General features: G+C 38.7%; 3 protein-coding genes across 5 annotated transcripts in view; 2 read left to right on the forward strand and 1 right to left on the reverse strand.

Moving 5' to 3' along the window:
- Positions 1-15,018: 15,018 nt before the first annotated feature.
- On the reverse strand, positions 15,019-74,012 carry CPSF2 (cleavage and polyadenylation specific factor 2). Its single transcript, XM_053697543.1, has 15 exons — positions 73,907-74,012; positions 71,189-71,350; positions 67,411-67,570; positions 67,227-67,332; positions 66,737-66,866; positions 65,960-66,075; positions 64,768-64,955; positions 64,396-64,686; positions 62,312-62,412; positions 62,022-62,222; positions 61,126-61,278; positions 58,655-58,880; positions 58,062-58,364; positions 56,584-56,718; positions 15,019-15,714 (listed from the first exon to the last, which is right to left on the reverse strand). Exons 2-15 carry the CDS (start codon positions 71,335-71,337, stop codon positions 15,622-15,624), a joined length of 2,352 nt encoding a protein of 783 aa, XP_053553518.1. The 5' UTR covers positions 71,338-71,350; positions 73,907-74,012; the 3' UTR covers positions 15,019-15,621.
- A 167-nt stretch (positions 74,013-74,179) lies between these two features.
- NDUFB1 (NADH:ubiquinone oxidoreductase subunit B1) lies at positions 74,180-95,427 on the forward strand. Of its 2 annotated transcripts, none has more exons than XM_053697544.1 (3): positions 74,180-74,310; positions 88,368-88,512; positions 95,247-95,427. In XM_053697544.1, the coding sequence occupies exons 2-3, from the start codon at positions 88,373-88,375 to the stop codon at positions 95,281-95,283; spliced, it is 177 nt and encodes a 58-aa protein (XP_053553519.1). In that variant the 5' UTR covers positions 74,180-74,310; positions 88,368-88,372; the 3' UTR covers positions 95,284-95,427. The 2 variants fall into 2 exon arrangements, with proteins under 2 accessions (XP_053553519.1, XP_053553520.1); XM_053697545.1 differs by having other exon boundaries at positions 74,245-74,293.
- A 48,498-nt stretch (positions 95,428-143,925) lies between these two features.
- Positions 143,926-144,179, forward strand: part of ATXN3 (ataxin 3) — a 190,778-nt gene continuing 190,524 nt past the window's right edge. For both annotated transcript variants that reach the window (XM_053697548.1, XM_053697546.1), the window contains exon 1: positions 143,926-143,976. In XM_053697548.1, the coding sequence (XP_053553523.1) occupies positions 143,953-143,976 (24 nt within the window). In that variant the 5' untranslated portion in view covers positions 143,926-143,952. The remainder of the gene's footprint in view (positions 143,977-144,179) is intronic.

Consider the following 144,179-nt stretch of genomic DNA (forward strand, 5'->3'; position numbering starts at 1 on the left):
AATTATATTGAAATTAGTAACTGAAATAATAAGTGACAAGAGCTTATGAATCCTAAATTTTATAATAATAATAGCATATTGAGCTGACTACTGAGTTGACCACATGTGGGTTTAAAGGTCATGAGAATGATATTGATATGGTAGTCTCTAGAAAGGCCACTCCTGGACCTTATGACAAGATAAACACAGAGTATATATAAGGGAAGGGGATCATCAGCGGGCAAAGAGCCGCTATAAATGTAGAAAGAAGGGGGGGGCGTGTCTCAATAATGATAAGTAACTTAGAAGGTAAAGGTAAGTATGATAGTATGATGGCTTCTTGACCCACAGATTTATAATATTTCCTATGAATCATTCCATCTAGACCACCTACGGGCCCTCTTAGACCAAGTCCATCTTAATGATAGAATTGGAGAGGATCAAATAATCAGTTAAGGGGACACTGAACATGTGTTAGTCGTTCAAAGCAAAATGGGGTTCAATTATCTAGTGTAAAGGGGGGCGGCTGCTAGGGTGTTATGACGCTGAAAAAGAAATGAGGTTGTACTATATATACATTGGAGTTAATTTTAAGAAAGATGGCTTTCTAATTTACCTAATAGGGTAAGAAGAATCATATTCCAAAGCAAAAGTTAAAAACAGTATGCTACTTGGCTTCCAAAAAAATGGTAAGTGTAAAGGGCAGGGCATCTGGAGGAGTTACAGCCACATTTTACAGGCAGAAATATTTTGAAATTAATACTCCATATAACATGTCCCATCTACAATATTGCCCTATCTGGGTAAGCAGGCACTAGATATAAAAGCAGGGAAAACAAGTGTTTAGTAAAATCACCATATGTAGTTATAGAGGTATGAAGGCCATATAAAAGCATCTGTTATGAGTCTTAGCATGTACTATACAGCGACACTACTCGGCCATCTGGATTATTGCTTGGCACAGACAGAGTTGTCTGTAAATATGCACAGAAATATGTGAGATGACATCTAAGAGATAGATATGCTAACCATGCATGTAAAGTGCTGTGCCATCTATAGTCCTAGATCTAAAGTCTAGTTATACTAATAGTGTAAATAGCCGAGTAAAGCTACTTGGTTCAAAAAATATGAAGATAGGGTTTGATAACATGTTTAGCTTCAGGTATATATAAGAGTGCATCTGCTGCAAGAACTATACTTTAAGGCTGCTCCTGTAAATATGTCTCTGAATAAACATCATAACCCCACTTTACATCCTGTTCCACTGTCCTAAAAACTGCAGGAAAACTATGGTTGTCAGTAATATAAATTGCTTATATAGTGCCCGCTATGAAGATAAAAACAATGGCCCAAAACTCTTAACTATAGGGGCCGTGTAAAACTGTAAACAGGTGACAAACATTATGCCATGTAGGTAGAAATAATATTTGACATAATTAAAAGCTAGGAATACACACACAGAAAAAAAGGCAGTGAAACAAAAACTAACAACTGTGTGCAAGACATATCGTATGTTGCATTGTCCTCTTATCCTTAGGAAGCATGAGTTTTAACCTATTCCCCTCGATGGGTGAGAGTATGAAGAATACCTCTGCTGTAAAGGGGAAAGCGTTCTAGACACAGGGAACATGATCTTAGAACCAGGGCTATGTCCACATGAGATACTGAGTACATTTGGGTTCTCTTGAGGCTTTTGTAGGGGTAAGGTGCTTTATCTAGGGTATATTAGAGTTCAGTTGAGCACCCTAGTACTTGGTACATTACTAGGAGTCAAGCTATTAATAAAAAGGGATTTTCAGTCTCTGATACAGTACAAATGGAAATGTCCTAAAAGGCTTCAGGCTGTCTCCACTAATAGGGAACAAGAATAAGAGTTATCCGATACCAGATCTGTTAGAAATAATCTTTAGCTGTATTATATACAAAGCCTCGACATATATGTGGCCACTTCTAAATGCCAGCGCCCTATCTGGGTATACAAACCGCAGCAACAGGAGAATAACTAACGGCCAGCGCCGTGTTTGTAATGGCGTTAGATTCTCTTTTGGAAGCGGCAGTAGCGTGGACTCCCAGTCTCGATCGTCTAATTCGGCTGCTCCTCCAAAATCAAGGGCCAAACACTTATAATGCACCTCAGTTGCCGTGTAGTGCAATTTAGGGCCAGGCGATTGTTGAAATGTCGAGTTTTGTGGAGTCCCCATCAGCATTGCCATGTAGCTCTCGGCGATCACCAAATCTGCAGACCTCTGTATTGTGTGCTCGGTGAAAGGTGGGTGATTTCGGTCATAAAATGTAATCCCAGAATCAGCATTATAGCCGTTGAGCAGTGGGAGTCGGTGAGATGGTAGCGGCAGGCGCTTCCGAGGTTGCTCCTTCAGTGTGACTCCGGACTCCATGTTATCCGGTATATGACTGGTCTCTCCCCTCATTGCCGCTTCTAGAGTATCTGATAAATCCGAAAAACTGTTATCCAATTGTCGATCCAAATCTCGCAGTAAAGCATAAAGCATCTTATGAGACTCTTCCATGTTAAGTGTAGCTTAGTATTGGGTGATGGATAGTTAAAAATTAACTGTTGTACTCGGCGTGCCGGGTGAGGGTGCCGAGAATCCTATGCCCTAAGGCCTCGACAGTCTGGATCAGGGTATAGACTCAATAAATATCACAAAGCTTGGTATTTTCCTGATCAGCACACCTTCGTGTAGTTGGCTGAACAAGGATTTACAATATATGCAGCTTGATTTCTTTGATAATCGAGATATTGAGGGTCTCAGGATAGAGATCGTTGAATTTGCATCCTCACCCGGCACTGCCTGGACAAGCCCCCATGGATTTGTTTTTTAAGGATTTTTTTTTTGTCAGTTCTTTCTTTGCACTACCACTTTTCTGCCCTTTCATTTTTATTTCATAACAAATTTACTAAAGTTTCTGACATTCAGACTTTTGTTCCTCTAGTCAGGACAAAAACAGAATTTATGCTTACCTGATAAATTACTTTCTCTTGTGATGTATCGAGTCCACGGATTCATCCTTTACTTGCGGGATATTCTCCTTCCCAACAGGAAGTGGCAAAGAGAGCACACAGCAGAGCTGTCCATATAGCTCCCCCTCTAGCTCCACCCCCCAGTCATTCGACCAGGGCGGGCCGTGGACTTGATACATCACAAGAGAAAGTATTTTATCAGGTAAGCATAAATTCTGTTTTCTCTTGTAAGATGTATTGAGTCCACGGATTCATCCTTTACTTGTGGGATACCAATACCAAAGCTTTAGGACACGGATGAAGGGAGGGAACAAGACAGGTACCTTAAACGGAAGGCACCACTGCTTGTAAAACCTTTCTCCCAAAAATAGCCTCCGAAGAAGCAAAAGTATCGAATTTGGAAAATTTGGAAAAAGTATGCAGCAAAGACCATGTCGCTGCCTTACAAATCTGTTCAACAGAAGCCTCATTTTTAAAAGCCCATGTGGAAGCCACTGCTCTGGTAGAATAAGCAGTAATTGTTTCGGGAGGCTGCTGGCCAGCAGTCTCATAAGCCAAACGGATGATGCTTTTCAGCCAAAAGGAAAGAGAGGTAACAGTCGCTTTCTGACCTCTCCTCTTACCAGAATAGATAACAAACAATGAAGGTGTTTGTCTGAAATCCTTAGTTGCTTGTAAATAGAACTTTAAAGCACGAACCACATCAAGATTGTGTAACAGACGTTCCTTCTTCGAAGAAGGATTAGGACACAGAGAAGGAACAACAATTTCCTGGTTAATATTCTTATTAGACACAACCTTAGGAAGAAAACCGGGTTTGGTACGCAAAACTACCTTATCTGCATGGAAAACCAGGTAAGGTGAATCACACTGTAAAGCAGATAACTCTGAAACTCTTCGAGCAGAAGAGATAGCTACCAAAAACAAAACTTTCCAAGATAAAAGCTTAATATCTATGGAATGTAAAGGTTCAAACGGAACCCCTTGCAGAACTGAAAGAACTAGATTCAGACTCCATGGCGGAGCCACAGGTCTATAAACAGGCTTGATTCTGACTAAAGCCTGACTAAACGCTTGAACGTCTGGTACCTCTGCCAGACGTTTGTGTAAAAGAATAGACAAAGCAGATATCTGTCCTTTTAAGGAACTAGCTGATAATCCTTTCTCCAATCCTTCTTGGAGAAAGGACAATATCCTGGGAATCCTAACCTTACTCCATGAGTAACCCTTGGATTCACACCAAAAAAGATATTTTCGCCAAATCTTATGGTAGATTTTCCTGGTGACAGGCTTTCTAGCCTGAATCAGGGTATCAATAACCGACTCAGAGAAACCACGCTTTGATAGAATTAGGCGTTCAATCTCCAAGCAGGCAGACGCAGAGAAATTAGATTTGGATGCTTGAAAGGACCTTGTATTAGAAGTCCATGGTGGGACAAATGACATGTCCACTAGGACTGCATACCAGGTCCTGCGTGGCCACGCAGGCGCTATCAGAATCACCGAAGCCCTCTCCTGCTTGATTCTGGCAACCAGACAAGGAAGGAGAGGAAACGGTGGAAAAACATAGACCAGATTGAAGGACCAAGGCACTGCTAGAGCATCTATCAGCACCGCCTGGGGATCCCGGGACCTGGACCCGTAAAGAGGAAGTTTGGTGTTCTGACGGGACGCCATCAGATCCAATTCTGGAGTGCCCCATAGCTGAGTCAGCTGGGCAAAAACCTCCGGGTGATGACTTAGAAAATCCGCCTCCCAGTTGTCTACTCCTGGGATGTGAATTGCTGAGAGATGGCAGGAGTGATCCTCCGCCCACCTGATTATTTTGGTTACTTCCTTCATTGCTAGGGAACTCCTTGTTCCCCCTTGATGATTGACGTAAGCTACAGTCGTGATGTTGTCCGACTGAAATCTGATGAATTTGGCCGCGGCTAGCTGAGGCCATGCCTGAAGTGCCTTGAATATCGCCCTCAGTTCCAGAATGTTTATCGGGAGAAGAGCTTCTTCCCGAGACCATAAGCCCTGAGCTTTCAGGGAGTCCCACACTGCACTCCAGCCCAACAGACTGGCGTCGGTCGTTACGATGATCCACTCTGGTCTGCGGAAACACATTCCCTGAGACAGGTGATCCTGAGACAACCACCAGAGAAGAGAATCTCTCTTCCCCTGGTCCAGCTGTATTTGAGGAGACAAATCTGCATAATCCCCATTCCATTGTTTGAGCATGCATAGTTGCAGTGGTCTGAGGTGTATTCGTGCAAAAGGGACTATTGTCCATTGCCGCTACCATTAATCCGATTGTCTCCATGCACTGAGCTACAGATGGCCGAGGAATGAAATGAAGGGCTCGGCAAGTGGTTAAGAGTTTTAACTTTCTGACCTCCGTCAGAAATATTTTCATTTATACCGAGTCTATCAGAGTTCCTAGGAAGGAAACTCTTGTGAAGAGGGAGAGAGAACTCTTTTTGATGTTCACCTTCCACCCGTGAGACCTCAGAAAGGCCAATACAATTTCCGTGTGAGACTTGGCTCTTTGGAAAGTCGACGCCTGAATTAAGATGTCGTCTAGATAAGGCGCCACTGCTATGCCCCGCGGTCTTAGAACCGCCAAGAGGGACCCTAGCACCTTTGTGAAAATTCTGGGAGCAGTGGCCAACCCGAAAGGAAGAGCCACAAACTGGTAATGCTTATCCAGAAAGGCGAACCTGAGAAACTGGTGATGATCTTTGTGGATAGGAATGTGCAGATACGCATCCTTTAAATCCACGGTGGTCATATATTGACCCTCCTGGATCATTGGTAAGATTGTCCGAATGGTCTCCATCTTGAATGATGGGACTCTGAGGAATTTGTTTAGAATTTTGAGATCCAGGATTGGTCTGAAAGTTCCTTCTTTCTTGGGAACCACAAACAGGTTTGAGTAAAAACCCAGCCCTTGTTCCGCAATTGGAACTGGGTGGATCACTCCCATTGTATGTAGGTCTTCTACACAGCGTAAGAATGACTCTTTCTTTGTCTGGTCTGAAGACAGACGAGAAATGTGGAACCTTCCCCTTGGAGGGGAGTCCTTCAATTCTAGAAGATATCCCTGGGATAAAATCTCTAAGGCCCAGGGATCGAGTACATCTCTTGCCCAGGCCTGAGCGAAGAGAGTCTGCCCCCTACTAGATCCGGTCCCGGATCGGGGGCTACCCCTTCATGCTGTCTTAGGGGCAGCTGCAGGCTTCTTGGCCTGTTTACCCTTGTTCCAGCCCTGGTAAGGTTTCCAGGCTGACCTGGGTTGGGAAGCGTTACCCTCTTGCTTTGCAGCAGGGGAGGATGAAGCGAGACCGCTCCTGAAATTCCGAAAGGAAAGAAAATTATTTTGTTTGTTCTTTGTCTTGAAGGACTTGTCCTGAGGGAGAGCATAGCCTTTTCCCCCGGTGATTTCTGAAATCTCTTTCAATTCAGGCCCGAAGAGGGTCTTTCCTTTGAAAGGGATGTTCAAGAGTTTGGATTTTGACGACACATCGGCCGACCAGGACTTTAGCCATAGCTCCCTGCGCGCTAAAATGGCGAACACCGAGTTCTTTGCCGCTAACTTAGCTAGTTGGAAAGCGGCATCTGTGATAAAAGAATTAGCCAGCTTAAGAGCCTTAATTCTGTCCATAATGTCCTCATATGAGGTCTCCATCTGAAGCGCATCTTCCAGCGTCTCGAACCAGAAAGCAGCTGCAGTAGTTACAGGAACAATGCACGCAATAGGTTGGAGAAGAAAACCTTGTTGAACAAAAATTTTCTTAAGTAAACCCTCTAATTTTTATCCATAGGGTCTTTGAAAGCACAACTGTCTTCAATTGGTATGGTTGTGCGTTTAGCAAGTGAAGAAACAGCCCCCTCCACCTTAGGGACCGTCTGCCACGAGTCCCGCATGGGGTCAGATATGGGGAACATTTTCTTAAAAACAGGAGGGGGAACGAAGGGAATACCTGGTCTATCCCACTCCCTAGTAACGATATCCGCAATCCTCTTGGGGACTGGGAACACATCAGTGTAAACAGGAACTTCTAGGTACTTGTCCATTTTACACAATTTCTCTGGAACCACCATAGGGTCACAGTCATCCAGAGTAACTAATACCTCCCTGAGCAATAAGCGAAGGTGTTCTAGTTTAAATTTAAAAGCCAACGTATCTGAATCTGTCTGAGGAGAAACCTTTCCTGAATTGGAAATTTCTCCCTCAGACAGCCCATCCCTCACCCCAACTTCAGAGCGTTGTGAGGGTATATCGGATACGGCCACTAAAGCGTCAGAATGCTCAGTATCTGTTCTTAAAACAGAGCTATCACGCTTTGCAGGTAACACGGGCAGTTTAGATAAGAACTCTGAGAGGGTATTATTCATAACTGCCGCCAAGTCTTGCAAGGTAAGAGAGACGCACTAGAGGTGCTAGGCGTCGCTTGAGCGGGCGTAACTGGTTGTGACACTTGGGGAGAGGTCGACGGGCTAACCTCGTTACCTTCTGTCAGAGAATCATCTTGGGCCACATTTTTAAGTGCAACAATATGATCTTTAAAGTGTATAGACATTTCAGTACAAGTGGGACACATTCTGAGAGGGGGTTCCACCATGGCTTCTAAACACATTGAACAAGGATTTTCCTTGGTGTCAGACATGTTTAACAGACTAGTAGTAAAACAAGCAGGCTTGGAAATCACTTTAATCAAGTAAAAACACACTTTGAAAAAAACGTTACTGTGCCTTTAAGAGATAAAAAAGGCACACAATTTAGCAAAACCGTGAAAAAATGCAGCAATCTTTTCGAAATTTTTATAGTATGTACCTAAAGCATTAGTAAGATTGCACCACTAGCAATAAAAACAATTAACCCCTTAATGCCCAAACCGGATCAACAGTAAGCCAAAAAAACGGTTAAAAAATGTTCAGCACCTTGCCACAGCTCTGCTTTGGCCCTACCTGCCCTTAGGAACCAGATTTGTGGGGAAAAAGCTTCTTATAGGCCCTCAAACTGCAGCAGGACCCTCCATGTGAAACAGCCTGAACTTCTAGTCAAATATAACTGCGCATCTGAGGCGCGAAATTAGGCCCCTCCCACCTCACTACGGTGCTCTGGAGGCCTAAAGAAACACTCCCAAGTGTTTTAATAATAGCCATGTGGATAACAACCCCTGAAAGAAACCCAAAGGAACCTTTAAAGTGTCACAAAAAACAATATTTTCAATAAAAACCGTTTGCCTTGAAAGTAGTGTCAACCAGCATAAACTAGCCCTGTTATGTAAGCTTGAAATTCCATACTTAGTCTCTGAATACAGCTTACCCTTCCCTCATGGGGATATTATCAGTCTTTTCTAGCATTATCACAGTCTTGTCTAGAAATAAATTACTGAACATACCTTATTGCAGCCTAACCTGCAAACCGTTCCCCCCAACTGAAGTTTTCTTGCACTCCTCAGTCCTTTGTGGGAACAGCAGTGGATTTTAGTTTCAACATGCTAAAATCACCTTCCTCCCTGCAGAAATCTTCATCTCCTTTCTGCTAGAGAGTAAATAGTACACACCGGTATCATTTAAAATAACAAACTCTTGCTTGTAGAAAATAAAAACTACACTTTTTACACCACATTCACTTTACCCTTCTGATTGCTTAGAGCCGGCAAAGAGAATGACTGGGGGGTGGAGCTAGAGGGGGAGCTATATGGACAGCTCTGCTGTGTGCTCTCTTTGCCACTTCCTGTTGGGAAGGAGAATATAACGCAAGTAAAGGATGAATCCGTGGACTCGATACATCTTACAAGAGAAAAAGGTAGTGAAGTGCATTTCTCCTCTTTGGAACCTTCTTTGGTTTTGAGAGTTTTGTAAACTCTTCCTTTTGAGCCTATGCATGGCTTAAAGGGACAGTCAAGTCCAAAATAAACTTTCATAATTCAAATAGGGCATGTATCCCAGGAGAAATGGATCATAGACTCTCACCACCTTAAGAAAGAAAACACAGAGGGCCAGATTACAAATGGAGCTTTAACTACGCTAGAAGGAAACTTTTTGTGCTTGTCGGGGTGCGCTCATATTATGAGTTGAAAGTAAGCTGTTTTTGCTCTTGCGCTAAAAACCATAGTTATAATATTGTGTGCGCATTCACATATTACCCCATATAAGTCAATGGAGAAAAAAAAGTGGGGAAAAAAACATAACACCCTACTCGAGAACAAACCGGATCGCATATCCTCATGTGCTCTAACGCAACATGAAAATATGAATATTTCACATTCCAATGTTCTTTACATAGCAGAATATGTTCTACTTATTCATAAATAATTATATATATGATGTTTTTTGGTACAATATATATATATATATATATATACACATACATACAGTATCTATACCTATATTTATAGATAGATAGATATACACACACAGTATCTATACCTATATTTATAGATGTGATATATATATATATATCACCCACTCTGTGCACAGCTCTGAACATTCAAAGGAAGAATATTTGAAGACCAGTATCCGGTGGATATTCCACACGATCATCAAAAATGAGCAGGCACCACAAGCTTTTATAAACACCTTTACTGTGTAACACAAAAAGCCATATATATAGGAATATCTATTTAAAATACATAGAACATATTCTGCGTAGAACATTTATTAAATATGTATAATGCATAAATATATTTTTTTATGTTTTCATCTAATTAACTGCAATGGGCTACAATGCACTTATACACAGTATATGTCTTTACATGTGTACCTATGTATTTGTGTTTAAATGTCTGTAAATACATATACACACAAATTAGGGATGAGCAAATATGCTGTAAGTGCAATTCATTTGGTAGAACAAATAGTCCAGTGGACATTCATTTTGGACAATCGAATGTTAAGAATGAAAATCCATTAAAATTAGGCAATTTAATTTTACTTTAGTTTTCAAATGTTTATAATTAAATCGAATATCCACATTCGAAATTTTGAATGTAACATTCGATTCAACAAATAGAAGTTCAATAGTTAATGTGGTTGGGATACATAATAGATACAAATATATAAATTTGAATGTTTCTATTTTGAATATTGCATCATTCGAATACATGTAAAGAGAGCCTTAGAAATACTATTACAAATATATAGATTTAAAATTTTTGGAATTCAAATTAAAATTCTAATTGAATATGCTTATTTCACGGTTCTAAGGTAACAGATGTTTTCTGGTAGCACATGGAATGAGAAAACATTGCCAATGTTACTTTTCTTCCCCAAGGCAGAATATGCTGTGATCTGAGATGTAACTGCAGCAAATGCAGCATGTCTGCAGAAAGAACAGGACACATGCTGGAACGGTTAGATCTTTCGCTTTGCAGCTCTTCTCTGTATCAGGCTGTTTTCTTCAAACAGCACTGTACTCTGGCTGCACTGTGTACATTTTCCAAAACACAGTGCAGCCACAACGAAGCGCTGTTTGAAAGGAACAGTAAAATATGGAGCAGGACATTGCAGCTGAGATGTTGCTTTATTGCAAATGCCTAAAATAAATTGAATTTCATTTCAAAATGACCTGCAGAACATATTTCACTATAAAGTGAAAGCAAGTTCTGCCTGTGGGCTTTTCTTTACAACTCTGGTGGTAAAGAGGATATTTATGTATGCACAGCCAGGAATGCCTAATGTCTAGGGAATCATGAATTCACAAATGTGGCACTTAAAAGGGACATAATAGCCTCTTTTCCTGATTCAGATACCACATACAATTTTAAACAACTTTCCAATTTACTTCTATTATCTAAATTGTTTTTTCTCAGTATCATTTGTTGAAAAGGATACATAGGTAGGCTCAAGAGCTGGGAGCTAGCTGCTGATTGGTGGTTGAACATGTATACCTCTTCATTGATTTACAAATGTGTTCAGCCAGTTCCCAGTAGTGCATTGCTGCACCTTCATTAAAGGATGCCAAGAGAACGAAGCACGCTGATAATAGAAGTAAATTGGAAAGCTGAAAATTACATGATCTGTCTGAAGCAGGAAATAAAAAAAGCAGGAAATAAAAATGTTAGGTTTTATGTCCCTTTAAGACACCTCAAGACCAACAGGCACTTTCTGCATCATTCTTTTCAGTGCAACAAAAAAAAATTCTACAAATTGCATAAAAAAAATAAAAGTTTGCACCAGAGTGGCGGGGCCCCCCTAATCGCGGAGATCAAGGCGGGCGCCTCACTTGCCTTGCCCTAAGACCAACAGGCACTTTTATAGGTTGTTCAAGGCAATCAGTGCATAAGTGGTTTGTGATTATTCCACATACATCATAAATAGTTAAAGAATAAGGGGTGCTATTAACTCATGCATTAGGCATCATTATTTTCTCTTTAACAAGTTAGAGACATGCATATTATATTAAGGATGGCTGTTAGGTATGTACCAATGTTACTTATAGGTAAGCAATGATTTTTTTTTTAATGTGCTTTTTAGAATTGAACACAGTTGTCTGTACTGCATAAGCAGAGATACTAGGATTATGTAGATTCAATCCTAGTCATGCACTTTATGATGTTCTGTACCACAGGCAGGCAAGTCAATTAAAGGGACACTTGTCAAAATTTAAAAGTTTCATGATTCAGATAGAGCAGGCAATTTTAAACAATTTTCCCGTTTACCTCTACTAAACTGTGCAGTTTTTTTATATTTACACTTTTTGAGTCACCAGCTTCTACTGAGCATGTGCAAAAATTCATATTATATACGTATATGCATTTGTGATTGGCTGATGGCTGTCACATGATACAAGAAGTGGAAATCGACATAACTTTGAAATCAGAGAAAAAACTACTTTGTCATTTAAAGTTCAGACTAAGTACTATTGCATTGTCTGTTTATAATGCATTTGTTGATTATGCAAATGTACTGTATTTACTGGTTCTTTAGTAACTAAAATATGGGATAAAAAAAAAAAGTCCCCTGTTTTATTATTTGTGTATGCAAGTAAGAAATTGCAGCAGTAAATGTTTTCCCTGGCTAGTAAAGTCATTTTTCATTTCGCTAGCACTGGCAGGTTGACAGCACCTCAGTCAGTAAAATAACTCTTTGAGGCATAGCATTTTGCCATTTCACACATTAATTTATACTTTAATATATTAGTAACATTAATATACCAATAATTTGTGGATAGAATTATTCACAACAAAAAATAGTAACTTGTACTACCTTACTTATACTAAAGTTCTAGTAATAGAAGTAGGTATGCAGTACTGTACCACTAACATGTTAAATTAACCACTTGTATTACGTAAACTAACAGCAATAACAAATCTAAGATATCAATACCCTTTGACAAAAAAACCCCCAAAACATTATAAAACATACATTGCCTTTCCATTCAAATTGTAGCAGTAGATGTAGTTGGTATTTCAGTACTATTTGTAATTAAAGGGACAGTCTACACCAAAATTGTTATTGTTTAAAAAGATAGAAAACCCCATTTCCCAGCTTTGCACAACCAACATTGTTATATTAATATACTTTGTAACATTTAAACCTCTAAATTTCTGCCCGATTCAAAGGCACTACAGACAGTCTCTTATCACATGCTTTTTTATTAGCTTTTCACAAGAGACTGCTAATCTATGTGTGCCATATAGATAATTGTGCTCTCTCCCGTGGAGTTGTGCATGACACGGCACTAATTGTCTAAAATGCAAGTCAATAGATAATAAATAGCCATGTGATAAGGGGGCTGCTAAAAAAGGATTAGATACAAGGTAATCACAGAGGTAAAGTGTGAATTAATATAACGTGTTGGTTATGCATAACTGGGGAATGGGTAATAAAAGGGATTATCTAGCTTTTTAAACAATAACATTTTTGGAGTAGACTGTCCCATTAAAGGGATAGTTTAGCCAAAATTAAACATTTGTGATTCAGATAAAGCATGCAATTTTAAGCAACTTTCTAATTTACTCCCATTATCAAATTTTCTTCATTCTCTTGGTATCTTTATTTGAAAAAACAAGAATGTGAGCTTAGGAACCGACCCCTGGGTAGCACTTGCTGATTGGTGTCTAAACGTAGCCACCAATCAGCAAGCACTACCCAGGTGCTGAACCAAAAATGGGCCGGCTCCTATGCTTACATTCTTGCTTTTTCAAATAAAGATACCAAGAGAACGAAGAAAAATGAATAGGAGTAAATTAACAAGTTGCTTAAAACCGCTTGCTCTATCTGAATTATGAAAGTTTAATTTTGACTAGACTATCCCTTTAAGTATTAGTGTGCAACCAACTATGCATAAGAATAAGAGCAAGGCAGCAAAGTAAATTAATTACCCATCTGCAGTACAGTAAATGACTCCCAGTCACAGATAAAGAACACCATCTCCCCCTACTGCGAAAAATGTGCTTCACAGAACATAAGCTTGGATACTTAATGAAAATGACATTTTATTTTATTTTTTAAATATATTTGTGAATTTTAGAGCAACAAATAAATAATGACCAGGGGTAATATTCCCTGGTCATTATTTATTTGTTGCTCTAAAATTCACTTGGTTTACAGCAAACTGACTTTCGCTTAAAACAATGGCCTAGTTTTTCATTGCTTTAATGAACATGCTTGTGGTTACCACAACAAAGGAAAATAGGCCCATGTCTGACTCTTTTTAAGGAGTTACAAATTATCATGGACAAGTAACTGCCTGTTTTGCTAGTTTGAATAGACATAAAAGTACCAAGAAAAATGCATGTTTGAGCATTTTATTATTGCTTTCATATATCTATATGTTTAAAGGACCAGTAAATACAGTATATTTGTATACTCAACACATGCATGATAAGACAATGCAATAGCACTTAGTTTGAGTAGTAGAATTTTTTCTCACAAGTTTCAGTTATGACTATTTCCACTCCCGTGTATCATGTGACAACCATCAGCCAATCACAAATGTATATACAGGCATACCTCGTTTTATTGCGCTTTGCTTTATTGCAATTCACAGATATTGCTCTTTTACAAATTGAATGTTTGTGACAACCATGTGTCGAGTAAGTCTATCGGTGCCATTTGTCGAACACATATACACAAATAAACACATAAATACATATATATATATACACACACATACATACACACACACCACCAGCAAAAAGATTATGACTCACCGAAGGCTCAGATGAGGTTTAGTATTTTTTAACAATAATTTTTTTTACTTAAGGTATGTATATCTTTTTTTTTTTTTAGACAAAATGCTATTGTACACATAATAGACTTACAGTATAGTGTAAATATAACTTTTATAAGCTCTGGGAAACAAAATTTGTGTGACTCACATTATTGCTATATTCGCTTTATATTGCGGTGGTCTGGAACCAAACCCGCAATATCTCCGAGGTACGTCTGTACGTATATTCTGTGAATTATTGCACATGCTCAGTAGGAGCTGGTGACTGAAAAAGTGTAATAAATAAAAAGACTGCACATTTTGTTAATGGAATTAAATTGGAAAGTTGTTTAAAATTGCTGCTCTATCTGAAAGTTACATTTTGACCTGAGTGTCCCTTTAGCCTCCTTTGCAAAACTCAAATCCAGAGCAGAAATGCACTGCTGGGAGCTAGCTAAAGACATCTGGTGAGCCAAGAGGCATAAGCGGGTATCCACCAATCACCTTAGCAAACTAGTGCACTGCCTCTTCCGAGTCTACCTAGGTATGCTTTGCAACAAAGCCAATTTAATAACAGAAGTAAAATGAAAAGTCTCTTAAATTTGTATCTAAACCAAAAACATTTCATCTTGACTGTTGATATACTCATAGAAAGAAAGTTCTGGGGTGTTCTAGGTTCTGAACCACAAGAGAAGAGGAAAAGTGTTTCAAACTAGTACCACATAATATTTTTTTCAGTGTCAATAAACAAACATTTTTTATACTATAGCACACTAAATTATTGGAGCAGTAAAGCACAGAGGAATTGCTAAAACCACAACAATGATTATACATGAAACAGGCATTAACAAGACAGCATTTTAACAACAATTGGGCAGGGGGATAAAAGTCACATACACAATGATCAGTTTCAGGGTCATTTACTGAAATTGTTAGTGGTACAACTTTACAACAGAAACCTAGTTTGCTTGTTTACATCAGGGCTCGACAAACCCAGGAGCCTGGGAGCCACTGGCTCCTAGAATTTTACCCCTGGCTCCTAAATTTTTGGATTATTCTCCATATATCTATATACAAATCCAACTGTCTGGCTCCTAAAAATATGCCTGGCTCCTAAATATTCTTACTGGCTACTAATTTTTAAACAGATTTGTCAAGCACTGGTTTACATCATATTTATATATAATTCTAGGTTTACAAAAACCTTTATTTTATATCTTGTAATTAAATTATTAAACATCTTGTGTTGCAGTTGTATTTGGTTATTCTACACTGAGATTCAATTCTCTTCCATCTCACATATCCAAAATGCCATTGGGCAAAACACATTTCACAGCCAGTGTGCACTTGACAGATTGCTGCACATTTTGTCATCTAATTTTCCGTTACAAACTGTTCTCTTCAGTTGCTTATCCAGGTAAAAAAATAAATATAAAAAGAAGGAAAAATCTGTTCTTTCACCGTTTCTTGAAAAAGGTCACATATCAAATGCCTTTGTAAACAGTCTTCAGACAATGGCATATTGTTCATATAAAAGTTCTCTTATTCTAAAAAAATCCTCACAGAGGCAGCCTTCTAATCCGATGCGTCCTGTCTCAGTCTGGAAAGTAAAAAACAGAATTTATGTTTACCTGATAAATTTCTTTCTCCAACGGTGTGTCCGGTCCACGGCGTCATCCTTACTTGTGGGATATTCTCTTCCCCAACAGGAAATGGCAAAGAGCCCAGCAAAGCTGGTCACATGATCCCTCCCAGGCTCCGCCTACCCCAGTCATTCGACCGACGTTAAGGAGGAATATTTGCATAGGAGAAACCATATGGTACCGTGGTGACTGTAGTTAAAGAAAATAAATTATCAGACCTGATTCAAAAAACCAGGGCGGGCCGTGGACCGGACACACCGTTGGAGAAAGAAATTTATCAGGTAAACATAAATTCTGTTTTCTCCAACATAGGTGTGTCCGGTCCACGGCGTCATCCTTACTTGTGGGAACCAATACCAAAGCTTTAGGACACGGATGAAGGGAGGGAGCAAATCAGGTCACCTAAATGGAAGGCACCACGGCTTGCAAAACCTTTCTCCCAAAAATAGCCTCAGAAGAAGCAAAAGTATCAAACTTGTAAAATTTGGTAAAAGTGTGCAGTGAAGACCAAGTCGCTGCCCTACATATCTGATCAACAGAAGCCTCGTTCTTGAAGGCCCATGTGGAAGCCACAGCCCTAGTGGAATGAGCTGTGATTCTTTCGGGAGGCTGCCGTCCGGCAGTCTCGTAAGCCAATCTGATGATGCTTTTAATCCAAAAAGAGAGAGAGGTAGAAGTTGCTTTTTGACCTCTCCTTTTACCTGAATAAACAACAAACAAGGAAGATGTTTGTCTAAAATCCTTTGTAGCATCTAAATAGAATTTTAGAGCGCGAACAACATCCAAATTGTGCAACAAACGTTCCTTCTTTGAAACTGGTTTTGGACACAGAGAAGGTACGATAATCTCCTGGTTAATGTTTTTGTTAGAAACAACTTTTGGAAGAAAACCAGGTTTAGTACGTAAAACCACCTTATCTGCATGGAACACCAGATAAGGAGGAGAACACTGCAGAGCAGATAATTCTGAGACTCTTCTAGCAGAAGAAATCGCAACTAAAAACAACACTTTCCAAGATAATAACTTAATATCAACGGAATGTAAGGGTTCAAACGGAACCCCCTGAAGAACTGAAAGAACTAAATTGAGACTCCAAGGAGGAGTCAAAGGTTTGTAAACAGGCTTGATTCTAACCAGAGCCTGAACAAAGGCTTGAACATCTGGCACAGCTGCCAGCTTTTTGTGAAGTAATACCGACAAGGCAGAAATCTGTCCCTTCAGGGAACTTGCAGATAATCCTTTTTCCAATCCTTCTTGAAGGAAGGATAGAATCCTAGGAATCTTAACCTTGTCCCAAGGGAATCCTTTAGATTCACACCAACAGATATATTTTTTCCAAATTTTGTGGTAAATCTTTCTAGTTACAGGCCTTCTGGCCTGAACAAGAGTATCGATAACAGAATCTGAGAATCCTCGCTTCGATAAAATCAAGCGTTCAATCTCCAAGCAGTCAGCTGGAGTGAAACCAGATTCGGATGTTCGAACGGACCCTGAACAAGAAGGTCTCGTCTCAAAGGTAGCTTCCAAGGTGGAGCCGATGACATATTCACCAGATCTGCATACCAAGTCCTGCGTGGCCACGCAGGAGCTATCAAGATCACCGACGCCCTCTCCTGATTGATCCTGGCTACCAGCCTGGGGATGAGAGGAAATGGCGGGAACACATAAGCTAGTTTGAAGGTCCAAGGTGCTACTAGGGCATCCACTAGAGCCGCCTTGGGATCCCTGGATCTGGCCCCGTAGCAAGGAACTTTGAAGTTCTGACGAGAGGCCATCAGATCCATGTCTGGAATGCCCCACAGGTGAGTGACTTGGGCAAAGATTTCCGGATGGAGTTCCCACTCCCCCGGATGCAATGTCTGACGACTCAGAAAATCCGCTTCCCAATTTTCCACTCCTGGGATGTGGATAGCAGACAGGTGGCAGGAGTGAGACTCCGCCCAAAGAATGATTTTGGTCACTTCTTCCATCGCTAGGGAACTCCTTGTTCCCCCCTGATGGTTGATGTACGCAACAGTTGTCATGTTGTCTGATTGAAACCGTATGAACTTGGTCCTCGCTAGCCGAGGCCAGGCCTTGAGAGCATTGAATATCGCTCTCAGTTCCAGAATATTTATCGGTAGAAGAGATTCTTCCCGAGACCAAAGACCCTGAGCTTTCAGGGATCCCCAGACCGCGCCCCAGCCCATCAGACTGGCGTCGGTCGTGACAATGACCCACTCTGGTCTGCGGAACGTCATCCCTTGAGACAGATTGTCCAGGGACAGCCACCAACGGAGTGAGTCTCTGGTCCTCTGATTTACTTGTATCTTCGGAGACAAGTCTGTATAGTCCCCATTCCACTGACTGAGCATACACAGTTGTAATGGTCTTAGATGAATGCGCGCAAAAGGAACTATGTCCATCGCCGCTACCATCAACCCGATCACTTCCATGCACTGAGCTATGGAAGGAAGAGGAACGGAATGAAGTATCCGACAAGAGTCTAGAAGTTTTGTTTTTCTGGCCTCTGTTAGAAAGATCCTCATTTCTAAGGAGTCTATAATTGTTCCCAAGAAGGAAACCCTTGTTGACGGGGATAGAGAACTCTTTTCCACGTTCACTTTCCAGCCGTGAGATCTGAGAAAGGCCAGGACGATGTCCGTGTGAGCCTTTGCTTGAGGAAGGGACGACGCTTGAATTAGAATGTCGTCCAGGTAAGGTACTACTGCAATGCCCCTCGGTCTTAGCACCGCTAGAAGGGACCCTAGTACCTTTGTAAAAATCCTTGGAGCAGTGGCTAATCCGAAAGGAAGCGCCACGAACTGGTAATGTTTGTCCAGGAATGCGAACCTTAGGAACCGATGATGTTCCTTGTGGATAGGAATATGTAGATACGCATCCTTTAAATCCACCGTGGTCATGAATTGACCTTCCTGGATGGAAGGAAGAATAGTTCGAATGGTTTCCATCTTGAACGATGGAACCTTGAGAAACTTGTTTAAGATCTTGAGATCTAAGATTGGTCTGAACGTTCCCTCTTTTTTGGGAACTATGAACAGATTGGAGTAGAACCCCATCCCTTGTTCTCTTAGTGGAACAGGATGAATCACTCCCATTTTTAACAGGTCTTCTACACAATGTAAGAACGCCTGTCTTTTTATGTGGTCTGAAGACAACAGAGACCTGTGGAACCTCCCCCTTGGGGGAAGTCCCTTGAATTCCAGAAGATAACCCTGGGAGACTATTTCTAGCGCCCAAGGATCCAGAACATCTCTTGCCCAAGCCTGAGCGAAGAGAGAGAGTCTGCCCCCCACCAGATCCGGTCCCGGATCGGGGGCCAATATTTCATGCTGTCTTGGTAGCAGTGGCAGGCTTCTTGGCCTGCTTTCCCTTGTTCCAGCCTTGCATTGGTCTCCAAGCTGGCTTGGCTTGAGAAGTATTACCCTCTTGCTTAGAGGACGTAGCACTTTGGGCTGGTCCGTTTTTACGAAAGGGACGAAAATTAGGTCTATTTTTCGCCTTGAAAGGCCGGTCCTGAGGAAGGGCGTGGCCCTTACCCCCAGTGATATCCGAGATAATCTCTTTCAAGTCAGGGCCAAACAGCGTTTTCCCCTTGAAAGGAATGTTTAGTAGCTTGTTCTTGGAAGACGCATCAGCCGACCAAGATTTCAACCAAAGCGCTCTGCGCGCCACAATAGCAAACCCAGAATTCTTAGCCGCTAACCTAGCCAATTGCAAAGTGGCGTCTAGGGTGAAAGAATTAGCCAATTTGAGAGCATTGATTCTGTCCATAATCTCCTCATAAGGGGGAGAATCACTATCGAGCGCCTTTATCAGCTCATCAAACCAGAAACATGCGGCTGTAGTGACAGGGACAATGCATGAAATTGGTTGTAGAAGGTAACCCTGCTGAACAAACATCTTTTTAAGCAAACCTTCTAATTTTTTATCCATAGGATCTTTGAAAGCACAACTATCTTCTATGGGTATAGTGGTGCGTTTGTTTAAAGTAGAAACCGCTCCCTCGACCTTGGGGACTGTCTGCCATAAGTCCTTTCTGGGGTCGACCATAGGAAACAATTTTTTAAATATGGGGGGAGGGACGAAAGGAATACCGGGCCTTTCCCATTCTTTATTAACAATGTCCGCCACCCGCTTGGGTATAGGAAAAGCTTCTGGGAGCTCCGGCACCTCTAGGAACTTGTCCATTTTACATAGTTTCTCTGGGATGACCAACTTTTCACAATCATCCAGAGTGGATAATACCTCCTTAAGCAGAATGCGGAGATGTTCCAACTTAAATTTAAATGCAATTACATCAGGTTCAGCCTGTTGAGAAATGTTCCCTGAATCAGTAATTTCTCCCTCAGACAAAACCTCCCTGGCCCCCTCAGATTGGGTTAGGGGTCCTTCAGAGATATTAATATCAGCGTCGTCATGCTCTCCAGTAACTAAAACAGAGCAGCCACGCTTACGCTGACAAGGGTTCATTTTGGCTAAAATGTTTTTGACAGAATTATCCATTACAGCCGTTAATTGTTGCATAGTAAGGAGTATTGGCGCGCTAGATGTACTAGGGGCCTCCTGAGTGGGCAAGGCTCGTGTAGACGAAGGAGGGAATGATGCAGTACCATGCTTACTCCCCTCACTTGAGGAATCATCTTGGGCATCATTGTCATTATCACATAAATCACATTTATTTAAATGAACAGGAATTCTGGCTTCCCCACATTCAGAACACAGTCTATCTGGTAGTTCAGACATGTTAAACAGGCATAAACTTGATAATAAAGTACAAAAAACGTTTTAAAATAAAACCGTTACTGTCACTTTAAATTTTAAACTGAACACACTTTATTACTGCAATTGCGAAAAAACATGAAGGAATTGTACAAAATTCACCAAATTTTCACCACAGTGTCTTAAAGCCTTAAAAGTATTGCACACCAAATTTGGAAGCTTTAACCCTTAAAATAACGGAACCGGAGCCGTTTTAACACTTTAACCCCTTTACAGTCCCTGGTATCTGCTTTGCTGAGACCCAACCAAACCCAAAGGGGAATACGATACCAAATGACGCCTTCAGAAAGCCTTTTCTAAGTATCAGAGCTCCTCTCACATGCGACTGCATGCCATGCCTCTCAAAAACAAGTGCGCCACACCGGCGCGAAAATGAGACTCTGCTTATGCCTAGGGAAAGCCCCAGAGAAATAAGGTGTCTAATACAGTGCCTGCCGATATTATAATATCAATATACCCAGATAAAATGATTCCTCAAGGCTAAATATGTTTTAAAACTGAATCGATTTAGCCCAAAAAAGTCTACAATCTTAATAAGCCCTTGTGAAGCCCTTATTTACCATCGTAATAAAATATGGCTTACCGGATCCCATAGGGAAAAATGACAGCTTCCAGCATTACATCGTCTTGTTAGAATGTGTCATACCTCAAGCAGCAAGAGACTGCACACTGTTCCCCCAACTGAAGTTAATTGCTCTCAACAGTCCTGTGTGGAACAGCCATGGATTTTAGTTACGGTGCTAAAATCATTTTCCTCATACAAACAGAAATCTTCATCTCTTTTCTGTTTCTGAGTAAATAGTACATACCAGCACTATTTCAAAATAACAAACTCTTGATTGAATAATAAAAACTACAGTTAAACACTAAAAAACTCTAAGCCATCTCCGTGGAGATGTTGCCTGTACAACGGCAAAGAGAATGACTGGGGTAGGCGGAGCCTGGGAGGGATCATGTGACCAGCTTTGCTGGGCTCTTTGCCATTTCCTGTTGGGGAAGAGAATATCCCACAAGTAAGGATGACGCCGTGGACCGGACACACCTATGTTGGAGAAATTAAAATTAAATAACAGACAAAAACAAACAAACACAAAACTGAAACTTTTTTTAAAGTGCAACAAATGTTAGAAAACTAGAAGAGATCATAACTTAAAGGGACATTAAATACTTAGAGACTGAAATAAAAAATATTTAATAAAAAGATAAAGTAATACAACTTGGCAATATACTTTCATAACTGATTTTGTCCCCTTTTTGCCAAACAGTAAATACTGTGTGTGTGCAACAAATTATAGCCTGCAAGACATCCTGGAACAATGTAAATTACTGCAAGAAGTCTGATTATGTAAATAAGTGTTCAACATTCAATATAAATTGCATTGTAAATATATATTAAAGGGATATCAAACCCAAACATTTTCTTTTGTGATGCAGACAGAGCATACAGTTTTAAAAAAAAAGTTTCCAATGTACTTCTGTTATGAAATTTGCTTTGTTCCTATGGTATTCTTTGTTGAACAGATACCTAGTTAGGTGTCTGGAGAACTAAATGGCAGGAAATAGTGCAGCCATCTAGTCTGCTTGCATATGGAACGACCTCCCGCACACTTTCAAACCTTCCCTATGCCCAATATCCTTTAAGAGATCCCTCTCTACATATCTCAAAACAGAATGCAACCTGTCATGGTTGATTATATATTTCCTACCCGTTCTATGTTAAATTTTTGTGCATATATTGTGTATTATTATTGTTTTTGTATTTTATTGTACCCTATTGTATCAATGCAATGTTTTGTGTACCCAGGACATACTTGAAAACGAGAGAAATCTCAATGTATCTTTCCTGGTAAAATATTTTATAAATAAATAAATATGGATAACATTCTTGCACAACTGCTGCCATATAGTGCTCCAAACATGTGCACGCTTCTGAGCTTGCCTCCCTGCTTTTCAACAAAAGATACCAAGAGAACAAGAAAGTGATGATAGCAGTAAATTAGAAAGCCGTTTAAAATGGTATGCTCTACCTCAGTGATTTTTAACCTTTTTTTTACATTAAAAAATCCCGTGGCACCCCACCATCCCAAAATTTTAAAAAAATCACACATTGTAGCCTAATACAGCATATATATACACACAAACACACACATACTGTATGTATTGTGCTGTTATGCCATGCCTCCTACAAACTACCCCTGCACTGGGAGTAAAAAACAAGCAAAGTTTAAAAAATATGTCACACTGTTGTCAGTCTGTCGTGGCACACCTGAGGATCTCTCACGGCACACTAGTGTGCCACGGCACACTGGTTGAAAAACACTGCTCTACCTGAATCATGAACAGAAAAAAACATGGCTTTCATGTCACTTTTAATCATTATAAACATAGGATTGTGTATGAACAATCGTTTGAATAAAAACAAACCTCCAGAAATGGCAACTTACTCCATGCTAGATGTTTTTTGGAACATTACTGCCACCTAGGGGCTGTTTTTATTGCTAATACCTGTGTATTTGATATCCTGTATCTGGCACATTTGGAGGTTGATTACATTAGCAATGAAAAAGTTTTCCTTATCAATATCCTTAGTTAGTTTTGATAATGATGAATGAAATGCAGGTAAATGTGAGGATGGATAATCTAAGATGGGTGATCTATACTATAGCACAGACCGTATTCACCTTTTACTAAACACAAATCGTATACTTCCTATTTAGATTTCCTATTGAATGTTCATGAATCACATAACATTCTATGAATGAAAATCTAAGCAGGGAGCTAATACACAGTGCCTTGGTTTCTCTGTGTTTTCACATTTTGTTAGCGACTGTACATTTATTAGTATATATTATCATCATGCAGCAACAAAGCTGTGGTTATCTGCTCTATAACATAAAAAAGCACACTGTTACATGTAAGTACAACAATTTAGTTATACGTTTAGTTATACAGAGTGAAATCTCATCTATTTTAACAATATTCCAATTAGCAGTAAATATTCTATAATCAGTTGCAAAAACTTTAAATTAACAGTTTAAATTCTAAGACAAAAAAAACCCAGAGAAATCCCTGAAGTTGAATGAAGAGTTCCTAGTTTAAAAAGGGGAAGTCAACTCCAGAATTTTTATTGTTTAAAAAACAAAATTTATGCTTACCTGATGAATTTCTTTCTTTCTTGACACGATGAGTCCACGGATCATCCAATTACTATTGGGAATATCACTCCTGCCCAGCAGGAGGCGGCAAAGAGCACCACAGCAAAGCTGTTAAATGTCACCTCCCTTACCTCCAACCCCAGTCATTCTACAGAAGTAAAAGGAGAGAAAGGAAGTAACAAGGTGTAGAGGTGCCTGAGGTTTATAACACGAACAAACGGTCTAAAGAAACAGGGCGGGCCGTGGACTCACTGTGTCAAGAAATCAATAAATTTATCATCAGGCAAGCATAAATTTTGTTTTCTTTCTAATGACACGGTGAGTCCACGGATCATCTAATTACTATTGGGAATCAATACCCAAGCTAGAGTACACAGATAAGGGAGGGACAAGACAGGGAACCTAAACGGAAGGCACCACTGCTTGAAGAACCTTTCTCCCAAAAGAGGCCTCAGCCGAGGCAAAAGTATCAAATTTGTAGAATTTGGAAAAAGTATGTAGAGAGGACCAAGTTGCAGCCTTGCAAATCTGTTCCACAGAAGCTTCATTTTTGAATGCCCAGGAAGAGGAAACAGCCCTCGTAAAATGAGCCGTGACTCTCTCAGGAGGCTGCTGTCCAGCAGTTTCATAGGCCAAATGAATTATACTCTTCAGCCACAAAGAAAGAGAAGTAGCCGTAGCTTTCTGACCCTTACGTTTCCCAGAGAAAAAAACAAACACAGTCGAAGACTGGCGAAAATCCTTAGTTGCCTGTAAATAGTATTTCAATGCACGCATCACATCTAGGTTGTGCAGCAGACGCTCCTTATGAGAAGAGGGGTTAGGGCACAAAGAAGGAACCACAATTTCTTGATTAATGTTCCTCTCTGAAACCACCGTAGGAAGGAACCCCAACTTAGTACGCAGAACTACCTTATCAGAATGAAAAATAAGATAAGGGGAATCGCACTGCAATGCCGAGAGTTCTGAGACTCTGCGGGCAGAAGAAATTGCAACAAGAAACAAAACTTTCCAAGATAATAACTTAATATCTAAGGAATGCATAGGCTCAAACGGAGCCTGTTGAAGAACTTTAAGAACAAGGTTAAAGACTCCAGGGAGGAGTAACAGGTTTGAACACAGGCCCAATTCTGACCGAGGCCTGGGAAAAAGATTGCACGTCTGGTACATCCGCCAGACGTTTATGCTACAAAATAGACAAGGCAGATATTTGACCCTTCAAAGTACTCGCAGATAAACCCTTCTCTAGACCCTCCTGGAGAAAGGACAAAATTCTAGGAATCCGAACTCTACTACACCAAGAGTAGTCTCTGGATTCACACCAATGCAGATATTTACACCATATCTTATGGTAAATCTTTCTAGTCACAGGCTTACGAGCCTGAACCATGGTCTCAGAAAAACCACGCTTCGATAAAATTAAGCGTTCAATCTCCAAGCAGTCAGCTTCAGAGAAACTAGATTTGGGTGAAGGAAGGGCCCTTGAAGTAGAAGGCCCTTCCTCAATGGAAGTCTCCAAGATGGAAGAGATGACATCTCCACTAGGTCTGCATACCAGATCCTGCAACACCACGCCGGTGTGATGAGGATCACCGACGCCCTCTCCTGTTTGATTCGAGCAATGACCCGAGGAAGGAGAGCGAACGGAGGAAATAGATATGCTAGACTGAAATGACAAGGGACCGCCAGAGCATCTATCAGTACCGCCTGAGGATCCCCCGACCCGTACCATGGGAGCTTGGCATTCTGACGAGATGCCATGAGATCCAGTTTCAACTGTCCCATTTTGAGAATCAAGCTGGAAAACACTTCCGAATGGAGTTCCCACTCCCCCGGGTAAAAGGTCTGTCTGCTCAGAAAATCCGCTTCCCAATTGTCCACTCCTGGAATGTGAATCACAGATAGACAGCAGTTGTGGTTCTCCGCCCACTGAATAATCTTGGCTACCTCTATCATGGCCAAGGAACTCAGAGTTCCTGCCTGATGGTTGATGAAAGCCACTGAAGTTATGTTGTCCGACTGGAACCTGATAAACCGGGCAGAAGCTAACTGAGGCCAGGCCAGAAGAGCATTGAAGATTGCCCTCAGTTCTAGAATGTTTAGGGGAAAACAGACTCCTCCTGAGTCCATGTCCCCTGAGCCTTTAGAGAGCCCCAGACTGCTCCCCATCCCAACAGGCTGGCGTCTGTTGTCACAATCACCCAGGTGGGTCTGCGGAAGCAGGTTCCCTGGGAGAGATGATCCTGAGACAACCACCAAAGAAGAGAATCTCTTGTTGCCTGATCCAGATGTAATAGAGACAGATCCGCACAATCCCCGTCCATTGTCTGAGCATGCATAACTGCAGGGGTCTGAGGTGGAAACGGGCAAATGGAATGATGTCCATGGCAGCTACCATCAGACCGATTACCTCCATACATTGAACCACTGACTGCCAAGTAGAGGACTGAAGCGACAGACAAGAATTGAAGGTCTTTGATGATCTGACCTCTGTCAGAAATATTTTCATCGATAGGGAATCTATTATGGTTCCCAAGAACACTGCCCTTGTAGCTGGAATTAAGGAACTCTTTCCCAAATTCACCTTCCATCCATGAGAGCGCAGGAAGGATAATAACATCTCCGTGTGGGAGTTCGCTTGTTGATGGCGCCTGAACCAGAATGTCGTCCAGATAAGGCGCCACTGCAATACCCCACAACCGGAGCACCGCCAACAGGGATCCCAGGACTTTTGAAAAAAAATTGGGAGCTGTGGCAAGGTCGAATGGAAGAGCCACAAACTGGAAGCGTTTGTCTAGAAAAGCAAACGTCAGAAACTTGTGATGATCCCTGTGGATGGGAAGATACAGGTACGTATCCTTTAAATCTACTGTTGTCATGAATTGACCCTCTTGAACCAAGGGGAGAATGGAACGAATAGTTTCCATCTTGAAGGACGGTACTCTGAGGAACTTGTTTAGACTTTTGAGATCTAGAATTGGTCTGAAAGTTCCCTCTTTTTTGGGAACCACGAACAGATTGGAGTAAAATCCCAGACCCTGTTCCTGCATTGGAACAGGAACTATCACTCCCAGGTCGGAAAGGTCCTGAACACAGTGTAAGAACGGCTCTCTTTATCTGGTCTGCAGATAATATTGAGAGCAGAAACCTGCCCCTGGGAGGAAAGGTCTTGAACTCTAGTTTGTATCCCTGGGACACGATGTCCACCATCCAGGGATCCTGAACATCCCGAACCCAAGCCTGAGCGAAGAAAGTGTGCTCCCCACAAGATTTGGTCCCGTATCGGGGGCAGACCCTTCATGCTGACTGAGTCAGTAGCGGACTTCTTAGATTGATTTCCCTTGTTCCATGACTGGTTAAACCTCCAGGAAGGCTTGGACTGTTCCTGCTTTGTAGAGAGAGGAAGGCTTACCCTTGAAGTTTCGAAAGGAACGAAAATTACTCTGACGTCCCTTCTGCTTATTCTTCTTATCCTGAGGGAGGAAATGACAATTTACTCCCGTAATGTCGGAAATAATTTTAGCCAAGCCCGGCCCAAACAAGGTTTTACCCTTGTAGGGAATCGCCAAAAGCTTAGACGACCAGGACCAGTTCACCCAAAAAAAAGTTACTGTCCCTTTAAATATAAAAAAAAAGAGAACTGCTTTATTTTTACAACAAAACTATGAGAACAAGTTTTTCAAACACCCTGGACAGCCTCTACACCTTAGCTTAGCTCTTGCTGAGGTACCTACCTGCCCTGCTGGAAAACCGGAGCCAATAGCTATCAGATGGATTCCGGACTCAATCTAGAGCGTTGCACCCAAGGTCCGACGAGCGTAGCACACAAGGCTGGAACCGCAATAAAATTTCTCCCCTCTGGAACAAAGGAAGTGAAGAGAAAAGGCGCGCAATAGAAAATTTTTGCGCTTCCGCTAACCCCACCCATCGTGGACGTAACAGAACTAACAGCATGATTGCACTGAGGTTAAAACCACTGGGAGCAAGTAAAAACACACCACCTCTAAACTGAGCCTGTCTCCTCGTCCCCAGTGCCTGCACCACTGCCTTATAAAAGCCCTTTAACTTGCTAATAAATAGTAAAGTGCCATCTTTTTCCTGTATGCAGCCCAGAAAAAACATAATTTATGCTTACCTGATAAATTCCTTTCTCCTGTAGTGTAGTCAGTCCACGGGTCATCCATTACTTATGGGGTTATATCTCCTCCCTAACAGGAAGTGCAAGAGGATCACCCAAGCAGAGCTGCTATATAGCTCCTCCCTTCTACGTCATACCCAGTCATTCGACCGAAACCAAACGAGAAAGGAGAAACTATAGGGTGCAGTGGTGACTGGAGTTTAATTTAAAATTTAGACCTGCCGTAAAACAGGGCGGGCCGTGGACTGACTACACTACAGGAGAAAGGAATTTATCAGGTAAGCATAAATTATGTTTTCTCCTGTTAAGTGTAGTCAGTCCACGGGTCATCCATTACTTATGGGATACCAATACCAAAGCTAAAAGTACACGGATGACGGGAGGGACAGGCAGGACCTTTACACGGAAGGAACCACTGCCTGAAGAACCTTTCTCCCAAAAATAGCCTCCGAAGAAGCAAAAGTGTCAAATTTGTAAAATTTTGAAAAGGTGTGAAGTGAAGACCAAGTTGCAGCCTTGCAAATCTGTTCAACAGAGGCCTCATTTTTAAAGGCCCAAGTGGAGGCCACAGCTCTGGTAGAATGAGCTGTAATTCTTTCAGGAGGCTGCTGTCCAGCAGTCTCATAGGCTAAACGTATTATGCTACGAAGCCAGAAGGAGAGAGAGGTAGCCGAAGCCTTTTGACCTCTCCTTTGTCCAGAATAAACGACAAACAGGGAAGAAGTTTGTCGAAAATCTTTAGTTGCCTGCAAATAAAATTTCAGGGCACGGACGACGTCCAGATTGTGCAGAAGTTGTTCCTTCTTTGAGGAAGGGTTAGGGCACAATGAAGGAACAACAATCTCTTGATTGATATTTCTGTTAGTGACTACCTTAGGTAAGAACCCAGGTTTAGTACGCAAAACTACCTTGTCTGAATGAAAAATCAGATAAGGAGAATCACAATGTAAAGCCGATAACTCAGAGACTCTTCGAGCCGAGGAAATAGCCATTAAGAACAGAACTTTCCAAGATAACAGCTTGATATCAATGGAATGAAGGGGTTCAAACGGAACACCCTGTAAAACGTTAAGAACTAAGTTTAAGCTCCATGGCGGAGCAACAGCTTTAAACACAGGCTTAATCCTGGCCAAAGCCTGACAAAAAGCCTGAACGTCTGGAACTTCTGACAGACGCTTGTGTAAAAGGATGGACAGAGCTGAGATCTGTCCCTTTAACGAACTAGCAGATAAACCCTTTTCTAAACCTTCTTGTAGAAAAGACAATATCCTAGGAATCCTAACCTTACTCCATGAGTAACTCTTGGATTCGCACCAATGCAAGTATTTACGCCATATTTTATGGTAAATTTTCCTGGCAACAGGTTTCCTAGCCTGTATTAAGGTATCAATCACTGACTCCGAGAATCCACGCTTTGATAGAATCAAGCGTTCAATCTCCATGCAGTCAGCTTCAGAGAAATTAGATTTGGATGTTTGAAAGGACCCTGAACCAGAAGGTCCTGTCTCAGAGGCAGAGACCATGGTGGACAGGACGACATGTCCACTAGATCTGCATAACAGGTCCTGCGTGGCCACGCAGGCGCTATTAGAATCACCGATGCTCTCTCCTGTTTGATCCTGGCAATCAGTCGAGGAAGCATCGGGAATGGTGGAAACACATAAGCCATGTTGAAGATCCAAGGTGCTGTCAGAGCATCTATCAGAACCACTCCCGGGTCCCTGGACCTGGATCCGTAACAAGGAAGCTTGGCGTTCTTGCGAGACGCCATGAGATCCAGATCTGGTTTGCCCCAACGCCGAAGCAGTTGGGCAAATACCTCCGGGTGAAGTTCCCACTCCCCCGGGTGAAAAGTCTGGCGACTTAGGAAATCCGCCTCCCAGTTCTCCACGCCTGGGATATGGATCGCTGACAGGTGGCAAGAGTGAGACTCTGCCCAGCGAATTATCTTTGAGACTTCCATCATCGCTAGGGAACTCCTTGTCCCTCCCTGATGGTTGATGTAAGCCACAGTCGTGATGTTGTCCGACTGAAACCTGATGAACCTCAGAGTTGCTAACTGAGGCCAAGCCAGAAGAGCATTGAGAACTGCTCTTAATTCCAGAATGTTTATTGGAAGGAGACTCTCCTCCTGAGTCCATGATCCCTGAGCCTTCAGGGAATTCCAGACAGCGCCCCAACCTAGGAGGCTGGCGTCTGTTACAATCGTCCAATCTGGCCTGCTGAAGGGAATCCCCCTGGACAGATGTGGCCGAGAAAGCCACCATAGAAGAGAATCTCTGGTCTCTTGATCCAGATTCAGCATAGGGGACAAATCTGAGTAATCCCCATTCCACTGACTTAGCATGCACAATTGTAGTGGTCTGAGATGCAGGCGAGCAAAAGGTACTATGTCCATTGCCGCTACCATTAAGCCGATTACCTCCATGCATTGAGCCACTGACGGGTGTTGAATGGAATGAAGGACACGGCAAGCATCTAGAAGTTTTGTTAACCTGTCTTCTGTCAGGTAAATTTTCATTTCTACAGAATCTATAAGAGTCCCCAAGAAGGGAACTCTTGTGAGTGGCAAAAGAGAACTCTTTTCTACGTTCACCTTCCACCCATGCGACCTTAGAAATGCCAGAACCAACTCTGTATGAGACTTGGCAGTCTGGAAACTTGACGCTTGTATCAGAATGTCGTCTAGGTATGGAGCTACCGAAATTCCTCGCGGTCTTAGTACCGCCAGAAGAGAGCCCAGAACCTTTGTAAAGATTCTTGGAGCCGTGGCTAACCCGAAGGGAAGAGCTACAAACTGGTAATGCCTGTTTAGGAAGGCAAACCTTAGGTACCGATAATGATCCTTGTGAATCGGTATGTGAAGGTAGGCATCCTTTAAATCCACTGTGGTCATGTACTGACCCTTTTGGATCATAGGTAAGATTGTCCGAATAGTTTCCATTTTTAACGATGGAACTCTTAGGAATTTGTTTAGGATTTTTAAGTCCAAGATTGGTCTGAAGGTTCCCTCTTTTTTGGGAACCACAAACAGATTTGAGTAAAACCCTTGTCCGTGTTCCGACCGCGGAACTGGGTGAATCACTCCCATTAGTAAAAGGTCTTGTACACAGCGTAGAAACGCCTCTTTCTTTATCTGGTTTGCTGACAACCTTGAAAGATGAAATCTCCCTTTTGGGGGAGAAGCTTTGAAGTCCAGAAGATATCCCTGAGATATGATCTCTAACGCCCAGGGATCCTGGACATCTCTTGCCCAAGCCTGGGCGAAGAGAGAAAGTCTGCCCCCCACTAGATCCGTTTCCGGATCGGGGGCCCTCACTTCATGCTGTCTTAGGGGCAGCAGCAGGCTTTCTGGCCTGCTTGCCCTTGTTCCAGGACTGGTTAGGTTTCCAGCCCTGTCTGTAGCAAGCAACAGTTCCTTCCTGTTTTGGAGCGGAGGAAGTTGATGCTGCTCCTGCCTTGAAGTTACGAAAGGCACGAAAATTAGACTGTCTAGCCCTTGGTTTGGCTCTGTCTTGAGGCAGGGCATGGCCCTTACCTCCAGTAATGTCAGCGATAATTTCCTTCAAACCGGGCCCGAATAATGTCTTTGAAAGGAATGTTAAGCAATTTAGATTTAGAAGTCACATCAGCTGACCAGGATTTAAGCCACAGCGCTCTGCGCGCTTGAATGGCGAATCCGGAATTCTTAGCCGTAAGTTTAGTTAAGTGTACTACGGCATCGGAAATAAATGAATTAGCTAGCTTAAGGACTCTAAGCTTGTCTGTAATCTCATCCAATGTAGCTGAGCTAATGGTCTCTTCCAGAGACTCAAACCAGAATGCCGCCGCAGCCGTGACAGGCGCAATGCATGCAAGGGGTTGTAATATAAAACCTTGTTGAACAAACATTTTCTTAAGGTAACCCTCTAACTTTTTATCCATTGGATCTGAAAAAGCACAGCTATCCTCCACCGGGATAGTGGTGCGCTTAGCCAGAGTAGAAACTGCTCCCTCCACCTTAGGGACCGTCTGCCATAAGTCCCGTGTGGTGGTGTCTATTGGAAACATTTTTCTAAATATAGGAGGGGGAGAAAAAGGCACACCGGGTCTATCCCACTCCTTGTTAACAATTTCTGTAAGCCTTTTAGGTATAGGAAAAACTTCAGTACACGTCGGTACCGCAAAAACATAATTTATGTAAGAACTTACCTGATAAATTCATTTCTTTCATATTAACAAGAGTCCATGAGCTAGTGACGTATGGGATATACATTCCTACCAGGAGGGGCAAAGTTTCCCAAACCTTAAAATGCCTATAAATACACCCCTCACCACACCCACAAATCAGTTTAACGAATAGCCAAGAAGTGGGGTGATAAGAAAAAAAGTGCGAAGCATATAAAATAAGGAATTGGAATAATTGTGCTTTATACAAAAAAAAACATAACCACCACAAAAAAGGGTGGGCCTCATGGACTCTTGTTAATATGAAAGAAATGAATTTATCAGGTAAGTTCTTACATAAATTATGTTTTCTTTCATGTAATTAACAAGAGTCCATGAGCTAGTGACGTATGGGATAATGACTACCCAAGATGTGGATCTTTCCACACAAGAGTCACTAGAGAGGGAGGGATAAAATAAAGACAGCCAATTCCTGCTGAAAATAATCCACACCCAAAATAAAGTTTAACAAAAAACATAAGCAGAAGATTCAAACTGAAACCGCTGCCTGAAGAACTTTTCTACCAAAAACTGCTTCAGAAGAAGAAAATACATCAAAATGGTAGAATTTAGTAAAAGTATGCAAAGAGGACCAAGTTGCTGCTTTGCAGATCTGGTCAATCGAAGCTTCATTCCTAAACGCCCAGGAAGTAGATACTGACCTAGTAGAATGAGCTGTAATTCTTTGAGGCGGAATTTTACCCGACTCAACATAGGCAAGATGAATTAAAGATTTCAACCAAGATGCCAAAGAAATGGCAGAAGCTTTCTGGCCTTTCCTAGAACCGGAAAAGATAACAAATAGACTAGAAGTCTTACGGAAAGATTTCGTAGCTTCAACATAATATTTCAAAGCTCTAACAACATCCAAAGAATGCAATGATTTCTCCTTAGAATTCTTAGGATTAGGACATAATGAAGGAACCACAATTTCTCTACTAATGTTGTTGGAATTCACAACTTTAGGTAAAAATTCAAAAGAAGTTCGCAACACCGCCTTATCCTGATGAAAAATCAGAAAAGGAGACTCACACGAAAGAGCAGATAATTCAGAAACTCTTCTAGCAGAAGAGATGGCCAAAAGGAACAAAACTTTCCAAGAAAGTAATTTAATGTCCAATGAATGCATAGGTTCAAACGGAGGAGCTTGAAGAGCTCCCAGAACCAAATTCAAACTCCAAGGAGGAGAAATTGACTTAATGACAGGTTTTATACGAACCAAAGCTTGTACAAAACAATGAATATCAGGAAGAATAGCAATCTTTCTGTGAAAAAGAACAGAAAGAGCGGAGATTTGTCCTTTCAAAGAACTTGCGGACAAACCCTTATCTAAACCATCCTGAAGAAACTGTAAAATTCTCGGTATTCTAAAAGAATGCCAAGAAAAATGATGAGAAAGACACCAAGAAATATAAGTCTTCCAGACTCTATAATATATCTCTCGAGATACAGATTTACGAGCCTGTAACATAGTATTAATCACGGAGTCAGAGAAACCTCTATGACCAAGAATCAAGCGTTCAATCTCCATACCTTTAAATTTAAGGATTTCAGATCCGGATGGAAAAAAGGACCTTGTGACAGAAGGTCTGGTCTTAACGGAAGAGTCCATGGCTGGCAAGATGCCATCCGGACAAGATCCGCATACCAAAACCTGTGAGGCCATGCCGGAGCTATTAGCAGAACAAACGAGCATTCCCTCAGAATCTTGGAGATTACTCTTGGAAGAAGAACTAGAGGCGGAAAGATATAGGCAGGATGATACTTCCAAGGAAGTGATAATGCATCCACTGCCTCCGCCTGAGGATCCCGGGATCTGGACAGATACCTGGGAAGTTTCTTGTTTAGATGAGAGGCCATCAGATCTATCTCTGGAAGCCCCCACAATTGAACAATCTGAAGAAATACCTCTGGGTGAAGAGACCATTCGCCCGGATGCAACGTTTGGCGACTGAGATAATCCGCTTCCCAATTGTCTACACCTGGGATATGAACCGCAGAGATTAGACAGGAGCTGGATTCCGCCCAAACCAAAATTCGAGATACTTCTTTCATAGCCAGAGGACTGTGAGTCCCTCCTTGATGATTGATGTATGCCACAGTTGTGACATTGTCTGTCTGAAAACAAATGAACGATTCTCTCTTCAGAAGAGGCCAAAACTGAAGAGCTCTGAAAACTGCACGGAGTTCCAAGATATTGATCGGTAATCTCACCTCCTGAGATTCCCAAACTCCTTGTGCCGTCAGAGATCCCCACACAGCTCCCCAACCTGTGAGACTTGCATCTGTTGAAATTACAGTCCAGGTCGGAAGAACAAAAGAAGCCCCCTGAATTAAACGATGGTGATCTGTCCACCACGTTAGAGAGTGCCGAACAATCGGTTTTAAAGATATTAATTGATATATCTTCGTGTAATCCCTGCACCATTGGTTCAGCATACAGAGCTGAAGAGGTCGCATGTGAAAACGAGCAAAGGGGATCGCGTCCGATGCAGCAGTCATAAGACCTAGAATTTCCATGCATAAGGCTACCGAAGGGAATGATTGAGACTGAAGGTTTCGACAGGCTGTAATCAATTTTAGACGTCTCTTGTCTGTTAAAGACAAAGTCATGGACACTGAATCTATCTGGAAACCCAGAAAGGTTACCCTTGTTTGAGGAATCAAAGAACTTTTTGGTAAATTGATCCTCCAACCATGATCTTGAAGAAACAACACAAGTCGATTCGTATGAGACTCTGCTAAATGTAAAGACGGAGCAAGTACCAAGATATCGTCCAAATAAGGAAATACCACAATACCCTGTTCTCTGATTACAGACAGAAGGGCACCGAGAATCTTTGTGAAAATTCTTGGAGCTGTAGCAAGGCCAAACGGTAGAGCCACAAATTGGTAATGCTTGTCTAGAAAAGAGAATCTCAGGAACTGATAATGATCTGGATGAATTGGAATATGCAGATATGCATCCTGTAAATCTATTGTGGACATATAATTCCCTTGCTGAACAAAAGGCAATATAGTCCTTACAGTTACCATCTTGAACGTTGGTATCCTTACATAACGATTCAATAATTTTAGATCCAGAACTGGTCTGAAGGAATTCTCCTTCTTTGGTACAATGAAGAGATTTGAATAAAACCCCATCCCCTGTTCCGGAACTGGAACTGGCATAATTACTCCAGCCAACTCTAGATCTGAAACACAATTCAGAAATGCTTGAGCTTTCACTGGATTTACTGGGACATGGGAAAGAAAAAATCTCTTTGCAGGAGGTCTCATCTTGAAACCAATTCTGTACCCTTCTGAAACAATGTTCTGAATCCAAAGATTGTGAACAGAATTGATCCAAATTTCTTTGAAAAAACGTAACCTGCCCCCTACCAGCTGAACTGGAATGAGGGCCGTACCTTCATGTGAACTTAGAAGCAGGCTTTGCCTTTCTAGCAGGCTTGGATTTATTCCAGACTGGAGATGGTTTCCAAACTGAAACTGCTCCTGAGGACGAAGGATCAGGCTTTTGTTCTTTGTTGAAACGAAAGGAACGAAAACGATTGTTAGCCCTGTTTTTACCTTTAGACTTTTTATCCTGTGGTAAAAAAGTTCCTTTCCCACCAGTAACAGTTGAAATAATAGAATCCAACTGAGAACCAAATAATTTGTTTCCCTGGAAAGAAATGGAAAGTAGAGTTGATTTAGAAGCCATATCAGCATTCCAAGTCTTAAGCCATAAAGCTCTTCTGGCTAAGATAGCCAGAGACATAAATCTAACATCAACTCTAATAATATCAAAAATGGCATCACAGATGAAATTATTAGCATGCTGGAGAAGAATAATAATATCATGAGAATCACGATTTGTTACTTGTTGCGCTAGAGTTTCCAACCAAAAAGTTGAAGCTGCAGCAACATCAGCCAATGATATAGCAGGTCTAAGAAGATTACCTGAACATAGATAAGCTTTTCTTAGAAAAGATTCAATTTTTCTATCTAAAGGATCTTTAAACGAGGTACCATCTGACGTAGGAATGGTAGTACGTTTAGCAAGGGTAGAAATAGCCCCATCAACTTTAGGGATTTTGTCCCAAAATTCTAACCTGTCAGGCGGAACAGGATATAATTGCTTAAAACGTTTAGAAGGAGTAAATGAATTACCCAATTTATCCCATTCCTTAGCAATTACTGCAGAAATAGCATTAGGAACAGGAAAGACTTCTGGAATAACCGCAGGAGCTTTAAAAACCTTATCCAAACGTATAGAATTAGTATCAAGAGGACTAGAATCCTCTATTTCTAAAGCAATTAGTACTTCTTTAAGTAAAGAGCGAATAAATTCCATCTTAAATAAATATGAAGATTTATCAGCATCAATCTCTGAGACAGAATCCTCTGAACCAGAAGAGTCCAAAGAATCAGAATGATGGTGTTCATTTAAAAATTCATCTGTAGAGAGAGAAGATTTAAAAGACTTTTTAGATAAACAACTGTGACCTTAGTCACTAGAGGGCGCTGAAACTATTAGTAAATATGAAGGGAATAGACAACCTCCCAATGAGGGAGACAAGCTGCACCTCTTAATACCAAAAATTGGAATAAGAACTAAAATATAAGTATGATAAACACACAAGAGGGCGCTATAACAACTGAGTGGTACAAAAGATTATCAGTGATAAAAACAATAACAAACAATATATATGAGAAACTGTGAATAGATCATGGACTCTCACCATAAAGACGATATAACTATTGATATTCAGTCCCAAACAAGTGTACAATGTTCATATGTCCAATGTCCCAATGATGTGAGCAGAACCAGTTGCTGCCGATAATCCTGCACTCTCCTCCTGTAAATGCCCTCTTCTCTCCTAAATGACCGGAGGCAGATCTATAGGGGTGGCGGGGAAACAGAGGCGACAAATGTGTGTATCCAGTGTGATAATGGACCCCCCTGCACAAGTATGCTATACCCAGGGTACTCACACTTTGACTTAGCACACCAATGTGCTGGTAGGCGCAGACTGGCTATCAGAGCAAGCCAGCTAGCTCTCTCCGGTGCACTCTCTCGCTGTGATAATCGTCAAAGTCTGATCCGCTGTGTCTCCTTAGTGCTGGTCTCCAACGCCAACAGGAACTGGTAACGGACTAACTCCCAAGGATTGGTAATGAGGATATACTTGTCATAGAATCACATGCGATGGTATAAAATAGACTTTAATCAATATTAAAAACAACCATACAGATTCCACAAGTGAATATCAGGTATGTATTCTTTGCTACGCGTTTCTCGGCTACTTATGGGCCGTTTCTTCAGGCATATTTGTATAAACATTTGAATCGGCTATATATTGCCGCTCATTACCAAATCCTCCCTCCCCCCATCAGACCCAATAGGCGTGTAGCTTTCAGCCATTGGCTATAGACAAACATCCAGCTGATACTTAGTAACGTGATTTGAATGGATACATATACAATCCAAATTTCAAACAATGGTATGTTCATACAAAGTTACAAATATAGTTATCTACTTAGTATTGCAAACATCATTATTTTCCCTCTTAAGAATGACTTTCAATAGATGAAACTTTGTGAGATCTCTCAATCTCACTTCCAATGTGCAACGCAGCTAAAAACTAAATTATATATATATGTATATAAATAAAACACCTCATGTGAGATTTGGTTTCCGCTGCCAAAAACTGACAACTTGGATAGGATGCAGTAAATATCAATCTAGATGAAGTATATATTCAAGGTTTAATTGTATATAATTTTCTCATATGATTTATTAAAGGGACCTCCTGTCGTAAGGTAACTATTAATAATGAATTTCTTTACGCTAATTCTTTACTCTAAATGGAACTCTTTACTTTTTAGGCTGGGCAACCATATATGTCTGATAATTAAAATAGCAGTATATGAATATGTAGATTAAATAAATATGAAATAAATATAATATTAAATAAATGAAAGATCATAAGTGATAGACAAGGAATAGCCAAAAATCCCGCAACATCTATTGCACTTTCTGAATCGATTTTAACTGAGTATTTTGCTCCTATTTTGTATACCTATTGTAAGGTGTAACCCCCTCCTAAATTCCAAAGGTATAGGTGATGGGCATAGTACTATGAATAGTGTTGCTTCCCATGTGTATAGAAGAATAGTGAGTTGTATGTAGAATTATAAAACAACGTGAAGGACCATTAATGGTCAAGGTGCTACGACTATTTATTATTATATCAGGAATCACCAATAGTTCCTGATTAGGTGCATATGATTGTTATAATAGTTACAGTGATGTATGTGATGTATCAACATGATACTGCTACAAGTACTAAAAGTAAATGGTGAACCTTATATGTGTCGAAGTGAGAAGAATAGATAAAATTAAAAGTCATAACATGTTACTATGTGCAATATACAATGGATTATGTCCAATGTAAACTAGTATGTGCTTATATGTGTGTGACTAATATAGAACTAATCCCTGGTCTAGGTTTATAATGCGTGTGTGATATATATAAAAAATTACCAACATAAATAAAATGAGGTGAGATGTACACCAAAAATTATAAAAAGATTCAAGTTAGAAAGCAGCAGAGTCTATAACTTCGTTGAGACCGTCTGGAAAAAGTGATCCAAATTTGTGGATCCAAAAAGTCTCTCTTTGGCGAAGTTTGATGAATCTATTGTACTTGTTAGAGGGTAAAATGCTTTCAATGGGGGTGATTTTGAAACTACATGGTTCCCCCTTGTGTTCTTGTATATGGTGTCTTGAGACACTATGTTTATCAGATTCATATCGGATGTTTCTGAAGTGTTCACTCCATCTGGTGCGAATGTTGCGTATTGTGCGCCCTAGGTACTGTATCCCACATTTACAGGATAATACATAGATGACGAAAGATGAGCTGCATGTGAGGTATTGCCCTATCTGATATGACCCTCCTGTCGTATGAGCTGTAATCTTTTTTGCTCCATGGGTTATATATTGACACATATAGCATCTTGATTTGCCGCATCTAAAAACACCTTTACGGCCCATTTTTTTATTATTATTATTGCTATTATTCGATGTACCTTTAATTGCTTTTTTAGAAATGACTACCTTACTGGGCGCTAATGATTGCTTAATATTAGGTGCTCTCCTATATACAATGCTAGGGGTGGAATTTAAATTTCTTTTCAGTATGGGGTCCTTAAGCAAAATGGGCCAGTGTTTTTGTAATGTCTTTTTGATAAGTTTATGGTTAGAATTATATTGAGTAACGAACAGGGGTTGTTCTTTCATGTTATTATTCTTTGGTATCTGAATATTATTGTTATTTTTACTGGGATTGAGTATTAAAGCTCTATCTCTCTCACATGCCTTCCTATATCCATTATTAATGATTTCAGGGGGATACCCTTTTTCTCTGAATCTTTCTATTAAAATTTGTGACTGTTCATGAAATGTGTCGTCTGAACTGCAGTTCCTTTTTATACGGCAAAACTGACTGAATGGAATATTATTCTTCCATTGGGAATAATGGTTGCTGGAATAATGTAAAAAATTATTGCAATCAACAGTCTTAAAGTATGTGCAAGTGCAAATGTTATGATTTCTATCAAATGAGAGGTTAAGGTCTAAAAATTCAATTCTATCTGGTTGCACATTGGAAGTGAACTGGATACCCATATCATTTTTGTTTAAAAATGTACAAAAGGAATGTGCCTCCTCAATGGTCCCTTTAAAAACAAATAAAAGGTCATCTATGTAGCGGCCATAGTACACCAGGTTGCCCCACCAGTTGGAGTTATATATATATCTATTTTCAAAATAACCCATGAAGAGGTTTGCAAAACTGGGGGCAAACCTGGTGCCCATGGCCGTACCTCTGATTTGTAGATAAAACTCATCTAAAAACTTAAAATAATTATGTTTTAAAATAAACTCAATAAGACTAAGCAAATATTCCTTCTGCTTAGCAGGCATAAATAAGTCATCCTCCAAAAAATGTCTCACTGTAGATATACCTAATTCGTGAGATATGTTTGAATATAGAGCGCTCACATCTGCAGTAACCCAAATGGAATCCTTATCACATTTAACCCCTTCAAGTTTTTGTAATAAATCCGTTGTATCACGAATATATGAAGTAAGGTTTTGAACATATTTCTGCAAGTAACTATCTATGTATCCTGATAATTTATCCGTAAGGCTATTCATGCCTGCGATAATGGGCCTTCCTGGAGGTTGTGCAGGATTTTTATGGATTTTAGGAAGATGGTAGTAGTAAGGGATGGACGGATGTGAAGGAGTAAGGTATTTCCTTTCTTTAGAATTAAGTATTCCATCACTGCTACCATCTTCCAATATCCGCAAAAGTTTTTTCAAAAAAGTCTGTGTAGGATCCACCTCTAATTTTCTATAATATTCTGTGTTATGGAGAATGTTCTGTGCTTCGCTAACATAGTCTGTATAGTCTTGGAGTACTATACCTCCCCCCTTATCTGCCTGCCTGATCACCAGAGTGGGATCATTGGCAAGCGATTGTAAGGCTCTATACTCATGTGGCCAAAGTTTTTTATGACCTTTGGGATATTTGGGGATTTTCTCTAGATCCTCCATAACTAGCTGTTGAAATAGATCGATGTATGTAACATCATCCTTAGGTGGGTTAAAGCTGGAAGGGGGAGCAAGAGAAGTATGGATATATCCCTCGAATAGTTCTTCCACTAACATGTCAGGTTCTACATATATAGTTTGCATTAAAGTCTGACTGTCCATATTGTTAGTGAGGATAGGTGTTCCAGTAATATTTTTCCTTTTTAGTGTTTTTAGCGAGAAGTATCTTTGTAAGGCCAATTTTCTTGTATATTTGTTTAAATCTACAAACAAATCAAAGATTTTGTGTGGGTTAGGTGGACAAAAGGACAAACCTCGCCCTAGTATTCTTATCTCATCATCAGAAAGCTGATGTGAAGATAGGTTGAAAATACCTTTTGCTAATTTCTGTAGTTGCTCTTTTTTTGAGGAGTGCCCTCTCCCTCGTCTTCCCCGTTTGGAAAAGGTCTTTTCTTTTTTTGTGAATTTTGTGGTGGATTGAGTGTATTTTGGGGACCTGGGTTCCTCCTCCATAGTGGTGCCAAATTGCGCACCCCTAAAAAATCAGCATTAGATGTAGATGGTAGCTCAGCCCTTTGTTGATTACCATTCCCCTTTACTTTGGGCCCTGTAGAGTTATCGCAATGGGGACTCCTATAGTTATCTTTATTAGGATTACTCTGGAGTGACTCATATCTGTTATGTAGTGGAATGAAATTGGGGTTGGGAAATGATTTATCATTGTATGTATTGGTCCTATAATTATCATATTGATAATGATATTGATTTCCCTTTGTACCATGATAGAAATTACTGTTCTGAGGTTCATCTCTACTTCTATAATGACCTTGTTGTGATGTAGAAGTATTCCTATAATGGTTGGAGGGTGGATTTCTATTTTGATTCGGATTTTTGTTATTATTAACGTTCCGATTTCTATTGTATTGTACCACTGTCCAACCATTACTGGTCTCCTTCTTATCTTGTGTTTTCTTATTATAAGAATAAACAATCCCCTCAGAATAATCTTCTTCATCCCTCTTGAATTTCCCATTTTTTATTCTAATGATCTCATTTTGATAGTCGTCCACTATTTTTATAGTCTCTATATTTAACCTATGGTATTCTGAATGTTCCTTCATGGGTTCTAATTCTTTTTGGACTGCGTCTATCTCTATCTCTAGAGCATCAACCAGTTTCTGTCTGTGATCAATCAACAGGTCTATTAGATTGAATGAAGATTCATCTAAAATTTCATACCATTTCTTGGTCAGCTCAGGGTCATTCTTGAATGAGCAATGCTTAAAAATCCTAAGGCCCCTAGGGATTTGTCTTTTTTCTTTATATTTTTTGAGGCAATCTAGGTCCCACCAGTGCCTATGCTCATTCTTGAGTAAATCACCCAATTTAGAGAATAGTGTATCTATGCTCTTAATCTCAAGGGGGCCCTGACTATCTCCTTCTGCTGTTGTTGGCGGATTGAATGAATTCCTTCTACTCACTCTTTCTTTAGCTGATAACATTTTGGTATACTATATATTATGTGTTGAATATACCCCTCTGGGTTATATAGGTATATTATAAGCGATATACCAAAGTGCGGAAAAAATTAATAAAAATCAAATTCCCTAAAAAAGGCTATAATTCCTCACAGTGTGAAAGCTGCTCCTCTAATACAAAACTATACTAAGTAATGTGAACAAAACGGATAAACAACTGTGACCTTAGTCACTAGAGGGCGCTGAAACTATTAGTAAATATGAAGGGAATAGACAACCTCCCAATGAGGGAGACAAGCTGCACCTCTTAATACCAAAAATTGGAATAAGAACTAAAATATAAGTATGATAAACACACAAGAGGGCGCTATAACAACTGAGTGGTACAAAAGATTATCAGTGATAAAAACAATAACAAACAATATATATGAGAAACTGTGAATAGATCATGGACTCTCACCATAAAGACGATATAACTATTGATATTCAGTCCCAAACAAGTGTACAATGTTCATATGTCCAATGTCCCAATGATGTGAGCAGAACCAGTTGCTGCCGATAATCCTGCACTCTCCTCCTGTAAATGCCCTCTTCTCTCCTAAATGACCGGAGGCAGATCTATAGGGGTGGCGGGGAAACTGTGTCTCCTTAGTGCTGGTCTCCAACGCCAACAGGAACTGGTAACGGACTAACTCCCAAGGATTGGTAATGAGGATATACTTGTCATAGAATCACATGCGATGGAGACCAGCACTAAGGAGACACAGCGGATCAGACTTTGACGATTATCACAGCGAGAGAGTGCACCGGAGAGAGCTAGCTGGCTTGCTCTGATAGCCAGTCTGCGCCTACCAGCACATTGGTGTGCTAAGTCAAAGTGTGAGTACCCTGGGTATAGCATACTTGTGCAGGGGGGTCCATTATCACACTGGATACACACATTTGTCGCCTCTGTTTCCCCGCCACCCCTATAGATCTGCCTCCGGTCATTTAGGAGAGAAGAGGGCATTTACAGGAGGAGAGTGCAGGATTATCGGCAGCAACTGGTTCTGCTCACATCATTGGGACATTGGACATATGAACATTGTACACTTGTTTGGGACTGAATATCAATAGTTATATCGTCTTTATGGTGAGAGTCCATGATCTATTCACAGTTTCTCATATATATTGTTTGTTATTGTTTTTATCACTGATAATCTTTTGTACCACTCAGTTGTTATAGCGCCCTCTTGTGTGTTTATCATACTTATATTTTAAAAGACTTTTTACGTTTACTAGAAGGAGAAATAACAGACAAAGCCTTCTTTATGGATTCAGAAACAAAATCTCTTATGTTATCAGGAACATTCTGCACCTTAGATGTTGAGGGAACTGCAACAGGCAATGGTACATCACTAAAGGAAATATTATCTGCTTTAACAAGTTTGTCATGACAATTATTACAAACAACAGCTGGAGGAATAGCTACCAAAAGTTTACAGCAGATACACTTAGCTTTGGTAGATCCAGCAGGCAGTGGTTTTCCTGTAGTATCTTCTGGCTCAGATGCAACGTGAGACATCTTGCAATATGTAAGAGAAAAAACAACATATAAAGCAAAATAGATCAAATTCCTTATAAGACAGTTTCAGGAATGGGAAAAAAATGCCAAACATCAAGCTTCTAGCAACCAGAAGCAAATGAAAAATGAGACTGAAATAATGTGGAGACAAAAGCGACGCCCATATTTTTTGGCGCCAAATAAGACGCCCACATTATTTGGCGCCTAAATGCTTTTGGCGCCAAAAATGACGCCACATCCGGAACGCCGACATTTTTGGCGCAAAATAACGTCAAAAATGACGCAACTTCCGGCGACACGTATGACGCCGGAAACGGAAAAGAATTTTTGCGCCAAAAAAGTCCGCGCCAAGAATGACACAATAAAATGAAGCATTTTCAGCCCCCGCGAGCCTAACAGCCCACAGGGAAAAAAGTCAAATTTTTGAGGTAAGAAAAAATATGATAATTTAAAGCATAATCCCAAATATGAAACTGACTGTCTGGAAATAAGGAAAGTTGAACATTCTGAGTCAAGGCAAATAAATGTTTGAATACATATATTTAGAACTTTATAAATAAAGTGCCCAACCATAGCTTAGAGTGTCACAGAAAATAAGACTTACTTACCCCAGGACACTCATCTACATGTTTGTAGAAAGCCAAACCAGTACTGAAACGAGAATCAGTAGAGGAAATGGTAAATATAAGAGTATATCGTCGATCTGAAAAGGGAGGTAAGAGATGAATCTCTACGACCGATAACAGAGAACCTTATGAAATAGACCCCGTAGAAGGAGATCACTGCATTCAATAGGCAATACTCTCCTCACATCCCTCTGACATTCACTGCATGCTGAGAGGAAAACCGGGCTCCAACTTGCTGCGGAGCGCATATCAACGTAGAATCTAGCACAAACTTACTTCACCACCTCCCTTGGAGGCAAAGTTTGTAAAACTGATTTGTGGGTGTGGTGAGGGGTGTATTTATAGGCATTTTAAGGTTTGGGAAACTTTGCCCCTCCTGGTAGGAATGTATATCCCATACGTCACTAGCTCATGGACTCTTGTTAATTACATGAAAGAAATATTTATCCAGCCTACATATTTTCTCTGGAATTGCAACCGTGTTACAATCATTCAGAGCCGCTAATACCTCCCCTAGCAATACACGGAGGTTCTCAAGCTTAAATTTAAAATTTGAAATGCCTGAGTCCAGTTTACTTGGATCAGATCCGTCACCCACAGAATGAAGCTCTCCGTCCTCATGTTCTGCAAATTGTGACGCAGTATCAGACATGGCTCTATTATTATCAGCGCACTCTGTTCTCACCCCAGAGTGGTCGCGTTTACCCCTAAATTCTGGCAATTTAGATAATACTTCAGTCATAACATTAGCAATGTCTTGCAAAGTGATTTGTATGGGCCGCCCTGATGTACTTGGCGCCACAATATCACGCACCTCCTGAGCGGGAGACGAAGGTACTGACACGTGAGGGGAGTTAGTCGGCATAACTTCCCCCTCGTTGTCTGGTGAAATTTTCTTTACATGTACAGATTGGCTTTTATTTAAAGTAGCATCAATGCAATTAGTACACAAATTTCTATTGGGCTCCACATTGGCCTTTAAACATATTGCACAAAGAGATTCCTCTGTGTCAGACATGTTTAAACAAACTAGCAATGAAACTAGCAAGCTTGGAAAATACTTTTCAAATAAATTTACAAGCAATATAAAAAACGTTACTGTGCCTTTAAGAAGCACAAAGAAACTGTCACAGTTGAAATAACAATGAACCAAATTAGTTATAGCAACGAATTTTTCACAGTAAATGCATTAAGTTAGCAAAGGATTGCACCCACCAGCAAATGGATGATTAACCCCTTAGTACCCAAAAAACGGATAACAGATTAATATAAACGTTTTATCACAGTCAAAAGCACAGTCTCACAGGTCTGCTGTGAGTGATTACCTCCCTCAAAACTAGTTTTGGAGACCCCTGGGCTCTGTAGAGACGTCCTGGATCATGGAGGAAGAAATAGGAAGACTGTGACAGAATTTTTACTGCGCAATAAAGCGCCAAAATAGGCCCCTCCCACTCATATTACAACAGTGGGGAAGCTTAGTAAACTGAATTTATTCATAATAAACGACAGCCATGTGGAAAAATAATGCCCAAAAAGTTTTATCACCAAGTACCTCAGAGAAAAATGATTAACATGCCAGTAAACGTTTTAAAAATAAAATTATGAAATGATATTAATAAGCCTGCTGCTAGTCGCTTTCACTGCAGTGGGGGCTCAATACAAATTAAATGTATACAGTATTTTCTTAGTGAAATTCCATTCCCCAGAAATACCTCAGTTTAAACATACATACATATCAGCCTGATACCAGTCGCTACTACTGCATTTAAGGCTGCACTTAAATTATATTGGTATTAGCAGTATTTTCTCAGTCAATTCCATTCCTTAGAAAATAATATACTGCAACATACCTCCTTGCAGGTGAACCCTGCCCGCTGTCCCCTGTTCTGAAGTTACCTCACTCCTCAGAATGGCCAAGAACAGCAAATGGATCTTAGTTACGACCGCTAAGATCATACACAAACTCAGGTAGATTCTTCTTCTAATGCTGCCTGAGAAAAAACAACACACTCCGGTGCTGTTTAAAATAACAAACTTTTGATTGAAGAATAAATACTAATTTTAATAACCACAGTCCTCTCACACGTCCTATCTATTAGTTAGGTGCAAGAGAATGACTGGGTATGACGTAGAAGGGAGGAGCTATATAGCAGCTCTGCTTGGGTGATCCTCTTGCACTTCCTGTTAGGGAGGAGATATAATCCCATAAGTAATGGATGACCCGTGGACTGACTACACTTAACAGGAGAAATAAAAACAGCAATTACCTCAATGAATTCTGCCAGGCAGCAGGGCAGCTCACTAGGTTTGAAGCATGCTCCCTCACATGGACCTGTGGAAAAAAAAAAGATAAAGACTGAGTAATCTTACTCAGACTTTCAATATTAGGGCAGCATTAACTACATGGGAGGCGCAGTGAGGATTGTACCCCACAAGTTCCCATTGCTTAAAAGCCACTACTGCTCTACTGACATGGACTACGGCTAGACCCCAGGAGAAAAGCAGGACAAGCTTGCACTGCTAAAAAGTAATAAAATCTTCATTGAAGAATCTTCTTCCAGACACCTAAACTTTACCACCTCCTTGCTCTTAACATAGGCAAAGAGAATGACTGGGGTTGGAGGGAAGGGAGGTGATATTTAACAGCTTTGCTGTGGTGCTCTTTGCCGCCTCCTGCTGGACAGGAGTGATATTCCCAATAGTAATTAGATGATTCGTGGACTCACCGTGTCATTAGAAAGAAAGATAGATAATCCCTTTATTACCCATTCCTCAGTTTTGCATAACCAACACTGTTATATTACAACAAGTATCGAATCATGATTTAAGGGGGCAGTCTGCAGAGGCTTTATTTACAAGGTAATCACGGAGGTAAGAAGTGTATTTATATAACAGTGTTGGTTATGTAAAACTAGAGAATTGGTAATAAAAGGGATTATATTTCTCTTTAAACATCACAAATTCTGGTGTTGACTGTCCCTTTAATACACTTTTTTTGTCTGAATATTATTAAGACACTTCTTGAAAGGCACATGTTTTGTAAATTGTTGAAATGTAGATATGGGATAACATTTTATTTGGAATCCAGCATATACCACTACTACACATCTTTTAAATTACTTGATAAAAATGTTTACTTTATTAAAACCTTGGAGACTTTAAAAGAGGAATTCATGCACCCAAGAAACATTTGCGTGAAACATTACTGTAATTCTTTACTGAAGACAATGTAACTTGTATCCACTATCAAAGTTAATTGATTTATTTTTTTTAAAAAAGTCTTCCTTTTTATATTAGCCCCTTAACGACCGAGGACGTGCCAGGAACGTCCTACAAAAAAACACCCTTAACGACCAAGGACGTTCCTGGCACGTCCTCTGGTCTTTCAAGCGGTGGAAGGGATCCTGACCGATTCCAGGCACTTTTATGGTATTGCAGTGATGCCTCAATATTGAGGCATCCTGCAATACCATTTTTTTACAAACCGATGCAGAGAGAGCCACTCTGTGGCCCTCTCTGCACCGGTAGCGATGGTGCCGATCGGATATTCGTTGGTGGGTGGGAGCATTGGCGGTGGGCGGTCCATCACTACCCGGCATCCGGTTCCTGTTTGTGCAATGTGCACACCGGGGGCAAGAAGCGTGCAGGGGGGACTTGTTTGTGTGGGGATGGGAGAGGGAGGGATACAAATCGGAGGATCTGGGAGGGGGATTTTGAGGGGGGGCTGCTACACTATGGATAAATTATTTATTTAAAAAAAAATTAAAAAAAAAATTTGCCGGCAAATAGGCAGTGGGGGATGGTTAGAGAGCAGTTTGGGGGAGATCAGGGAGGTTGGGGGCTTAGGGGGTTCCATCAGAGCTACATAATTATAAAAAAAAAATAATAAAAAAGCATCCATGAGCTAGTGACGTATGGATATACAATCCTACAAGGAGGGGCAAAGTTTCCCAAACCTCAAAATGCCTATAAATACACCTCTCACCACACCCACAATTGTTTTTACAATTTTTTTTTTTACAAACTTTGCCTCCTATGGAGGTGGTGAAGTAAGTTTGTGGTAAGATTTCTACGTTGATATGCGCTTCTCAGCATTTTGAAGCCCGATTCCTCTCAGACTACAGTGAATGTCAGAGGGATGTGAAGGGAGTATCACCTTTTGAATGCAACGATTTTCCTCACGGGAGATCTATTTCATAGGTTCTCTGTTATCGGTCGTAGAGATTCATCTCCTACCTCCCCTTTTCAGATCGACGATATACTCTCATATTCCATTACCTCTACTGATAACCGTTTTCATTACTTAAGACACTCTCAGCTATGGTTTGGCACTTTATGTATTTATATAAAGTTCTAAATATATGTACTGCACTTATATTTGCCATGATTGAGGTTTCAGTATATTTCCTTTTGTAGACTGTCCGTTTCATATCTGGGAAATGCATTTTTTAGGAAAATGTATTTCTTACCTGGGGTATAGTCCTTTTTTCAATTGACTGTCAATTTATTTTCACGGGCGGAATTAGGCTCGCGAGGGCACAAAATGCCAAACTATATTGCGTCATTTTTGGCGCAAGATTTTTTTGGCGCGAAATTACGTTCGATGAGGCAAATTCGTAATTTCCGGCACCTTTGTTGACGCCGAGTCCTTTCACAAGGTTGCGTCTTCAATGACGCGAGTGTGTCATTTCCGGATGTCGATAGCGCCAAAAAAAATCGGTTTGTTTGTGCGTCATACTTGGCGCCAAATATTTTCATTTAAACCCCATTCCTATATGCCTCTTGCCTTTTTTCTTTATCAGAGGGCTATGCTGTTTGCATTTTTTTCCCATTCCTGAAACTGCCATATAAGGAAATTGATCATTTTGCTTTATATGTTGTTTTTTCTTTTACATTTGCAAGATGTCCTAATCTGATCCTGTCTCAGAAAACATTGTTGGAATCCTGCTGACTGATAACAGTTCTACCAAAGCTAAGTACATTTGTTGTAATCTTATGGATATTATATTTCTAGCTGTGGTTTGTAATAAATTGTCATGATAAACTTTTGTCCATCAGTAATAGTACATTGCCTGTTGCTGTTCTTTTAACATCTAATGTACAAGATATACCTGTGAATTTATAAGAATGTATTTCTGATTCTATTCAGAAGGCTTTGTCTGCCATCCAGCCTTCTAATAAACGTAAAAGGTCTTTTAAAACTTCTCATAAAGTTGATGACATTTCAAATGACCGACAACATACGGAATTATCCCCTGATGAGGATCAATCTGATTCAGAAGATCCTTCCTCAGATATTCACACTGACAAATCTACTTATTTATTTAAAATGGAGTACATTTGTTCTTTGTTGAAGAAGTGTTGATTATATTGGATATTGAGGAGACTAGTCCTCTTGATATTAAAACTAGTAAACGTTTAAATTCTGTTTATAAACCTCCTGTGGTTATTTCAGAGGTTTTTCCAGTTCCTGATGCTATTTCTGATATGATTTCTAAGGAATGGAATAGGCCTGGTACTTCTTTTTATTCCTTCTTTACGGTTTAAAAAATTGTATTCTTTGCAAGCAGTTAGATTGGAGTTTTGGGAAAAGATCCCCAAAGTTGATGGGGCTCTCTCTACTCTTGCTAAACGTACTACTATTCCTACAGAAGATAGTATTTTAAAGATCCTTTAGATAGGAAACTTGGATCTTATCTAAGGAAAGCTTATTTATTTTAAGGTCTTCTTCTTAGGCCTGCAATTTCTTTGGCTGATGTTGCAGCTGCTTCAACTTTTTGGTTGGAAACTTTAGCGCAACAAGTATGGAATCATGATTTGTCTAGCATTGTTAACTTGATTCAACATGCTAATAATTTCATTTGTGATGCCATTTTTTTATATCTGTCTTTAGCTATTTTAGCTAGAAGAGCTTTGTGGCTTAAATCTTGGAATGCTGATATGACTTCTAAGTCCAGATTGCTCTCTCTTTCTTTCCAAGATAATAAATTATTTGGTTCACAGTTGGATTAAATAATTTCAACTGTCACTGGGGGGAAGGGAGTTTTTTTGCCTCAGGATAAAGATCGAAGAGTAAATCTAAAGCTTCTAACCATTTTCGTTCTTAAATAAGAAACAGAAACCTAATTTTTCCCCCAAGGAATCTGTTTCCAATTGGAAGCCTTCTCCAAATTTGAATAAATCCAAGCCATTTAAGAGATCAAAGTCAGCCCCCAAGGTCGCATGAAGGTGCAGCCCCTATTATTCTAGCTCAGCTGGTAGGGGGCAGATTAAGATTTTTCAAAGATGTTTGGATCAATTCGGTCCAAAACCATTGGATTCAGAATATTGTCTCTCAGGGGTACAGAATAGGATTCAGAGTAAGACAGCCCATTAGAAAAAATTTTTCTCTCACGTATTCCAGCAAACCCAGTAAAGGCTCAGGCTTTCCTGAAGTGTGTTTCAGACCTGGACTTATCTGGGGTAATCATGCCAGTTCCGTTTCAGGAACAGGGTATGGGGTTTTATTCAAATCTATTCATTGTCCCAAAGAAAGAAAATGGTGACAATAAGGTCTATTCTTCCTTTTGTTCAGCAAGGGCATTATATGCCCACAAAAGACTTACAGGATGCATATCTACATATTCTGATTCATCCAGATCGCTATCAGTTCCTGAGATTCTCTTTTTTAGACAAGCATTACCAATTTGTTGCTCTTCCTTTCTGGCCTAGCAACAGCTCTAAGAATCTTTTTAAAGGTTCTCTGTGTCCTACTCTGTTATTAGAGAGCGGGGTGTTGCGGTGTTTCCTTATTTGGACGATATCTTCGTACTTGCTCAGTCTTTACGTTCTGCTGAATCTCACACAAATCAACTACTGTTTCTTCGAAGATATGGTTGAAGGATCAATTTACCAAAACGTTCTTTGATTCAACAGACAAGGGTAACCTTTTTTAGGTTTCCAGATAGATTCAGTGTCCATGAATTTGTCTCTAACAGACAAGAGACGTTTGAAATTGATTGCAGCCTGTCGGAACCTTCAGTCATTCCCTTCAGTAGCTATGTGCATGGAAGTTTTAGGTCTCATGACTGCAGCATCGGACACGATCCCCTTTGCTCGTTTTCATATGAGACCTCTCCAGCTTTGTATGCTGAACCAATGGTGCAGGGATTATACAAGGATATCACAATTAATATCCTTAAATCCCAATGTTTGACTTTCTCTGACTTGGTGGTTAGATCACCATCGTATATTTTTAGGGGCCTCTTTCGTTCATCCAACCTGGACTGTGATCACAACAGATGCGAGTCTTTCAGGTTGGGGAGCTGTTTGGGGATCTCTGACAGCACAAGGGGTTTGGAAATCTCAAGAGGCGAGATTACCAATCAAGATTCTCAGGGCTCTTCAGTTTTGGCCTCTGTTGAAGAGAGAACCATTCATTTGTTTTCAGACCAACAATATCACAACTGTGGCATATGTCAATCATCAGGGTGGGACTCAAAGTCCTCAAGCTATGAAAGAAGTATCTTGAAAACTTGTTTGGGCAGAATCCAGCTCCTGTCTAATTTCTGCGGTTCATATCCCAGGTATAGACAATTGGGAAGCGGATTACCTCAGTCATCAGACTTTACATCCGGGAGAATGGTCTCTCCACCTAGATGTGTTTTCTCAAATTGTTCAGATGTGGGGGTTTCCAGAAATAGATCTGATGGCATCTCATCTAAACAAAAAAATTCCCAGGTACCTGTCCAGGTATCCTCAGGCGGAAGAAGTGGATGCATTGACACTTCCTTGGTGTTATCAAGCTGCTTATATTTTCCCGCCTCTAGTTCTTCTTCCAAGAGTGATCTCCAAAATCATCATGGAGAAATCGTTTGTGCTGGGTAGCTCCAGCATGGCCTCACAGGTTTTGGTATGCGGATCTTGTTCGGATGTCCAGTTGTCAACCTTGGCCACTTTCATTAAGGCCAGACCTATCTCAAGGTCCGTTTTTTTAAATCAGGATCTCAAATCAATAAATTTGAAGGTATGGAAATTGAATGCTTAGTGCTTAGACATAGAGGTTTCTCCGACTCAGTGATTAATACTATGTTGCAGGCTTGTAAATCTGTTTCTAGAAAGATTATCGAGTTTGGAAGACTTACTTTTCATGGTGTTCTCATAAATTCTCTTGGCATTCTTTTAGAATTCCTAGAATTTTGCAGTTTCTTCAGGATGGTTTGGATAAAGGTTTGTCTGCAAGTTCCTTGAAGGACAAATCTCTGCTCTGTTTTTCACAGAAAGATTGCTAATATTCATTGTTTTGTGCAGGCTTTGGTTTGTATCAAGACTGACATTAAATCAATCTCTCCTCTGAGTCTTAATTTAGTTTTGAAGGCTTTACAAGCTCCTCCGTTTGAGCCTATGCATTCTTTGGACATTAAACTGCTTTCTTGGAAAGTGTTGTTTCTTTTGGCCATCTCTTCTGCTAGAAGAGTTTCTGAATTATCCGCTCTCTCTTGTGAATCTCCTTTTCTGATTTTTCATCAGGATAAGGCGGTTTTGCGGACTTGATTTAAATTCTTACCTAAGGTTGTGAATTCTAATAACATTAATAGTGAAATTTTTGTCCCTTCCTTGTGTCCTAATCCTAAGAATTCTTTGGAGAGATCCTTACATTCTTTGGATGTGGTAAGAGCTTTGAAATATTATGTTGAAGCTACTAAAGATTTCAGGAAGACTTCTAGTCTATTTTTTATATTTTCTGGTTCTAGGAAAGGTCAGAAGGCTTCTGCTGTTTCCTTATCTTCGTGGTTAAAGCTTTTGATTTATCAAGCTTATTTGGAGTCGGGTCAAGCCCCGCCTCAGTGAATTACAGCTCATTCTACTAGATCAGTCTCCACTTCATGGGCTTTTAACAATGAAGCTTCAGTTGATCAGATTTGCAAAGCAGCAACTTGGTCTTCTTTGCATACATTTACTAAATTCTACCGTTTTTATGTATTTGCTTCTTCGGAAGCAGTTTTTGGAAGAAAGTTCTTCAGGCAGCTGTTTCAGTTTGATTCTTCTGCTTATGTTTTAAGTTTTTCTTTTCATTTATGAGAATAAACTTATATTTTGGGTTGTGGATTATTATTTTTTTCAGTGAAAAATGGCTGTTTTTATTTTATCCCTCCCTCTCTAGTGACTCTTGCGTGGAATTCCACATCTTGGGTATTGCTATCCCATACATCACTAGTTCATGGACTTTTGCCAATTACATGAAAGAAAACATAATTTATGTAAGAACTTACCTGATAAATTAATTTCTTTCATATTGGCAAGAGTCCATGAGGCCCACCCTTTTTTATGGACGTTAGTTTTTTTTGTATAAAGCACAATTATTTCCAAATTCCTTTGTTGATGCTTTTTACTCCTTTCTTTATCACCCCACTTCTTAGCTATTCGTTAAACTGAATTGTGGGTGTGGTGAGGGGTGTATTTATAGGCATTTTGAGGTTTGAGAAACTTTGCCCCTCCTGGTAGGATTGTATATCCCATATGTCACTAGCTCATGGACTCTTGCCAATATGAAAGAAATTAATTTATCAGGTAAGTTCTTACATAAATTATGTTATTTCAGTACTGGCAGACTTTCTGCCAGTACTCAACATGGCGGGGACAATTGTGGAGTGGGGGAGGGAAGAGAGATGTTTGGGAGGGATCAGGGGGTGGGATGTGTCAGGTGGAAGGCTGATCTCTACACTAAAGCTAAAATTAACCCTGCAAACTCGCTACAAGCTACCTAATTAACCCCTTCACTGCTGGGCATAATACAAGTGTGATGCGCAGCTGCATTTAGCGGCCTTCTAATTGTCAAAAAGCAACGCCAAAGCCATAAATGTCTGCTATTTCTGAACTAAGGGGATCCCAGAGAAGCATTTACAACCATTTGTGCCATAATTGCACAAGCTGTTTGTAAATAATTTCAGTGAGAAACCTAAAGTTTGTTAAAAAGTGAACGATTTTTTTTTATTTGATCGCATTTGGCAGTGAAATTGTGGCATGAAATATACCAAAAGGGGCCTAGATCAATACTTTGGGCTGTCTACTACACTACACTAAAGCTAAAATTAACCCTACAAGCTCCCTAATTAACCCCTTCTCTGCTGGGCATAATAAACGTGTGGTGCGAAGCGGCATTTAGAGGCATTCTAATTACCAAAAAGCAACGCCAAAGCCATATATTTTTGCTATTTCTGAACAAAGGGGATCCAAGAGAAGCATTTACAACCACTTGTGCCATACTTGCACAATCTTTTTGTAAATAATTTCAGTGAGAAACCTAAAATTTGTGAAAAAGTTTGTGAAAAAGTGAACAATTTATTTTATTTGATCGCATTTGGCAGTGAAATGGTGGCATGAAATATACCAAAATGGGCCTAGATCAATACTTTAGGATGCCTTCTAAAAATTTTTTTTATATATATATATATATATATATATATATATATATATATATATATATATATATATATATATATATATATATATATACATACATATACACAGGTCAAGGGATATTCAGGGATTCTTGAAAGATATCAGTGTTCCAATGCACTAATTTTGAAAAAAAAAAATGGTTTGGAAATACCAAAGTGCTACTTGTATTTATGGCCCTATAACTTACAAAAAAAGCAAACATGTAAACATTGGGTATTTCTAAACTCAGGACAAAATTTAGAAACTATTTAGCATAGGAGTTATTTTGGTGGTTGAAGATGTGTAACAGATTTTGGGGGTCAAAGTTGGAAAAAGTGTGTTTTTTCCATTTTTTATTTTATATATTTTTTTTATAGTAAATTATAAGATATGATGAAAATAATGCTATCTTTAGAAAGTCCATTTAATGGCGAGAAAAACGGTATAGAATGTGTGTGGGTACAGTAAATGAGTAAGAGGAAAATTACAGCTAAACACAAACACCGCAGAAATGCAAAAATAGCCTTGGTCCCAGATAGTCAACAAATTTTTTTTTATTAAAAACAAAAAAAGAATACAATTTTGAAGGCAGAATCTTCTACTGATAGTATTATTTAATATCAGTAAATAAGAGACAGCACTTACATTTCTAAGGACATCCAGTCTCTATGCTGGAATACCTCTGATTATAGATAGAATTATTCACAGTATTTCAAGGTTGAGAAAAGCCTGTATCTCACAATAGGGAATATTAATTTTCCTGTTACTGTATTATTTTTTTAAATTTAGAACCAGAATAAATGTCTAGACGGAGAAAAGAAAAGAAAATGGTTGCCCTAAATAGAGATCAGGTGCTATACGGGTGATCAAGCGCCTAGGGCAAAGAAACAATACCTACAGCTCCGAGCAGATGGTACCTAGCATACCAAATCAGTAATTGTGTAGAGATAAGGGTGGGATCGGAGCACCAATCAGAAAAAAAAGGCTAAGGTATGATAAGCTGACAGATGTAAATAAATAATTTAATTCAATTTAACACACTGAAAGCATGGATCCATGCACAATAATAGAATATAAAAATGCTAATATAAAAGTAATAAAAACAATGGATATCGGGGGGGGGGGGGATTTTGCATTGTTTCTTTTTTGTATTTTTCTCATTTTTGCTTATTTTGGACACATTCTGATTACCCACTCACATTAGTGCGATTATTATCATCATTTTGTATGTTTATGTTTATTCACTATGTATTTACCTTATATACTTCTAGCTGTCATTCACTACACTAGAGAAGTTCAGTCACACTAGAATCATTCAGGACAATTTATATTTAGCCACTTAGTCATACTCGGAGTCGATATAGGATATCAAGGCTTGCGGAACTATTTATCCGCCTCCATCGATATCAACCAGGATATATGGCTAAGATTCCCAAGTTCACATAGGTACGAAGGCCAGCGGGGATCAGCAAGTCCACTCCCCCCGATATCCAATTTAGGGAATCCTTTTGTGGCATTGTTTTTATGTGTTTTATATTAGCATTTTTATATTCTATTATTGTGCATGGATCCATGCTTCAGTGTGTTAAATTGTATTAAATTATTTATTTACATATGTCAGCTTATCATACCTTAGCCTTTTTTCTGATCAGCGCTCCGATCCCACCTTTATCTCTAAATAGAGATCAGCAAATGCAAACCTAATTCATTGATTTAGGCAATATCCCTAAATAAAAAAAAACAAAAAAGGTATGCAAATTGGCTCTCTAACAGTTTCAGAATCACTTCCCCAATAAAAGTCCTATGTAACTGTGACAAATTTCACAATTTATAGCAAAAGACATTTGACTCACCCTGCGAACAGCCACCACATTGTTGCAAACTAGCACACCTCCAACAAATTCTGCTTGAATCCCCTCTTTCAGGAGCACTTGCTTAAAATCTGAGAGCCTTGGTTCATTCATAAATACAGACTGGTGACCTGGAATCTGATAAAGACAATGTTATCACTGATAGTTGTTTAATAGTTGCCTTGAATAACACAGAACATACACAAAATGCATTAAAATAATATGCTTTACAGTTGGTGATATACTCAAGATAATCTCATCTATATGTCAGACTTGACTGCATTCTGAAATGTACTTGTACTTGTTGGTGTTCAACTCATGGATTGTTCCTTTTGTTGAAAAAAAATCTCATTATTATAAAATAAAAAAATATATACTTTACATACAGTATATAAAGTACTGATAAATACGTTTATATTTGCGCCTTAGCTGTGGCTAATTAAGGATAGATATAGGTGAGCTCCTAATCTAAGCTGCTGTGGTGTAACATGTTGTAAGATCAGTATGTACTACTGCCACTCTGCAGGCAAAGAACACAATTTTCAGAATCAAACCACAGGCAAAGCAGTCAAAACAATGAAAATACATTGATTTTGTTTGTTTTTTAACTATGCATTATTACACATACTGTGTGGAATTACATTTTGAGTTGAAATGTCCCTTTAATCTGTCAGGTAAAGGGTATGGCGGCACACATCACAGACCACAAAAAATTCCATGTGAAAACATGTGCAAGGCCAAGTGATTTTTTTTTGTTATTTACCCAATCCAACTACAAGGACTGCTGTGCTGTTTGAACTAGTAGTTACAAAAGTGACATAATGGACAAATTAAGGTAAAGCCCCCCCCCCCGACCCAAAAAAAAAAATATATAAGAAACCGGCTTTTCCCTGTGGGTATCTGCAAGGCATCAAAAGATTAAAAAAAATCAGTGATAAATAACATGGCGGCTAACTGATTCAATATTAATCACAACTGCATTTTTTGTTTTCACTTATCTATTAACATCAGTTTGTAACAAGTGTGCTAAGATCAATTACATAACAAATTGTGCAACCGTATATTTAAATGTTATATTACAGAATATATCATACATAGATATATGTATCTATATACCTTTGTTAAATGTTATACATAAAAGTTAAAGGGGTGTTGTTAGGAATGCATTTCTTTAGTTTGTAATAAATGGGCAATTACAGGTTGTAATAACATAATAAACATTATGTTATTATATAATAACATAATAAAATGAATTCAAATATGTACTGTGCAAAAGCTACAGTTTTCTCAGAAATTCTGACAGACTGAAATAATGGTTGCATTAAATCTTGGGGTTGGTGGAAACATAGTGGAGGACAACATCCCTAACTAAAAGCTTATTGCAAAATGCAAGTGGTCTTAGAACGATTGCATTTTATTCAGAATAATTTCTAGCTCCATTGTTTCACTAAGACCAGGACAGAAGTTATGTTGTGCAGTACCTCATTTGGTGGCAATGGCTCCAGTGTAGGAATGATCTCACTCTCCTCAGAAAATTCCTTGTCATCATCTCCAAATATGCTTTTAATAACCTTCTGCTGGGCTATAGAACTGGCATCTACAGAAGGAGTATCAACTTGCATCTCAGAGTCTTCCGCTTCATCTTTTAGTTCTCCTTCTTCTAAGATAACTCCTGTGTCTACCTTATCCACCCGCATGTCCAACAATCCATCAATCCATGCTAGCTCAGTGTCTTTTGCTTTACAGAACTTAAGGGAGCTGACCAGAGATTCTTTTAGTCTGACCTAAATAAATTATATTTTTAATCAGGGCTTAACATGGAAGGTGAAGCAAACAATAACATTCTGTATCCACCATATGCATTTTATTTATTTTTTTAACAAAATACATCTCTATATAAAAAATAAAAAAAGTTTAATTATGTTAGGACACCTCCCTTAGGAGAGCCACCAGGACTAGAATATAAAATAAAAGATGAATAAATAGAGACTTTTCTCCTTGTAAACCTTTAATGCATTTCACTCTATTAAGCCTTATATATTATATAAATGCATAAATCGATTCCTATTCTCACCTGATAAATGTGTGTCTCACTTGTGGCATCTACGGTCTCATGGAGTTTTGGGGTGTACACTTTAATATCTTTGCCTCCAAATGCTCTACATGCCTCTGCAAGATCTTGGCTGGCATCAGGAGGGCCATGCACAATAATGAGCTGACGTGGCTTCATCTGGTTAATGATTTTTTTTATGGAGTCTCCGTCTGAGCGTCCCTCATAGTCAATGTAATTAACTCTGGCCCTGAAGTAGAGTACAATTAAAGAGGCTATAAAACTTTAGCACTTGCTTTTATGCACCTTATAACATAATTCTTTTAAAATACAGCCTAGTATGTTTCTTAACTCCAGCTCCATTGGGAATAATAGATTAGGAAAACCAGAGATACTGTTGCCCAAAAGGCCACTAAACATCTAAACTCAGATCATGGCACATTTTGCCACCAATGCTCTTCATAGACTAACTGACCTTCATCTGTATTGTACTTTTGTGAATAGGAGTGAAGTACCACCTAAACACCAAAGCAGGCTTAAAGGGATATGAAAGCCACATTTTTTTCTTTCACAATTCAGATAGAGCATGCATGGTACCTTTATTTGAAAAGCAGGAATGTAAGCTTAGGAGCCAGAACATTTTTGTTTCAGCAACTGGGTAGCACTTGCAGGTTGGTGGCTAAATGTCCCTTTAAATTATCCAAAGCACAAACTAACTGTATAATTTAACATAAATTGATTTAATGATAATTTGTGTAACAAACATTGAAAAAAATATTAACAAATTTTAGATTAATACTGGCTTTTTTAGCCAGGCGGGGAGTTAAATCAGCTGGGTGGTGTGCCCATTAAAGGGACACTCAGGTCAAATTACATTTTCATGATTCAGATAGAGCATGCAATTTTAAGCAACTTTCTAATTTACTCCTATTATCACATTTTCTTCATTCTTTTGGTATGTTTATTTGAAAAGCAAGAATGTAAATTTAAATGCCGGCCCATTTTTGGTGAACAACCTGGGTTGTCCTTGCTGACTGGACAGCACCAAGAAACAAGTGCTGTCTATGGTTCTAAACCAAACATTTGCTGGCTCCTTAGCTTAGAAGCCTTCTTTTTCAAATAAAAATAGCAAGACAACGAAGAAAAAATGATAAAAGAAGTAAATTAGAAAGTTACTTAAAATTGCATGCTCTATCTGAATCGTGAAAGAAAACATTTGGGTTCAGTATCCCTTTAAGCAACTCTGGTAACAAAAGTAGATTAGAAAGTTGTTTTTTTAATTAAATGCTCTGATTCATGAAAGTATAATTATGACTTTCATGACCCCTTAATACCCTTGCAAGAGCAAATATGTCTTCACTATTTCTTATTCTAAAAAGTTTAATTGTCTGACACTGCAAACAGTAACTGAACCATGGGGTTTCAAATTAAAGGGCCATAATACCCAAATGTTTAAACCCTTGAAAGTGATGCAGCATAGCTGTAAAAAGCTGATTAGAAAATATCACCTGAACATCTCTATGTAAAAAAGAAAGATATTTTACCTCAAAAGTTCCTCAGTAGCCACCTCCCATTGTAAAGGATTTCTAAGCAGCATATTAGTGTGTCTGTCCTGGGACAACTGAAAGGATGAGCTTCGTGCACTCTCATATTATTTCACCAATCAGGTAAAGGAAGCTTACTATGAAATCTCATGAGAGTTAAGTCAAATCTCATGAGATCACAGTAAGAGTTCATGACCTCAGCACTGCTGATGCCGATTGGCTGCTGTTCATTTCTTAATTTTTTTACCTACAGCTGGGAGCAGCTGAGTATAACTTTTTACACAGAACTTACTCTGGTGAGCTGAGGAAATTGTGAGGCAAAATATCTTCCTTTTTTACATAGAGATGCTCAGGTGATATTTTCCTGTCAGCTTTTTACAGTTATACTGCATCAGTTTCAAATGATTTAGCATATGAGTATTATGTCCCTTTAAGTCTAGAGATGAGCAAAACAATCCTGGGTGGATATAACAGAGTAAATATTTTTAGGACTGCACTAGAGTTTAACAAATTCCAACCAGTTTAGTAAAATAAACTGTCTGTCAAACTCCAACAGTGTCAAAGAAGCCACTAAGCCCTATAATGTGTATCCCAGCTAGCTCACACCTCCTTCTATAGGAGAAATATTTTCACACTGTTATGGCGCAGCCTCGGACCAAAGCAAAGTGCATATATGAAAGTAAATCAAATAATGCAGGAGTAGATTTCTCTGAGCTTGAGACACAGTATTGACTTTGTTTACCTAAGACCTCAGCTTGATAAATAAGTTTCATATATAGCTGCACATGCGAATATCATAAAAATGCTGCACTATCAATGCTGGAGATGTCTGGTACCCTCCGCAGAAAGCATTTAATTTGCAAACTTTATATTTTATATAGGGTTGACAGTTTACACATTCTATAATATAAGTGTTTAAAGTATATGGGGGGGGATGAAACGTTCACTCACTTGATTTCCATTGATTCTGTTGCTGAAACACATTTAGTGGGAACATCTGATAGATCTTGGTCCATTGGTTCATCCCCATTTGTCAACCCAGATTCCAGCTTATTCTTCTCTTCCTCTGTTGCTTGAAGCTCAGGGACCAAAAAATCTTCTGGTCTATCACAGAATGTTTTGAAATGTTACTAAGTTTTACAAAACCCCAACGGTCCCAAATTATTTTATTATATTTTCGGCTTTCTTTCAAGACTGTATGCCAAGACCAAAGTATCGGTAATCAGCTGTTCAACTGTCAATATTTGATACTATACAAGGACATAAAAACACAATTTTTCTTTCACAATTCAGATAGAAAATATAATGTTCAATAACTTTCCAATGTACTTCTATTATCTAATTTGCTTTGTTTTCTTGGTATCCTTTGTTTAAAAGCATACCTAGGTAGGCTCAGGAGATGGGTGCTTGCTGTCGATTGGTGGCTGCAAATATTTGCCCCTTGCAATTGGCTTACCAATGTGTTCAGCTAACTCCCAGTAGTGCATTGCTGCTCTTTAAATAAAGGATGCCAATAGAATGGAGCTAAATTCATAATAGAAGTAAATTGGAAAGCCGTTTAAAAAACGTATGAGCTCTATGAAGAAACCATCTGGCTGCAGCGCACTAAAAGCACCACAGATGTGAGACTGAGCTCCTTGGGATCTGCGTATCACGTGTCTTTATTCAGATCGTTTGGACCGCTTTATGATGTTTATGTATCTTTACATTTGTCCCAATAAAAATTATTTAAAAAACAAAAACAAAACAGCACCACTATTGAGTAAACAAAACCATCCTTCTCAAACATATGTCCTTATTTTACAAATGTCTAAGTATGGTACAAAAGAACATTTAACACAACTTACTTTATAATCTCTCCATATTCATCCCATTTGATTCGCTCTTCAGGTGCAGGGAACATAGGGTAGGATTTCTTTGCCTGCTTGAAGAAACTCCCTTTCCTGCTGCCCTCATTCTTCATCATTAGGTCATGTTTGGCCTTGTGAACAGTTGGCTGATCAACATCCTCATCAGCGTCACTCTCATCACTGGAGTCAATGTCTACTCTGCAAATAGGTTAGACTCTCAGGTTAGAAATCAAAAGTATATACGCAAATATATATGGTGTATCCCTCTTCGGAATAGATCTACTTACTCTTTTGACTGCTCTAATTTTTTTGCTGCTTCTTTCTTCAGTTTCTCTTTTTCTAAGTACTCTTCCAGCTCCTTCCCTTCAAGTTTCACACGCTTGCGGAGCTTAAAAAAAATAAAAAATAAAAATATTATTACAAAGGAAGAAAAAGGTAAACAGATACATTAACATTTTTAATTGGTTGAATATATAAGCAATCAAAAAGTACTGCAAAACAACAACAACAAAAAGTTGTGGCCAGTGGAGATGTGGAAGATGTTACCAGCTAGTTGAAGATCAATTTTATAGGGATGCCCAAGTCAAATGGGCATTTTTCTGTCAGTTTCAGAAAAGTGTCAACTTCATCTGTTGGCCTTTCACCAGAAAAAAATAAATATGACTGTAAAGGAACATTAAGAACTTTTTTTTAATGTAAAAAATGAGTGTTGACTAGCCAAAATCTGTAACAAGGGTTTTTAACCCTTTCGTGACAGGGTTAAAGTGCCTACATCGGAACAACTGTTCCGATGTAGACAAATTGAAACTACGCGATCGTGCATATGATTTCAATTATTGGATCGCATCTGGGGGGCGTCCCTACAATCCTAGGAACGCCCTCCAGACCGCGATTAAATCCTTGAAGCACAGAAGGCTTCAGGACAGCCGTTAGTTATGACGTTTTATTCCGTCATAACGGCTTTAAAGCCCAGTCTAATTATGACGGAATAGAACGTCATAATGGCTTTAAAAGGTTAAAAAATAAATAAATATGCAAAGTGCCTATATCAATTGTTTGATTTGCACCCTTTACAGATTACTGAATTTGCTTTTTGCTCTAGGAAGAGTGTCCTTTTAATGTGCCTTAAAAAAAAAAAATACTCAGGCCAGTTTTGTTTTTGCTTTAAATGCATTTTGGGTAAAAATATAAATAATAAAAAAAAATTGCTGGGTGTTTCAATGAATATGTGTACGTACGTCCTATACTCTAATCACTGAGCTATTGTTTTCCCCTCACTCCCTAACTAACTGCCTTAAAGTAAATGTCAAAAATCCTATTAAAAACAGGGGCACTTTCATTCATCAAACTTTACATTTCACTTGTTTTGTTGAAATACCTTTTAATCTTGAAAGACGCTCCAGCAATTCCCTCTCCTGCCGCTCGTCACTTCATACGTCAGCAGTGACGAATAAGGCATCCTCCAATTATGGCTTCCCCCCAGGGGAATCACTGCCTGAGGCAAAGCCGTGATTGGAGGAAGCTGGATTCCTCATTTTTGACATATGAAGAGGCTTGCGACTGGTGGGGGAAGCGCTGGAGCGGCTTTCAAGATTAAAAGCTAAGTATTTTAACAAAACGAGTGAAATTTAAAGTTTGATGAATGAAAGTGCCCCTGTGTTTAATAGGGTTTTTAAAAACCGGGCACTGATTCATCAAACTTGACATTCACTACAGAAAGTTAGTGAGGTTTACTGAGCAATTGGTTTTATTTGTAAAATAAGAATAAAAGAGATGCAGCGAACTGCCTAAAATCAGCCAGCTATGTTTGTCCACCACTTCCGCCGGTAACATTGTGCAGCTCCTTACTCCCTCCCCTCACGAGACTAAACTTCTCTCACACACTTCTCTGAGAAACAATCTCCTTGTAGCCTTATGTGTAGAAGCTAATTTATTACATTGTAACCACCCAGTGCAGCAGGAGGAGGCATAACTGTCTGATTTTAGGCAAATTAGCTTCTACACACGGAGCTAAATCTGGGCTACAAGATCGCTAGAGAGCAATACTAAACTCTTATACTTTGCTAAAATATGTTAACTGCCAGGGCCAACTATCTTGTATCTAAGCTGCAATGTAAACACAAATGATCTGATTGATACACATAGTAAGATACGCATTCTTACTATAGTTTTAAAAAAATTGAGTAGTGTACAGCCCAATACATGGATGAAATACTTGTCCTTTAGGATGTACTCTCTAAATATATACATTTTACAAATATATCAATATGAACATTATAGTAGGATAGCATTTATATATTGTCTGCAGTCCTTATTCATTGTATATGGTACATCAAAAACTAAAAGAAATTACCATGTAGAAGTTTCTTACCTCTATGTCTATAATTTTTTCTGTAGGATTATCAATAAGAAACCGAGCTAGAGTTCCTGGAGTTGTCCTGTAGGTAAGAATAACTGAGTTTTTGGGGTCCTGACACCACTGAATGAAAAGCTCCCTGGAAAATCCACACTCTAGATCAGGCTGACTTGCAAGGACCACTTTTGGACTTGGTACACGAGCTAGATCAGCATATCCATGACACAAGGTGAGGTGGCGGAATTGAAAAGGGTTGTTCCTTTTGTCCTCAAAGCACCTCATCAACTTGTCGCTCATCCACTCTACCTGGATTATAATCAGACATTTAAAATTAACAAAATGGAAAATGAGAGAAAGGAGTTAAGTAGAAAGAAAATTCAAACTTACCTGAGATTTTGAAAATTCCACTACATTGTAGCTGACATTATTTAAAAGTGCCAAGGAATAAACACCCAGACCAGCATCTTTGGTTCTCCAGATCTGATCCAAAAGTTGAGCCAGTTCTAGGACTCTTCCTGCTGTGTCTACTGCGATTAGTACATTTCCATCACCCCTTAGGGTTTCCAGGACATTTGCTACAAAGTAGAACATGAACAGTTTTACTGGTGCTGCATGGTTATCTACTATAACCAGTAATCACATGCAGAATTTACAAACAAAACCAAAAAAAAGAATTAATACATTCAGAATTTCAGCACATACAGAACAGGTTTTCTCAGCAAAATACATAATAAAAATTAGCACAAATAAATGAAACCACATATGGGAGAGCACATGAAATTATCTGACTTTTCTCCCCAATTGAATTTTTTTTTTAAAATAAATATTTTTATTGAGTTTTATAGAATAACAACAATGGATGAGAAAAGGAAATACAGTGTACATCAAGAAGTACATAGAGTAATAAGATGTCATCTTACAGAGAATCCCAAGTACATTTCTGAGCATAATAAGGTTTTAATTATTGGTAAAAACATGGATATGGTCTTGTTACTGGTTTTCTCTTTGTACAGGCTTAAACTTATATATATATTTATATATATACACACATTCAAACATTTCTCTTGTAGTTTACAAAAAAAAAAAAAAAAAAAAAAAAAAAAAAAAAAAGGTGTTTTGCTCTGTCCTCAAGCCGGAGTACATAATGTGTCCTTTTGTCTCACCTACTACATTCTACATAGTGATACTTAAAGGGACAGTAAAGGTTCAGAATAATGTTATATATTTCTGCACACAGTGCATAATTATATAACATTATTTAAGCGGTAACTTCAAAAATGGAAAAGTATTTTCAGAATTTTCAGTGAACGTTGGACTCCGCTCCAGGATCTACTAGTGTTTTTCATAGACAAATTAAAATCTTATATGAACTACACATACTTGGGAAACAAAATGTCCATTTCAATTTAGAGACTAAGCGGATATTACTATGTGAAAAAAAGATGGTAGATAGAAACATGCGGCGTTTTATTACAAATCCAATTTTTAATTGTGAAGGCTGGAGACAAACTACAAATAAGACAAGGACTCTCATACTTTTTTCTCACAAGAGGATATTCCAAAATAAAAAGGTGCTTACTTAGAAGTTGTTCATCTCTCTGTTTTCTTCTGGGTTGCACATATGTAGCATTAAAGGAATCAGTGATAAGTAGGGAAGGTCTGTTGATCATCTCCAAAGAGCATCCATTCAAATGTCTGAAGGGGAAAGCAGAATAGTCTAGAAACTTCAAATTAACTATCCACAAAACAAAAAGTGCACCATGAGACACAAAGACACTTTGGTGTTGTAAAGTTATGCGATATTCTTTGTTGAAAAGGAAAATTTACATTTCCTACACTAATGGTAGCTAGCTGGTGATTGGTGGCTACACATTTGTTCTCATGCCACCAGATGTTTTTAAGGGACACTAAAGTCAAAATTAAACATTTATTATTCAGATAGAGCATGCAGTTTAGAAAACAAAAAAACACTAAATGTGCACCTTCTTTATATATGTTCTCTGTCTTAAGGCAGACATGCTCAAACTTGGCCCCACCAGAGGTTTTGGAACTACATTTCCCATGATGCTCAGCCAGCTGATATGCTGGCTGTGCATCATGGGAGATGTAGTTCCAAAACCTCTGAAGGGCCAAGTTTAAGAATATCTGGTCTAAGGCATCAGCTTCTACTAAACATGTGCAAACGTATATGTATCTATGATTTGCTGTTGTATGATAAAGGGGGCCGGGGGGGAGGGGGGAATATCTACTGTTCCTTTGAAATTCAGAGTAAGTGCTATTGTATTTTTATTATGTGTTTGTCAATTATGCAATCCTACTGTATTGAATGGTCCTTTAATAAAAAAAATGAACGTACATTTCCCTCTTGTGATTGAAGTCTACAGCATATACAATTTCCTCCTCTCCATCTTTTACGATTTTCCATATGGTACCTCCAATCATGTGTCCAGCTGGTAAAGGTGTGATGGACAAGCCGTGACCTTTCCCTAATTTAAAGAAAAACAATATTGTTGGCACACAAACACTTTCAGTACAGAGAAATTGTTTGGATTTATTAGAACATTATAATAGAATCTGAAGCACAGCAGCAGTACACTTGGGTTTGCAAAAATGGTTCTAGTAAAAGACATCAAATCTCTAGTGAGCATTTTTACTGGTTATCGGACTTGTGAGCACTTACACCTTCACGAAGTGCCAGCAGTAAAATGTGCCGGCAGTGAAATGTCACTTTACATCATTGGCAGCTCTCACTAAAGGGTTTTTACTAGATGCATTTTGCACATTTAAGTTTTTAATTCAACTAGAATGTCCATATAATTAAAAAAAGAAAATATAAAATTGGATACCTTTCAAATGCACAATTTGAGAGAACTTTAGCTGCTGTATCTTATCAAAGGCAGAATCAACATCATCCAGAGTGTATAAATTGAAATCTTCTGTGTTGTGTCGAGACTGAAAAATAAAAGCTTTTATTTTAGTTTTCAGTGCAAACCACAGAAACAGATATAGAAATATATATTTTATACACACCTGATACAAGTCATACATAAACATTTGACCCATTTTGTAGACTGGTATAGTAGCATATATAGCACAATTCAAGCCCATTCTTCCAACAGCATAGGGAAGTGCTCCCAAATGTAAGGGATCGGGGTGGGAGAGCAGCACAGCATCTACCTGGTGAACATATCTAAAAAGGAAAAGAAAGAAAAACAGAACTTAGTCTCTCATTCTTTGTGATCAGGGTAGAATAGTGCATCTCTGAAATGTCTGAAGTATTATAGACCACATATTTATATAGCTTTAAGGAATAGTAAAGTAAAATTACATTTTCATGATTCGGATAGAGAATGCAATTCTAAACTACTTTCAAGTTTACGGTATTTGCTATTACCTAGGTAGAGTCGAGGCTGCACATATTTGCCCCTTGTCACTTACCTGTAGTGTTCAACGATCTCCCAGTAGTACATTGCTGTTCAGTCAACAAAAAATACCAAGATAATTAACCAAAATTGATAATAGAAGTAAATTAGAAAGTTGTCTAAAATTGTATTCTCTATCTGAATTGTGAAAGAAAACATTTGGGCTTATCCCTTTAATATAAAACATTTTCATTTAATTTAAGTTACAGAAAGTTATGAATATACAAGCCATTTAAATGTGGTATATAAAAATGTTTTTACTATAAATACCAACTGAAGGAATATTTTTTACTTATATTTAAAATAGGTGTCTATTTATGAGACAGGAGACTGGAATAATGTACGTTTATTACAATTGTTATTCAATTACTGTCTTCTGTAACACCTCAGCCCTACGGAATTTTGTGGTGCTATACAAATAAATGATCATTATAATAGTCTGAAGGAACGTAAATGAGGGAAACATTTTAAGGATGGAATAGTGTTGCTAAAAGTAATGCACTGAGGCAAGAGAGCAATCAGTTAACAGAAATGTGTAAAAGCATCACAATTGGCAGATACATTAACATATCAGAAGTGGATATAAAAAACTCTAGAAGCCCAGGTATTTAAAATGCACTAATGGCTTCAAAATATTGTCCAGTATATTAAGTAAGAATCAGCTATCCAAGTGTATTTTTATTGAATATTGCAATGATTAACTGGAAAATAGAAAAAAAAATAAGGAGTCAGGGAGTCTGCATAGAGCTTGTCTGCGGAAGGAAGCATGAAGTGCTCCAAAATCTCCTGGTAGACGGCTGCATTGACCCTGGACTTAATGAAGCACATTGGACCAACACCAGCAGATGACATGGCTCTCCAAATCAACACAGACCGTGGAAACTTCACACTGGACTTCAAGCATCTTGCAGTGTGTGCCTCTCCATTCTTCCTCCATACTCTGGGTCCTTGGTTTCCAAATGAGATGCAAAATTTGCTCTCATCAGAAAAGAGGACTTTGGACCACTGAGCAACCGACCAGGTCTGTTTTTCTTTAGCCCAGGTAAAACGCTTCTGACGTTGTTTGTTGTTCAGGAGTGGTTTGACAAGAGGAATACGACATTTGAAGTCCATGTCCAGGATCCGTCTGTGTGTGGTGGCTCTTGTGAAAGTCCCCAACACTTTTGAATGGCCTTTTCCTGACAATCCTCTCCAGGCTGCGGTCATCCCTGCTGCTTGTGCACCTTTTTTTTTTCCACACTTTTCCCTTCCACATAACTTTCTATTAATGTGCTTTGATACAGGACTTTGGGAACATCCAACTTCTTTTGCAATTACCTTTTGAGGCTTTCCCTCCTTATGGAGGGTGTCAATGATGGTTTTCTGCACAACTGTCAGGTCAGCAGTCTTTCCCATGATTGTGATTCCTACTGAACCAGACTGAGAGACCATTTAAAGGCTCAGGAACCCTTTGCAGGTGTTATGGCTTAATTAGCTGATTAGAGTGGGACACTGAGCCTAGAATATTGCACCTTTTCACAATATTCTAATTTTCTGAGATTGTGGATTTGGGGTTTTCATGAGCTGTAAGCCATAATCATCAGAATTATGACAAATCACAGCTTGAACTATCTTGCTTTGCATGTAATGAGTCTCATATATTAGTTTCATCTTTTAAGTCGCATTAGTGAAATAAATGAACTTTTGCACAATATTCTAATTCTTTATTTGAAAAGCAGGAATGTAAGATTAGGGGTCGGCACATTTTTTTTCAGTACCTGGGTAGCGCATGATGATTGGTGGCTAAATGTAGCCACCATGTAGCAAGTGCTACCCATGTTATGAACCAAAAATGGTCCGGCGTCTAAGCTTATATTACTGCTTTTTCAAATAAAGATAAGACAGAATGAATAAAAATGAATAGGAGTTAATTAGAATAGAAAGTTACTTAAAATGGCATGCACTATCTTAATCATGAAAGAAAAAAAAAATTCATATCCCTTTAAACTTTCATGATTCAGATAGAACATGCAAATTTAAACAACTTTCAAATTTACTTCCATTACCAAAATGTGCAGGTTTTTTTTTTTTTTTTTTTTTTATTTACAGATTTTAAATCAGCAGCTCCTACTGAGCATGTGCACGAATTCACAGACTATACATATATGCATCTGTGATAGGCTGATGGCTGTCACATGATACAGGCGGAGTGGAAATAGACATAACTTTCAAGTTTGACTGAAAAAAAAAAAAAAAATCTACAACAGGCAGTCCCAAGTTTACAAACAAGATAGGGTTTGTAGGTTTGTTCTTTAGTTCCTTTTGTATGCAAGTTGGAACAGGCCCTTTTTTAGGTGAAACTCTAGCCAAATTTTTTTTAGTTTTAGATAGCATAGGGAAAAGTTTGTTTTGCTATCAGTGCCCCTGTTCAGAAAAAAAAAAAAGGATTGGCAATAAAGCTTTATTTTCTCTGTTTGTAAGTACGAGCTGTACTTAAGTCGGATGTCTGTAACCCAGGGGCTGGCTGTACTCATTTGAAATTCAGATCAAGTGCTATTGCACTGTATTTTTATTATGCATTCGTTGATTATGCAAATCTATTGTATTTACTGGTCCTTTAAATAAAATCAGCAGAAGAAATGGGGAAAAGTCAATATTAAAAGAACTGCTTAAGAAATATATAATAACATGATAGAAACCTTATATATATATAGGAACTTAATAAGGTGGAAGCTGAAAGCATTTTTCACAAAAAAAAAAAACTACCAAAACAAGGGACATGAAACCCAAATGTCTTCTTTCGAGATTCAGACAGAGCATACAATTTTAAAAAAGTTTAAAATTTACATCTATTTAAAAAAAAAAAAAAAGTTTGTTCTCACAGTATTCTTTGTTGAAGAGATACCTAGATAGGTAAAATGCACATGTCTAGAGAACTACATAACAGCAAAAACTGCTGCCATCTAATGCTTTGGCAAATGTATAACATTCTAAACTGCTGCCATATAGTGCTGTAGACACAAGCAGGCGTCTAAACTGACCACATTGCTTTTCAACAAAGGATACTATGATTAACAAAGACAATTTAATAAGGGAAGTAAATTGCAAAGTTGTTTAAAAGTATATGCTCCATATGAATCATATAAGAAAAAAACTGCTTGCAATAGAGGTGGTAAAAACAAGAATCGAAATATGCCAGCGACAAACGTAAGGTTATCCTAGGAAATAAGTAACATGTAATATGGGTAGAGTTGATGGGCCTTCTGATTCTAATCTACCGGCAAAGTTTTCCACTTTTACTTTGCTTTAACAGGACCATGACAGAAATAGATTATTACAAATGACCAGGGTGCAAAAGAAACATGATGGATAATGTTTTTAGCAAACTTAGAATCTATTAACCATACTTTTTTATTGAATCTATAATATCCATTGAGAAGTTCTCATCCCAGCCGCAGTCCAATAGAAACCGAAATTCATCAACTTGAAGCAGATAGCAAACCGCAGATTCTTCCTGTGCTCCTGAGAGCGTTGTCAACTTAATAATGGAAGTCATCTTGGCTGATGATCTTTAAAATAAAATAAAAAAGGAGAGGGGTTAGTAACAAAATTGTAGGTTTTGAAATTGATGGCCATTCCAAATCCACCAGAAAACTTGACAAAATATAAATTCCACTAATACTTGTAGTGAGTGACCATCTGTTATAAAGCACACTGGGCACTTTAATTTTTATTGCTCTTACTCAACAGCCTTGGTATATATTATGTCATATCATAGCTTTGCACACAGCTTTTTTTCTGAATGTTTAAAGGGTCATCCTATTGATAAAAAATACATGCTCCAGATTAACGTGTGTCATTTTATAACTAGCGCCACAAAGGGGTTAAAATATAGTTAAAGTGAATGTCAACTTTCACAAATGAAAGCCCTGTTTTTAAAAATACTATTAAAAACAGGGGCACTTTCATTCATGAAAGTTTACATTAAAGCCGTTCTTTTAAAATACTTACCTTTTATTCCTAGCAAGCGTGAAACACCGGAGCAGCGATTCCTCCACCCCCAGGACGTCTCTTCTTACTTCAGAATTGACGAATCCGGCTTCCTCCAATAACAGCGTGGCCTCAGGCAATGTTTGCTCTGGGGGGAAGCCGTTATTGGAGAAAGCCGGATTCGTAATTTCTGAGGTAAGAAGAGACGACCTGGAGGCGGGGGAATCGCTGCTCCGGTGTTCCACGCTTGCTAGGAATAAAAGGTAAGTATTCTAAAAGAACGGCTTCAATGTAAACTTTCATAAATGAAAGTGCCCCTGTTTTTAATAGTATTTTTAAAAACACGGCTTTCATTTGTGAACGTTGACATTCGCTTTAAAGTACCGCTCATGAGACGCAGAGCACTGCAAGTCCTGAGTGTAAACTGCCAATGAGCAGCGGTAGCCACACAGCTGGGTCTTGTGTTTGCCATTGCTGACTGCAGATGAACCTCTGCGGCTCCTAAGCAGTACTATCAGTTTACTTCCTCAGCTGGGTCTAAATGCATGGACTTGCAGTGTCACTAATGGTAAAATAACATGCTCTCACAAATTAGAGTATGCCATTTTTACACTAGAATGGCCCTTTAAGTTTTTGTACATGCTCTGTCCACATATTAATAAGCATGAGCATTTACTGGTGTAATCCAAAAATTAAAACTATAGATCAAATCACACATTTAAAGGGACATTGAACTGCAGGGTACAACTACAGTCGCTTGGTTACTACACAGCATGCTAATATTTTCCTCCTGTCCCTCTTCAAAACTATTCTCTTATTTTATTCCTTTAAAAGTCCTGATTAGTATTGTTCTGCATCTTCACAGTGGGTGCCACCAACTCAGAATTTAAGTATTCGTGACAGAAATGGAGCATATCCACAGATCAGTTATATTGTCGTGACAAGCCATACCATGAACTTCAGTTTAATGTTCTCAATACAGAGTAGGAGCAGTACTTTTTTGCAGTGGCTGCATTTCTCTAAAGTATACTTATGGACCTTTTTTTATATACAATTTTTAAGTTGTGAAGGAAACTGTAAAGCTATAACTCTCCTACTTTCTATTGTACTAGCTAATCCAAAGTGTATGGTAAAGCTGTTAAAATGCCAGCAACATCACTGATCTGTGAAAGTACACTACTGTCACAGAATGTAACAATACCTGCGTACAAAGATGGTGGCACCCAGTAAGTATCAAGTTGGAGAGCTTAACCAATTGGCTTCTATTATGGGTTAAAGTAAAAGATCTGCGTTAAAGAGAGCTGCAGATACAGGAGGGAAAACAATAGCATGATCAGTAGTAACTATGCTGCTGTAGTTGTCCTTGGCAGTTTAAAGTGATTGTAAACAAACTATTCTCTCAACAATATTTGTAATAAAAAAGTTAATTGCGGGTACTTTCAGTGATCAAAATCATTGAAGACTCTAAAATATAAAAATAAACTACAGTTTCATTTTATTATAGATTCCGCCGTTCCTCCCCCCATAACGCATAATCTATTTCTGTGTAAAATGACTAATCACGCTGTAGCCAATCATAACACGCCCCCTTTGGCATCCAAACCGGAGATGTTATTAACTTGCTGGATGCCAAGGGGGGGCATTACGATTGGCTAGAGCGTGATTCGTCATTTTACACAGAAATAGACTATGCTTTGCGGGCGCAGGAACAGTAGAATGTATAACAAAATTAAAGGGTAATTATTTATATATTTTAGCATCTACAATGATTTCCATCAATGAAAGTGTCCATCATTTACTTTTTTTATTACAAATATTGTTGAGAAAATAGTCTGTTTATAACCACTTTAATGTCCCTTTAAACTATGAAACTGGTACATCAGAAAGTTCGTATCTAATTTACACGTTCATAAGGATACAAATCTGGCCTGTTAGTGGCTCCTTCCTACTGATTATGGGAACCTCAGTGTTGTACCATTCACATTTAGCCTGTGCTTCTATTCACCACGAAATTCTACTCAGACTCCACTTTTAGGTCCCCGTAGTGATATAAAGGCCCGCAATCTTCCTTGTGTAGTAATAAACGTAGAACTATGTACCCACTCCCTCAGTGCTGCCATGTAGCAAACCCTTACCGGTCACTCAGCTCTCATTACAATTAAACACAGAGCAACAGAACAGCAAACATGTCCGTGTATCACTTTTCCTCACACAACCCTAACATCCCGCCGCCATCATCCCCACTGCGCAGAACCGGAAACCAGGTGGATGCTACCATCTCATACTAGCAGGGGGTGTAAAGGTGCTTACATATATTATCCATCCTGCCTCTGTCTGAGTGTTTTTTCATTTTAATTCTTGTGTATATTAGCTGTATGCATATTTATCTGTGATCCAATCTGTAATTTATACGTTATCATGTTATGTTATTGACCCCTTCGGCGTATAGTGGTATGTCCCATTGCCCTCTCTCCGTGTCTGTCCTCAGCAGCTAGGTTCGTCAGCCCCTGTACTGCTGAGAGGTGAGGCCGCAGCCTGGGTAAGCGCTTATGGGACCCTGGGCAATTGCTATGCAAGGTCTTCAATTTTTACACATAAATGCGTGTTGCATTGAGCAGCAGTTGTAGCAATGGGACTATTTAAATAATGCATATTACTGTATAGCAGATTAAGTGTTTTAGTAATGTAAGTGAACCTGGCTATTTTTATAGCTTCACTTGTGACTTTTCTGTAAACCAAAGGGATACGGGGGCACATGACTAATGCAGACTACAGTGCAAGTGAATATTTTAACTCATTTGAGTGTGGTCTTGTAATATTTATTTGTAAATATAAGTTCCAATTTAAAGGGGTAGAAAAGTCAAAATTAAACGTGCATGGTTCAGATAGCGAATATGGTCAGCCTATGTATAAAACTTTTAATTCAAGTTTTCAAGTTTAATTTGTTCCCTTGGAATTCTTTGTTGAATAGGAATATGTACATATCCTACTGGGAACTAGATGGTTATTGGTGGCAACACACAAGCTGCCCTTGTGCTGACTTTAACTATGTGCTTAATTTGTTTGCAGGTGTTAAAATACAAATAGTCCTAATATAAAATGATATAGCATATTAGATCATTTTCTTTTTGTACTTTTATATCCCTTTAACCTCTGATGCAAATGCCACCATCTACATAAGTTAAGAGGAATGCCAGTGTTCCCAATTGTTAGTCTAGTGATACAGCTGCTTTAAAGGGACTTAGAAGTGTAAAATGCTTATGCTCCAATATATTAAAACATTTTTTTACTGTACTATTGCATGCTGGTTTTGAATCATGAAAGTATAATTTTGACTTTCATATCCATTTCAAAACAAACATTTGGGTGCATAACTTGACACTATGGGTCCCATCTTTGCTTTCTTTTTTTTTTTTTTTAAAGGTTTATTACAGGGGTGTCCAAACTTTGCTCTCCAGAGGTTTTGGAACTACATTTCCCATGATGCTCAGCTAGATAAAATGCTGGCTGAGCATCATCGGAAATGTAGTTCCAAAACCTCTGGAGAGCAAAGTTTGGACACCCCTGGTTTATTAGTTTTATACATCAATTACAAATCTGAACAATCAATCTTTCCAGATTTAACAGAATCATAATATAACATTTTCATACTCTATACTTTCTGTTTCAAATAATATATAATGCAGTATATATTTATCCAGTCTTGGTCTCAGACAGAAAAAAATTAAATCTTATAGGGAGGATACCTGTCCGTAAAACATAACAATCATAAAGATATAGAAAGGTATTCCTTTTTCCCCTTTCTATTATCATAAGGAAAGAAAACAAAAGGAAAAACTAACAAACCTCTATCCTTTCCCCTTTTCACCCACAGAAACAACACAAAGAATCTTTCTATCTATATTGGTGCCTTTCCCCCCTGGATTCTATATAAAAGATATTCAGTTTAAAGTTATAAACTCTTAAATTACATAAAAAAATAATCTAAGTCTTGTAATAAGAAAAAAAAAAAAAAAAAAAGTTTCTCTCTCTCCACTCTTCCCCCTCCCCCTGTATTCTAAGCCAGGTCGGGCTCTTCAAAAAGCCATTCCCCTCTCACTCTACAGTTTTCCATATAGATTGTGTTTTTGAAGTTTCCGATTATTTTCTTTTGTTCTTCAATCTCCCTAGTTTTAATCCAATTCTCCCATTTGCTAAAGAAGCGTGTTATGTTGATATCAATGTGGTATAGAGTGTCTTGTAGTTCTATAAGAAATTGATGATAAATAATTTCCCCAAGATTCCCAAAAGAGGGTGGTTTAACCTGTTTCCATCCTTTTAATATAAGATTTCTAGCTAACAAAATTATCATCGTTATGAATTTCCGATTTTGTAGCTGTTCTTTTTTATAGTGGAAAAAAAAGATCTGTTCTGGTTGTAAGAGTATTTGAGTATGATAGACCTTGCTCAGCCAGAAATTTATCTTTCCCCAAAAACCTTGTATCTTGGGGCAGAGCCAGAAGCTATGGATTAGGTTTGTCTTTGATTGTCTGCATTTAGTACAAAACGTTCCTTCCCCTATGCCGCCCCATTTAGCAATCTTCTCAGGTGTGATATATACCATCCACATTAATTTTACATGCTGTTCACGCATAGGGATAGCTAATGATGCTTCCTCCACTCTCTCCACGCTTTTTAATATTAATTGCGTAGTTAGATTCGGAAAGTACACTTCCCTCCATTTTGCAGTTGCGCTTTCAATGTGTTGTTTGTAGTTTATATTATTTATTAGATTGTATAACGGAGATATTGAGTATTTACCACTTTTAATCAGATTAATTACCGGAACTAATGGTGCAAGATCCCAATTATTCCCTTGTATTTGAATTAGTTTAAGGCAATAATGCCTAATTTGTAAGAATGAGAAAAAATGTTTCTCAGAGAGAGAGTATTTATTTTTAATTGTTTCGAAGTCTACGACCTGAATTACACCCTGGTTATTTTTTGTTAATTGAATAATATTGGATAATCCCTTTTCTTGCCAGACTGAAAATATTTTAGATGAGAGACCCTGTTTAAATTCTAAGTTTCCTTTGATAGATAAATACCGTGTTGCATAGGGATGTATACCTAAAAACTTACATATTCTGTGCCAAGCTACAACTGTATCCCTAAGCAAATCTATTTTTTTGACATATGGTGGGAGGTTCTTAACCTCGAGATGGAGGATATTTTTTAAATAGAAAGGTTTTGTCAATCCATTTTCTGTCTCTGGTAAAGTAAAATGATTACTCTCTAGGAGCCAATCAAGAGCAATCTTTGTCACTGCCACCAGGTTATATATTATTAAGTTAGGGAGGCCTAGGCCCAGATATTCTTTTTTAAGTATTAATTTTTGATGGCTGAGTCTAGGCCTATTATTCATCCATAAGTATTCCTTAATTGCCTGATTAGATGTCTTAATCTCCTGTTTCTTGATTAAGAAAGGAATATTCTGAAAAAGATACAGTAGCCTTGGGAGTGCGATCATCTTAAGTAAATTCACTTTACCAGAGAGAGAAAGTAGAAGAGAGGTCCACCTTTTGAGAGTTTCACAGAATTGTCTGATGCCATTACCAATATTCAAAGGGTACCATTCTGAGGGATCTCTAGATATTTTAACCCCCAAGTAAGTCATATATTTAGTTACTTCTTTGAATATTTTGGTTTCTGATTCTTGATTTTTTTGAAGCCATAGTACTTCAGATTTAGACTGGTTGATATGATACCCTGAAAAAGAGCCATAGTTTTTTATAATCTGGCACATTTTATTAAAGTTTTTCTTTGAATTTCTAGAAAATACCAATAGATCGTCTGCATAGACCGCTAACTGTATTCTCTTGCCACCTAACTCAATCCCCTGTATATTATTTCTCAAAGCAATCAATAAAGGTTCCAATGCAATATTAAAAATTAAGGGCGACAGAGGGCAACCCTGTCTTGTCCCTCTTAAGAGGGGGAAGTAGGGTGTTTTGTTGCCGTTGATAATTATCGCTGCCCTAGACTCAGTGTAAAGTTTCTTAATTAAATTAAGACTATTGCCTGAATAACCGAATTTTATAAGAGAGGTAACAAGGTGGTCCCATGTAACGGAGTCAAAAGCTTTACTTGCATCAAGTGATACTATTGAACTGTCTTCTTTGTTAGTTTTTTTATTATATTTGTCGTTATACCACTGGTCTGAGATTGTTAAAAAAACTTTCCTTAAGTTGACATTTGAAGACCTTCCTTTCATGAAGCCTGTTTGATCCGAGTGTATTATTGTATCTAATGAAGCCTGAATCCTTTTAGCTAAAATACTGGTCATTATTTTATAATCAATATTGAGTAGTGAGATGGGCCTGTAAGAATCAATTAATTGTGGATCTTTTCCCGGTTTAGGTATGACTATTATTATGGATTCGTTAAAATCAGCTGATGGTTCCAACTGTCCATTCCAGAGCCCATTCAGCAGAGCATTTAATGTAGGGGTTATTTCCTCTATAAGAATCTTATAAAATTCGGATGGAAGACCGTCCGGCCCTGCCGCTTTATTTGCCATCGTTTTGATTATTTGTCTTATTTCATTTTCTGTAATGGGTTCATTAATTTTTGTTAGACAATTATCTTCTAGTTTTGGGACTGTCAAGGACTCCCAAAATGACTCCTTGGTAGTACAATTAATATGCTGTGCTGAATAGAGCTCCGTGAAATAATCAAGGAAGGCCTTTTGTATGTCCTCTGTTTGGGTCCAAATATGATCTTTATTTTTAATTTTTTTTATAAAGCTTTTAGTTTTATGATTTTTGTCAATTCTTGCTAAGAAGCTACCCACCTTGTTGCCGTACCTATAAAACTGTGCGCAGGATTTTGTATTTTCTCTAATTTCATTTTGCATGAGGTAGGTGTCTCTATCTTTTTTAGCCTGAATATATTGTTGCCAGTTATCTGCGGTTTTTGTCTGGATATATCTGGAGTATTTATTGATCACACAGTTAGTTATCTGCTTTTTGTATGCGTGTGTTTTTTTATTTTGTTTTATTTGGTATGCCAAAATTTCGCCTCTTAGTACGGCTTTTGCGGCGTTCCAGTATATATGAGTTTTGTCAAAAGAGCTATTATTAAACTGTTTATATTCAGCCCATTTAGATTTTAAGAAATTTATGAACTTACTATTTTTTGCTAGATATTTTGGAAAGAAGAACTGGTTGGATTTCCGAGTCTTTTGTTTGGGGTCTAGTGCAATTGAGATAGGGGCGTGGTCTGATATGGTTATTATATCAATAAGTGTCTCCTGGATACAATCTATTAGCTTTTCTGAAATAAGGAAGTAGTCTATTCTAGATAAAGTTTTTTTTGATTTCGAGAGGCATGTATATTCTCTTTCATCAGGATGTCTAGTTCTATATATATCAATTAGTTTTATATCTTGTTGAAACCTCTTTTTATAAGAAGAGATTCTCTTTTTCTTCTCGCTATTGTAGATTTATCTAGTGTTTTTTGCCTTATTGCTTGCTCACCGTTATCTCTACTTCTGTCTACTGTGGTATTGGGAGCAATATTAAAATCACCACCAATAATTATAGTATTTGTGGAGTATATTAGCAACTTATCTCGCAAGCTTTGCCAAAAGTCTATATCCTCCTCATTTGGGCCGTATACATTGCAAATAACAATCTTCCTATGCGCAATTTCAGCTTCTAATATGATATATCTTCCTTCCACGTCTCTCACTAATTTGTCAATTTTGTATTCTATTGTTTTACTAAACAAAATAGCCACTCCTTTTTTCCTTTGGTGCCCTGTAGTATATATAATCTCTTTGACCCATCCCCCTTTTAGTTTAATAGCCTCTTCCCCTTTTAGGTGTGTTTCCTGCAAGAGCAGTATCTGAGCACCCAATTTTTTTGCGTATCTCAGAATAGCTTTGCGTTTCATGGGTGATGTTATTCCCCCTATATTCCACGAAACTACTTTAAGACTCATTTTCACTAATCTATGGGTTTAACTATTACTAATAAGTCGTTTGTGTCTATAAAGTGTTTACAGGATAAAACAACCATCACAACGCACAGGAGAGAGTTGAAGAGAAGAAAGAGGGAGGAAGAAGAGAAAGAGAGAGAAAGAAGAAGAGAGAGAAAAAAAAAAATAAAAAAAAATAAAAAAATAAAAAAATAAACTAACATTATGAATTACCAAGACTTTATTAATTCCCTTTATTTCACTGGAGGTCTTCCTCTTTCCTTCCAGATTCCCCTTGGAGGGGGATTTTCCCCCATAACTAAATTTTATTCTATACATTTTTCTAAAATCAAAGTTAATATACATTATATTCCTTTATGTGTTAACCTTAAAAAATAAAACCAGTACCGAAAGATTTGATGAGAACAGGGGCACTGTTCATGTTACAGGGCCTTGTTGTCTTTCTAAGCTATCTTTATGCTCTTTAAGAAACTCGTTTACTTCCTCTACATCTGTAAATATCCTGTTCCCTGTATTAGTGCTAATGCTAAGTCTAGCTGGATATAAAAGTCTGACTCTCCACCCTTCTTGTATTAATTTGGTACATATTGGCGCAAGAGATCGCCGTTTATTAGATGTCTCGTAAGAGAAGTCATTAAATAACAAGAGTTTTCTACCCCTATAGTTGATTTCTCCATTTGCTTTCCTATAAGCATTCATAATTTTGATTTTTTCCTGAAAATTCAACAATTTCATGATAACTGGTCTGCCTGTTTTATTTCTTCCCTCCTCTTGTCTCTCTGAGCCTATTCTATGTATTCTCTCAATTGTTATATTTTGAGTTTCTACTCCAATATTTAATAGACCCATTAATTCTACCTCCACAAATCTCTTAAGATCTTTCTCCTGTATATCCTCTGTCAGGCCAATAAGACGTATATTATTTCTTCTGGCCCTATTTTCTAGGTCCTCAAGTTTATTTTTCATATTTTCAATCTGGGTGGACATAGTGCGTAGTGTCTGTTCCCTCTGTAGGGCCCCATCCTCAATATCAGATATTCTCTGTTCTGCATACGTGAGTCTGGTTGCAAATTGTTTTACTTCGAGTGTTAGTGAGGTGATGTTATTTTGAATTAAGTCAAACTTGGGTGTAAATAGTGCGTCGAGCTGCTTAATTAATTCTTCATTGTTAGAACTTTGTGAAAGATTTATTTCCCCTATTCCCCCCTGTGCTTCTTGTGAATTTCTATTCCCTTTTCTTTCTTGATTTTTACTTCGGGAAGACATGCCTGGTGAAGTGATTTTGCTTTTGTTTAAGTATTTTTCCATATGTATATATGGGCTCCTCCTTTACCCCTAAATTAGGTAATGTCCTCTTGTGTTTAAAAAGTGAGATTATATGTTAATAAATGGTACCAGACTATGTAGTTGAAATTTTTGGCCCACCACTGTTAATTAGAGGGTGGAGAATGTTTTTCCAAGTTAAATTAAGTTGTAGACTACCCTTTTAGATATGCATATACATACTTATTCGTGTTTTACTCTTTTCTCTTTTATCTTAAACTATTTGAATTGTGTGTGTGATGCTCAGATTTTATTTATAGCTAACGAGTGTGCTGGCCTTGACCACGCTACTTCAGAATCTTGACGCTTACTTCAATGGGAAGGTTATCTATAGATGCGTTTAATTTATACCTTCCAAAATTTAAGTACTATCTGTTCCACACCAATTTTACATTCAGGCCTAGTCCACGTTATTTTTGTTAAGTTTTGCCACACCGTTACGTGTAAAAACCTCTAAGATTGCTTTTAATTCTCTATCCACCTTATCAGATATCAAAAGGGCTTTTTTTTTTTTTTTTTTTTTTGTAGAAAAGTCTTTGAGAACAGATTCCTAAGGGATCATTTAGTACTAAGTTAATTTTGTCAGATTAATGCTTGGAGGTAGGGTTTTTCTATCATTGCAGACTATTTAAAGCTTGTAAAGTTTTTAATGACCCTGCTTTGGTTCTCCTCTTCTACTAGGCCTTGTTTACAGGGCTTTGTGTACAGTTGAGAGATATGAGTGCTTATAAGGATGTAGAGCCTTAGCCCAGAAATGGAGAGGAAAAAAAAGAAAACAAAAAAGAAAGAAAACTCCTTTTAAAATGTAAAATAGAGCTAGCACTTGCTAATTTAAGTCCTGAAATGATTTCTCTCTCCCCTATCTTTTCTCCCCCTTTCCTTCTCCCTCTCTTCTTCTTACCCCTTCCCTTTTCCTTCTATCTTGGGGAGTAGAGCTATCTCAGTTGTATATTGTCACTTGTGCTTGTGCCCTGTGTTGTCTTATGATTTACAGCACACAAAAATAGCAAAAATAACTAAATATGAAACATAAAGCTGGCACTGTTATCACTTATCATCTTTACCTTAAACCTTCTATTATTTTGTAAGATACAGCATACCAACATATCCTAGATGTTTAAATATAAAACATGTGGTGACTCTTAACATTGCAATCATATACATTTCTTATCATGATTTTTAAGCCTATACCAATCTTATCAATCAGAGAGAAAGAGCAATGAAGAACATAAATGATACAACTCTTTTAAACCTGGGTTACCCCCAGCTCATGTTCAGTAAAAGTTTCTGTAGTCAATGTCCTTATGCAAGAAGGCTAATTGTTCCACTACTGCTGTTATTGTGGCAGATGTTGCTTGAAAGTGCTTATAATTCCCACATCTTTATGTAATAAGTAAACAATGGGAAGAGAAAGAAAACAGCTAATCTGCGTTTTTTTTTTCGTTTTTTTCTTTTTTCTCTTCTCCTCTTCCTTCCTTCTGCTTAAAAAAGTCTCCTTTTCTTTTTCCTCACTCTTTCCCCCTTTAAACCAATAGCTTGCTTTGCTTTCCTTTTGTGAATGCTCTCTTTACCCAATTTTCTTCTTATAGGGGAGATATTAAATGTTCCCCATCTTTGCTTTCATGCACACAGAGTAGCTTTAAGGGACATAAAACCCATATTTTTTCTTTCATGATTTAAAAAGAACATGCAATTTTAAACAACTTTCTAATTTACTTCTTGTCATGAGATGCAGGACACAGCATAGAAGGTGCAACGCTATTTTATTGCAGAGCATAGAAGTATACAGCTTGTACAACACTTCTAACTTGGTAACTGCGACATAGACAATAACGGCCACAAGCCACGCCCCCATCCGGTGACGTCACCTCCCACTCATCACATCTTCCCCTTTTTCAAAGGACAAAGCATACATTTTTTTTTTTTTTTAAGAGTACATCAAATAACAAGGTATACAAGAAGCATACAAAAATAGTTTTGTTTAGTATACAACAAATAACAAGTTAAATATATATGAACAACAAGAAACACAATCCTGATTTGAACATCGGGGTAGACTACCCTAGTCCACAGTGACCATGGGATTATTCTGCCCATTCTCCGGTCACTGCTCTAACTAGTGCTAATCCCGATATCGGGCTGGAAGTTTCACCACTCTTCCACTTGATGTCATTTTACATGAACTGTCCTCTGATACAGAAGAAGGTGATTGAGAGTTTGCTGGAAGCAAAGAAGTATCCCCGCTGTGATCTTGCTGAGGGGAAGGCACCCCTCTTAAAACAGGCGATCCCACCGTTGGTGGCTTCGAGGCATTCAGTCCCAAACTCTCAGGTACTGGCTGAAGATGTCTTCTATTTTGACGTGTTACTGTCTCTCCATCAGTAAGGACTACATAAGACCTTGGTTCTGAAGAGCATCCAATTACTGTAGCAGACGTCTTCTATTTCTTCTCATCATCCAGTTTAACTCTGACACTTTGCCCCACATTCAGCTCCTGCAAGGGCCTCGCAGAGTGTTTTCGGTCGTAGAAGAATTGATAACCCCTTTTAGCCTCTTCATCCCTCCTAAGGACCTCGTCCCAAGGAACAGAGCTGGTTGGCTAGAAGACAACCACAGAGGGTAAGGTGGTGCGAATCCAACATCCTAGCATCAGCTGTGCCGGGCTTAAACCCGTGGCTTGGATGGGAGTCACCCTATAGGCCAAGAGAGCTAGGTACGGCTAAGATTGCTTCAAACTGAACTTTGTTGTTTGAACTGCCCTTTCAGCCATTCCATTGGCCTGCGGGTAATGTGGATTTGACGTAGAATGGACAAAATCATATTCACTGCTGAAAGAACTGAACTCCATGGAAGAAAACTGCATTCCATTATCACTCACTAACTCCATTGGTATGCCCCACCGGGCGAACAAGCTCTTGAGACGAGTGATAACGGCTTGACTGGTGATCTCATTCAAGGGTGCAATCTCCAAATACCTGGAATAGTAGTCAATCACGACTAGGTACTTTTTCCCTAGCCATGGGCCTGCAAGCAGCGGAGTAGAAATCGAGGGCTCCCTTCTCTGAGTAGGCTGGCTAAAGGCACATTTTGAAATGTGGCTTGCAATGTGGGAACTGATCCCAGGCCACCATACTGCCGTAGCTGCCCTTTCTCTGCACTTTGTAATGCCAAAGTGGCCATCATGAATCCAGTTTAACATCTCCTGCTGCATGCTAACAGGAATAAAAATGCGGTCCTGGAACAGCACCAACCCATCCAGCTCCGTGAGCTGCGACCTCTCTGACTGGTAAGAACTTAGACATCCAGGCTGCCCGGCTCTTGGGCCAACCTTCTTTTATGTACTTAATAACTTCTTGAAGGTCTGTATCTAAACGTGTCTCCTTTCTTATTTGCTCTAGCTTCCCTGACGAAATGAATTTGGATGCCAGAACTGAATCCGCATACACTTTCACATCTGATTCCATTGAAGATTCTTCAGCAGCAGCCAGCGGGAGTCTGGAAAGTGTATCTGCCACTACCAGTTGTTTCCCTGGCACATGCACTGCCTGAACGTTGAACCTGAGCAGCCTCATCAGAAGTCTCTGGCATCTTAGGGGTGTTTTGTCAATATCATAGGAGTTGATTAGAGGGACTAGCAGCTTATGGTCAGTCTCCAGACGAAATTTCTCTAAACCCACTACGTAATGCTGGAAGCGCTCACAGGCCCAAACTGCAGCCATGCACTCTTTCTCAATTTGGGCCTATTTCAACTCCGCAGCCGTCAGTGTACGGGAACAGTAGGCAATGGGCTATAGTTCTCATTCAGCTACAGGTGGAAGGCCCCTAGACCATAACTGCTTGTATCAGCACTAACCACAGTCTTTTTAGAAGGGTTGTAGAACCCTAACACTGGGGCAGACCCCAGCAATGACTTGACCTGTACAAAAAATTCTTCCTGTGAAGGACCTCAGACCCAGGCAACATCCTTTCTTCAACAACTCAGTGATAGGGTGCAGTACTGTGGATAAATCTGGAAGGAACCTGCCCACATAATTCACAAGGCCCAATATTTGTCTCAGCTCGTGTACATCAGAAAGTCTCTTCATCTGTTCAATAGCAAGGATTTTATCAGGGTCCGGCTTGATGCCATCTCCATTGATGATATGCCCAATGTAACATAACTCAGATTTTCTAAAATGGCATTTCTCTTTATTTAATTTCAGCCCGAACTCTCTAATGGTCTGTAGCACACAGCTCAATCGCTGATTCATGTTCTTCCAATGTAGACCCATACACTAGAATGTCGTCCATGACGACTGCCGTGCCCTCGTGATCTCTTAGGAGGGAACTCGTCTCTCTTTGAAAGATTTCAAGAGCAGTGGATATCCCGAAGGGGAGTCTGCAGAAGCAAAACCGACCTAGCAGTGTAATGAAGGTAGTCAATTTGCGGCACTGTGGATCTAGAGGTATCTGCCAGAAGCCGCTGGAAGCATCAAGTGTAGAGAAGAACTTCGCCACAGTCAGTTTCGGAGCAATGTCTTCAAGTGTTGGCAGCACATATCTCTCTCTCTTCACCGCCTCATTCAGCCTTTTCAAGTCTACGCAGATGCGTACCTTCCCGTTTTATTTGCAACAGGCACAATGGGGGCACACCAGTCAGTTGCTTCAACAACCTCTTCAATAATTCCAATATTCTTCATATGCAGAAGTTCCTTCTCCACTTGAGGCATGATCAGGAACGGAATTCTACGAGGAGTGGTAATGCTGTATGGGACTGCATCACTTTTAAGTGATATATGGACTGGGTTGCAAATCAGTAGGCCCAATTCACCAAACTTTTTTTTTTTTTTTTTTTTAAATCTCATTCACTCTGGCGACAAGGCCAAAACCACAGACTGCTTTCCTGATCAATAGGTTAACACACTAACCTCCTAATTAAATGTACCCACATGGTGAATTTCCTCTGCTTGTACTCGCAGCTGGCAATAAATTTCCCCGCACAATCGATGCGGCCACCAGGACTATGAACTTTCGTTGTAACTTTTGCCAGCTGAGGCTGTCGAGGCAGTTTAATGAATCCTGCAAGGGACATAACAGTGATCAAAAGAAATGTGTAACAGGAGCACCAAGTATATGGATAAAAAATAAACTTTATTTAGAACATAAAGGGTATCTTGACCCTAGGGTAAGAACATACAATTATAGTTAAACAGATGAGCCTTTTTTGTCATCTGTTTAACTATAATTGTATGTTCTTACCCTAGGGTCAAGATACCCTTTATGTTCTAAATAAAGTTTATTTTTTATCCATATACTTGGTGCTCCTGTTACACATTTCTTTTGATGCTTTGCTTATCACTTGGCCAAACAGTGAGCACAGGTTTTGGATACATATTGCGGTAGGTGGGCCTGAGGCACACTGCACTGACTGTCTTTTCATCTAAGGGACATAGGTGAAGTCTTTCAGGGCCCTAAAAAATGGAATAATGGGCAGAGAGTAAGAATCCTGGAATACAAGACTCAACTTTTTACACCAGTACTGGACTCAGCATCCTGATCTGAAAGAACACCACAGCAAGGGATTGAAGAGTGGTGAGTCAAGCATTTTATTTAGTGTATATACGGATGTTTGGGAGTGGTCCCTTGTGAATGATATTAGTGTGGGGGTTGTTTTTGGGAACACCGCCACATTCTTTCCTTTACAAACAGTCTAGTTGTGCAGTGGCCTTACAAGGAATTGGTTTCAGGACTATTTATACATTTCTTTATACAGTGCATACACCTTAACCACTCCCCCTATTGGATTTTGACATAACAGTGATGTCTGCTCCCGTGTCAATCTTGAATGCAACCTTGGCTCCCATTACAGTAAGGTTAACCCCCCAATCTTCGTCTGAACCAGACCGTTTAACAACAGACCCTACAAAGGACACTTCTTGACCCTCCTGGTCACTATCCACCTGCATCACCTTAATGTATTCAGTTTTACACACCACTTCAAAATGACCCATTCGGTTACACTTTCTACATCTTTTATCTTTAGCGGGGCATACAAGATTTTGATCATGGGTACGGTTACACCGTGTGCAGCACCCAGCCGCTTCCCGGCCTATCTTTTGCCCTTGGTCTATCGCTCACACTGTGCCTTTCACCTGCAGCTCTCCTGAACTGCTGCACTTCATCCACAATTCTCTCAGACCTCAGATCAGCACTTTGCTTTTTCACCAGTTCACTCTGGCGAGCCATCCTAATACCTCCATCTAATGTTAATTGGCGGGCCATCCTAATAGCTCCATCTAATGTTAATTCAGACTCCAACTGTAGCTTCAGTGAGACCTCAGTATCTGCAATACCTATGACTATTCTGTCTCCAATTTGCTCTTCTTTAGCAACACCAAACTCACAAAATTCAGCTAGTTCATACAGGCTGCGCACAAATGACTCCACAGATTCTCCCACATGCTGAGCACGTTTGTGAAAACAAGAATCACATTTCTTTTGGGCACAAAGTGGGCACTGAGTTTATCCATAACTATTTCAAAGTCAAATTCTTCCCCTTCTTGGAAAGTAAAGGCATTGAACACTGGCTCCACATCTTTCCCCATAGAGTATAAAAGAGAATTAACTTGTACTTCACCACTCTTCTTGTCCAGCTTGGAAGCAATCTTGAAGCGTTGAAACCGCTGACGCCATGTGGGCCAAGTTGCAGGCTGAGAGAAATCAAAAGGCTCAGGTGGGGTAAACTTAGACATCGTCAATACTCAGGAAACAGAAGCGCTGGCAACTACTTCTGACACCATGTCATGAGATGCAGGACACAGCATAGAAGGTACAACGCTATTTTATTGCAGAGCATAGAAGTATACAGCTTGTACAACACATCTAACTTGGTAACTGCGACAATAACGGGCATCAGCCACGCCCCCATCCGGTGACGTCACCTCCCACTCTCATCACACTTCTATTTAATTTGCTTCATTCTCTTGATATCCTTTGCTGAAAAGCATATCTAGATAGTTTCCGTAGCTGCTGATTGGTGGCTGCACATAGATGCCTTGTATAGATGGCTCACCCATGTGTGTTGCTATTCAACAATGAATATCTAAAGAATGAAGCGATTTTAGATAATAGAAGTAAATTGGAAAGTCGTTTAAAATTGTATTCTCTATTTGAATCATGAAAGAAAATTTTGGGGTTTAATGTCCCTTTTAAGGTAAATAAATTTAAAAAAAAAAGTGTGTTGTATAATTTCGTAAATAATTAAAATAAACTTGTGCTAAGTTAATTTCTATTTTGCTTTCATTTTGTTTCCAGACACAATGGTTAATTTTGTGGGAATTGTAAGAGAGCACTGGGTTAATGTCTTGGTTCCTTTGGGCTTTGTGATTGGATGGTACCTAGATCGAAGAAATGATGAGAAGTTGAGCACATTTAGAAATAAGAGTTTGCTATTTAAAAGGTGAGTGATATTTCAACAGTTATTTATAAATCAGAAATTAGATTGTTACATAATTTTATACTTTATGAGCATGTGTCAGTAGTCAGACTAGTCAGCATGCCATCATTTTGATGAGTTTTTCACACTAATATTACATCATTAACTCTGGCTTCCTCATACCAGCCAATTTAATTGGTTTTGTTAAACATCGTTCTTCGGTAGTTAATATACAGAAAACTTTAGCAATAACATCTCACTATCATTACAAAGCCAAGTCCAAAGAAAACTTTGAACTCCAAGATGCATGCTTATTGACATTAGATGCTGAAAAGGCATTTGATATGGTAGAGTGGGATAACCTATACACCGCCCTAGAGCATTTTAGCATAACTGGCAAGTTTTCTTTATTTTTGCAAAGACTGTACTTTGCACCTAGAGCCTCTTTAACTATTAATGGTGGCTTATCTCCCCCATTTGAACTGCAAAGGGGAACTATGCAGGGATGTCCCCTCTCCCCCTTATTTGACCTGGCTATTGAACCCCTTGCCTGTTATATTAGGCAATATTGTGAGAGACTAGATTTAGTTGGTCATAAACAACACTTATCTTTTTATGCTGATGATCTTTTGTTATTTGTGGGAAACCCCATTTCTAATCTACCGAAACTTTTAGACGCAATTTAAATGTTTTGGTACCTTTACAGGCTACAAGATCAATATCGATAAATCGGTATGAGCTAACTATGAAAAGCCCATTGTGCTTAAAATTCTAACTAAATGGATCGATTTAATATTATTAGACATATAATAAGATCTAATCACTCGTAGCTTCAGAAAGGTGAGAGAAACTACAATATCCGCAAACTTCAGGGAGTCCCATTTAAAAATATTACAGCAAACTTACATTACACCTAAACTTAGATCTAAATGGGTACCTGGGGCAAAATAGTCCTGTACCAAATGCAGCCTTGACTCACCAGTTTGGATTCACCTACTATGGAATTGTCACTAATTAAAGTGGTTCTGGAACAAATTGGTATATTGGTTATCGAAAATAATTAAAGCACGGGTAAATCTTTCAGCCTGACAAGTAATTTTCCTTCTTAAAAAAAGATGATATACCCAAGTATGACATTCTCATTACCATGGCCATACTGATTGCAAGGTAATTGATCTTAAAGGGCTCTATGTCCAAATGCTGATATTGCAGGCTGATGCAAGGGATGATCCCGAAAAGAGAGTGAAGCGGTTTCTATATAAATGGGAAGCCTACCTGCTACACCTACCAGTAAATGTTGAAGACGGAGTCCTTTACCAATTTAGAGACTGTATATACTACAAAAATCTCAGAGATAATTGGTGCCTCTCTGAGCAACCAACATAAACTATTTTCATTGTAAGACTATTCCCCTCTTGCTCTATACACTGCTGCATTTATCATGTGTAGGGGATAGTCTGTGGGCACTCCAGATAAGACACCTGATCGGCATGATCAGTTTACATTTAGATCTCAGATTAAACTGATTACTGTTTGTTTATATTGTACTTGTTTAGTAATAATAGAAAAGTGCAGCACACCCTATATTTATTTAAATTTTACAAGCTGTCTCAAATATATTGTGGATGTCATGATATAAAAACCAATTTCGCTTTCCATTAAAGTGAATGTAAAGTTTAATGAATAAGTGCCCGGTATCTATTTTTTTTTTAAATACCTTTGCTTTATGGAGAACAGACAGGCGATCCGGCTTCCTCCAATTGTTGCGTGCTCCCTTTGGCATCCAGCTCGTGGGGCCACGCACCGATTGGAAGAAGCCGGATTCGTCATGGCTGTGCCAACTACAGCAGGAGATGCGGGTGGAGGATCGCCGGTCTGTTTTCCATAAAGCAAACTTAAGTATTTAAAAAAAAAAAAAAAAAGCTTTTTTTTTAATGAATGAAAGTGCCCCTGTTTTTAAGATTAGTTTTAGATACTGAGCACTTATTCATTAAACTTTACATTCACTTTAAGTTTACCTTTTTTGCTTTGTTTGCGCTTTGACTGACTCATGATGTTCATTCCTTTTCGTTTTTGTTATTCAGATAACTAAATCTTATGAGTCGTCATGTGTATACCTCGTAGGTGTCATGATGTTTACACTACTCTCTTTTTCATTACATATATTACATTTTGTTTCTGCAATAATGTTTCATCTGAATCATGTATTTCATACAAATTTATATCCGTTTAGTGTGTTAAAGAGCCAATACATAAATACAGTAGACTTGCATAACCAACAAGAGCATAATAAAAAAGCAAAGCAATATCAGTCTGAATTTCAAATAAGTAGTAGATGTGGGGGGAGATTGTGACAAATTTCAAACTTTTTTCACTGCTACCTCTCTCATGTGACAGCCATCAGCCAATGACAAATATATGTATATACTGTGAGCTCTTTCACATGTTCCGTAAGAGCTACTACCTCAGAAAGTGTGCATATAAAAAGATTGTGCATATTTTGATAATTTAAGTAAATGGGAATTTTTTTTTTAATTGCTTGTTCTACCTGCAAAGTACATTTTACTTTAGTGTCCCTTTTAATCTCTCTAATAAAGAAAATGTATATTATTTGTTTCTCATGACCGCTGCACCACAATAAGTTTTATAGCTGTTTTTTTTTTCTTTAATCTGCAAATTGTTCAATTTTAAAATAGTCTATATGGAGTTTATAATCTACTCAGGACACAAACCTATATAAATCCTATGTTTTGATTCAAATTAAACAAAATTGTTTTATTTTTTTATACTTTATTGCTCACCTGATGCAAAAGCTGCACAGTACATGGGTGTTCCTGTAACCTTGTTGGTGCAACAATAGTGAAGCCTCTGCCCTTTACTTACCGACCACTCCAGTTACAGGACTCATGCTTGCAATGCATTGCGTGCTGAGACCCTGTCATTGTGGGACTATCTGAGTATGATTTGGTGCGGTTCCTTTTTGCTGGTGCAGCACTGATTGGCAACATAGTTTGAGAAGTAAAGGAAAAAATATTAATGACCACAGAACATCAGGATACATTTTTATATGATATTCTATATCATTATTTAAATTAACAAGCATTTTGTAACCTAAAAATGACTAATAAAGTTAAGTTGTCTGCTGCCAGCCTATAGCCACTACTGCAGTAATTTACTGTTACACATTTTGTAGGGCAATGAATAGAAATACAAAAAAGCTTTTATAGAAGAATTTTTTATGTTTTGATTTTTTTAAATGTTTAATCTTCTTCTAAGTATACCATATGGTTGTTGGAGCCTTTTGTAACAATGTTCCTGCATATTGTAAAATGAGTTATTTACTTCTATATCTGTCTTAAGTTGCTATATACACTTGGGAAACTCATAAGCTTGTTTGGGTTCCAATATCAACTTTATGCTGATGATACCCAAATCTATGTTTCTTCTCCCACCCTCCTAAATCTCACTAATACTTCCTACAAAATGATTTACCATCAAATGAACCTTTGCCATCCACTAATCTAATTTACTAATCCATTTTTGTCACCTCAACGCTCCATCACTGTTGGCAAATCCGCTATAAAATCTTCACTCTTTGTCTGCTGACGAGTATAACTCGATCCTGGCCTCTACTTTACTCCTCACATCCAGTTTCTAGGTAAACCTTGCTGCATTAATCTCTGAAGTATCGCTAAAATCCAGCCTTTTCTCAATCAAAACACACAAAAATATCTTAGTCAATTCACTTATCATATCACATCTTGACTACTGTAACTTCTAATTTGTTTACCAACAATGACTTGCTTCACTCTATTCTAAATGCAGCTTCCAGGCTGTTCCCCCTTGACTGCTTCTTGTTGCCAGTCCCATCACACTATACTGAGCTTCATCACCATACACTCCCACCTTTCCGAATTTTTTTGTGCTGCGCGTAATTCTTTGCATCTCTCTCTGTCTCTGTGTCTGTGTCTTTTTCTCTTTTTTTTTTTTTCTTTTTTTTCTCTTTTTTTTTCTCTCTTTTTTTTCTCTTTCTCTCTTTCTTTCTCTTTCTTTCTCTTTCTTTCTCTTTCTTTCTTTCTCTCTTTTCTTTTTCTCTCTTTTTTTTCTTTTTCTCTTTTCTTTTTCTCTCTCCTCTTTCTTCCCCCAGTATCTAGTTCATCTCGCAAAACCTACCTCTTCAGAGAAACATACTCACTCATTCTCAGAACATTTATTGTACCTTTTTTAGACCAACTATCTGAACTTTAACCTTTTAAGCTTCATCTCACCATGAACAATCTGCCTTTCCCACAAGCTATTCTTCTTCCTTGTGTCTCTAACTGCCACTTACATTGTACGCTCATTAGGGAGCATGGGGCCTGTTACTCTTCCTCTGCCTCAATTAGCCTTTCCTAGTTATGTCTTTACTGCACCCTCCGCATAGAGCTGTGGTATCTGTTGGCACATTACTAAAAAATACAAGAATAATAGAATTTCAGATAGAGCTTACAATTTTAAACTAGTTTCTAGCTTAAAGGGACACTCAAGTAAAAATACACTTTTATGATTCCGATAGAGCAGCAGTTTTAAGACACTTTCCAATTTACTTCCATGATCAAAGTTTGCAGTCTTTTTATATGCACGCTTTCAGGGGAAGACGCTCCTACTGAGCATGTGCACAAGTTCACAGGGTATACGTATAGTAGCATGTGATTGGCTGATGTCTGCCATATGATACAGGGGACTGGAAAATTGGAGAAAAAATAAATGTGCCAGAAAAAAAAAATCTATTGCCTATTTGAAATTCAGAGTAGGTGTTATTGCCTTTTTTTATTCTGCATGTGTTAATTATGCAATTCTACTGTAGTTTACAATTCTTGTGCTATCCTTTGTTGAAAAGCAAGTAGGTATGCTCAGGACAATGCATGTGTATGTATTAATATATGGCAGCAGTTTTGCAAGAATACTTTTAATGGAACACTAAAGTCAAAATTAAACTTTCATGATTTAGATAAAGCACGCAATTTTAAACGGCTACCCTATTCATGCATTTTGTGATTGGCTGATGGCTTTCACATAATGCAGGGGGGATGGAAAATGGAACTAACTTTTGCATTGTCTGTTCTTTTATGCATTTGTTTATATGCAATCCTGCTTTGTTTAACCCCTTCAAGACGGACTGATTCGTCCAAGTTCACGCTGTAAACAAAAAAAGAAAATGAAGCACATGATCGTCGCTGCGATCATGTGCTTCAAAAATGGCGCTGATTGGCTCCTGGGGAAATGTCTGCGTTGCTAGGCACGTTCCCCAGTCAGATTAACTGCCGTTTGGTTTTACAATTGAGCAGGACGCCACAAAAGTTGGGACGTTCCATGCCATCCTAAAGGTGTTTAAGCCCTGCGCTTTTAGGTCGGCACGGAACGTCCTAACGGCGTCAAGTAGTTAATAGTCCTTTAACAATGTTATGCATTTGCAAAAGCAGTAGATAGCAATAATATTTGATGGTATATAGTACTCCGGACTCAGCACGCTACCTACCTAGATATGCTCTTCAACAAAGAATAGATACCATGAAAACAAATCATATTTGATAATATAGAAGTAAAATAGAAAGTTGTTTTTTTTTTTTTTTTTTTTAAATGTTTAAAAGATTTGGGTTTCATGTTCCTTTTTATGCTGTTGGTCACTGGATGATAAAAAATGACTGTTCTGGTGAATTTGGGCTTTCCTAAGGAAACCTATAGTTATTGAGATAAGCACATGAACATACATTTTTAAATTAAAAAAGGAATATATTTTTAAAATACTTATAGGGACTTAAAACACAAATGTTATCTGTCATGATTTAGAAAGAATATGCAATTTTAAACAACTTTCCAATTTACTTCTATTATCTAATTGCCTTCATTCTTTTGATATCCTTTGTTGAAAAGCATATCTAAATAGGCTCAGTAGCTGCTGATTGGTGACTGCACATATATGCCTTATGTGATTGGCTCACCCTTGTGCATTTAAACGTCTTCAACAAAGGATATCTAAAGAATGAAGCAAATTAAATAATAGAAGTACCTTTGAATGCTGTTTAAAATTGTATTCTCTATCTTAACCCTTTGAGTGCTAAGCACCTGGGTGCTAATATGTTTTAAGTTGTGTTTTTGTTTTTTTTGTTTTTTTACTTTCCCCCCCCCCCCCCCCAGATCCCCAAGACTTACACTGTTGAAAACGGTTAGGCGATTACCTTTCCAACGGTGGGTCTTGGGAGTCTGTAGCTGCTTAGATGCCTGAGATACAGGCTTCTAAGCAGCATGCCCCCTTTTCCTATACATTGTCATTTTGTTAATAAAGTTGCACAGTGACGTCATCGTGCAGAACGTGAAGCCCCGGCGATGCCTGTCACTATACAGGCATGATCGTTGGGGTAGGAGCAGGTGGGAGCCCCTAGATCTCCCTCAAGGTGGGAGAGTGCTAGCGATGGCTCTGAGCCGTCGTTAGCACCAGAGTGGGAAACTCTGCGATGCCTCAGAGCTGTCGTTAGCACTCAAAGGGTTAAGAAAGAAAAATTTGGGGTTTCATGTCCCTTTTAATATATTTTAGATGTTAAAAAAACTTTTTTTTTCATGGCAGTTTTTTATCAGTGATATTTTAATAATCTAATGCACTGCACATAACTTCTTTAAAATGTTTGCAATTCATGGCAGATTTCTCAAGGTTATTGCAAATGCATGTGAGTTTAAGATATGTGCTAACTTTTTTTTTTTGTTTTTGTTTGTTCCTAAAGAGAGTTGAAGCCTGGCGAAGAGGTTACTTGGAAATGAAGAAGACAAAAAATCTGTGCACAATTAAATGTTCTTGTTCATAAATAAAGATGTATGCTCACATCGAAAAGACAAAATTCATGTGTACTGTAAATTATTATTCAGTAAAAAAAAACTAATAAAAGTTAAATCTTTATTTACCTACATTGCTTTCAGAAACCTGTCCAACTTAGCAGCATGTGACTCGCATCTGTGAATATATGAAAATACCTGTGTGATTCTTACTGTTCGATTATGCAAGTCAGTAGCCTAGGTTTGCCAGCAATACCCCTTCAGTTATTATATCATTCTTTGCAGCTGTTTTATTAATATATAGAGGGGTTTCTTACTGAATGTAAGGAAAAAATGTAGTAAAGGTAGAAAACCCTTTATCCAAACTGCTTGGAAGTGGAAAAGGTTTGGATTTTTTAATATTTGCATCTGTAAATTAGGACAGTTTGGAGAGGGGATGGGACCAAATGTAAACAAAATCTTGTGTCATTTAGGCAATATTTACATGGCCTAATACAGCTTATACATGTGACCTAAATGTAGTTTTATTTTAATACTTATTTGCATTTTAGACACAAAAATCAAACCAAAGACACAAGTAGAGAAGATTGTGACTTACAGGAGAGGAAATATTCATTAAAAGGTTTAGATTTCTAGTGTATTGGAGGAAAGCAAAAATCCTGTTGTGTAAAGAAAAAAAACCAGCAATATATAGGTGATGCCTTAGACTGATAACTGTACTTTTTTGTTATTTGTCAAATCATTTATGCTTTCACCGAGTGTAATTGCATTTATTTAGTTTTTGACTAAAGTAGCCTTTGTGAATTCAAGCTATTGTTTCTCAGCTCCAGTTCAAGGATTCCTTTAAACCAGATTTTTAAGAATATTTATAACATTGCCATGCAGTCAAAATCTCTGCACATTCAAGATAGATGACACGTCAACACCAAAAAAAACTATGCAAACAGTGCTTCCACTGAGAGTAAAGTCAAGATTCAGCTTTCATGATTCAGATAGACTCATTTTTAAATAACTTTCCAATGTACTTACATTATCTAATTTGCTTCATTCTCTTGGTATCCTTTGTTGAAAAGCATATCAAGTTAGGCTCAGGAGCAGCAATGCACTACTGGGAGCTAGCTGCTAATTGGTGGCTGCACATATTAGGCTTGTGCATTTGTCATTCATTTATCTAAACTAATATGGCTGCAAGTAGCAGCATTCAGCTCTTGAGAACCAGATTTATTCTTGTGAAAGTGCAACACAAAAAGGATTTGTACAGATCTTTGTGTGTTGCACTTTTAAACAAATAAATCTTACTCTGAAAACAGCTGACTGCTGCTACCCACAACCATATTTGTCAGTTATTTAGATAAACGAATGAAGAATGCTTGTCATTAGCTCACCCGATGTGTTCAGTTAGCTCCTAGTAGTGTGGTGTTCCTTCAACAAACGATACCAAGAGAATGAAGAAAATGTTATAATATAAGTAAACAGGGGATTCTATGTAATGATACACAAATTTGGTGTACAGTGCCTTACCATTTTTCTTCTAAAATAAAGAATAAAGGGACAGTCTACTCCAGAATGTTTATTGTTTAAAAAGAAAGATAATCCCTTTTATTATCCATTTCCCAGTTTTGTATTACCAACATGGTTCTATAATTTTTACCTCTGTGATTACCTTGTATCTAAGCCTCTGCAGACTGCCCCTTTATTTCAGTTCTTTTGAAAGACTTGCATTTTAACAAATTAGTGCTGACTCATAAATAACTCCACTGGAGTGAGCAAAATGTTATTTATATGGCACGTGAACTAACGCTCTCTATCTGTGGAAACCTGTCAAAATGCACTGAGAAATTGGCATACCTAGGTTTAGCTTTCAACATAAGAATACTAAGAGAACAAAGCAAATTATATGATAAAAATAAATTGGAAAGTTGATTAAAATAAAAGTGTTAAATCTTAATCTGATATCCGTTTTTGCGTATTGAGGGGTTAATCATCCTTTTGCTAACGGGTGCAATCCTCTGCTAATTAATACACTTCTCGTTAAGAATTGTTTGACTATAACTGTTTTTTTTTTTTTTTAAAAGCGCTGCAGCGTTTTTTATATTGCTTGTAAACTTATTGAAAGTGATTTCCAAGCTTGCTAGCTTCATTGCTAAGTCTGTTTAAACATGTCTGATACAGAGGAATCTGCTTGTTCATTATGTTCAAAAGCCAATGTGGAGCCCAATAGAACTATGTGTACCAATTGTATTGATATTACTTTGAATAAAAGTCAATCTGTACCGATAAAGAAATTATCACCAGACAACGAGGGGGAAGTTATGCCGTCTAACTCTCCTCACGTGTCAGTACCTTCATCTCCCGCTCGGGAGATGCGTAAGATTGAGGCGCCAAGTACATCAAGGCCCTTACAAATCACTTTACATGATATGGCTAATGTTATGAAAGAAGTATTATACAATATGCCCGAATTAAGAGGCAAGCGCGATAGCTCTGGGTTAAGGACAGAGCGCGCTGATGACACGAGAGCCATGTCTGATACTGCGTCACAATTTGCAGAACATGAGGACGGTGAGCTTCATTCTGTCGGTGACGGTTCTGATTCGGGGAGACCGGATTCAGAAATTTTAAATTTAAGCTTGAGAACCTCCGCGTGTTACTAGGGGAGGTGTTAGCGGCTCTGAATGATTGCGACACGGTGGCAATCCCAGAGAAATTATGTAGGTTGGATAGATACTATGCGGTACCGGTGTGTACTGACGTTTTTCCTATACCAAAAAGACTTACAGAAATTATTAGTAAGTAGTGGGATAGACCCGGTGTGCCCTTTTCCCCTCCTCCGATATTTAGAAAAATGTTTCCCATAGACGCCACCACACGAGACTTATGGCAGACGGTCCCTAAGGTGGAGGGAGCAGTTTCTACTTTAGCCAAGCGTACCACTATCCCGGTGGAGGATAGCTGTGCTTTCTCAGATCCAATGGATAAAAAAATTAGAGGGTTACCTTAAGAAAATGTTTGTTCAACAAGGTTTTATATTGCAGCCCCTTGCATGCATTGCGCCTGTCACGGCTGCAGCGGCTTTCTGGTTTGAGTCTCTGGAAGAGGCGATTCGCACAGCGCCATTGGATGAGACTTTGAGCAAAGTTAGAACGCTTAAACTGGCTAATGCGTTTGTTTCAGATGCTGTAGTGCATTTAACCAAACTTACGGCTAAAAATTCCGGATTCGCCATACAGGCGCGCAGGGCGCTATGGCTTAAATCCTGGTCAGCAGATGTAACTTCTAAGTCTAAACTACTTAACATTCCCTTCAAAGGGCAGACCTTATTCGGGCCCGGCTTGAAGGAAATTATTGCTGACATTACGGGAGGTAAGGGCCACACCCTTCCTCAGGACAGGGCCAAACCAAAGGCCAAACAGTCTAATTTTCGTGCCTTTCGTAACTTCAAGGCAGGAGCAGCATCAACTTCCTCCGCTCCAAAACGGGAAGGAACTACTGCTCGTTACAGACAGGGTTGGAAAGGCAACCAGTCATGGAACAAGGGCAAGCAGGCCAGAAAGCCTACTTCCGCCCCTAAGACAGCATGAAGACAGGGCCCCCTCTCCGGAGACGGATCTAGTAGGGGGCAGACTTTCTCTCTTCGCCCAGGCTTGGGCAAGAGATGTACAGGATCCCTGGACGTTGGAGATTATATCTCAGGGATACCTTCTGGATTTCAAGACTTCTCCTCCACAAGGGAGGTTTCATCTGTCAAGGTTATCAACAAACCTAGTAAAGAAAGAGGCATTTCTACAATGTGTACAAGACCTCTTAGTGATGGGAGTGATCCACCCAGTTCCGCGAACGGAACGAGGACAAGGGTTTTACTCAAATCTATTTGTGGTTCCCAAAAAAGAGGGAACCTTCAGACCAATCTTAGACTTAAAAATCTTAAACAAATTGCTAAGGGTTCCATCGTTCAAGATGGAAACCATTCGGACCATCCTACCCATGATCCAAGAGGGTCAATATATGACCACAGTGGACTTAAAGGATGCCTACCTTCACATACCGATTCACAAAGATCATTATCGGTACCTAAGGTTTGCTTTTCTAGACAAACATTACCAGTTTGTAGCTCTTCCCTTCGGGTTAGCTACGGCCCCGAGAATTTTTACGAAGGTTCTGGGCTCACGTCTGGCGGTACTAAGACCACGAGGCATAGCGGTGGCTCCGTACCTAGACGACATTCTGATACAAGCGTCAAGTTTTCAAAATGCAAATTCTCATACAGAGATAGTTCTAGCATTTCTGAGGTCGCATGGGTGGAAAAGAGTTCTCTGTTACCACTCACAAGGGTTCCTTTTCTAGGGACTCTTATAGATTCTGTAGAGATGAAGATTTACCTGACGGAGTCCAGGTTATCAAAGATTCTCAATGCTTGCCGTGTCCTTCACTCCATTCCAAGCCCATCAGTAGCTCAGTGCATGGAAGTAATCGGCTTAATGGTTGCGGCAATGGACATAGTGCCATTTGCGCGCCTGCATCTCAGACCGCTGCAACTATGCATGCTAAGTCAATGGAACGGGGATTACTCAGATCTGTCCCCTTTGCTAAATCTGGACCAAGAGACCAGAGATTCGCTTCTCTGGTGGTTGTCACCGGTTCATCTGTCCAAAGGAATGACCTTTCGCATACCAGATTGGACGATTGTAACAACAGATGCCAGCCTACTAGGCTGGGGAGCAGTCTGGAATTCCCTGAAGGCTCAGGGATCGTGGACTCAGGAGGAGAAACTCCTCCCAATAAACATTCTAGAATTAAGAGCAATATTCAATGCTCTTCTAGCTTGGTCTCAGTTAGCAACACTGAGGTTCATCAGATTTCAGTTGGACAACATCACGACTGTGGCTTACATCAATCATCAAGGGGGAACCAGGAGTTCCCTAGCGATGTTGGAAGTCTCGAATATAATTCGCTGGGCAGAGTCTCACTCTTGCCACCTGTCAGCGATCTACATCCCAGGCGTGGAGAACTGGGAGGCTGATTTTCTAAGTCGCCAGACTTTTCATCCGGGGGAGTGGGAACTTCACCCGGAGGTATTTGCTCAACTGATTCGTCGTTGGGGCAAACCGGATCTGGATCTCATGGCATCTCGCCAGAACGCCAAGCTTCCTTGTTACGGATCCAGGTCCAGGGACCCGGGAGCGGTGCTGGTAGATGCATTAGCAGCCCCTTGGGTTTTCAACATAGCTTATGTGTTTCCACCTTTTCCGTTGCTACCTCGACTGATTGCCAGGATCAAACAGGAGAGGGCATCGGTGATTCTGATAGCGCCTGCGTGGCTACGCAGGACCTGGTATGCAGACCTAGTGGACATGTCGTCCTGTCCACCATGGTCTCTACCCCTGAGGCAGGACCTTCTAATTCAGGGTCCTTTCAACCATCCAAACCTAATTTCTCTGAGGCTGACTGCTTGGAAATTGAACGAAGGCTCGGAAACCTGTTACCAGAAAAATTTACCATAAGCTATGGCGTAAATATTTGTATTGGTGTGAATCCAAGAGTTACTCATGGAGTAAGGTTAGGATTCCTAGGATATTGTCTTTTCTACAAGAGGGTTTAGAAAAGGGCTTATCCGCTAGTTCACTAAAGGGACAGATTTCTGCTCTGTCTATTCTTTTACACAAGCGTCTGGCAGACAATCCAGACGTCCAGGTTTTTTGTCAGGCTTTGGCTAGAATTAAACCTGTATTTAAAACCGTTGCTCCTCCTTGGAGCTTAAACTTGGTTCTTTAAGTTCTGCAGGGTGTTCCGTTTGAACCCCTTCATTCCATTGATATTAAACTTTTATCTTGGAAAGTTCTGTTTTTGATGGCTATTTCCTCGGCTCGAAGAGTCTCTGAGTTATCTGCCTTACATTGTGATTCTCCTTATCTGATCTTTCATTCAGATAAGGTAGTCCTGGGTACTAAACCTGGGTTTTTACCTAAGGTTGTTTCTAACAGGAATATCAATCAAGAGATTGTTGTTTCATTATTATGTCCTAATCCTTCTTCTAAGAAGGAACGTCTTTTGCATAATCTAGACGTGGTCCGTGCCCTGAAGTTCTACTTACAGGCAACTAAAGATTTTCGGCAAACTTCTTCTCTGTTTGTCGTTTATTCTGGACAGAGGAGAGGTCAAAAGGCTTCGGCTACCTCTCTCTCTTTTTGGCTTCGTAGCATAATACGTTTAGCCTATGAGACTGCTGGACAGCAGCCTCCTGAAAGGATTACAGCTCATTCCACTAGAGCTGTGGCTTCCACCTGGGCCTTTAAGAATGAGGCCTCTGTTGAACAGATTTGCAAGGCTGCAACTTGGTCTTCACTTCATACTTTTTCCAAATTTTACAAATTTGACACTTTTGCTTCTTCGGAGGCTGTTTTTGGGAGAAAGGTTCTACAGGCAGTGGTTCCTTCTGTTTAATGTTCCTGCCTTGTCCCTCCCATCATCCGTGTACTTTAGCTTTGGTATTGGTATCCCATAAGTAATGGATGACCCGTGGACTGAACACACTTAACAAGAGAAAACATAATTTATGCTTATCTGATAAATTTATTTCTCTTGTAGTGTGTTCAGTCCACGGCCCGCCCTGTCTTTTTTGAGGCAGGTTCAAAATTTTAAATTATAACTCCAGTCACCACTGCACCCTATAGTTTCTCCTTTCTCGTCTTGTTTCGGTCGAATGACTGGATATGACATGTGAGGGGAGGAGCTATATAGCAGCTCTGCTTGGGTGATCCTCTTGCAACTTCCTGTTGGGAAGGAGAATATATCTCATAAGTAATGGATGACCCGTGGACTGAACACACTACAAGAGAAATAAATTTATCAGGTAAGCATAAATTATGTTTTAGTGTTTAGTGTACTTTTAAACAACTTTCCAGTTTATTTCTATTATCAAATTTGCTTCATTCTCTTGGTATGATTTGTTGGAGCAGCGATGCACTACTGGCTTCTAACTGAACACATGGGTGAGCCAATGACAATCAGTATATGCAGCCACCAATCAGAAGCTAGAACCTAGGTTCTTTGTTGCTCCTGAGCTTTCCTAGATAAATCAGCAAATGATAACAAGAGAAGGAAGCAAATTAAATAATAGAAGTAAAATGGAAAGTTGTTTAAAATTGTATCCTTTATCTTAATCATGAATGTCTAATTATGACTTTACTGTCCCTTTTAAACACCTCTTTCTTTTGTGTAAGAATTTAGCTTTGTCTCTCACTCCCTGGAGAGGCCAAAAAGGAAAATCTGTAACCTATGTTTCCAAAATGCAGCAAATTCCCTAAACCAGCCATTTCATTTGCAGGTCATCAAATTTGCTTTCTTTCCTATGGCATGGAGAGTCCACGAATTCCAATTACTTGTGGGATATTCAACTCTTGGCCAGCAGGAGGATGCATAAAAGGGCACCCCAGCAGAGCTGATAAAAATAACTTCCCTTTCCATAATCCCCAGTCATTCTCTTTGCCTCTTTCAAGAGAAGATGTGTGAAGATGGTGTCTGAAGACTTTTAATCTTTTTATGGGTACTTTTCCCTGCAAGCAAGAATTTGGGTCAAGCTGTGTCCATGTCACTCTCTTTAGTAAGAGTAATGGTGGTTAATTAGCGGTTAAGCAGAGACCACCTCACCGTCTTCTAACATTATTGCTATCCCTATTATAGAAAGCCAGGGTTGGTTACTCTGTTCTTTCTTTTCTACAGGTCCCTGACAGAAGTGGAGGAATCTGCCACACCTTAGAAAACAGCTCCTGTCTGACAGAGCAGGATCCACAGGTAAGTGATTTCCGTTCTAGGTTAGAAGGTACCGGCACTATAGGGGTTAATTCCCTGTGGAAAGCATTTGAATGCTGCACTTAGAGGGCACTGCTTGTAAGAGAGGCGATTGTGAGAGAGGCAATCTTTATTTTAATGGGGCTCAGAGATGGAGTGTATGGAGAGACTTACAAATATTTGTGACTCTGGGCAATCGCTTTACAGCTCACTGCTGCTTATTTGTTTTCGCGCCCTCTCGCTATTACAGTTCACTGCTGCCTGTTTATTTTGCGCCGTTTTATTTCTGTCGTTGGTGCTTTTTTATTTTTTTAGTTGCGGTCACGTGACCACTCCTCCGCACTTCCGTTTTTCGGCTTCTCCGATCAGATCAGAGTTTTGCTGCGGCGAGTGCGGAGGTTGCAGCTCCAGTGCCTGCATTTTTATCAAAGTGAATTTGGGCTGCTTCGGTGACAAGGTGTGATCTTTGCTCCAGGTGTGTCCGGTTTTCAAGTGCTAGTGGAATAGAATTTTCTGAAGGGGTAAGACCTCAGCACAGCTGAGGGTTTAGGTGCTTAAAGGGACAGTCAAGTCCAAAAAAACCTTTCATGTTTCAAATAGGGCATGTAATTTTAAACAACTTTCCAATTTACTTTTATCACCAATTTTGCTTTGTTCTCTTGGTATTCTTAGTTGAAAGCTAAACCTAGGAGGTTTATATGCTAATTTCTTAGACTGCCTCTAATCTAAATGCAGTTTTTCACCACTAGAGGGCATTAGTTCACGTGTTTCATATAGATAACATTGAGCTCATGCACGTGAATTTACCATGGAGACAGCTCTGATTGGCTAAAATGCAAGTCTGTGAAAAGAAATGAAATAAGGGGGCAGTCTGCTAAGGCTTAGATACAAGGTAATTACAGAGGTAAAAAGTGTATAATTATAACTGTTGGTTATGCAAAACTGGGGATTTGGTAATTAAGGGATTATCTATCTTTTAAAACAACACAAATTCTGGTGTTGACTGTCCCTTTATGTATTAGGTATACTTTAATTGCTGCATATATAATAAACTTAATTGCCTATATTGGGATATAATTCCTTATTAATTGCTGGAGGAACCGAAACCTAATTATGGACACTAATGCTGAAAATGAGTCATTTGAAAAATGTTTACTGTGCTTGGAGGCTAAGATAATTCCTCCTGTGCAGTTTTGCTCTTCATGTCTAAATAAAGCTTCTATGTTTAAAGATAAGATGTCTCTCCCTGAGTCGTCTGTCTCAGGATAGCAACAGCTAAGGTGGCGTTAGTCCGTCTATCCCAATTATCTGATGATGATACCTCAGTAGCCTCTGAGGGTGAGATCTCAGATTCTGACACTATAGCGAAGAAATTTACAGACTCAGAGGAGGTTAATTTTAGATTTAAACTTGAACACCTCCGGTTACTTCTGAAGGAGGTACTTGCTACCTTGGATGACTGATTCAGCTGTCATAGAGAATCCAAAAAAGTCTAGTAAACTTAATGAACGAGGTGAAGGATTCTATTCAAATCTGTTTGTAGATCCCAAAAAAAGAGGTAACTTTTCGGCCAATTCTAGACCTCAAGTGTCTCAACAAATTTTTCAAGGTTCCATCCTTCAAGATGGAAACTATTTATTCCATCCTTCCTTTGGTTCAGGAAGGTCAATTCATGACTACCATAGACTTGAAGGATGCGTATCTACATATTCCCATTCACTGGGAACATCACCATTTCCTTGGGTTTGCATTTCCAGTTTGTGGCTCTTGCTTTTGGCCTTACCTCGGCCCCTCAAATCTTTATGAAGGTCCTGGGGGCCCTGCTGGCGATGGTCAGATTGCAAGGTATGTTGGTGGCGCCTTACCTGGACGACATCTTGGTTCAAGCGCCATCTTTTCAGTTAGCAAAATCTCATACAGAGGTGCTGTTATCTTTTCTTCGTTCCCACGGGTGGAAAGTTAATCTGGAGAAGAGTTCCCTAGTACCCGACACCAGGGTATGTTTCTTGGGAACAATTATAGATTCTCTATCCATTGGAAAAAAAAATTCTGACAGAGGTCAGAAAAGCCAAAATTCTGGTGTCTTGCCTCGGGTCAGTCCTCTACCCGTCCATTTATGACTTAGTGTATGAAGGTAATTGGTCTGATGGTTGCTTCCATGGACATCATTCCTTTTGCTCGGTTCCATCTGAGACCACTACAGTACTTGGACCTATCTCAAAGGATAGTTCTGGATCCCCTATCGAGAGATTTTCTAGTGTGGTGTATCTCGCAGGATCATCTGTCTCAGGGTACATGCTTCCTGAGACCATCCTGGGTGATTGGGACCATGGACGCCAGCCTTTTAGGCTGGGGAGCTGTTTCGCTCCCCATAAACATTCTAGAATTGAGAGCAATTTACAATGCTTTGATCACCTGGCCTCAACTAGCTTTGTTTATTAGATTCCAATTGGACAACATCACCTTGGTGGCATACATCAATCACCAGGGAGGCACTTGGAGCTCCTTAGCAATAAAGGAGGTGACTCGCATACAGAGTGGGCGGAGTCCCACCATTATCTCCTTTCTGCCATCCACATCCCAGGGGTGGACAACTGGGAAGCGGAATTTTTGAGCAGGCAGACCTTTCATCCTGGGGAGTGGGCTCTCCACTCGGAGGTTTTCACAATGATAACTCTCAGGTGGTGGGGGGGGGGGGATTCCAGGATTGGATCTGATGGCATCTCGTCTGAATGCAAAGCTTCCAAAGTACGGCTCAAGATCAAGAGATCCTGAAGCTGTTCTGATTTTCAGCTGCATATTAAATGTGGCTTAGGATAACATTCTGATCACCTCTCCTATACGGGGAAACTATATAGAAACCTGTATTATCTCCAATTTGTAAATATATGGGTATTTTCACATCTTAGGAATTATAGACAATATTGGTGTTTTACTTTAATATTTTACGATTCTCCCAAGTAAAACCTATTGGTAATAGATACTGTGGATGGCGGTATATTAAGACAGCCATAAAACTTGTTACTTTTGTATTGCAACCAATTCCAAATTGCTATCACATAATAAAGGTGACCCTGGATAATAATCTGATTACCACTCCTATGCGAGAAAGTTGTGCTAAAAATGAATAAATAAACTGTCATAAGTCAATTGACTGTGCTCCTATGGTAAACGGTGCCATAAATAAACACTTTACAAATACCAAGTGAAGCACACTGATTATTTCCCCTGGAAGTTATATACCTACCTTAATGACAAGGCTAACTCTACATTCTCACAGCACTGCACGGCCATGTTTTTAATTATTTTTTTTTGGCAGATCTACCTGACATCTACCTAGATTCTAAACTCAGTTGATCCCAATCCATAATATTATACAAGGGGAAATCTAAATAATTTGGGTATTACCCAAATATATGGGCCTATGACTTATTATTTTGATATTTTCACAAACCCCCACACAGTTAGTACGTTAGAGGAGGCTCGAATATTATAGTTATCCTCCCCATTATACTGCTCAACCTTTCCATATTTTAGGAGACTATCGTTTTTCTATAGCTACCATTAAGTTAGGTTCAGTTGCTACACTTTGTTGAAATTATCAGGTGGAGTTACTATACCTGTGTTCCTTGCCTACAAACCCTGACACCGCGACTGTGTTTTTATATTTAGGGTCTAGTTAGCGTTATATTGTTTTTAATTTTTATAATAATAAAGGTTAAGTTTTAACCATTGGAACCTGACATTTATACTACTTCCTACTATTCAGGCTAGTATCGTCAATAACTAAATACACCCAGTTGTTGAGTGCTATGTATGTACACTCCTTTTCAGTCCTGGACTGAATCCTTTCTTGTGTAGCATTTCTGTTAGTGTACAGCACCCACCCTACTAGTTATTTACGTGTATATATTTCAGCCCACTTTGTAGGCTCACTATACTTAAATGTAAAAGGGCAACAACTGTAGTAGTGCCATCGTTTGTTCCTTTTTTTGTTGGTCATTGCTTACTTGCTGTTGTTTCAACAGTTTCCTTAAACGATAGAGCACACACACATTATATTACAGTGACAAAATACTGTAGATTGATACTATCGAGTATATTGAATTGGTTTCAAAATGGCCGATACTCTGAGTAAAGACCGAAGTGAGAGACAATCCAAAAGGTCTATTGATCTGGATAATATGTTCAAAAATACATATAGTGAAAATCCTATATCTTCATTATCCCTTGAGAGCGCGTTAAAAGAAATACATAAAAATATGCTAAAACAAGAGAAAGTATGGTGGGATCAAAAGTTTTTTGATAAATACATAGAACAAAAACTTATACCAAGAGTCTTACGGATTCAGCTATTCCCAGCCTTTGAATTTGAGAATCATTCTCTTACTGATGAATGGGAAACTGCATTATCTGAATGCTCTGTCAAACTCATGAACATCCTTATCAAGCATGATAAGGAAAAATACGAGAAATTAGAAACACTAATTCAGGAACAATATGTACAACTTAAAACATTTGAAACAAATTCTGATTTTGAAAAATTATATAAAAACTATCAGAAAGAATTAGATCAATATATTAAAGAAATACGAGATACAAAACAAGGTAAATTGTTCAGAGATGTCAGTGACTACAAAGAAAAGAAAAGAAAGTATATAAATGGAGAAGGAGAAACTTCTATAACAATACTTCTAGGTCATACCAAACTACTACAATACAATGTGACATTTCTGACACAGATGGGGAGGATAATGACAACACAGAGAGCAATAGCACTACAGCGACGGCTTCAACATCAAATTTTGTTTTACCCCCAAGAAACAAAAGGAAAACTTTTTTAGAATCTGGCACACAAGATGGATTCGTTACATAGACGACATCCTATTTCTATGGGAGGGAACAAGAGAAGAATTGGAAAGATTCTTATGTAAACGGAACGACAATTCTCTTAACATCAAGCTCACATACAACATGAGCCAATCCAAGATAGAGTTTCTAGACTTACTAATACTCAAAGATGAAGATGGCAAAATCCACAGCTACCAATAGTCTACTATAGAAAACAAGCGGACACGCACCTGGTACCACTAAATTGTTACCAGTGGGAGAATTTCTCTGAGTGAGAAGAAATTGCAGTAACTTAACGCTATTTAAATTACAAGCGAAAGAACTGGGGAAAAGACTATTGGATAGAGGGTATAGTAAGCGTGAAATAAAAAAAGCCAAATCCAGGGCCCTTAATACAGAATGGAACAACCTACTCCAAAAAAAGACCCTTAAGGAGAGAGATGCACAAACGAGATTGATTTTAACGTCCAACCCCTCTGTACATTTGATCACGGAAATTATAAACAAGCATTGGTCCAGTCTCCAATTGGACCAGGATCTAAAATCTAATATTGGTGACTCTGTGAAAATAGGCTACAGAAGAACAAAAAACATAAAAAATCGGGTATCTGCTAGTCATTATCAGGTACACAAAACTAAGACAGCCATCGTACCCGGGTCATTTCCTTGTGGAACATGCTCTATGTGCAAGCACATCAAAAAAACTAATATCATTCAAGACAGATTTGGGAAGATACACCGAATGCAGCACTATATCAGCTGTACTACCCCAAGCATAATCTATGCACTCTACTGCTCTTGCAAAAAAATATATGTAGGCATGACGAGCCGTAAATTACATACGAGAGTGCAAGAACATATACGCAATATCAAGAATGCAAGCAAAGACCTAGAAGATGGCAAAACAATAACCTCTGTGGCATCTCATTTTTTGCAATACCACCAATCCAATCCTCAAGGACTAAAATGCCAGGGAATTGAAAAAATATCACTGGGTATTCGTGGAGGAAACTTAGAGCAAGCTCTATTAAGATCTGAATGCAGGTGGATCTACCTATTGGACTGTGTTCACCCCAAAGGTCTAAATGAACAGAACAATTATTATTGCTTTTTATAGTTTCATTTTAAGATCCAAATGATCCATCCTGATTACTAGACCCCCATATTGTTCATTTCAGAGTTGATTTATACTATCAGCTCCCTATTTAACTCCCCATGCGGGACTCACCAATCTATACCCCTTGTTTTTTCTTGTGTGTCACTTCAACATTATTATAATTTTTTTATGTTTGTCAATATTCTTACACTACTTTTTTTACACTATCCCCAGTCATTATTGGCAATTTCTTTCCATCACATTACATTTATATCACCCAAATTATTGCATCACTTGCATCCTATTATATTAATTTTTATTCACCTTACTCCTTATCACTTGATACATCAAGGATAATCACACTTGATAACACCCAGTTCAACACAATTTGAACACCCAGGTGTAAGTATATAGCGTTTTGAGCACTGAGAATTGAGGTCACAAATTCACCCAACCGATTGGGATGTGACAATTACCCAACTCACTATAGTCCCAATCCCCAGCCAAGGAACTATAAATTCGACAATAAGTTTTCTACCTTAGTATTCCTTTAGGAATACAATCATACCACAAACTATATAATCAGATGATGTCCAATGACATTTCTGTTATAAATACTAATTGGGAAGTTTTCTGCTCAAGATTTAGGATGTACTATCCAACTTGGAGTCCTACAACCATTTATCCCATCATGAGTAATTCTTCTGAATAAAATAGGAATCAAATAGTTACAGACACTCGTCCTAACTTTCTCAAAAAATATCAGCTGAACATGTGGGAAGGTTTCAGTAAAATATACCATAGGACTTTATAGGGAGTTTATTAATAAGAAACATTCTCTTCCACCCTCCCTGTCTGAATATACAAAACAGTTGATTTCGATACTCTGATGCGATATATAGAGAGAAATACTGTATCATTATGATTTGAATATTAATATAATCATATTTGGTTACAATATTACCAAACAGGTACTTCAATATTCAAACAATTCTCATTTTTGGTTCTCTATAAAAATGTTGGGACTGCACACACCCAGTGGGTTGCAGTATATATATGTATATATATATATATAGAGAGAGAGAGAGAGAGAGAGAGAGAGAGAGAGAGAGTACTAATATTTTCCTAATCCCAGTATTTCTAACATGCATGACTAAACTTACATAATGGTCGTTTGTCTTCATGGACCTTAATATTAGACTGTCCTCAATCCGGGTTTTGATATGTACAGACACCCCTATATGATTGAGACTCGAATATCAATTTCACTCACAGGCACATAGCATTAATAACAGGTCCCCTTTTTATTTGAATAATGTGTAATTTCTATCTTCGATCGAAGATTACTGAGTCTGTTTACAACCCGGTTGGGTTGCCTAGGTAACCCACCTTAGCGTCACTAACTCGCTCGAGATTGGTCAGCCGCGCCCCCCTGTTGGACCAATAGACAGCGTCATTTTCCTGACCTATTACCAACGGGAATTCTGGCGTGACGCAATCTCTCCATGGCCTATAAATGTCTGGATTTCAGCCGGCCACCCCACCTTTGAAAAAGCCTCCGGCGAAACATGTTAGGGGGAGCGGAGACTTAGTGTCTCACTCCGGTTGTGTTAAAAGTTTTTAACGAGCAGTAACGGTTTTTGGGCTATTTAAATTTATATTATATTCAATTAGATGGTTCTTTAGAATAACTGTGTATTAATAGATACTATGGATGGCGGTACTATGCCAGAACACTTTGTCACTTTAAATGGTGACGAATGAGTGCCATCAGTTAAAATACTAAGGCAGCACAGGGTAATACTTCGACCACCACTTCTATATATACAAATAGCACTCAAGCTAACACTATTAGCCAATATATACCTATAATATTAAGATTGCAATATACTATATGTAAGGTGACAATCGTTCACCATTAAAATATTTCATCTGATTAACTATATAGGGATATTATATTCAGATTATTCATATGGCTTTCCTAAGTATAAGGTATTAATAAACAATACTTTAGATGGTGGTATACTAGGACCAGCATACACCTTTCTATTGCAGTTTCGCAATCAATTCGAATTTTCAGCCGCATAGTTAATGTGGCTTAGGATAACATTCTGATCAACTCTCCTATACGGGGAAACTATATAGAAACCTGTATTATCTCCAATTTGTAAATATATGGGTATTTTCACATCTTAGGAATTATAGACAATATTGGTGTTTTACTTTAATATTTTACGATTCTCCCAAGTAAAACCTATTGGTAATAGATACTGTGGATGGCGGTATATTAAGACAGCCATAAAACTTGTTACTTTTGTATTGCAACCAATTCCAAATTGCTATCACATAATAAAGGTGACCCTGGATAATAATCTGATTACCACTCCTATGCGAGAAAGTTGTGCTAAAAATGAATAAATAAACTGTCATAAGTCAATTGACTGTGCTCCTATGGTAAACGGTGGCATAAATAAACACTTTACAAATACCAAGTGAAGCACACTGATTATTTCCCCTGGAAGTTATATACCCACCTTAATGACAAGGCTAACTCTACATTCTCACAGCACTGCGCAGCCATTTTTTTTTGGCAGATCTACCTGACATCTACCTAGATTCTAAACGCAGTTGATCCCAATCCATAATATTATAGAAGGGGAAATCTAAATAATTTGGGTATTACCCAAATATATGGGCCTATGACTTATTATTTTGACATTTTCACAAACCCCCACACAGTTGGTACGTTAGAGGAGGCTCAAATATTATAGTTATCCTCCCCATTATACTGCTCAACCTTTCCATATTTTAGGAGACTATCGTTTTTCTATAGCTACCATTAAGTTAGGTTCAGTTGCTACACTTTGTTGAAATTATCAGGTGGAGTTACTATACCTGTGTTCCTTGGCCACAAACCCTGACACCGCGATTGTGTTTTTATATTTATGGTCTAGTTAGCATTATATTGTTTTTAATTTTTATAATAATAAAGGTTAAGTTTTAACCATTGGAACCTGACATTTATACTATTTCCTACTATTCAGGCTAGTATAGTCAATAACTAAATACACCCAGTTGTTGAGTGCTATGTATGTACACTCCTTTTCAGTCCTGGACTGAATCCTTTCTTCTGTTCTGATAGACGCCTTGGCACTTGAGTCTAGCGTACCTCTTCCCACCGTTTGCTCTTCTTCCTCAAGTCATTGCTCGCATCAAACATGAGACGGCGTCAGTAATTCTATTAGCTCCTACCTGGATCTGGTTCGCGGATCTGGTGAAGATGTCATTTCTTCCCCCTTGGAAGTTACCTCTGAGGAGAGACCTTGAAATTCAGGGTCCTTTCCTCCACCCAAATCTAGCTTCTATGAAGCTTACTGCCTGGAGCTTGAACGCCTAGTCTTGGCTAGGCGTGGGTTTTCTGAGAATGTCATTGATACTATGCTTCAGGCTCGTAAACCTGTTTCTCATAGGATTTACCATAAGGTATGGCGTAAATACCTATATTGCTGTGAATCGAAGAATTTCTCTTGGAGTCGTGTGAGGGTTCCTCGCATTCTTTCTTTTCTGCAGGAGGGCCTGGAGAAGGGTTTGTCAGTCAGCACTCTGAAGGGTCAGATTTCTGCACTGTCTATTCTTTTGCACAAACGTCTGGCAGATATTCCAGATGTTCAATCTTTTGTTCAGGCTCTGATCAGAATCAGGCCTGTGTTTAAACCTGTTGCGCCTCCTTGGAGCCTGAATCTGTTTCTTAAAGTTTTGCAGCAGGCTCCGTTTGAGCCTATGCATTCAGTGATATTAAATTGTTATCGTGGAAAGTGTTGTTCCTACTTGCTATCTCTTCTGCTTGCAGAGTTTCCGAACTTTCGGCTCTGCAGTATGATTCCCCTTATCTTATTTTTCATGCAGATAAGGCAGTCCTTCGTACTAAATTGGAATTTCTTCCTAAGGTGGTATCGGATCGCAACATCAATCAAGAAATTGTTGTTCCTTCTTTTTGTCCAAATCCTTCTCAGAAGGAACGTCTGTTACACAATCTGGATGTTGTGCGTGCTCTCAAATTCTATCTACAAGCTACTAAAGATTTTCTTGTTCGTTGTTTTCGCTGTTAAGCGTAAGGGTCAAAAGGCCACTTTTACTTCTCTTTCTCTCTAGTTGAGAAGTGTTATCCGGTTTGCTTATGAGACAGCTGGACTACAGCCTCCTGAGAGAATTACGGCTCATTCCACTAGGGCTGTCTCCTCTTCCTGGGATTTTAAAAATGAAACTTCGGTAGAGCAAATCTGCAAGGCGCCTACTTGCACTTGGTCTTCTTATCATACTTTTTCCAAATTCTACAAATTTTATACTTTTGCTTCGGCTGAGGCTACTTTTGGGAGAAAGGTTCTTCAATTGGTGGTGCCTTCGGTTTAGGTCCACCTGTCTTGTTCTCCCTCTCTTTCCATTTGTGTCCTCTAGCTTGGCTATTGGTTCCCACTAGTAATTGGAATTTGTGGACTCCATGCCATAGGAAAGCAAACAAAATGTATGCTTACCTGATACATTTCTTTCTTTTCGGGCATGGAAAGTCCACGACCCGCCCTTAGTACATTTAAGACAGCTAGTTTTGTTCTGAGACCTCAGGCACCTCTATACCTTTGTGTTATCTTCTTTTTTCCATTTTCCTTCGGCTTAATGACTGGGGATTATGTGAAGGGAAGTGACACTTAAAGGGACACTGTACCCAAAAATTTTCTTTCGTGATTCAGATTGAGCATGAAATTTTAAGCAACTTTCTAATTTACTCCTATTATCAAATTTTTTTTCATTCTCTTGGTATCTTTATTTGAAATGCAAGAATGTAAGTTTAGATGCCGGCCCATTTTTGGTGAACAACCTGGGTTGTCCTTGCTGATTGGTGGATAAATTCATCCACCAATAAAAAAAGTGCTGTCCAGAGTACTGAAACCAAAAAAAAGCTTAGATGCCTTCTTTTTCAAATAATGATAACAAGAGAATGAAGAAAAATTGATAATAGGAGTAAATTAGAAAGTTGCTTAAAATTGCATGCTCTTTCTGAATTACAAAAGAAAATATTTGGGTACAGTGTCCCTTTAACAGCTCTGCTGGGCTGCTCTTTGCCTCCTCCTGCTGGCCAGTAGTTGAATATCCCACTAGTAATTGGAATTCGTGGACCCTCCATCCCCGGAAAGAAAAACATTTATCAGGTAAGCATAAATTTAGATTTTCAGCCTCTAAAATTGTGAGACAAGCACAATTTTACACAAGAGATATTTAAAGTCTTTAAGTAATGACCTCCCTCATGACAAGCTTTAAACCAAAGTTATATACACATTTCTTAGCCGATACCTAGATTTTAAAAACATTTGTTTACCCTGGTGTTAAAATTCATGGGACAATTCTGATGTATTCGTTATATTCCTGAGACCACCTACATTATATATACACTTTATCAAATGATACCAAGAGGATGAAGCACATTTGATAAAAATAGTAAATTTGAAAGTTGTTTAGAATTGTATGCTCTGGGGCATATTTATCAAGCTCCGTGTTTCTGGCGAGCCTACAGGCTCGCCAGAAACAGCAGTTATGAAGCAGCGGTCACAAAGACCGCTGCTCCATAACCTGTCCGCCAGCAGGAGGACAGACATCGCCGGAAATCAACCCGATCGGGTTGATTGACACCCCCCTGCTGGCGGCCTATTGGCCGCGAGTCTGCAGGGGGTGCTGTTGCACCAGCAGCTCTTGTGAGCTGCTGGTGCAATGCTGAATACGGCGAGCGTATTGCTCGCGGTATTCAGCGAGGTCTGTCGGACCTGATCCGCACTGTCGGATCAGGTCCGACAGACCTTGATAACTTGGGGCCTCTGTCTAAACTGTGTTTGTTTGTTTAACTTTACTGTCTCTTTAATCTCAAAGCTTCAATGTAATTTGTGTCACCTTTTTAAAATCAGTAATCCATCAGTAAGCATATGTTTTAATTCATATTCCAGCTTTTGCTACAGGTGAGGTTTTTAACTCATACTTTATTCTCCAAAAAAACTAAAAATAGCAGAATACTGTTCTTTTTGTTTTCTCACTGATCAACTAAACCTTTCTACATATATTTTAAAACATGGCATTGAAATAGCATTAGTAGATTGAGAAGTCAAATTTGCTATATTTTCAACTCCCTACTGCAAACTATGGTCTAGGGTAAAATCAGGCCCTCAACCTGCTTTGTACAGCCCATGAGCTAAGAATGTTTTTACATTTTTAAATACTTGGGAAAAAATAAAATGAATAGTAATATTCTGTTACACATGAAATTTATATGAAATTAAAATTTCAGTTTTTATACATACATATTGGAGCACAGCCACTCTTTCTTTCATGTAATTGGCAAGAGTCCATGAGCTAGTGACGTATGGGATATACAATCCTACCAGGAGGGGCAAAGTTTCCCAAACCTCTAAATGCCTATAAATACACCCCTCACCACACCCACAATTCAGTTTTACAAACTATGGCTCCTATGGAGGTGGTGAAGTAATTTTGTGCTTAGATTCTACGTTGATATGCGCTTCTCAGCATTTTGAAGCCCTATTCCTCTCAGAGTACAGTGAATGTCAGAGGGTTGTGAAGGGAGTATCACCTATTGAATGCAATGGTTTTCCTCACAGGAGATCTATTTCATAGGTTCTCTGTTATTGGTCGTAGAGATTCATCTCCTACCTCCCTTATTCAGATCGACGATATACTCTCATATTCCATTATCTCTGATAACTGTTTCAGTACTGCTTTGGCTATCTGCTATAAGTGGATGGGTGTGTTTCGGTAAGTATGTTTTCATTACTTAACCCCTTAATGACCACAATGTACCCTGTATGTCACTGGTCGTTAAGGGTTTTTTCAGGACATAATAGCACAAGTCTAGCAAGAACACGCTATTAATTCCCTCCCTCCAGCAGGCTTTGTGGAATAGAGCAGTCTCAATGCTGGTGGCAAGACCCCGCTATAAAATAATCAAGTCCCAAAAAAAGGCCAGCGACATACAGGGTACGTCGCTGGTCCTTAAGGGGTTAAGACACTCTCAGCTATGGTTTGGCACTTTATGTTTTGATATAAAGTTCTAAGCATATGTATTGTACTTATATTTGCCATGAGTCAGGTTTATGTATATTTCCTTTTGCAGACTATCAGTTTCATATTTGGGAAAATATTTTTCTTACCTGGGGTATAGTCTTTTTTTTCAATTGACTGTTTTTTCATTAAAATTCACGGACAAAATGCCAACGTTCATTGCGCCATTCTTTGCGCGAGAATTTTTTTGGCGCAAAGCTACGTCTGATGACGCAAATTTGTCATTTCCGGTGTCTTAGTTGACGCCGAGTTTCTTGCACAGGTTGCGTCTTCAATGACGTGAGTGTGTCATTTCCGGATGTTGTTAGCGCCAAAAAAAATTCAGTTACGTTGTGCGTCATACTTGGCGCCAAATAATTTCATTATTTAAAACCCCATTCCTATGTGCCTCTTGCTTTTTTTCTATGTCAGAGGGCTATGCTGTTTGCATTTTTGTCCCATTCCTGAAACTGCCATATAAGGAAATTGATAATTTTGCTTTATTTTTTGATTTTTTTCTCTTACATTTGCAAGATGTCTCAATCTGATCCTGTTTCAGAAACCACTGTTGGAATCATGTTGCCTGATAACAGTTCTACCAAAGCTAAGTGCATTTGTTGTAAATGTGTGGAGATTATATCTGTGGTATGTAATAGTTGTCATGATAAGCTTTTACATGCAGAGAATGTGTCCATCAGTAATAGTACAATGCTTGTTGTTCCTTCAACATCTAATGTACATGATATACCTGTGAATATAAAAGATTTTGTTGCTGATGCCAATTCAGAAGGCTTTGTCTGCCATCCCACCTTCTAATATACGTAAAAGGTCTTTTAAAACTTCTCATAAAGTTGATGAAATTTCAAATGACCGACAACATACTGAATTATCCTCCTCTGATGAGGATCTATCTGATTCAGAAGATCCTTCCTCAGATATTGACACTGACAAATCTACTTATTTATTTAAAATGGAGTATATTTGTTCCTTGTTAAAAGAAGTGTTGATTACTGAGGAAACTAGTCCTCTTGATATTAAAACTAGTAAACGTTTAAATTCTGTTAATAAACCTCCTGTGGTTACTCCAGAGGTTTTTCCAGTTCCTGATGCTATTTCTGATATGATTTCTAAGGAATGGAATAGGCCTGGTACTTCTTTTTTCCTTCTTCAAGGTTTAAAAAATCGTATCCTTTGCCAGCAGTTAGATTGGAGTTTTGGGAAAAGATCCCCAAAGTTGATGGGGCTGTTTCTACTCTTGCTAAATGTACTACTATTCCTATGGAAGATAGTACTTCTTTTAAAGATCCTTTAGATAGGAAACTTGAATCTTATCTAAGGAAAGCTTATTTATATTATGGCCATCTTCTCAGGCCTGCCATTTCTATGGCTGATGTTGCAGCTGCATCAACATTTTGGTTGGAAAGTTTAGCGCAACAGGAAATGGATCCTGATTTGTCTAGCATTGTTCATTTGCTTCAACATGCTAATCATTTTATCTGTGATGCCATTTTTGATATCATCAAAATTGATGTTAAATCTATGTCTGTAGCTATTTTAGCTAGAAGAGCTTTGTGGCTCAAATATTGGAATGCTGACATGGTATCTAAGTCTAGATTACTATCTCTTTCTTTCCAAGGTAATAAGTTATTTGGTTCTCAGTTGGATTTGATTATTTCAACTGTCACTGGAGGGAGGGGAGTTTATTTGCCTCAGGATTAAAGACCTAAGGGTAAATCTAAAGCTTCTAATTGTTTATGTTCCTTTCGACAAAATAAGGAACAGAAACCTAATCCTTCCCCCAAAGAATCTGGTTCCAATTGGAAACCTTCTTCAAGTTGGAGTAAATCCAAACCGTTTAAGAAACCGAAGTCAGCCCCCAAGTCCGCATGAAGGTGCGGCCCTCATTCCAGCTCAGCTGGTAGGGGGCAGATTAAGATTTTTCCAAGGCATTTGGGCAGATTGTGTCTAAAATCAATGGATTCAGAGTATTGTCTCTCAAGGGTACCGAATAGGATTCAGAGTAAGACCTCCTGTAAGAACATTTTTCCTCTCATGCATCCCAGCGAATCCAGTGAAGGCTCAGGCTTTTCTGAAGTGTGTTTCAGACATGGAGCTTTCAGGGTTAATCATACCAGTTCCATTTCAGGAACAGGGTCTGGGGTTTTATTCAAATCAATTCATTGTCCCAAAGAGAGAAAATTCATTCAGGCCAGTTCTGGATCTGAAAATTTTGAATCGTATGTAAGAGTGCCAACTTTCAAAATGGTGACTATAAGGACTATTCTGCCTTTTGTTCAGCAAGGGCATTATATGTCCACAATAGACTTACAGGATGCATATCTTTATATTCCGATTCATCCAGATCATATCAGTTTCTGAGATTCTCTTTTCTAGACAAGCATTACCAATTTGTCGCTCTTCCATTTGGCCTAGCGACAGCTCCAAGAATCTTTTCAAAGGTTCTCGATGCCCTACTCCTCTGTAATCAGAGAACGGGGTATTGCAGTGTTTCCTTATTTGGACGATATCTTGGTACTAGCTCAGTCTTTACATTCTGCAGAATCTCACACGAATCAACTAGTGTTGTTTCTTCAAAGACATGGTTGGAGGATTAATTTACCAAAAAGATTCCTCAGACAAGGGTCAACTTTTTAGGTTTCCAGATTATATTAAGTGTCCCATGATTCTGTCTCTAACAGACAAGAGACAATTAAAATTGGTTTCAGCCTGTTGGAACCTTCAGTCTCAATCATTCCCTTCAGTAGCTATGTGCATGGAAGTTTTAAGTCTCATGACTGCAGCATCGGACGCAATCCCTTTTTCTCATTTTCATATGAGATCTCTCCAGCTTTGTATGCTGAACCAATGGTGCAGGGATTATACAAAGATATCACAATTCATTTTCTTAAAGGGACACTGAACCCAAATTTTCTTTTGTGATTCAAATAGAGCATGACATTTTCAGCAACTTTCTAATTTACTCCTATTATCAAATTTTTCTTCATTCTCTTGCTATCTTTATTTTAAATGCAAGAATGTAGGTTTAGATGCCGGCCCAATTTTTGGTGAACAACCTGGGTTGTCCTTGCTGATTGGTTGATAAATTCATCCACCAATAAAACAAATGCTGTCCAGAGTCCTGAAAAAGAAAAGCTTAGATGCCTTCTTTTTCAAATAAGATAGCAAGAGAACAAAGAAAAATAGATAATAGGAGTAAATTAGAAAGTTGCCTAAAATTGCATGCTCTATCTGAATCACGGAATAAAAGTTTGGGTTCAGTGTCCCTTTAAATCCCAATGTTCGACTATCTCTGACTTGGTGGTTAGATCACCATTGTATAGTTTAAGGGGCCTCTTTTGTTCGACCAACCTGGACTGTCATCACAATAGATGCAAGTCTTTCAGGTTGGGGAGCTGTCTGGGGATCTCTGACAGCACAAGGGGTTTGGAAATCTCAAGAGGCGAGATTACCAATCAATATTTTAGAACTTTGTCCTATTTTTAGGGCTCTTCAGGTTTGGCCTCTGTTAAAGAGGAGAAACCATTCTTTTGTTTTCAGACAGACAATATCACAACCTGTGGCATTTGTCAAATATCAGGGTGGGACTCACAATCCCCAAGCTATGAAAGAAGTTACTTGGATACTTGCTTGGGCGGAATCCAGCTCCTGTCTAATTTCTGTGGTTCATATCCCAGGTATAGACAATTGGGAAGCGGATTATCTCAGCCGTCAGACTTTACATCCGGGGAGTGGTCGTTCCATCCAGATGTGTTTTTCAGATTGTCCAGATGTGGGGTCTTCCAGAAATGGATCTGATGGCTTCCCATCTAAACAAGAAACTACCCAGGTACCTGTCTAGGTCCAGGGATCCTCAGGTGGAAAGCGATGGATGCGGTTAGCAGTTCCTTGGTGTTACCAACCTACATTTATCTTCCCGCCTCTGTTTCTTCTTCCAAGAGTGATTTCCAAGATCATCTTGGAACAATCGTTTGTGTTGCTGGTAGCTCCAGCATGGCCCTCACAGGTTCTGGTATGCGGATCTTGTCCAGATGTCCAGTTGCCAACCTTGGCCACTTCCATTAAGCTCAGACCTTTTGTCTCAAGGTCCATTTTTCCATCAGGATTTCAAATCATTAAATTTGAAGGTATGGAATTGAACGCTTAATACTTAGTCATAGAGGTTTCTCTGACTCAGTAATTAATACTATGTTACAGGCTCGTAATCTGTTTCTAGGAAGATTTATTATCGAGTTTGGAAGACTTACATTTCATGGTGTTCTCATAAATTCTCCTGGCATTCCTTTAGAATTCCTAGAATTTTACAGATTCCTTCAGGATGGTTTGGATAAAGGTTTGTATGCAAGTTCCTTGAAGGGACAAATCTCAGCTCTTTCTGTTTTATTTCACAGAAATATTGCTAAAGTACCTGAGATTCACTGTTTTGTACAGGCTTTGGTCCGTATTAAGCCTGTCATTAAATCAAATCTCTCGTCCTTTGGAGTCTTAATTTGGTTTTGAAGGCTTTGCAGGCTCCTCCGTTTAAGCCTATGCATTATTTGAACATTAAACTACTTTCTTGGAAGTATTGTTCCTTTTGTCCAGCTCTTCTGCTAGAAGAGTTTCCGAAGTATCTGCCCTTTCTTGTGAATCCTCTTTCTGATTTTTCCTCAAGATAAGGCAGTTTTGCGGACTTCATTTAAATTTCTACCTAAGGTTGTGAATTCTAACAGCATTAATAGAGAAATTGTTGTCCTTTCTTTGTGTCCTAATCCGAAGAGTTCTTTGAAGAGATCCTTGCATTCTTTGGATGTGGTAAGAGCTTTGAAATATTATGAAGCTACTAAAGATTTCAGTAAGACTTCTAGTCTATTTGTTATCTTTTCTGGTTCTAGGAAAGGTCAGAAGGCTTCTGCCATTTCCTTGGCATCGTGGTTAAAGCTTTTGATTCATCAGGCTTATTTGGAGTCGGGATCAGGACCCCCGCCTCAAAGAATTACAGCTCATTCTGCTAGATTAGTCTCCACTTTGGTGGGCTTTTAAGAATGATGCTTCAGTTGATCAGATTTGCAAAAGCAGCAACTTGGTCTTTTTTGCATACATTTACAAAATTCTATCGTTTTGATGTATTTGCTTCCTCAGAAGCAGTTTTTGGTAGAAAAGTTCTTCAGACAGCTGTTTCAGTTTGATTCCTCTGCTTATGTTTGAGTTTTTTTCTTTTCATTATGAGAATAAAACTTATATTTTGGGTTGTGGATTTATTTTTTTCAAAGAAAAATGGCTCTTATTATTTTATCCCTCCCTCTCTAGTGACTCTTGCGTGGAGTTCCACATCTTGGGTATTGCTATCCCATACGTCACTAGCTCATGGACTCTTGCCAATTACATGAAAGAAACATAATTTATGTAAGAACTTTCCTGATAAATTAATTTCTTTCATATTGGCAAGAGTCCATGAGACCCACCCTTTTTATGGTGGTTATGATTTTTTGTTATTTCCAAATTCCTTTGTTGATGCTTTTTACTCCTTTCTTTATCACCCCACTACTTCGTATAAAGCTATTCGTTAAAACTGAATTGTGGGTGTGGTGAGGGGTGTATTTAAAGGCATTATGAGGTTTGGGAAACTTTACCCCTCCTGGTAGGATTGTATATCCCATACGTCACTAGCTCATGGACTCTTGCCAATATGAAAGAAATTAATTTATCGGGTAAGTTTCTTACATAAATTATGTTTTTGTGTATTGTCTACAGCTGCAGAGTTGAATAGTGTTTTTTGGTGAACTACTATTTACGTTAACACGATATTCCCAAATCAAATGAAAATGGTCAGAAAAATTAGAACATGTAAAATGTAATCTCATCACAGAATTTCTTCACAAAAATGAAAAATGAGGCTGCAACCAAAGTAAGTTCCTGAGTGGATCATTTGTTTAAATAAGACAAAAAAAAGGGCAACGTTTCAGGACTTTATCCCTTAATTCTGCCATGCCTAACAAACACATCAGAGTGATTTATATACTAGTGTGCCACTAGGTGGCGCTCAAAAACATTTAACCCATTACAATGTTAAAATACATAACATGTTCATCATTTAACCTAATACTTATAATTTAAATGACAATATTCTCTACTCATAACTCATAATATGTACAGCAGCAAATATAATCCACCCATGTTGAAACATCAATCATTTATGATGGCGATTATCCATCTTTCATAGAAACACAGTTAAATCCCATTCTCTGTTTAACCCCTTTTGGCTCCAGACACTCTAATTCATATATCCAATAGGACTCCTTTTGTTTTGAGTAATAACTCCCCTATTACATCCTCTTCGTGGTATGTCTATACTATCTATAATCTGGAATTTCAATTGACTAATAGAATGGCCAGCCTTTTAAAAAGTGAGCAGCAAGAGGGGCTTTTGTATTACCAGTATGAATATTGCTCTTATGTTCAATAATCCGGTCCTTAGCGGACCTTGTCGACTCTCCCTATATAAACCACCCCCTTCATGGACACCTTAATCATACAGTGGGGCAAAAAAGTATTTAGTCAGCCACCAATTGTGCAAGTTCTCCCCACTTAAGAAGATGAGAGAGGCCTGTAATTTTCATCATAGGTATACCTCAACTATGAGAGACAAATGTGGAAACAATCCAGGACAATAAACATTGCCTGATCTGGAAAGAATTTATTTGCAAAATGATGGTGGAAATAAGTATTTGGTCAATATCAAAAGTTCATCTCAATACTTTGTTATATATCCTTTGTTGGCAATGACAGAGGTCAAACGTTTTCTGTAAGTCTTCACAAGGTTGTCACACTCTGTTGCTGGTATGTTGGCCCATTCCTGCATGCAGATCTCCTCTAGAGCAGTGATGTTTTGGGGCTGTCGCTGGGCAAACAAGGACTTTCAACTCCCTCCAAAGTTTTTCTATGGGGTTGAGATCTGGAGACTGGCTAGGCCACTCTAGGACCTTGAAATGCTTTTTACGAAGCCATCCTTTGTTGCCCGAGCGGTGTGTTTGGGATCATTGTCATGCTGAAAGATCCAGCCACGTTTCATCTTCAATGCCCTTGCTGATGGAAGGAGGTTTGCACTCAAAATCTCACGATACATGGCCCCATTCATTCTTTCATGTACTCGGATCAGTCGTCCTGTTCCCTTTGCAAAGAAACAGCCCCCAAAGCATGCTGTTGCCACCCCCCATGCTTCACAGTAGGTATGGTGTTCTTTGGTTGCAAACTCAGCATTGTCTCTCCTCCAAACACGATGAGTTTTGTTTCTACTAAACAGTTTCTACTTTGGTTTCATCTGACCATATGACATTCTCCCAATCTGCTTCTGGATCATTCAAATGCTCTCTCAGAATACTTTAAGATGGGGCCTGGACATGTACTAGGCTTAAGCAGGGGGACACGTCTGGCACTGCAGGATCTGAGTCCCTGGCGGCGTAGTGGTGTTACTGATGGTAGCCTTTGTTACGTTGGTCCCAGCTCTCTGCAGGTCAATTCCCCTACGGTCCTCCCATATGGTTCTGGGATGTTTGCTCACCGTTCTTGTGATCATTTTGATCCCACGGCGGTGAGATCTTGCGTGGAGCCCCAGATCAAGGGAGATTATCAGTGGTCTTGTATGTCTTCCATTTCTAATCATTGCTCCCTCAGTTGATTTCTTCACACCAAGCTGCTTACCTATTGCAGATTCAGTCTTCCCAGCCTGGTGCAGTCTACAATTTTGTTTCTGGTGTCCTTCGACAGCTCTTTGGTCTTCACCATAGTGGAGTTTGGAGTGTGACTGTTTGAGGTTGTGGACATGTGTCTTTTATACTGATAACAAGTTCAAACAGGTGCCATTTAATACAGGTAATGAGTGGGAGACAGAGGAGCCTCTTAAAGAAGAAGATACAGGTCTGTGAGAGCCAGAAATCCTGCTTGTTTGTAGGTGACCAAATACTTATTTTCCACCATAATATGCAAATAAATTCTTTCCAAATCAGACAATGTGATTGTCTGGATTTGTTTCCCACAGTTTGTCTCTCATAGTTGAGGTATAACCTATGATGAAATTACAGCCTCTCTCATCATCTTAAGTGGGAGAACTTGCACAATTGGTGGCTGACTAAATACTTTTTTTGCCCCACTGTATATATTATAAAGGTGGTTAGACAAGTAAAAAAGCCTTTAATATTATACTTCTTCCCAGTGTGGGGATGATGGAACTCTGCACCCTTTAGTCATATTACAGCAACAAGAGCATCCAAACAGGGATAACAGCCATGGATTTTGGTGGTGAAATATCTCAAATTTGATCTAATATTTGAGCCAATATCTGCTTTTCACCAATTTACTTTGAATATTAGCTCCTCTCCTTAAAGGCAGGCATGGGAGGACTTTGGAATTCCACTATAGAGGGGTTACAGTCAGATAATATATTCCAATGTTTTTTGATGACACGCTTGGATTTCCTTGCTCCTAGCACTATATTCATGAGCACAAAAATAAGTCTATCAGTTTTATTATCTATATTCCTTTTCATATCTTTAGGTTTCAATAAATTCAATCTAGGGACAGACTTTACAATTTCTATCTCTTTATTAATCAAACCCAATCGGGTAACCCCTTTCCTTAAACCTAATACACAAAGACGTTAGGGCCATGGGCCGACGCAGAGCGGCAGTAGTACCTGAGTCCGCAGGATACTTCACCGGGGGGATCAGACAGGAAAGAGACGTGGAAGGCGTAAACACCGGCGGCGGTGCAAGCATGGAAGCCAGGAAGAAGCCAGTCAGGCAATTACGGTCAGGACCGTCGACATTAGAAGATACAGGCAATAGGTACCAGGACTCTGAGGGTAAGCTGTAGCATCATAAATGACACTACGAGCACCACACCCTTAATGAAAGTCTACATGATAATGTCATTAACATCTCTAAATATGGCTTGTCAAATGCTGAAACTGAACAAGGGGCTGTCCTTTTGCCCAGAGAAAATTTTTAATTTTTTTCAATTACAAAAGATTTATTCAGATTTAAAGGACTCTTAAGTTAAAACACTATGGATTGGGCTGGTAAACATGGCTCTGTTAATGAGAATCCTATTATCTGTTTTTAAAACAATTGGGGCTTAGAAACAAAAGTAGTTTTATGCCTATGTAAATTTTCCTTTTGCAGACTATCAGTTTCATATTTGGGAAAATATTTTTCTTACCTGGGGTATAGTCTTTTTTTCAATTGACTGTTTTTTCATTAAAATTCACTGGGCAAATGCCAACGTTTATTGCGCCAATTCTTTGCGCGAGAATTTTTTTGGCGCAAAGCTACGTCTGATGACGCAAATTTGTCATTTCCGGTGTCTTAGTTGACGCCGAGTTTCTTGCACAGGTTGCGTCTTCAATGACGCGAGTGTGTCATTTCCGGATGTTGTTAGCGCCAAAACAAATTTCAGTTACGTTGTGCGTCATACTTGGCGCCAAATAATTTCATTATTTAAAAACCCCATTCCTATGTGCCTCTTGCTTTTTTTCTATGTCAGAGGGCTATGCTGTTTGCATTTTTTGTACCATTCCTGAAACTGCCATATAAGGAAAATGATAATTTTGCTTTATTTTTTGATTTTTTTCTCTTACATTTGCAAGATGTCTCAATCTGATCCAGTTATCAGAAACCACTGTTGGAATCATGTTGCCTGATAACAGTTCTAACCAAGCTAAGTGCATTTTGTTGTAAATGTGTGGAGATTATATCTGTGGTATGTAAATAGTTGTCATGATAAGCTTTTACATGCAGAGAAGTGTCCATCAGTATAGTACAATGCTTGTTGTTCCTTCAACATCTAATGTACATGATATACCTGTGAAATATAAAAAGATTTTGTGCTGAGCAATTCAGAAGGCTTTGTCTTGCCATCCCACCTTCTAATATACGTAAAAGGTCTTTTAAAACTTCTCATAAGTTGATGAAATTTCAAATGACCGACAACATACTGAATTATCCTCCTCTGATGAGGATCTATCTGATTCAGAAGATCCTTCCTCAGATATTGACACTGACCAAAATCTACTATTTATTTAAAATGGAGTATATTTGTTCTTGTTAAAAGAAGTGTTGATTACTGAGGAAACTAGTCCTCCTTGATATTAAAACTAGTAAACGTATAAATTTCTGTTAATAAACCTCCTGTGGTTACTCCAGAAGGTTTTTTCCAGTTCCTGATGCTATTTTCTGATATGATTTTCTAAGGAATGGAATAGGCCTGGTACTTCCTTTTTTCCTTCTTCAAGGTTTAAAAAATCGTATCCCTTTGCCGACAGTTAGATTGGAGTTTTGGGAAAAGATCCCCAAATTGATGGGGCTGTTTCTACTCTTGCTAAATGTACTACTATTCCTATGAAGATAGTACTCTTCTTTTAAGATCCATTAGATAGGAAACTTGAATCTTATCTAAGGAAAGCTTATTTATATTATGGCCATCTTCTCAGGCCCTGCCATTTCTATGGCTGATGTTGCAGCTGCATCAACATTTTGGTTGGAAAGTTTAGCGCAACAGGAAATGGATCCTGATTTGTCTAGCAATGTTCATTTGCTTCAAACATGCTAATCATTTTATCTGTGATGCCATTTTTGATATCATCAAAATTGATGTTAAATCTATGTCTGTAGCCTATTTTAGCTAGAAGAGCTTTGTGGCGTCAAATATTGGAATGCTGACTATGGTATCTAAGTCTAGATTACTATCTTCTTTCTTTCCAAGGTAATAAGTTATTTGGTTCTCAGTTGGATTTGATTATTTCAACTGTCACTGGAGGGAGGGGAGTTTATTTGCCTCGGATTAAAGACCTAAGGGTAAATCTAAAGCTTCTAATTGTTTATGTTCCTTTCGACAAATAAGGAACAGAAACCTAATCCTTCCCCCAAAGAACTGGTTCCAATTGGAACCCTTCTTCAAGTTGGAGTAAATCCAAAACCGTTTAAGAAACCGAAGTCAGCCCCCCAAGTCCGCATGAAGGTGCGGCCCTCATTCCAGCTCAGCTGGTAGGGGGCAGATTAAGATTTTTCCAAGGCATTTGGGCTATGAATTGTGTCCCCTAAAATCAATGGATTCAGAGTATTGTCTCTCAAGGGGTACCGAATAGGATTCAGAGTAAGACCTCCTGTAAGAACATTTTTCCTCTCATGCATCCCAGCCGAATCCAGTGAAGGCTCAGGCTTTTCTGAAGTGTGTTTCAGACATGGAGCTTTCAGGGTTAATCATACCTGTTCCATTTCAGGAACAGGGTCTGCGGGGTTTTATTCAAATCAATTCATTGTCCCAAAGAGAGAAAATTCATTCAGGCCAGTTCTGGATCTGAAAATTTGAATCGTTATGTAAGAGTGCCAACTTTCAAAATGGTGACTATAAGGACTATTCTGCCTTTTGTTTCAGCAAGGGCATTATATGTCCACAATAGACTTACAGGATGCATATCTTTATATTCCGATTCATCCAGATCATTATTCAGTTTCTGAGGATTCTCTTTTCTAGACAAGCATTACCAATTTGTCGCTCTTCCATTTGTCCTAGCGACAGCTCCACAAGAATCTTTTCAAAGGTTCTCGATGCCCTACTCTCTGTAATCAGAGAATCGGGTATTGCAGTGTTTCCTTATTTGGACGATATCTTGGTACTGCGCAGTCCTTTACATTCTGCTAGAATCTCACACGAATCAACTAGTGTTGTTTCTTCAAAGACATGGTTGGAGGATTAATTTACCAAAAAGATTCCTCAGACAAGGGTCAACTTTTTAGGTTTCCAGATATATTCAGTGTCCATGATTCTGTCTCTAACAGACAAGAGACAATTAAAATTGGTTTCAGCCTGTTGGAACCTTCAGTCTCAATCATTCCCTTCAGTAGCTATGTGCATGGAAGTTTTAAGTCTCATGACTGCAGCATCGGACGCAATCCCTTTTTCTCATTTTCATATGAGATCTCTCCAGCTTTGTATGCTGAACCAATGGTGCAGGGATTATACAAAGATATCACAATTCATTTTCTTAAAGGGACACTGAACCCAAATTTTCTTTTGTGATTCAAATAGAGCATGACATTTTCAGCAACTTTCTAATTTACTCCTATTATCAAATTTTCTTCATTCTCTTGCTATCTTTATTTTAAATGCAAGAATGTAGGTTTAGATGCCGGCCCATTTTTGGTGAACAACCTGGGTTGTCCTTGCTGATTGGTTGATAAATTCATCCACCAATAAAACAAATGCTGTCCAGAGTCCTGAAAAAGAAAAGCTTAGATGCCTTCTTTTTCAAATAAAGATAGCAAGAGAACAAAGAAAAATAGATAATAGGAGTAAATTAGAAAGTTGCCTAAAATTGCATGCTCTATCTGAATCACGGAAGAAAAAGTTTGGGTTCAGTGTCCCTTTAAATCCCAATGTTCGACTATCTCTGACTTGGTGGTTAGATCACCATTGTATAGTTTAAGGGGCCTCTTTTGTTCGACCAACCTGGACTGTCATCACAATAGATGCAAGTCTTTCAGGTTGGGGAGCTGTCTGGGGATCTCTGACAGCACAAGGGGTTTGGAAATCTCAAGAGGCGAGATTACCAATCAATATTTTAGAACTTTGTCCTATTTTTAGGGCTCTTCAGGTTTGGCCTCTGTTAAAGAGAGAACCATTCTTTTGTTTTCAGACAGACAATATCACAACTGTGGCATTTGTCAAAAATCAGGGTGGGACTCACAATCCCCAAGCTATGAAAGAAGTTACTTGGATACTTGCTTGGGCGGAATCCAGCTCCTGTCTAATTTCTGTGGTTCATATCCCAGGTATAGACAATTGGGAAGCGGATTATCTCAGCCGTCAGACTTTACATCCGGGGAGTGGTCGTTCCATCCAGATGTGTTTTCTCAGATTGTTCAGATGTGGGGTCTTCCAGAAATGGATCTGATGGCTTCCCATCTAAACAAGAAACTACCCAGGTACCTGTCTAGGTCCAGGGATCCTCAGGTGGAAGCGATGGATGCGTTAGCAGTTCCTTGGTGTTACCAACCTACATTTATCTTCCCGCCTCTGTTTCTTCTTCCAAGAGTGATTTCCAAGATCATCTTGGAACAATCGTTTGTGTTGCTGGTAGCTCCAGCATGGCCTCACAGGTTCTGGTATGCGGATCTTGTCCAGATGTCCAGTTGCCAACCTTGGCCACTTCCATTAAGGCCAGACCTTTTGTCTCAAGGTCCATTTTTCCATCAGGATTTCAAATCATTAAATTTGAAGGTATGGAAATTGAACGCTTAATACTTAGTCATAGAGGTTTCTCTGACTCAGTAATTAATACTATGTTACAGGCTCGTAAATCTGTTTCTAGGAAGATTTATTATCGAGTTTGGAAGACTTACATTTCATGGTGTTCTCATAAATTCTCCTGGCATTCCTTTAGAATTCCTAGAATTTTACAGTTTCTTCAGGATGGTTTGGATAAAGGTTTGTATGCAAGTTCCTTGAAGGGACAAATCTCAGCTCTTTCTGTTTTATTTCACAGAAATATTGCTAAAGTACCTGATATTCACTGTTTTGTACAGGCTTTGGTCCGTATTAAGCCTGTCATTAAATCAATCTCTCGTCCTTGGAGTCTTAATTTGGTTTTGAAGGCTTTGCAGGCTCCTCCGTTTAAGCCTATGCATTATTTGAACATTAAACTACTTTCTTGGAAAGTATTGTTCCTTTTGTCCAGCTCTTCTGCTAGAAGAGTTTCCGAAGTATCTGCCCTTTCTTGTGAATCTCCTTTTCTGATTTTTCATCAAGATAAGGCAGTTTTGCGGACTTCATTTAAATTCCTACCTAAGGTTGTGAATTCTAACAACATTAATAGAGAAATTGTTGTCCTTTCTTTGTGTCCTAATCCGAAGAGTTCTTTGAAGAGATCCTTGCATTCTTTGGATGTGGTAAGAGCTTTGAAATATTATGTTGAAGCTACTAAAGATTTCAGTAAGACTTCTAGTCTATTTGTTATCTTTTCTGGTTCTAGGAAAGGTCAGAAGGCTTCTGCCATTTCCTTGGCATCGTGGTTAAAGCTTTTGATTCATCAGGCTTATTTGGAGTCGGGTCAGGACCCGCCTCAAAGAATTACAGCTCATTCTGCTAGATTAGTCTCCACTTTGTGGGCTTTTAAGAATGATGCTTCAGTTGATCAGATTTGCAAAGCAGCAACTTGGTCTTTTTTGCATACATTTACAAAATTCTATCGTTTTGATGTATTTGCTTCCTCAGAAGCAGTTTTTGGTACAAAAGTTCTTCAGACAGCTGTTTCAGTTTGATTCCTCTGCTTATGTTTGAGTTTTTTTCTTTTCATTATGAGAATAAAACTTATATTTTGGGTTGTGGATTTATTTTTTTCAGCGAAAAATGGCTCTTATTATTTTATCCCTCCCTCTCTAGTGACCTTGCGTGGAGTTCCACATCTTGGGTATTGCTATCCCATACGTCACTAGCTCATGGACTCTTGCCAATTACATGAAAGAAAACATAATTTATGTAAGAACTTTCCTGATAAATTAATTTCTTTCATATTGGTAAGAGTCCATGAGACCCACCCTTTTTATGGTGGTTATGATTTTTTGTTATTTCCAAATTCCTTTGTTGATGCTTTTTACTCCTTTCTTTATCACCCCACTACTTCGTATAAAGCTATTCGTTAAAACTGAATTGTGGGTGTGGTGAGGGGTGTATTTAAAGGCATTATGAGGTTTGGGAAACTTTACCCCTCCTGGTAGGATTGTATATCCCATACGTCACTAGCTCATGGACTCTTGCCAATATGAAAGAAATTAATTTATCGGGTAAGTTCTTACATAAATTATGTTTTTGTGTATTGTCTACAGCTGCAGAGTTGAATAGTGTTTTTGGTGAACTACTATTTACGTTAACACGATATTCCCAAATCAAATGAAAATGGTCAGAAAAATTAGAACATGTAAAATGTAATCTCATCACAGAATTTCTTCACAAAAATGAAAATGAGGCTGCAACCAAAGTAAGTTCCTGAGTGGATCATTTGTTTAAATAAGACAAAAAAAAGGGCAACGTTTCAGGACTTTATCCCTTAATTCTGCCATGCCTAACAAACACATCAGAGTGATTTATATACTAGTGTGCCACTAGGTGGCGCTCAAAAACATTTAACCCATTACATGTTAAAATACATTACATGTTCATCATTTAACTAATACTTATAATTTAAATGACAATATTCTCTACTCATAACTCATAATATGTACAGCAGCAAATATAATCCACCCATGTTGAAACATCAATCATTTATGATGGCGATTATCCATCTTTCATAGAAACACAGTTAAATCCCATTCTCTGTTTAACCCTTTTGGCTCCAGACACTCTAATTCATATATCCAATAGGACTCCTTTTGTTTGAGTAATAACTCCCTATTACATCCTCTTCGTGGTATGTCTATACTATCTATAATCTGGAATTTCAATTGACTAATAGAATGGCCAGCCTTTAAAAAGTGAGCAGCAAGAGGGGCTTTTGTATTACCAGTATGAATATTGCTCTTATGTTCAATAATCCGGTCCTTAGCGGACCTTGTCGACTCTCCTATATAAACCCCCCCTACATGGACACTTAATCATACAGTGGGGCAAAAAAGTATTTAGTCAGCCACCAATTGTGCAAGTTCTCCCACTTAAGAAGATGAGAGAGGCCTGTAATTTTCATCATAGGTATACCTCAACTATGAGAGACAAAATGTGGAAACAAATCCAGACAATAACATTGCCTGATCTGGAAAGAATTTATTTGCAAATGATGGTGGAAAATAAGTATTTGGTCAATATCAAAAGTTCATCTCAATACTTTGTTATATATCCTTTGTTGGCAATGACAGAGGTCAAACGTTTTCTGTAAGTCTTCACAAGGTTGTCACACTCTGTTGCTGGTATGTTGGCCCATTCCTGCATGCAGATCTCCTCTAGAGCAGTGATGTTTTGGGGCTGTCGCTGGGCAACAAGGACTTTCAACTCCTTCCAAAGTTTTTCTATGGGGTTGAGATCTGGAGACTGGCTAGGCCACTCTAGGACCTTGAAATGCTTTTTACGAAGCCACTCCTTTGTTGCCCGAGCGGTGTGTTTGGGATCATTGTCATGCTGAAAGATCCAGCCACGTTTCATCTTCAATGCCCTTGCTGATGGAAGGAGGTTTGCACTCAAAATCTCACGATACATGGCCCCATTCATTCTTTCATGTACACGGATCAGTCGTCCTGTTCCCTTTGCAAAGAAACAGCCCCAAAGCATGATGTTGCCACCCCCATGCTTCACAGTAGGTATGGTGTTCTTTGGTTGCAACTCAGCATTGTCTCTCCTCCAAACACGATGAGTTTTGTTTCTACTAAACAGTTCTACTTTGGTTTCATCTGACCATATGACATTCTCCCAATCTGCTTCTGGATCATTCAAATGCTCTCTAGAATACTTTAGATGGGCCTGGACATGTACTGGCTTAAGCAGGGGGACACGTCTGGCACTGCAGGATCTGAGTCCCTGGCGGCGTAGTGTGTTACTGATGGTAGCCTTTGTTACGTTGGTCCCAGCTCTCTGCAGGTCATTCCCTAGGTCCTCCCATATGGTTCTGGGATGTTTGCTCACCGTTCTTGTGATCATTTTGATCCCACGGGGTGAGATCTTGCGTGGAGCCCCAGATCAAGGGAGATTATCAGTGGTCTTGTATGTCTTCCATTTTCTAATCATTGCTCCCTCAGTTGATTTCTTCACACCAAGCTGCTTACCTATTGCAGATTCAGTCTTCCCAGCCTGGTGCAGGTCTACAATTTTGTTTCTGGTGTCCTTCGACAGCTCTTTGGTCTTCACCATAGTGGAGTTTGGAGTGTGACTGTTTGAGGTTGTGGACAGGTGTCTTTTATACTGATAACAAGTTCAAACAGGTGCCATTAATACAGGTAATGAGTGGAGGACAGAGGAGCCTCTTAAAGAAGAAGATACAGGTCTGTGAGAGCCAGAAATCCTGCTTGTTTGTAGGTGACCAAATACTTATTTTCCACCATAATATGCAAATAAATTCTTTCCAAATCAGACAATGTGATTGTCTGGATTTGTTTCCACAGTTTGTCTCTCATAGTTGAGGTATACCTATGATGAAAATTACAGGCCTCTCTCATCATCTTAAGTGGGAGAACTTGCACAATTGGTGGCTGACTAAATACTTTTTTGCCCCACTGTATATATTATAAAGGTGGTTAGACAAGTAAAAAAGCCTTTAATATTATACTTCTTCCCAGTGTGGGGATGATGGAACTCTGCACCTTTAGTCATATTACAGCAACAAGAGCATCCCAAACAGGGATAACAGCCATGGATTTTGGTGGTGATATATCTCAAATTTGATCTAATATTTGAGCCAATATCTGCTTTCACCAATTTACTTTGAATATTAGCTCCTCTCTTAAAGGCAGGCATGGGAGGACTTTGGAATTCCACTATAGAGGGGTTACAGTCAGATAATATATTCCAATGTTTTTTGATGACACGTTGGATTTCCTTGCTCCTAGCACTATATTCAGAGACAAAAATAAGTCTATCAGTTTTATTATCTATATTCCTTTTCATATCTTTAGGTTTCAATAAATTCAATCTAGGGACAGACTTTACAATTTCTATCTCTTTATTAATCAAACCAATCGGGTAACCCCTTTCCTTAAACCTATACACAAAGACGTTAGGGCCATGGGCCGACACAGAGCGGCAGTAGTACTGAGTCGCAGGATACTTCACCGGGGGGATCAGACAAGGAAAGAGACGTGGAAGGCGTAAACACCGGCGGCGGTGCAAGCATGGAAGCCAGGAAGAAGCCAGTCAGGCAATTACGGTCAGGACGTCGACATTAGAAGATACAGGCATAGGTACCAGGACTCTGAGGGTAAGCTGTAGCATCATAAATGACACTAACGAGCACACCCTTAATGAAAGTCAACATGATAATGTCATTAACATCTCTAAATATGGCTTGTCAAATGCTGAAACTGAACAAGGGGCTGTCCTTTTGCCCAGAGAAAAATTTTAATTTTTTTCAATTACAAAAAGATTTATTCAGATTTATAAGGACTCTTAAGTTAAAAACTATGGATTGGGCTGGTAACATGGCTCCTGTTAATGAGAATCCTATTATCTGTTTAAAACAATTGGGGCTTAGAAACAAAAGTAGTTTTATGCCTAATGTTAGTAACCACAGTATAGAGATATATACCTCTTTAGTTCAGAGAGCTATAGCTAAACTACAGTCAAAAGTTGAGAAATACAAAAATACTGAAAGCAGATGCAAACATAGGGTTATATATATCTCTGAAGAACAGCGTTCAGCATTACACAACCTCCAAAATCAGCCGGATATTATTCTAAATAAGGCTGATAAGGGTGGAGCAATCGTTGTGTTGGATAAGAGTGATATAATAGTCTCTAAGGCAGTGGATAATAAGGTTATAAGCAAAGATGTGGTTTCCTTTTTTAAAGGTTGAAAAACCTTGCACCCCAGTTATATACACTCTTCCTAAAGTTCACAAGAGTGTTACCAACCCCCCTGGTCGCCCTATTGTTGCTAGTACTAACTCAGTGTTTACAAATATCTCAATATTTCTAGTTAAGATTTTGCGCTCTTATGTAGAGAACTCCAGCTCCTTTATTAAGGATACAGGAGATTTTCTCCTTAAACTAGACTTCCTTGAAATTCCAACTAGTAAATTCATTTTGTTCAGTTTAGACGTGGAAAGTCTTTATACCAATATTAAGCACACTAGTGGGATCAATGCAGTTGATACAGTTTTAAGGTCAGATAAAAAATATAATTCTGCACAGATAGATTTCTTTATACAATTGCTCACCATTATATTATGTGGTAATTATTTCCTGTTCCAGGATGACTATTTTCTTCAACTCCAGGGTACAGCCATGGGTTCCAACGTCGCCCCTAATTATGCCAATATCTTTATGAATCTTTATGAAGAAAGATATGTTTTTTCTAGTAATCTATTTGTTTGATATGGCGCCACCTGGTGGCGATATATTGATGATATTTTCGGTATTTGGCTGGGCAACGTTGGAACCCTGGAGGAATTTGTTAATGATCTCAATATATCAACCAATTACATTAAGTTTAAACATTCATGGAGTGAAGAACAGATAGACTTTCTTGATGTGAGAATAATTAAAGTGGGTAATGGATTTAAAACAGATCTATTTAAAAAGAACACAGACAGGAATAGTCTGCTGAGGTTTGAAAGCGCTCATCCCCCCTCTCTAATTAAATCCCTTCCCCATAGTCAAATGCTTTGAGTCCGTAAGATTGTATCAGATGATAATATACAAGATAAAAGACTGATAGAAATGGGAGATAGGTTTAAGGAAAGGGGTTACCCGATTGGTTTGATTAATAAAGAGATAGAAATTGTAAAGTCTGTCCCTAGATTGAATTTATTGAAACCTAAAGCTATCAAAAGGAATATAGATAATAAAACTGATAGACTTATTTTTGTCTGAATATAGTGCTATAGTGCAAGGAAATCTAACGTATCATCAAAAAACATTGGAATATATTATCTGACTGTAACCCCTCTATAGTGGAATTCCAAAGTCCTCACATGCCTGCCTTTAAGAGAGGAGCTAATATTCAAAGTAAATTGGTGAAAGCAGATATTGGCTCAAATATTAGATCAAATTTGAGATATATCACCACCAAAAACCATGGCTGTTATCCCTGTTTGGGATGCTCTTGTTGCTGTAATATGACTAAAGGTGCAGTGTTCCATCATCCCCACACTGGAAGAAGTATAATATTAAAGGCTTTTTTACTTGTCTAACCACCTTTATAATATATATGATTAAGTGTCCATGTGGGGGGGTTTATATAGGAGAGTCGACAAGGTCTGCTAAGGACCGGATTATTGAACATAAGAGCAATATTCGTACTGGTAAAACAAAAGCCCCTCTTGCTGCTCACTTTTTAAAGGCTGGCCATTCTATTAGTCAATTGAAATTCCAGATTATAGATAGTATAGACATACCACGAAGAGGAGGTAATAGGGAGTTATTACTCAAACAAAAGGAGTCCTATTGGATATATGAATTAGAGTGTCTGGAGCCAAAAGGGTTAAACAGAGAATGGGATTTAACTGTGTTTCTATGAAAGATGGATAATAATAAATGATTGATGTTTCAACATGTGTGGATTATATTTGCTGCTGTACATATTATGAGTTATGAGTAGAGAATATTGTCATTTAGATAATAAGTATTAGTTAAATGATGAACATGTAATATATTTTAACATGGAATGGGTTAAATGTTTTTGAGCGCCACCTAGTGGAATACTAGTATATAAATCACTCTGATGTGTTTGTTAGGCATGGCATGATTAAGGGATAAAGTCCCGAAACGTTGCCCTATTTTTTGTCTTATTTAATAAAATTATATTGGCATTTGCTGTCACTCTCTTGCTATTTTGTTATATATCTTTTTGGGCTTTTGGCAGTGGCCCTTGGGTGACCTGTAATACCTATCTGGAGTGCTGAAATATTCTTATTTGCATTTGGATCATTTGTTTGTCATATATTTTGAATTTAATCAATAAAAATTGTGGAAATTTATTTTCGCTCTTTTTATAGCAGAACCTACGTAATATTCTTAAAGGGACACTGAACCCAGATTTTTTCTTTCGTGATTCAGATAGAGCATGCAATTTTCAGCAACTTTCTAATTTACTCCTATTATCAAATTTTAATTATTCTCTTGGTATCTTTATTTGAAATGCAAGAATGTAAATTTAGATGCCGGCCCATTTTTGGTGAACCTGGGTTGTCCTTGCTGATTAATGGATAAATTCATCCACCAATAAAAAAGTGCTGTTCAGATATCTGAATCAAGAAAACAGCTTAGATGCCTTCTTTTTCAAATAAAGATAGCAAGAGAACAAAGAAAAATTGATAATAGGAGTAAATTAGAAAGTTGCTTAAAATTGCATGATCTATCTGAATCACAAAAGAAAAAATTTGGGTTTAATGTCCCTTTAAATTTGCCTCTTGGCCCTTTGAAAGGCATACAATAGTTACTATCAGGTCCTTTAGGGAATGTTTGCCAACCCCTGGCCTAGTTCTTTACAATTGTGAGCCTATATTGCACATTCACATGTTATACACTTGTTTCAGTGACATAGGGCACAATGATCTAAACCTCTATGGTCTGCTGAGATGTTCTAAGTCTCATCAGTACTGTGTGGTCCCACAAAGATTTTTAAAAAGGCAATTTTTATCTGGAGAGCTGTTTATCTAGTTATGCGGGTTCTGGATGTGAAGGAGATACATACATCTCAATAAAATGCTCATTTTTTTTTTTATTTTTTTTTATTTCTGTCCATGGCAGCAAGATTTTGATCATCCTAAATGTTAAAGGTGTGGTGGCAGCTAATATTTCAAGGAGAAAGCTGGATGGTACATACATGGACTCACAGCCACCAAGATATTTCTAATAAATCAAATAGCAAAACAAGTTTTAAGTTGAATAAAATATAATTATTTGCTTCATTAATTTACTTGAAGATGAATATGGGAGAGAGACCAGGATATGAGAAGTCTCTATTGCACCCCAACTCAGATATCACCATTCCAGCATTTAGTTTAAAGTGAAGGTAAAGTTTTCATGCTTTGAATAGCTAAATGCATTCATTAATAGCACATTAAGATGGTCGCTAAGTTTATTTTTATCTAATTTATCAATTTCAATATTTATAATATATATTAATCTTCCTACCGTTTGTGTCCAAACTCCTCCCCACCTCTACTTCCGTGTTATCTCTGATGTTACGTATAGAGCGGTTCCACCCGATCTATACGCATCTCCCAAGTGCGTGCACGACGATCCGAACTATTGCGCATGCGTGAAACGCCGATGTGAACAACTCCTGCGCATGCAATACTATTCAATCTAAATCATCAATGCGCATGCGGTAAACGCAGTTTGCTTGCAACATAGCGAAACAGGAGCGCGCTTGGAGTCCTAAATGGAGGATACGACAGCAGCGCATGCGCATTTAAAATATGAGGGGGTGACGTAGATCGATGGCCGCCTATTGGCCAGATTTTGAATTGGTGCTTTTGAGAACGTGATCAAATAATAAAAAAATGGGTTGATTTTGATTACATTAAAATTGCGATTTCATATGGCGATAACTTTGAAAAACGTTCAATGTGAAGAAGATGATGAATGAGACTCATATTTATTTGGCAAATAGAATTGAATTCGAGTTTGTGATAAAGGTGATTTAACCTTCACTTTAATAAATCTGAGTTATTCTGCCTTGTTTGTGTAAACAAATTTCTACCCAAAAAATGTTACAAGTCTAAGAACATCAAAATGATATGCTATGCACTTTTTTTGCAGGCACAATAACTAATACATATAATTTTAAGAAATACAAATCTAGAGGAGAAAGCAAGTACAAAGTTCAACTAATTTCAATTAAAGGGATAGTAAACACCAAAAATGGTATTGTTTAAAAAGATAGATAATCCCTTTATTTACCATTCCCAATTTTGTATAACCAACACTGTTATAGAAATATACTTTTTACCTCTGTGATTACCTTGTATCTAAGCCTCTGCAGACTGCCTCCTTATTTCAGACCTTTTGACAGACTTTCTTTCGTGATTCAGATAGAGCATGCAATTTTAAGCAACTTTCTAATTTACTCCTATTATCAATGTTTCTTCGTTCTCTTGCTATCTTTATATGAAAAATGAGGTTCAGAACTCTGGACAGCAGTTTTTGGTTGGTAGATGAATTTATCCACCAATCAGCAAGGACAACCTAGGTTGTTCACCAAAAATGGGCCGGCATCTAAACTTACATTCTTGCATTTCAAATAAATGTACCAAGAGAATAAAGAACATTTGATAATAGGAGTAAATTAGAAAGTTGCTTAAAATGGCATGCTCTATCTGAATCACGAAAGAATTTTTTTGGGTTCAGTGTCCCTTTAAATAACTCCTCCTGCCTGAGCACATTGTTATTTATATGAAACACATGAACTAACGCCCTCTAGCTGTGAAAAACTGTCAAATGCATTCAGATAAGAGGTGGCCTTGAAGGGCTTAGAAATTAGCATATGAGCCTACCTAGGTTTTGCTTGCAACTAAGAATACCAAGAGAACAAAGCAAATTTAATGATAAGAGTAAAATTAGAAAGTTGTTTAAATCTCCTATCTGAATCATGAAACTTTAATTTGGACTTTACTTCCCTTTAATAGAAGTCTAATTGATGCAGATCTTTTAACATTTATTTCAAATACAAAATGAAAGATGCTGATGGATGAAAATACATCCATCCTCTGAAATAAAGGAACAGAAGCACAAATATATTCAAAATACAAATGTATTCATGGGAGTAAGTGAAGTCATAAGAAAATACAGTCAGTTGACCATACAAAAAAGCTTGTCGCGTACAAAACACCATAAAAATATATAACTAGATCACCAAAACCACAAATGCAGATTACAATTAACAAGGTTAGAGAAACACATATTGCAACCACAATGCTTCTAATGAAACAGCTCAAACAAGGGTTCTATAATAAATAGATACAATCAGTTTAGTCCCAAGGTACTGGAAACAAAGTGCCCTTCTATTCCTGAACGGAAACAGCTGGTAACAAGAATACTTCAATTGGAAAAACCATATTACATTAAAATCGGTAAATTAGATTTCTAAGGGGGCGATTTATCAAGCTGAGGCGGGCAGGGGAGCACATACGCACCCCTGTCCGCCAAAGCTCGCCTCTGGCGGGCTGAATTCCCCTGGTGGAATTCAGCATTGCACACGAGCGCTATTTTGCGCTCACATGCAATCCCACCCTGTACCCGTGCACAGCCAATCACGTGCAGGAGCTGTCAATCTCCCCAGTCAGACTAGACTGCAGAGATTGAATTTCGCCACTTTAGAGGTGGCGAAAGATTAAGGAAGCAGCAGTCTGATTACCTCTGCTTATTAAATACAGCATGCAGGTTCTCTTGTGAGAACTTGCAGCCGTAGTGGGTCGAAAGGCTTGCGAAGCCTTTGATAAATCGACCCCTTTGTGGAGTTCTATTGGAACCTCCTAAGAGTAATATGAATTAAAATGGTAGCGATCTGGCCTGTTATATTCTCCTAGCGTGGTGGACCTCATAAATTCAGTCTTCTTTTTTCTCTGATGTGTCTATCAATATCTCATGTTGCAACGTGATAGTTGTTTTTTTTCTCTCACTTAATAAATTTAAATAATACAAGAATAGTTAAGCTTATTAGCACAGGTCCTGTGGATCAGGGTTCTTCAAACCACAGGTCAGGATCCATTACTGGGTCATAACACCATGTTTACAGGGTCGCAACTTGTGTTTGTTATATGAGTGTGTGTGTGTGTGTGTGTGTTGTATGAGTGTGAGTTATTACTTTTTACAACACTAAAAGTTTGACAACAAACATTTAAACGGGTGTGGGTAAAAGCCGGATCCATACCTAATTTAGACAGATACACACAAATTAAATTGTTTTCCACACAAACACATCCAGACACTTCTGTATCCTACAACATTTTACTGCAAAACATTTGGGTCCATTCAGAACTAACACTTTACAGAAAAACAGCCGGGTCCTGCCGGATCCATGCCTAATTTCGACAGATACACACACATTTAAGTGTTTTCCACACAAACACATCCAGACAGTTCTGGATCCAACAACATTTTACTTAAAAACATCTGGGTCCTTTCAGAACCAACATTTGTTTACAGAAAAACAGCCGGATCCATGCCTAATTTAGACAGATACACACAAATTTAAGTGTTTTCCACACAAATACATCCAGACACTTCTGTATCCAACAACATTATACTCAAAAACATTTGAGTCCTTTCAGAACCAACACTTTTTTTTTTTTTACAGAAAAACAGCCAGATCCTGCCGGATCCATGCCAAATTTAGACAAATACACACAAATGTAAGTGTTTTCCACACAAACACATTCAGACACTTCTGTATCCGACAACATTTTATTTAAAAACATTTGGGTCCTTTCAGAACCAACACTTTTTTTTACAGAAAAACAGCCAGATCCTGCCGGATCCATGCCTAATTTAGACAGATACACACAAATGTAAGTGTTTTCCACACAAACACATTCAGACACTTCTGTATCCGACATTTTATTTAAAAACATTTGGGTCCTTTCAGAACCAACACTTTTTTTTACAGAAAAACAGCTGGATCCATCCATGCCTAATTTCGACAGATACACACAAATTTAAGTGTTTTCCACACAAACACATCCAGACACTTCTGTATCCAACAACATTATACTCAAAAACATTTGGGTCCTTTCTGAACCAACACTTTTTTTACATAAAAACAGCCAGATCCTGCCGGATCCATGCCTAATTTAGACAGATACACACAAATGTAAGTGTTTTCCACACAAAGACATCCAGACACTTCTGTATCCAACAACATTTTACTCAAAAACATTTGGGTCCTTTCAGAACCAACACTTTTTTTACAGAGCCAGCCAGATCCTGCCGGATCCATGCCAAATTTAGAAAAATACATATAAATTTAAGTGTTTTCCACACAAACACATCCAGATACTTCTGTATCCAAGTCCATTCTCTATACATATATATTTTTATATATATTTTTATTTTTTATACCACCGGTGGTTTCTGCACTACACATGGTATAAATGGTGTAGTGTGATTGATACTTGCAGCTGTATGAGCTTTTAATAATAGCAGTGGAATAAAACTCTTTTATTTATTCATTCTGGTTGATGCTGTTGCTTTTCTTAGTGCACTTTTGTTATTGCAACATTTTATTTAAAAACATTTTGGTCCTTTCAGACTTTCAGAACCCACACTTTTTTAAAGAAAAACTGCCGGATCCTACCGGATCCATGCCAAATTTAGACAAATACACACAAATGTAAGTGTTTTCCACAAACACACACATCCATACACTTCTGTATCCAACAACATTTTACTCAAAAACATTTGGGTCCTTTCAGAACCAACACTTTTTTTTCAGAAAAACTGCTGGATCCATGCCTAATTTAGGCAGATACACACAAATATAATTGTTTTCCACACAAACACATCCAGACACTTTTGGATCCATAAAGATTTTAAACAAAAATGTTTGGGTCATTTCAGAACCAACACTTCAGAAAAACAGACAGATCCTAATTTAGACAGATAAACAAATGTAAGTGTTTTCCACACAAATACCTCCAGATACTTCTGGACCCATCACTATTTTACACAAAACCATCTGGGTCCTTTCAGAACAAACACATGTTTTTTACACAAAAATAATCTGATCCTGCCATATCCATGTCTTATTTAGACAGATATACACAAATTTAATTTTTGTCCACACAAACACATCCAGACACTTCTGGATTGTACATTTTTTTACACGAAAACATCTGGGTCCTTTCAGAACCAACAGTTTTTTTACAGAAAAACAGCAGGATCCGAACTGTTGGTTCTAAAAGGACTCAAACGTTTTTGCGGAAAATATTGATGGATACAGAAGTGTCTGGATGTGTTTGTGTGGAAAACAATAACAATTACATTTTTGTGTATTTGTCTAAATTAGGCATGGATCAGGCTGTTTTTCTGTAAAAAAGTTTTGGTTCTGAAAGGACCCAAATGTTTTTGAGTAAAAAGAAGTGTAATGGGTGTGTTTGTGTGGAAAACACTTAAATGTGTGTGTATCTGTCTAAATTAGGCATGGATCCGCTAGGATCCGTCTGTTTTTCTGTAAAAGTGTTGGTTCTGAAAGGACCCAAACGTTTTTGCGTAAAATATTGATAGATCCAGAAGTGTCTGGATGTGTTTGTGTGGAAAATACTTAAATTTGTGTGTATTTGTCAAAATTAGGCATGGATCCAGTAGGATCCGGCTGTTTTTCTTTAAAAAAAAGTGCTGGTTCTGAAAGGACCCAAACGTTTTTTGCATAAAATATTGTTGGATACAGAAGTGTCTGGATGTGTTTGTGTGGAAAACACTTAAATTTGTGTATATTTGTCTAAATTAGGCATGGGTCCCGTAGGATCCAGCAAGATCCGGCTTTTACCCACACCCAATTTAAACCTCTACATTTCTGAATTTTGGTGTAGACTGTACCTTTAAGCAAATTAGATTATAGAAGTTAAAAAGTTGGTAAAATTGTAAGCTTTATCATCTGAATTACAAAACAACAATAAAATAGGTTTCTAGTTGCAAGTTTTAAAATGTAAATGCTAACTTGTCATATAAAGGACAGTTTACTATATCTTTAAAATAATAAGGCTAAATTCTCTAAAATATTTAGTAAGAAAGCTATATGGTAAAATAGATCCCACTGACAGATTCCTACGAAGTCGGAATATATATATTACTCAGCTTTACTGAAGTCTTCACTGCAAAAAGTATGAACATTCTAAACGCATATGGTCGCTAAGTAATAGATATCATAATCAAATACCAGTGATTTTTAGAATACCAATCTAATATTTGCCCAAATCTATAATGGCTTCTGCCCCTCTTAAATCTTTTCATGACGTCAACAGCAACTTCTCCAGCTTTGATCATGTGATCGCAATAACGTTCACCTGACTGTCAAACAGGTTGGCTAACATGAACACGTGAACACAGACCGCCACGATGATTGGACAAGAGAACGCCGGTACATCTCAGATCTCAGAAGGAGAGGGCGGGGTTAGCAGATTAGACAAATAAACATGGAATCCATCTTTCACGAGAAAGTAAGTTAAATGTTGTGGTTTATTAATGTGTGATCGGATATATTGTTATGTTTTATTTTCTAAGCATGGGCGCCCCCGTTACCAGGGAACCCTAACGAACTCTATATAAGTACGTTATTAATTTAAAGATCTGTAACTTAGAAACCTGCAGCTATCAGAGCAAGGGTTAAATTACCTGCCTGAGAAACATGGAAGCTGCATAC

Source organism: Bombina bombina, chromosome 1 (assembly GCF_027579735.1).
Source record: "Bombina bombina isolate aBomBom1 chromosome 1, aBomBom1.pri, whole genome shotgun sequence".
In the NCBI taxonomy this organism is placed as follows: Eukaryota; Metazoa; Chordata; class Amphibia; order Anura; family Bombinatoridae; genus Bombina; species Bombina bombina.

Bases quoted from the DNA above. Each gene is read 5' to 3' on its own strand.
- NDUFB1 (XM_053697544.1), top strand. From the start codon at position 88,373: ATGGTTAATTTTGTGGGAATTGTAAGAGAGCACTGGGTTAATGTCTTG. The intron at 88,513-95,246 runs GTGAGTGATATT...TTGTTCCTAAAG, and splicing joins AAGAGTTTGCTATTTAAAAG to AGAGTTGAAGCCTGGCGAAG.
- CPSF2 (XM_053697543.1), bottom strand. From the start codon at position 71,337: ATGACTTCCATTATTAAGTTGACAACGCTCTCAGGAGCACAGGAAGAA. The intron at 62,223-62,311 runs GTAAGTAGATCT...ACCTATTTGCAG, and splicing joins AAATTAGAGCAGTCAAAAGA to AGTAGACATTGACTCCAGTG. The intron at 15,715-56,583 runs GTGAGTCAAATG...TTTACTTTCCAG, and splicing joins ATGTGGTGGCTGTTCGCAGG to ACTGAGACAGGACGCATCGG.